This window comes from Haplochromis burtoni, unplaced genomic scaffold, assembly GCF_018398535.1.
Source record: "Haplochromis burtoni strain Fernald_Lab_line unplaced genomic scaffold, NCSU_Asbu1 Contig_68, whole genome shotgun sequence".
Lineage (NCBI taxonomy): Eukaryota > Metazoa > Chordata > Actinopteri > Cichliformes > Cichlidae > Haplochromis > Haplochromis burtoni.
This window is the reverse complement of record NW_024582429.1, coordinates 500379-641347: the sequence shown is the minus strand read 5'-3', so window position 1 is coordinate 641347 and position 140969 is coordinate 500379. Positions and strand designations below refer to the sequence as shown.

At 40.8% G+C, this 140969-nt stretch overlaps 8 protein-coding genes across 12 annotated transcripts in view; 5 read left to right on the top strand and 3 right to left on the bottom strand.

Annotated features, from left to right (window-relative positions):
• Positions 1 to 24557: 24557 nt before the first annotated feature.
• On the bottom strand, positions 24558 to 42350 carry elac2 (elaC ribonuclease Z 2). Its single transcript, XM_005924175.3, has 24 exons — positions 41676 to 42350; positions 39140 to 39190; positions 38976 to 39046; positions 37676 to 37740; positions 37515 to 37572; positions 37376 to 37444; positions 37169 to 37273; positions 36791 to 36846; positions 36637 to 36695; positions 36292 to 36364; positions 36099 to 36211; positions 35037 to 35135; positions 34816 to 34954; positions 34500 to 34585; positions 34064 to 34185; positions 32789 to 32885; positions 31019 to 31157; positions 30896 to 30934; positions 30551 to 30660; positions 28371 to 28470; positions 28162 to 28282; positions 27615 to 27693; positions 27137 to 27281; positions 24558 to 24995 (listed from the first exon to the last, which is right to left on the bottom strand). Exons 1-24 carry the CDS (start codon positions 41996 to 41998, stop codon positions 24753 to 24755), a joined length of 2562 nt encoding a protein of 853 aa, XP_005924237.1. The 5' UTR covers positions 41999 to 42350; the 3' UTR covers positions 24558 to 24752.
• A 745-nt stretch (positions 42351 to 43095) lies between these two features.
• map2k4a (mitogen-activated protein kinase kinase 4a) lies at positions 43096 to 55843 on the bottom strand. 4 transcript variants are annotated; one of them, XM_014334190.2, is made up of 13 exons: positions 55418 to 55843; positions 54546 to 54581; positions 53611 to 53643; positions 49934 to 50036; positions 49669 to 49843; positions 49452 to 49571; positions 49238 to 49357; positions 49092 to 49143; positions 48883 to 49010; positions 45108 to 45185; positions 44137 to 44285; positions 43949 to 43994; positions 43096 to 43850 (listed from the first exon to the last, which is right to left on the bottom strand). In XM_014334190.2, exons 1-13 carry the CDS (start codon positions 55548 to 55550, stop codon positions 43737 to 43739), a joined length of 1287 nt encoding a protein of 428 aa, XP_014189676.1. In that variant the 5' UTR covers positions 55551 to 55843; the 3' UTR covers positions 43096 to 43736. The 4 variants fall into 4 exon arrangements, with proteins under 4 accessions (XP_014189676.1, XP_014189677.1, XP_005924238.1 ...); XM_014334191.2 differs by lacking the exon at positions 53611 to 53643 and having other exon boundaries at positions 55418 to 55842; XM_005924176.2 differs by lacking the exon at positions 53611 to 53643 and having other exon boundaries at positions 49934 to 50024; positions 55418 to 55842.
• Positions 55844 to 59307: 3464 nt separating this feature from the next.
• On the top strand, positions 59308 to 61108 carry tmem220 (transmembrane protein 220). The gene is made up of 6 exons (XM_005924177.3): positions 59308 to 59483; positions 59561 to 59590; positions 59687 to 59747; positions 59980 to 60103; positions 60336 to 60395; positions 60918 to 61108. The coding sequence occupies exons 1-6, from the start codon at positions 59382 to 59384 to the stop codon at positions 61048 to 61050; spliced, it is 510 nt and encodes a 169-aa protein (XP_005924239.1). The 5' UTR covers positions 59308 to 59381; the 3' UTR covers positions 61051 to 61108.
• A 253-nt stretch (positions 61109 to 61361) lies between these two features.
• LOC102314240 (protein SCO1 homolog, mitochondrial) lies at positions 61362 to 66019 on the top strand. Its single transcript, XM_005924178.3, has 7 exons — positions 61362 to 61694; positions 63485 to 63604; positions 63937 to 64027; positions 64184 to 64381; positions 64466 to 64558; positions 65463 to 65578; positions 65661 to 66019. The coding sequence occupies exons 1-7, from the start codon at positions 61545 to 61547 to the stop codon at positions 65793 to 65795; spliced, it is 903 nt and encodes a 300-aa protein (XP_005924240.2). The 5' UTR covers positions 61362 to 61544; the 3' UTR covers positions 65796 to 66019.
• Positions 66020 to 75321: 9302 nt separating this feature from the next.
• Positions 75322 to 96115, top strand: LOC102314553 (myosin-1B). Its single transcript, XM_005924179.2, has 39 exons — positions 75322 to 75432; positions 75508 to 75717; positions 75823 to 75966; positions 76054 to 76210; positions 78175 to 78202; positions 78286 to 78400; positions 78520 to 78612; positions 78837 to 78900; positions 79801 to 79899; positions 80001 to 80104; positions 80399 to 80537; positions 81715 to 81833; positions 82065 to 82214; positions 82308 to 82478; positions 82565 to 82871; positions 82958 to 83031; positions 84712 to 84799; positions 84889 to 85006; positions 85073 to 85196; positions 85613 to 85749; positions 86142 to 86397; positions 87642 to 87884; positions 87952 to 88128; positions 88225 to 88370; positions 89005 to 89095; positions 89181 to 89570; positions 89645 to 89771; positions 89854 to 89972; positions 91699 to 91895; positions 91977 to 92160; positions 92241 to 92406; positions 92496 to 92620; positions 92697 to 93005; positions 93086 to 93289; positions 93665 to 93790; positions 93892 to 94062; positions 94139 to 94243; positions 94346 to 94441; positions 94528 to 96115. The coding sequence occupies exons 2-39, from the start codon at positions 75517 to 75519 to the stop codon at positions 94678 to 94680; spliced, it is 5817 nt and encodes a 1938-aa protein (XP_005924241.1). The 5' UTR covers positions 75322 to 75432; positions 75508 to 75516; the 3' UTR covers positions 94681 to 96115.
• A 4500-nt stretch (positions 96116 to 100615) lies between these two features.
• On the top strand, positions 100616 to 121123 carry LOC102288653 (myosin heavy chain, fast skeletal muscle). The gene is made up of 40 exons (XM_005924180.2): positions 100616 to 100745; positions 100824 to 101035; positions 103126 to 103269; positions 103342 to 103498; positions 103642 to 103669; positions 103777 to 103888; positions 103978 to 104070; positions 104213 to 104276; positions 104582 to 104680; positions 104759 to 104862; positions 104943 to 105081; positions 105160 to 105278; positions 107340 to 107489; positions 107559 to 107729; positions 107811 to 108120; positions 108229 to 108320; positions 108856 to 108943; positions 109033 to 109150; positions 109245 to 109368; positions 109447 to 109583; positions 109662 to 109917; positions 110001 to 110243; positions 111078 to 111254; positions 111331 to 111476; positions 111552 to 111642; positions 111740 to 112129; positions 113357 to 113483; positions 113564 to 113682; positions 113767 to 113963; positions 114926 to 115109; positions 115190 to 115355; positions 115445 to 115569; positions 115656 to 115964; positions 116776 to 116979; positions 117061 to 117186; positions 117275 to 117445; positions 119086 to 119190; positions 119276 to 119371; positions 119458 to 119592; positions 119791 to 121123. The coding sequence occupies exons 2-40, from the start codon at positions 100832 to 100834 to the stop codon at positions 119812 to 119814; spliced, it is 5844 nt and encodes a 1947-aa protein (XP_005924242.1). The 5' UTR covers positions 100616 to 100745; positions 100824 to 100831; the 3' UTR covers positions 119815 to 121123.
• Positions 121115 to 135226, bottom strand: LOC102289484 (myosin-4). Its single transcript, XM_042221490.1, has 40 exons — positions 135116 to 135226; positions 134805 to 135014; positions 134275 to 134418; positions 132982 to 133138; positions 132880 to 132907; positions 132676 to 132784; positions 132502 to 132594; positions 132351 to 132414; positions 132168 to 132266; positions 131986 to 132089; positions 131770 to 131908; positions 131566 to 131684; positions 130769 to 130918; positions 130512 to 130682; positions 130112 to 130418; positions 129951 to 130027; positions 129468 to 129555; positions 129269 to 129386; positions 129074 to 129197; positions 128853 to 128989; positions 128436 to 128691; positions 128114 to 128356; positions 127861 to 128037; positions 127641 to 127786; positions 126953 to 127043; positions 125672 to 126061; positions 125457 to 125583; positions 125256 to 125374; positions 124982 to 125178; positions 124735 to 124918; positions 124148 to 124313; positions 123940 to 124064; positions 123561 to 123869; positions 123275 to 123478; positions 122537 to 122662; positions 122294 to 122464; positions 122091 to 122195; positions 121905 to 122000; positions 121684 to 121815; positions 121115 to 121603 (listed from the first exon to the last, which is right to left on the bottom strand). Exons 2-40 carry the CDS (start codon positions 135006 to 135008, stop codon positions 121583 to 121585), a joined length of 5817 nt encoding a protein of 1938 aa, XP_042077424.1. The 5' UTR covers positions 135009 to 135014; positions 135116 to 135226; the 3' UTR covers positions 121115 to 121582.
• Positions 135227 to 138556: 3330 nt separating this feature from the next.
• The window catches only part of gas7a (growth arrest-specific 7a), a 50591-nt gene continuing 48178 nt past the window's right edge, over positions 138557 to 140969 (top strand). The window contains exon 1 of one of the 2 annotated variants that reach the window (XM_005924181.2): positions 138557 to 138692. In XM_005924181.2, the coding sequence (XP_005924243.1) occupies positions 138690 to 138692 (3 nt within the window). In that variant the 5' untranslated portion in view covers positions 138557 to 138689. The remainder of the gene's footprint in view (positions 138693 to 140969) is intronic. The other variant, XM_005924182.3, reaches the window with a different exon arrangement.

The window sequence follows — 140969 nt, the reverse complement described above, 5'->3', positions numbered from 1 at the left end:
GATGGAAATTATATTCCTGAGAAGGATTCAGCATCAGTAATAGCTTTAAAATAGACTCTTCGCAATATGGTTTCCTAGCTCCTCTTGGCTTCTTGCTTTCTAATGTGGAGTGAATGATTCTACAGGGTGGGCCATTTATATGGATACACCGTAATAACATGGGAATGGTTGGTGATATTAAAGTCCTGTGCTGCACATCTCGTATCTTCACACCATAGACAATTGCCTTCAGATGACCCCAAAGATAAAAGTCTAAGGGGGTCAGATCGGGAGACCTTGGGGGCCATTCAACTGGCCCACGACGACCAATCCACTTTCCAGGAAACTGTTCATCTAGGAATGCTGGACCTGGCACCCATAACATGGTGGTGCACCATCTTGCTGGAAAAACTCAGGGAACGTGCCAGCTTCAGTGAATAGAGAGGGAAACACATCATCATGTAGCAATTTCAAATATCCAGTGGCCTTGAGGTTTCCATTGATGAAGAATGGACCCACTATCGTTGTCCCCATATACCACACCAAACCATCACTTTTGTTGTTCCAACAGTCTTGGAGGGATCCATCCAATGTGGGTTAGTTTCAGACCAATAGCGGTGGTTTTGTTTGTTAACTTCACCATTCACATAAAAGTTTGCCTCATAACTGAACAAAATCTTTTGCGTGAACTGAGGGTCCTGCTCCGAATTTTGTTTTGCCCATTCTGCAAATTCTGCGCCGATCTGGGTCATCCTCGTTGAGATGCTGCAGTAGCTGGAGTTTGTAAGGGTGCCATTTGTGAGTAGCTAATATCCGCCGAAGGGATGTTCGACTAATGCCACTCTCCAGTGACATGCGGCGAGTGCTACGCTGTGGGCTCTTGCTGAATGAAGCTAGGACAGCCACTGATGTTTCTTCATTAGTGACAGTTTTCTTGCGTCCACATTTTGGCAAATCCAACACTGAACCAGTTTCACGAAACTTAGCAAGCAGTTTGCTACTGTAGCATGGGAGATGGGTGGTCTCGTAGGGTGTCTTGCATTGAAATCTGCTGCAATGACCCGGTTACTGCGTTCACCAGATATCAACACAATTTCGATCCGCTCCTCACGTGTTAACCTCTTCGACATGTCAATGGCTGTGAACAAAGAGAAACTTGTAAATAACTCATGAAAGAATAAAGTTACGTTGAAACCAAGCACACCATTGTTTTTCTTGTGACATTACCAATAAGTTTGATGTGTCACATGGCCCTCTTCCTATTGAAAAAACAAAAGTTGTATCCAAGATGGCCGACTTCTAAATGGCCACCATGGTCACCACCCATCTTGAGGAGTTTGCCCCTCACATATACTAATGTGCCACAAACAGGACTTTAATATCACCAACCATTCCCATGTTATTACGCTGTATCCATATAAATGGCCCACCCTGTAGAATAAGAAGCGAGGCTGAATAAAGACAGACAAGAGGGGCTGAATACCAAGTTGTCTCTCATTTGACAATATGCAAGTAAAAAAAGCAGACAAATTTCACCCACTGCTGTCTGCCTTTATATATTTTCTGCAGATAAAACCAATGGAAGCAGCAATGCATGGAAAAAAATGCTTTTGTTCACAAGACAAGTTGATTGTTATGGGAAGAAACCAATAAAACGGTTCAGAGTGCAGCAAGAGTGGGTTGAATGTTGGTAACAAAACTGGATGGAAACAATCTCAGAGCATGAGGTGAATAAGCATGAGAGGGGGACAAGAAGACCAAGAACAATCATTTGTATTGTGTGAATATTGTTTTCATTCCTCCCGACATGAGGGGGATGCCGCACCCTGTACTGTAACCAGGGCTGGACTGGGACAAAAAATCGGCCCGGGCATTTTGACTAGAGACCGGCCCACCAAAAATGTGACGTCATTCAGGGGTAAAACCGCAAAGGATTCTGGGAACTTGTGGCAAGAGGTACTAGCGCATGCAGGCTTTCAATTGAACTCAGTTACACAGCGATAAAAAGAAACACAAAAAATGGCAAGAAGCTGTTGTATTATTAACTGCAATAGCCGGTGTTGTGCCAAAAAGTGATTGTCTGCCAAAAACTGATTTCCGGTATTTGCCAAAAACTGATTGCTGGTGCAACATGTAAGGATTGGCACAATTTGTTAAGATTTTGAGGAGTTTGAGAAACTAACCTTAAGCATAAAATAAAATTTACTATCAGTAACTTCATAGCACCCGCCCAGCAGTATATAAACTCCGTCATGCTAGCTAGTACGCAGTACCAGTTATTCTAAGCGACTGTAAAAAGTCAGCACAACGAAAACAAACTACAACTAAACTTGGTTTATATCTGACACAGATAGACAGCAGGTCATAACTTCTTACCTGAAGTTCAGTTCCTCTGCCACTATGACCGGCGGCCGCCTCGGGTCTCTCCTCCTCTTGCCTCCCCTTTCCCTTATCCACCTGCTGGCCTCCACCACTTGCTGATGTTGCTAAATCTGTGGAAGCTATGCCATAGCTACCGCCAAACAATTCAGTTATTTTTACACATTTGGCAGCGTCTGCCTGAAGGGCTTGTTTCTTTTTGGCCCTAATTTTTTCTGCACCTCCTTTCCTTTTTTTGTTCTCCATTTTCTTTAGTTCGTCTATAAGATTGCTAAACAAGGGGGAGGGTGCATCCGACCTCCTCGGCTGTAATTGGTCCAGCCCAGAGTCGATCATGACCAATTGGCCAATCCAACACCTTTCATTATTTATACCCTTCCAAAAAAAAAAAAATCAATCGGCCCGTAAAAACAAAAAATCGCCAGCAGCCCACCGGGCAAATGCCCGGTATGCCCGATGGCCGGTCCAGCTATCACTGTAACACTGAACAGCTAATGCCTGTGTTCTCCCAAAGGCGAGAGACTTTCAATGTTACACTAATACAAATCTCTATAAACATAGCTCTGCATATGAATATTCAGAATCTGCAGACAAGGGAGATGATTATTGGTCCCTGAAGTTTCTGGTTTACGTTCCTCTTTAAGTGCTTTTGTCCAATCATGTTTGAGCAGGTTTTGATTACTTGCAAATTAATGAGGAGTAAAGGAGGCAACACACTGATGCATGGCTGCCATCTAATGACAGTTTAGCTTGATTTTTACATTGATCTGCTTTGGTAAAGAATAGAAGAGAAAACAGTGACGCAACAGGAAGTCCCTGCTTTTTGGAGAGCCCTGTAGTTACTTTAATTCTTATTGTTTGCACTGAAGCACCGCAGCAATTTCCTAATGTTGTAAACCTCAACATCTGGCAATAAACCCCATTCTGATTCTGATTCTGATTCTGATTCTGATATGCAAGTTATTTATGCTATCATGCTAACATTTGATCCCACTAATGCTGCTACCAAAGACTAATCTCACTTGTCCTGTGATATGATGATGATTACTAACACGTTTCCCCCCTTTTTGCCGTCAGGATTGCTTCAAGTCTTCATCTAACAGATTCAATAACATGAAGGAAACATTGCTCAGAGCCTTTGGTTCATGTTGATATGATAGCATCACACATTTGCTGCAGATTTGTCAGCTACACATCCACAATCTAATTTCCCATTCCACCACATCCCAAAGGTGGAATCTACTGGATTAAGCTCTGGTGACTGTGGAAGCCGTTTGAGGACAGTGAACTCATTGTAATGTTCAATAAACCAGTTTGAGATGAGCTTTGTGATGTGGCGCATCATTCTGCCTGAAGCGGCCCTTGGTAGATGGGTACACTGCAGTTGTAAAGGGATGGACAGGTTATGGGGTTTAAATGATGCTCAGCTGGCATTATGAAGCCCAAAATGTGCGAGAAGATATCCCTCACACAATTATACAACCACCAGCGTTACTTTTTATTGATAATCCATATAATAAACAGGGCTTATCTGGCAACCACGTCACATTCAAAGTCACTAAAGTCACCTTTTAAACACAATCTGATGCTTCGTTTGAACTTCGGCAAGACTTCTTGATAGTGTCCTCTTTGCATGCCTAAATGAATAAACATACTGAGTGGCTGCCATGTGACTGGCTGATTAGATATTTGCATTAATGAGCACCTGAACAGATATAACTCACAAAGGTCTGTGAGTGTGCACTGTAAAATAGGACATTTTTGGAGACCAGTTTGATCCAGTGTGTGATGAATACAATTAGAAATATTTTAAGACATGAGTACCTCTTAATTAATTGAATTATGGTGAATTAAATTGGCCAATCGGCCAGTGGTGTTTTCCACTAAAATTAAATTAATAGTTTAACTTTCTGTGGTTGTGGTCATTGTTTTCATTTTGCCTTCATTTTAAATCTGATTTACAGATCAGTTTATCTTTTTTTCAGCACATAAAACCTATGCAGTTGGGCTGCCCGAGGCATCAGCTAACAAACAAATGATTTGAGTCCTTTCCCAGTTGTTCAAGACTGAAGAAAATCCCTACTGTTAAACAATAAACAGCTTTATCTGCCAGTGGGCAAGTCAATACAAAGCCTTGTGCGCAGCCAATCATTGTTCAAAATGACAGTAGTGTCTTTTAATTCGTAGCAGCTACCCCAATGTTTCAGAAGGCTGTATGTTGGAAAAATCTGTCATCCATTCTTTTTCACTAATCCGGAGTTGGGTCATGGTGGTAGCGGGCTAAGCACTGTATTCCAGGCATCCTTCTCCTGAGCAGTGCTTTCCAAGTCCTCTCACAGGATCCCAAGATCATCCCAGACGAAAAGAGACATATAATCCCTCCAGCGACTTCAGGGTCTACCGGATCGTCTGCTCCCAACTGGGGATGCCCAGAAAACCTCCAAAGGAAGGCAACTGGGAAACATGATCAAAACCAGTGCTTTCAGTGCCAATGTCAAAATTATACCTATTTGATAGACTAGTGAAGCCTGTTTTACCGTGTTAGGTTTAACTTGAATTGTAATCTGAAGGAAAGTTCTTTTACAACTACACAGCCACCTAACCACAGTTTTTTTCCTCTCTCTTTCTGTTTATCTGAAAAGTGTCTGTCATATTGAGCCTCCAGTGCACATCCAGGCTTCCTGTGCTTTGAGACTGTTCTGTGATTACACTGGACAAGCAATACTCAGCGTGTGCAGCACCGTTGATTGCAAGAGGAGAGCAGAGGAGATTTGCAGCAGAAGTGATTTACTTCAGTTGTATGTCTCTGGATTTATCTGGCCTTTCACTGCCTTACTATGATCTGTATGTGCGCCCTGGGGCTGTATATAAAACACGTGGTTTTATATTGGATCTCACCTTTATTTAACCAAGAATCCCTTAAGATTGAAAAATCCTCTTTTAAAGTTAGACCCGGCCAAGAACGCAATCTATACATGCCATCGTATACAGGACAACCCTAGTTGGATAATATTTAAACAACTCAAGTGAAATAAACATGTTCTAAACAAAAATCCATGCCATGATAGACAACGTTTGTCAAAGTCAGGTCTACATGGAGAATAATAGACTCATTAGTCATGTAACCCAAAAACATACAGTTTATATTCCAGTCATATCATCTTTTAGCACAGAACATAGTCATGCATTCAGGAGGTTGGGGTGGATGGAAGGGTCAGAACATCAAATTTAGCATAAAAGATTATTGAAAACTTTAAATGTAGCTGTCAACATGACTTCTTTAAAGAAATGCCCATAACTGCTGAGGACTCTGTATACCGCCCCAACTTCAAGAGATGAAAATAATTCTGCCAGAATGCTAAATAAGAGAGGACCGATAGAGCTAAACAGTAGCATGAGAAAGTAACCATTTGTATTTGTGTTTGACAATTTGTCTTCTCTTTAAAATGTTCTGATGTAGGAAAAAACAAGTTAAAAGAGGAAACTTATAAACAAAGTAATTATGGAGATTTTTTCAGCAGATGGTCATCTTTTCCAACTCTTGCAACAATCTCTGTCTGTGCTGCTGCTCTGATTTATCATAGAAATGCTGGTAGTGAGCGGCCTGCTCCCACACTCTCTAAACTGGCTAAACTAAGCGCTCCTGGCTGGAAAACGTAGGAGATACACAACAAATCAAAATGACACCAAAACACACTGAACAAACACAGTTTTGATGTCACTTTAAGCAAGGTACAGTTAATTTTTTCTTGATTTATCACACAGAACTAAGCAATACATTATATTGCCAAAAGTATTCAACACACATGAACATGAGTGACAAGTTTAAAACCCTATGGATTGGTAGTGCACAGGGTTTAAAACAATGCCAGCCCACCATTTGCACTATAACAGCTTCAACTCTTCTGGGAAGGTCTTCCACAAGGTTTAGGAGTGTTTGGGGGAATCTTTAACCATTCCTTCAAAAGTGCATTTTTGAAGTCAGACACTGATGTTGGATGATGACTCACAGTCTCCGCTCTAATTCATCTCAAAGTTAGGTTTCCATACCAAAATCATGTTGGAACTGGAAGGGCCATCCCCAAACTGTTCCCGAAAAGTTGGGAGGATGAAATTACCCAAAATGTCTTAATATGCTGAAGCATTAAGAGTTCCTTTGACTGAAACCAAGGGGCCAATTTGAACTACTGAAAAACAACCCCCTCCACCAAACTTTACACTTGGCACAGTGCCGTCAGAGAAGTAGCATTCTCCTGGCATCCCTCCTCCTCATCTATCAGATTGACAGATGGAAAAGTATGACTCGTTATTCCAGAACACATCTGCACTGCTCTAGTCCGATGGAGGCATGTTTAACATCACTGCATCCTACATTATGTATGTGCTTGGTGATGTAAGGCTTGGATGCAGCTGTTCAGCTTTGGAAACCCACTCCATGAAGCTCTCTTTGCACTGTTTTTGATCTGAAGGCCACATGAAGTTTGGAGCTTTGTAGTGATTGATTGCAGAAAATTGGCGACCTCTGTGCGCTATATGCTTCAGCATCCACTGACCCTGCTCCATGACTTTAAATGTCCTACCAATTTGTGGCTGAGTTGTTGCCATTCCCAGTTGGTTCCACTTTTAACAACTGGATTTGTTGCTGGAAATTTTCCCCTCCTGGAATTCACCGACCTCCTGAGAGCGACCCATTCTTTCACAAATGTTTGTAGGAGCAGTCTGAATACATAGGTGCTTGATTTTATACATCTGTGCCTATGAAGTGATTGGAACACCTGAATTCAATGATTTGGATGGGTGAGCTATTACTTTTGGAGATATAGTGTATATCACAAAGGTTAATCGGGTATTTTACTTCAAACACCAGCCCCAAAATACTCTGTGGATCCATATTCTCTGATGTTAATATTTGCTGCCTTCTTTTCTTTTTTTCAGTCTTAAGTCTAATAAAAATGTAGTGCAATAAACTTAAAATAAGCTAAGATCTTGTTATATGAATTTTCTGACTATGTGAGTGATTAACTGATAAAATAAACGGAGGCATTAATTAAAGTGATCATTAGTTGAACCCATAGAAACCAGAGTGACCATTTTAAAAGCAATACCAGAAGTTTGCCTAAAAACAGATTTTGTCTTTGCAGTTTTTACAAAGAGCATCATTCAGCATCAGAGAAATGACGTCTGTTTTGGAGACAGGTAAGAATGAATGTGTGAACTCGCCTCCGTTTCATTGAAAAGATGAGGACTGTCACAATAAATCATTGAATCTGTCATCTGTCTGAGAGCCTTGAGGCTTTGAGTGATGCAGAGTGCATCTATTTCGTCTCATTTTAAGTCGTTACTGATCATAAGCAGGCCAGCCAAGTAGCTAACGAGAATAAAAGGAGTTCACATCCCAAGGCGCTAATGCTTCAAACTCCGAGCAAATGAGCATGAAACTGCATCAGTGGTATTGTGCATCTGAGCTCTCAGCTCTTGTTATATTTGCAAGGGAAGATGTTTTTTGTTGCCGTGGAAGATTTCGACAAACCTCCAGTCTGATCTGCTGCTGTGACATCAAATTTAAAGATCTTATCCAGGGTTACTCACGCAGGAGTATAAATAGAGTGACTGCAAGCTATGTAGGCCTACTGCAGGAGAATTAATGTCCCTGCTTGGACAAGCCCGGGTCCCCCAGGTCTCCCTCCACAGCAGAAAAGAGCAGAAATAATTCATAAAAGAAACTATGAGATCTATACTTGTTAGGATTTCACGCTGGTAGAATCCAGATTAGAGAAAGTAACAGGATAGCACTGCTGCGTCTGCTGGCCATCTTAGGGGGAGATTACGCAGGTGAATCTCTTCCCATTGTTATTTTCCCTCAATTTTAACAGCAAGAGTCGGATTTTGTTGCCAGCAGCTGAAAAACAACTTGCCTTGGGAAACTCGCATCAGACAGCAGAGAGGATGGAGAGTCAGTCCACAGTCCTTTTCTGGTTTTTATTGTGCTTCTGCTGTTTTGTGTGATGTATCGCTTCAGGGACAGCGAGGGTATTGCTGCACCGAGAAGAAGAAAAACAACAACAAATAGGAGTGTAGCAATATTAAGGGTCTATGATTCGATTTGGATTGTGAGGCAATGAGGCAGAACAATCATATTTACTCTGCAGGCTGTGAAGGAAGGAAACAGAGGATTTTAATTAAATGCAGTGAAAACATTCTTTATACCCTCTGGCCAGGAAAGAACAAACATTTGGAGAACTGAGAAAACAACCAACCTATGGAATTTCAGTATTCTGCACCCAGCCTGCTCCCTCCATCCATAAAGTTGAGCGAGCGACAGAGAGAGCAAAAGAGAGAGAGGGGCAGGTTTTTAATGTATTGCAAGACCCAGGTTCAAAGTTCAACTGTGTCTCTTAGAAACAACATTCATGGATTGTGAAACAGTTTCCCAGACTCCTCTGTGCCACCAACATTATTGCCAGCTGGCAACATTTTTTAATAATTGAAGCATTAATTTTACATGTGATGAAACAAAGCCATGGCATTTAAAAATTAAACATGATTCTCTATTTTCTGATCTGTTTTGCATATTGAGCTCCTGCTATATCCTGTGAATGGAAGGAATCAACTGAAGCCGTTAACAGAGAAACAGCTTTAAACAAGCACACCGTCAGAAGACCAAAATTAAATGCAAACACACAGACAAAGAAATATTTCTCTGTTGGCTTATTTGATGATCAGAGTCATAGTTAAAGGTTCGGAGGGCCTGAGGAATGTTTTGACATTTCAAAATGGGAGTAGCTGCCATAGAATGTACATAACCACTATAATCTCTCATTCCTCCCAGCATCCACTGCACTTGCAAACAAGAGCTTAGCACTTTTGAAAAGGTCCGGCGCCACATCGTCGTGCACCTGTATGTTTGCCAGATTTGTATCATGACAAATTATTGTATTATCTTTTATTTTTTGATGGGTTTTATAATGCAAATGCAGCTACATATAGTACTGTTTGTCCAAGACAAATTTCCTGTGTGAGACAATAAAGTTTATTCTTATCTTACCTTAAAAAAGCTGGACTCAGTTTCCATATCTAGAAAGTGAAGCGCCTTAAACCTGCATTCTTTCAAATGACCAGCAGGTGGCGCTTCCAGTGGTTACCAAAAGATTTGCTGTTATGTAGAAGTTTATGGGAAAACAACCCTCAGCACACTTTCTCAGTGACATTAGTAAACATTTTCCTGATTGGTTCATGTCTTACTGAATACAACATGATGTTCATTTCATAATTTATGACGCTCATCTACAGAGACAACAAGCTTGCAACTTCTCTCGGTTTTCTCATTCAGATGCGCCCAGTTCTTGTGATGTTTGCTTTCAAAGAGCTCCAGCAGTGATTGCAACAGCAACACTTCAGCTCACCAACACGTCAAGGGGGCTACATCCATCTCTTATATGCAGTCTATGTGTAAACTTCACATGCTTTGCTGCACCCCACACGGACCATCCAGAAATCCGAACCACCATATGTCGCTGTGCAGCAGTAAAAGTTTTTGTAGCATGTAGTAAAATTTAAACCAAGGACACAGCATTGGATTTATGGACAGGCTGAGATTATATCACCACACTATTCAATGATAATAAGCCTCGACCAATTCATCACCACAGTCAGAAGCCCTTACCTCAGCTAAAGTCTGCTCCATTCATTCCGTCACAACAGAAACAGTCTCACAGCCACATTTTTTTCTTTCTTTCACTCCTGATCCTTTCTCGTGATAAATGAAAACGTCCCCGGTTCAGAAACAATTGGCTTCGCCGTAAATTTGTATGTCTGTTGGAAGCATTTGAATGGGTTCATTCATTTTTACTGTAAGCTGCTGTTTTGTATTCAGCAGACACGATTGTCAGGCTATGCTGTTTGTATCCACTTAACAAATGTGATCTAAATGCTGTTACTGGGGATTTGTCCTCCTCTCCGTGTAGTTCTGTCTATACTGAGCTCGGTGCCAGAAGTTCAGCTTCTTACACCCAGGCACAGTTAAAGGTGACGGCTGGAAGAAGGACTTTAGAAAACAACCAAGCTGCAATATTTTCTCTGTCACCGTGCATTGTGTTGCAGAACAATGTCTTGTACTGGTATACTGCAGCTCGTGGTGAGGACAAAGAGACCAATGACACTAAATATTTATCTGTAAAAAAATAAATAACACAATGAATTGAAGTATGAGAGCCAGCAGTTTGGAAAGGCTCACTGAGACCTTTGTGCAAAAACGAAATCAATAGAAATCTAAACCCAACTGAAACTAGCAAATACAAACCAGGTGCACAGGTGGCAGCTGTTGTCACATGTACTGCACCAAAAGGCACCACAAACAGAGTCCAGAGGTCCAGTTCAGTGATTTAAAGCAAGACAGGTGAAGTCGAGCAAACAGATCTCACCTACCGCTGCTTTTCAATCAAAGCAGCCAGACCCTGGAATATTTATTCACTGTGCAGTTATTATGAAGCGAGAAACTATCCATAGTGACCAGAAAGATTCTTGGTTGCCAAGCTGTAGCCATGGTTTGAATGATGAGCAGTTTTAACATGGGAGTCTGTGGGAACTGACTCACTTTTTTAAGCTGATGTAGCCACTGGGTTTCCATACTTACATGTTGACTTCAGGTTGTCATTTGATCATCGAGCAGATAAATAAAATCCTAGAATTTCATTCACCAAAGCTGAAGCACTCATTTCTGGGTAGTCTCTACGACACAGTAGCTCATATTCAAATATTTCCATTAAAAATGCACAAAAAAAAAGTTCAGTGACTCGTAGTAACTGAGGGGAGGCCCAGCCTAGACTAACTGGATACAACCGAACTGGCTGAGTCAGAACCAGTGTTGAGGTCGTTACACCAAGAATGTAATTTATTACACATTACTTGTTAATTTTCCTACAAGTAATTCAGTACGTTACATAATTGTCAGAAAAAGCAGCTTTTTGCACAACTAGTTACATCACTTTAATGTTACATGACCTGAAATGCACTGCTACATAATGACAAAAAGGTCTATCCTAATCAGGACACACAAATTATCTTTCTTATAGAGTAACATATGAACATAAAACCAACAACAAGAACAAAACTAGAGCTTCAGTCCTGACTGCTCGATGCTTCTTTTGTTGAAGATCAGGCTCTGCTGGGCTGAAGCATACAGCTGACTCTGGGGTCTCGGCTAGCTTTGTGTTAGCACTCTGTCTGTGCAGATGCTTGCAAAAAGCAGATATTCTGTCAACAATATGAAGCAGCTGTTTCTGTCCTGGATGCAGTTTGCACTTTAACTTTACGCTCTTGTTTTGTTGTAAAATAAAATAAAAAATGTTCGTTTCACCGCTCCTCAAAAGCTGTAAACATTTCCTCCTCCGGGCACACCAACCAAACTGTAGCACAGTGTTTGACATTATTGTAACTTTAGAATAATTCATGAATTTAGTACAGTAAGGTATTGCATTACTGTGTTAGTGAAAAATGTAATGTGATTAACATGGTCAGTAATCCAGAATACTCACATCCCCGACTCCTGTATCCAGATGGATGAAAATTCACCTCCTGCAGAGTTAATGAAGGAGGAAAATGTTGAAACAAATAAAAACTTCAGTGTTCATTTTTCACCCCTTGGGTTTCTGGTCTAGCTTTTCTTTCTGTAGCTACAATTTACAGATGTCCCATAAACATTTCACATGCAGACAATCATTTTGGAAAGAGGACAGTTTTAAGCACACGTTCACTGAAAGCATTTATGAGGCTGTGCAGAACGGGCAGATTGAGGGTTGCAGTTTTCTCAAGAATCGTTAATCCCAAACAGCATGAGTCTGACTGAAGTTCTTTCCTCACTGACAAAAAATACATGAAACTACAAAAAAGAGCTTGTCCTGCTAGCTGTGTGAGAATCGTTTTGTGTTTTAGAAAACATCAGACTGATTTAATGTTGCCAGAACATTTTGGTTGGCTCACATTTCCTTACACAGCCTCCAAAGCCCTGTTTGAGTTTGGTGTGGTGATGGTAAACGTTAGAGTAAGGCGACATAGCTGATGCATTAATGTTAATGAATGTCCTTACAAAGATAACCAACTATGATTCCTACAAATAAAGTGATGAGAGCAGCATTTACTTTTTGGCCAAAATATGGAAATCGCTTCTCCAAACAACTTCAGATCTTTACTGATTTCTCCAGTTATTATAAAGATGATGCATCACTGCTTTTCTTTGTAGTCACGTTATTTCCACTGACTTTGTGCCCCAGTAAAGTCATTTTGCCCCCCTTTGTGGTCAACTTTATGGTTTTTTGCTCACTTTGTCCGTACTCCTGTCGTTCAGGAATCTTGGCCACGATGCAAAAGTTCCCTTTTAAGTGTGAATGTTATACAAAAATTTAAACCCTTTCATATTCCCGTTTTCATACTTATCATCTGAAAACTCTGGTATAGTAAATCCCTGTGGTAATCTCTTTTAGTCTGACAAAAGCACAGAACAGCACAGCTTTTATGCTGAAACAGTGTGTCCGATCAGATTTGCAAACACGCTCAAAAACAACTTCCCATTAAACTCTGCTGTTTGCACAGTTTGAGAAGAAGAAAAACAGGCATGCAGCTTAATATAAAAACATATAAAGGTGTGAATGTTCACAATGTGCTCTTTACCGTCTTGTCAGTAGAAAAAGGGGGGCTGACATCAAGATGAGGTCTTAATTATCTCCAGACTTCTTAAATCAACCTTTCACTTATGTCGCTGTTTAAGAAGATAAAGCAAATCCGTCTCTGTCTGCCCACCTTCCCCGAGGGGGCTGCGTTTATCTCCTCACAGCATCTCCACACAGAAGCCACTGCAGAGTGTGATTATGCTTTTCTTCTCTGCACAGCTGGATTGAAATGTTGTCAGCCTTTTTCACCCGGCTTTACGGGCAATGGCAGAATTTGAGCAGCTCACTTCACTGCCGATTAGCATTTGTGAGAGAAAAGGGAAATTCTTGCATTCCTCTTTCTGGAGAGCTTATTACCCAAGGACACCCATTCGTGTTCATTCAGCAAAACCGAAAATTTCACAATCACAGCCCTCTTATTTTAAAAAGCGGGGGAAATCTTCTACCACCTCAGGATAACAAGGACACAGTACGACGAGGCGCAGATTTTCCTTCTCCTTATTACATGTGTGAGGTGACATCAAGAAGCGAGGGAAGCCTGCCTCTGAAGCACGAATGCAGCAGGACTGCACGCTGGCCTGCAGGGAAATCAAAGCTGCGGAGATGGACGTGGAAGCTGAAGGCTAGTGGGTTTGAAAATGAAGAGATGTGCGATGTGGGACCACTCGGGATAATTGGAGCTCCTTAACAACGTGCCGAAGGAAAGATGGAACAGGACCGGCAACATGGGGCTCCTCGTTCAATCTGCCTGGTCATAACTTTCAGTTTTATCCCAAAAAGATCTCATCTTTCATACAAATCACCTTCATAAAATTCCGGCTGTTGTTCTCCTCATCCTACCTGCAGCACCCTGCTGAGGTGAAATGTTTCTTTACATTTAAAAATTCTATCAGTATGCATTTAATTATAACATTGTCCGGTGCACGTTTGATAAATCTAGCATACAATTATGTGTTATTTTTGCATACAAATGACACTTAATGTGTGCACAGTGCAAGAAGATTTCCATGCACACATTAGCATGGAGGCCCTGTATCTTCTTTAAATGTTTGTCATAGCATCACACTGACAAACCACCTACAGATATCCAGCACGTTGTTTACATGTTTACAGCCTGTTTTTAGCCTCTATGGATAGTTTTCTCCTTCATCGCAGCTCCACAAGGGCTGATCTTTTATAACTCATCCTTCTTGGATGCTGGACTTAAGACCCTGGCACTTTGGCCAGAGCTGCCTGTAATTGGAATCAATCAGCTGCTGTCTGCTAGGAACTTACCTCCACTAACTTGAATCACAAAACAGAACCTCTCTGCAGTGTTTGTGCCTTTTGGGGCATTTTTAATGCAATTTCCTGACAAATAATATGGCTTCATGTGAGGTACCGCCAGTCTGAGAAGTGTGTGCTTCAGTTTTGGTGAGTGAAATTCGAGGATTTTAATCTAGTTTTTATTTTGTTGTGGCCCCGGGGCCTCTTGCGATGATGCTCTGTCTGTTCTGTGTTGCAGGAACTGCTATTTGGAGCTGAGTGCAGAGCATCTATTTAAACTACTCCTTCCTGTGGACCTGCAGCTGACACTTCCTGTGTCGCTGTCTGTGCCATTTCCACACACTTAGTTTTATATCTGACAGCACGGCCAAACTGGGCTTCACTCCACTAATGACTACTAACTCATGCACTTCATGTTTAGTCTCATTAAGTCAGTTCTGGCCAGTAAACCTACAAAGCAGTAAGGAGATAGCTTATTAGTCTGTCACAGTCCATACAGCCATAAACTGCAGCCATACAATTAACAGAGTTTTCAAGCATTGGCTGAAAACATAGCACTCCACTGTTCATCCATATATGGGGTCGCTCTGTTTGTTACAATACTAAGGTTATCTCCTTTCTATAATTACACAAAGCCAAAACTAGAAAAAAAGCATCAAAAACTGAAGATTCAGAGCACTTTGAAGCTAAACTCCCAATCTGAAGACATTAAAACTTGAATGCAGGCTTGCTTGAACACACGTGCTTGAATGGCTGAATAAAAAAAACTTCAGCAGAAGTAAGCGAAGGTTAAAAAGGTGGTACAAGAGTACGGACCATTCACAGTTTAGAAAGAGTCAATCAGTGGTCACTCGCCAGCAGTGCGTCACTACTAAAGTGTAAGAATGTGATACCTGTGTATGTGGTGCAAAGGGGAACAGATTTCAGGACTTTTTGTTCCCAGTTTAGCAGAAACACCTTCCATGCACAGCATTTCATCTCCCTCCACAAAGTGTGAAACTTTAAAGTGTTGTGTACTCGTGTACAGAGCGAGTACAAATAGCTCTTAATGACCTTTAGAAAGGAGCGCGGCTTTCTATCTCTCAAACTCCATTACTGTACTCTATCCGCCTCGACCGAGCTTCATTAAATGCTTCTGCGTAAGACATCTGATTACCTCCTGAGCCTCATTCCAGCACACGATGACCTGGTCCCACAAGCTTTCCTTCACAATAATACTGTATTGACTTTCAAGTAACTTAAAGAAATTACAAGGTCTTCTGTTGACTGCAACACATTTTTAACCCCCGATAGGCTCATAAAAGCCTTAAAAAAACAATTCAGAAACTGTCCAATTTACAAAAGGCTCTATAAAGTGCTAAAACTAACTCTCTGATTGCTGTTGTGTGTGCATGTGTGGCGGCAGATGTCAAATTTTCCTGTTGTAGCAGAATTTGGTGCTTATAAAGCTGTTAAACATTTGTTCCCCCTGAGAGCTTATCTCTTTTTTATTTACTGTTTTTGCATGCAGGCAGATAACCAGAGGTTTTTAGGACATTTGGAGACCCGTGATCAATTTATGCCACCATTTTTTTAAACAATCAACCTCACTAACATCCCACAAAATACTGCAAATAGTCACATTTTGTTGCATTTTCAATTTAAACTGCTGAACTCTTTACAGTTGTTGTCCAGTGACAAATCCCCTTTGGTCAGTCCAAGTAAGAGATGATTTGCACAAGTACGAATGGAAAACGAGAAACGTGAAGACTTAAAACTATTAACAAGCATGAAAACTGTAGTTTAAGATGCTTCATATCACCTGTGATGCACTTTTTTTTAGCAAGTGCGAACATCCCTATAAAGGCTGAAATTTCGTCAGTTAGCTGGTGTGGAACATTCAGGTGCGTTAGCACAGTACCACAATCTTACCAGAAGAAAAACAAGGAGCTACATCTTAGGTGTGAATTTTGGAACAACACCTAAAAGTGGAGATGTTTGTCCGTAATCCACAGCACCACATTTGAAGAAACTCAAACATGTCATATCAGCACAAACTTCACCGCGATGGTGGAGGAGCGATGATTCGAGTTTGTGTTGCGGCCACGACACCTGGGCACCTTTCAGTCATTGAGTTGACCTTGAACTTCTCTCTGCTGCATCGATCCTTTTATTGTTGCTACATGTTTGAATTAACTTAGAACAGGTCGGCATCAGCCGTGAACGAATTAGAAAGCTCTTCCATCCTGCAGCAATATTTGAAGATGGGCCTCTTAAACTATAGTTTGAGCCTGATGGTCGAAATCATTTTGTCGCCCACCTTCTTCACACCTATTATCCTGTTATTCCAAAAACAGCACGGCACTAATGACAGCTGTGTTTCCTGTAGTTGTGTCCAGAAATCCAAGATGCACAAAGAAGCAGCTTTTTTTAACTGTGTAAATGTGAATGGAACGAAGCCATCATCACTGTTTTTTAAATACATCCGTACTCTTCTTGCTACAAGTCATAATGTCTCCTGCAGAAAAGGACTCATTCTGAGATAATATGGTTTTGTTCTGCAGATGTGTTCCCTGTTTTCTCTCGACCGCTGCCAGCTGCTTCCTCAGAATGGACATCGTGACATCGTCTATGCTCAAAACACCTGGATGGAGAGCAGTGAATGGCTGTTTTGATTTGCAATTTGTTATTATTCTTCTCCTGTCTGATTTCAGTTCACAGACACACATCCACAATCCTCCAGATAATTGCTACAAGCCAGTGAGCAGTCGGGCACTGGCAGTCTCTTCATCCAACTGCAGCAACAAAATCCGTCCTGTTTTTTCTATAAGCAGTAGCCAAAGCCGCGTTTGAGTCTTTTCCTTGCAGAAGTGTTTTTATGCCACCAGGTATAACAATTTGGCTTTTAACTTCTTCATAAGCCAAACGGTTATAAAGAAGTGATGCTTCAGCCTTGCGTGTGTATTTTCTCTAATTCTTTTGCAGAAAATAAACCACATTTCTTGTCTTGCTGGCCTTTGTTTTCTCTCCTTTCTTTGCTTAATAACCACGTGGCATTCTCAGCATTTTTCCCCTACCCTCATGGATATATGCCATAGATTAACCCCACTGCAGCATACTGTTTGTTTTTTGGAAATGTCCAGTGCAGACTTTGTGCATTTTTAGTGTCACCTGACCTCGTATTCACAGCAAAGAGTCTTCAGCTCTAAAGAGTGGAATTGTAGTGTTTTATGTCACTAATTAGTAGGAATTTGTGCATTCTCTGCATTGCACTCATACTGCTGGCATTAGCTTATGATATAAGACTACAACCATCCATACATCCTATTTCCTTATCCAGTTTAGGGTCATGGGGGCGCTGGAGCTTCTCACAGCTGCTGCAAAAGGCCTAAAATATAGAGACAAACAACCATCCACTCTCATATTCACACCAATGAGCAATTTAGAATTAGCAGTTATCTCAGTATGCCTATCTGTGGACTGTGGGAGGAAGATACACGTAACTCCACCCATTCCAGTCGATTCAAACCAATCGTCTGCTGCTGGATCATCTTGGAGTATGGTGTGAATCCCAATTACTGCACCACCATGCTGTCCGCATCCCTACACCTCATCCAGATGTGGTCACTTGTGGCTTTAAAAACCTTTGAAACCTGAAGTTGACGTTTCAAAATGAACGTCATGGTGGCTGAAGCCATCTTTATGTCAATGTTTGTTCATACTGTTGATGTCTGTGTGCATGTGGGCTCAGGCCATTGTCTACGTATATTATTCTTGTTACCACTTTAAGTAATTTTATTGTTAAATTTTATATTTTTATGGATGATGCACCAATCGGAGACCGCTTTCAATTTCGTTGTACCTGTGACAATAAAAATAAAGACATTCTATTCTATTCTATTCTATTCCATAATACTGGTTTATATTCAGATAATAATAATAAACAGAGACAGGGAGATAAAGTGACAAAGGTCCTGCGTTTGTCTTACACAAAAAGAACCTATGGCATTATTACGCTGAAAATTTAAACTGTTTTAGTAAACAAATGAGGTTTAAATAGCTGCTAAATGGGCCTAGTTCATTCACTTTACTAAATGGGATTAAATAGGATTTTATAAGCCACTATGAGGCCATTATAGATTTTCATTAAGTGATACAGGCGCATCATTAAAAAGGGAAAAGTTATTAGGGTTTCCTGCAAAAACGGAGACATGCTGTAGGAATGAGCCACTGCGGTCTGATTTGGGCTTAAATGACATTTTACAGCAGTTTTCACAGCAGTGGGGTCTGACTGATGCAGGAGAACATCGCAGACTTCCAGGTTTAGAATTAACATCAAAGCATTATAATCAATTTTGTTACTGATGGTCCAATAAATACAAAAAGAGAGAGATTATGACCTGAATATATGATCGCACAGCAAAAGCCAGCGGGCAGTGCAAACCACTAAAATAAAAAAATTAATGGGGGGTGTAAGTATGTGTGTTTCAGCAGCTAATGCCAGCGATATAATGACGGCTTATAATCTGTTAAATTATTCTTGTCCTGACTGAAGTGGCCTCTTGTCCTCCATCTGCATGGCACGAGTGGTCTCTGATGATCATGTTAAAGAAGCTAAAGAGCATCATTAAATTAAAGCCTCGCCTGTTTTTTTTTTGCATCATATAGGATAGCTAGCAGTTATCTCATCATACTTGAAAACATAAAGCAGCAACTCACCTTGCTGTCCCCTCTGCAGAGGTGTTGAGATGTTGTTATACGTTTTAATGACAAACTTCATCATTATTCCCCACAGACTGGACCATAAACTGTATCTTTATCAGTGACCGGGTCTCAAACACTAAGCTGAGTGATTTTTGAGGAGCATGTAATGTGTTTTAGTGCACAAACAAAGCATGAAAAATAAAGATCCCACATAATCCTCAATTTGATTGATATTTTGCTGAGAATTTCTGTGATTCACATTGAACGCAAGCCCTCATGGGACATCGTTTTGAGAAGTGATGAGTAATGCATGTCAAGCATATTTTGCTGTTTCACTTCAAGCTCCTTAATCCTCAACGAGTCTTTATCTGAATGTCAAAATAACAAACTAGAAAAATACAGTTCACCTTGTAAAAACAAACATTTTTAATGTCTCCTCGTTCTGCCTGCACCAGGAAGGTGAGATTTGTGAGCCGACTGCTTGTGAATATTACAGCGGCTGATTGTTTTCTCTGCTGGGAGAAGATCTTTATTCACATGCAGGACCAGGTGAGAGCCAGTGCTTTCCGAGCCTCCCGAGGTTTCTCCCTCAGACAGTCTGTTAATGCAGCGCAGCCATGCTGGGGCGGTGAGAGAGGCTAACCCAGGCAGAACTAGATGGAATATTAATGCTCTGCGTCGCACCACCTCTCCTTTACTTGCACAAAAGCTGCTCTGCCACTTCTGAAAAAGCCATTTTCACTGTATTCGCAACATTATCAAAGGTCTGGCTCGGATCTTTGATCATAATTTTGTAGTCTTTTTTATGAGAAGGTGGGTTGAGGCTTCGGGATTTGTTCCCTCAGGCTTTAGGCCTGATCTGTAGCAGTGGATAAAGGTATCTGAGCAGAGTGGATGAAGATGAAGATGTGAGATGGCAGCTGACGGACAGTTATGTAGAAATAGCTGGTCTAATCAGCAGGGATGGATCTTCCGCCTATAATTACCGACCTGTCTGTGCGTCTGAGATGTGCCGGCCTGGACTGTGACCTCCAATCTGAGAGGCTCCGCAAACTGGTGCCTCTTTTTTCTTCACAAGTCCCCTCAGATTACCTCACACTTTGATTCCTGCCAGACCAGAACGGGGCCGCTCTCTGAATCAGCAGCCAGGCATTAAATGTGAGGAGAGGCGAGCAGGCTGCATAATTGACTCTGGATTGAAGTGGAGGATTCAGGTGGGGAGGTGTATCTGATTGGTGGTGTCCCGCTCTGTTCAGATCTGTCTCTCCTCATTCCACACCAAATAAAGTATGACAAACACGAGTAGCACAGCTGTCTGTTTGTTAGATGTTATATTTTAATGACTTCCCCTCTCACACACGAGCCACGCACGATGCAGATCCAGGGATGATAGCGAGGCTTCTACTGCCTTTTATTAGCCTTAATTTCTCACAAGTAATAATAAAAATAATCCCTCAAGGGGCTCACAAATACCTGCAACCACCTGTGCACATGCAGGTTTCCAAGGTAAGAGTTAATTAGCCATAGCATATTATTTGCAGATGCTACAGGCTTGACTCAACCAATTATCAAGAAATATGTTTTCTAAATCACCTCAACTAGTTTGATGCCATCTTGCAGATTGAGATCCAGTTTTTCAAATATCTAGCGTTTTAGATATAAAATGTAACAAAGGTTAACCGAGTTTATCTTGCTGCGTGCTGAATAGAAGAAAAACTACACTCTTTACAACAGCAATGTCTCTCTAGGCTGAAGGAAAAAGTAATCAGTTCTTCTCACAGAGTTTATATCGTTGGTTTGTAAAGTCTTTTTTTTTTAGTTGTTTTTCTGTTTGTTTTAGCAAAATGCATCCATAGTTGTGTGTGTAATATTACAATGCTACAGAGGTTTCTCATGTGACATTATTCACACATTGCTTGAGGAAAAATGTTTATTCCCTGACTGGTTGGCAAATAGTGGCGATCGGATTCAATCACAAAGTGTGTTTAGCACCAAATACAATTTTTTTGGTTCCCAGCTGTTTCTTTCTTTAACATGTACACTTTCTATATAGTCAAGTAAAGCTGAGGAACACGAGCCTAAGAATTTCATTACAGGTAAATGTTGCTACACTATTTATCTGTACATGACAATAAAACTTGAAATGTGTTTGTCTGCAAACATTTGCTAGCTACTAGCTGTGTAGTAGCAAAACTTGAGAACGTGTAACACAAACCAGATTCTGTGATTTTTCACCTTCAAAGTATAAGCTGTGCTTCAAACAGTCTCCATTTTGGTTTGTGTCACAAGTCAGCATGTTCAATGTAAACCACAGTCAACCGGGCAATCTGTTAGCAATCTGTTAGCAATCTGTTAGCAATCTGTTAGCAATCTGTTAGCAATCTGTTAGCAATCTGTTAGCAATCTGTTAGCAACAGCTAGGAACTTTTTTCTCCTCACCAACTGACAATGAAATACATGTTGTTCCCTAGCAACTAGTAGTTGCCACGGGTAACTGGCTGGTCTTTAGGTCTTATTCACTTAACCCTACGTTTTGACGATGATTGTCACACATCCAAAATGGCAGAAACATTAACATCATGTTATTATTGTGATTATTAAAACACCAATACTACATATTAATGCTAAGTAGTACACAAGTAAAGCGCTAGAATTTCATTTACACATTTGTTGGATAGTCTGTTGGTCCAGTTAACTGCACAGGATGACCTGCATTTAAAATGCACAACAGCTAAAACACAGCACAGTGCTCTAGTTAGTTACTCCATTTAGTGGAGGTGAGGTCTAGCAGACCAGCACCCACCTGTCACTCATTGTGGCTAATCACACAAAACTTTAAGCCTTATTGCAATTTAAAAAGTTTATCTATTTTTCTTTTAAATGCATAACTCAGAAAAATCGGATATTGACATGCTTCCCTTTAATGCTATATTCAGACAGATGATTCAGACAAATGTTTAAAATGATTCATTCATTCAAGAGAACATGAAAAAATAAGAACTTCCAGGTTAAACTTCAGGGCTTCTGTTTAAAAGTTGCTGAAACTGTAAGAAAAAGAACTGTCCAAAGTCTCGATACATGTGAGACTCTGAATGAGCTTCCTGTGGAGGATCGTTGTCCAAAGGGGTGCCTAATGAGCCAGAGATGCACATCCTCACAATCTGTGAGTCTTGGTCTCACATGGTCACCATTGTGGGAGAAACTTTGATGCCAGCAGGCTTCATTAGTAACCCACAAAGATTCCTTGATGATCTGGGTCTTTATTTTTGGCAATAGTGAAGCTAGTCCTAAAATCTAGGGGAAGGTGGTGAGGTTTGTAAAAACAAGCCTAATGATCAGAGAAGTTTGAAACAAATCTGATGTTAAGAAACTGAAAGAAAAATGTCATTTACTTTCTATCTTGTGTATTTCTATGTTGTGCTGATTTCTACTATTAGTCCAATATATTTGGCAAACAAATATTGTACTTTTTAAAGCTTTAGTTTTTTGTTTTTAATTTTGCATATCCTAAAACAAATACTTTCAAGAAGAAAAGCTTGCAATTCAGGGCAAGCAGTGAAAGCCCTGGTTGTCTAGTGAAGACTAAAAATAAATATCAATCAAAGTGAAAGCAATCAGTATTCTTCCCTGCGAGCTTCTGTCATTGCCTGCTTGCATCCATTCTTTAATTTACTGCAGTTTAAAAAAAATACAAATAATTGAGAAAGAAAAAGGAATGAATGAATACCACTGCAGTCACTCACACAGGGTAAAAAGAGAGCTGGCGAAATCTCGGGTAAATCCATTTGAATCATGTCTTCAATATTCATTTGTGGTGGTCCACTGCTGGTCAAGTGATGATTAGGTCCATCAATCCACCATTTTGACTCTGCCATGCTTATGTCAAAACCCAATTATGCCCCCTTTCTGCTTATCACGCGTGCCTCCTCTGATAGAAGCGGCCTCAGTGGTGGCAAAGGCCTCTAAATGGACTCAGAAGGCTCAGGAGCAATGCATCTTCATCTCACTGCTTCACACTCCAGAAAATAGGCTAATCGCAGACCCACCGCTCAAGTCACTAATCTCCGAAAACTCACAATTACTTCATGGTTCTGGCAACTGTCTAATGAAAGAGGAGGGGATCCTTTTAGGAAGTTCATCTGTTCTAACTGTTGCCTTGAATTTAGAGCAAAATCACAAGTGATGGAAATGTTGACAATTTTAACCTAGACACAAAGGTAAAACTGTCATACAAGAAAAAGGGTTGCGGGAGAACAAGGCAGTGGTAAATGTCTTCTCGGAGGGCAAGTTCGCTGTAATTGAAAGGTCAGACCTCTGAAACCAAAGTTCATTCATGCCTGCAGACTGTATGCGCCTCGTGTCATACGTCAAATCAAAAGGCAACTTTTAAAAAAGCCAAACTACAGTTTCATAGTGAGCCAGCACCTTTAGTGTAGTTTCTAACAATGCACCCGACCCTTCTGGTGTCTCAGTACTTTTCCTCATTTTCCTCTGCTGTGAGCAGAGGAGATTCCTGCAGCCGCCCCTCCCTCCAGCGGCAAAAGATAATAGCCCATCTCTTCATGAGGCTTATTACCATGATTTTTCCTTTAGGCCACAGTAACAGGTACCTCGAAGCTCTGATGGCTCACTGAAGCCCCCATGTGGACCTGTGTGGAAATATTCAACATACCCCTCGTAAAGTATCCTGGTATCTTATTAATTTTCAAACATCATCTGATGCTGAAAGAATGGATTTCTTTGTTAAAGCCTTTCTAATCATTTCTATTACATTGTACTGTTCATTGATCCCCAGCTTCTCCAATCAGCCTTTTGAAGTGTTCTTGGGCAAGACACCGAACATCTGCACCTTTTGGCATTTCAGTGTGTGATAAATGACTTCAACAGGAGTAAAAGTGCAGTATGACTGTGGCTTGTTCATAAATCAAATTATTCAGTAAAAGACCAGAAAAAATAAGCTGCGGCAAGATGTGAAAACATTAGAAAAATGAACTTCTTCTGGTGAATTCCTTAAAGCCACAGATCACATAAAGGATGGAAACTGCTACAGTGACAGCATCCACTGTATTTTGGAGGGTTAGCATAGTTACTTTGACCATATGCTACCATAAGTAGCACAGCACATCAGATGTGATCCAGAGACACTGATAAGCTCCAGGTGCCCACGTCAGCACACCTGTTTATCAACATGGCCACACCCCTCCCTACAGAATCCAGCTGGATGAGTTGTTATGAAGGGGAAACGCTCCACAGAGACTGAGCCTGTTACTGCAGCAGCATGTAAATACAATTTGTTAATGCCTGGCAGTTTTAACATGGGCATCCACGGGGATTGACTCTGTTTTGGTATCAGCTTCCATTTTGACATTAAAGTAACTATAATGTATGCAAATTACACTTTAGCTTCATTTTTCAGCTCTGGATGTTGCCACAAATTAGCTTCAGCTGAACAGACTATAGAGATTTGTTGCTATTTTTATGCGAATGTAACTAAATTTAAACTATTTTTATTCTAAAAGTTTAGAAAGTCTGGATTTAGACGTCAAGTAAAATGGCACCCAGCAGGAAACAGATTACAAATCACTGTTGAAGGACACATGGCGAGCTTTGCTTTATTCCGTTTAACAAAGATCTGCACAGTTAATGCAACAAGCGCATTTTCTTTAATCAGACCACACAAGTCAAATAAAAATCTCCAGCTCATTTAAATAAAATAACTCAAGATGGATTCATCTAGTCTTTCTTTTTTTTCAAAACTCATGTTTAAATGAAAGAGAGGAATCAGCTGGTTTTCAGCCTCTTCGTTTCTACGTGTGCTGCCGTTTCCTCCTGGTTTCTTTTAGCACCTCTGCCGACGTCCGGCGCTCCCGTCTTATGCTCGCTGGTCACTTCAGAGCTGCTTCCTCTTGGATATCTCATCTCCCTCCTCTCCCTCCTCTCCTCCATCTCGCCGAGCTCCTCGGCAAACAGGGTTTTCAGTGCAGGAATGAGTTTGGGGATGATTTTGGAGTCATCTAAACGAATCTGTGAGTAGACGAAATAAAGGAAATTGCCACAATATTTAAATGAAAGCATTCAGAACCATTCCATTTAGACTTTTTTTTTTTTTACCATTTAGCTCTTTTTATCCTTATTTATACTCTTTACAGTAAATGTTTTATATACAGTATAATTTCCTTGTTATTCTTGTATAAATGTTTGTTGTTGGTAGTTTATGTTACAAAAAATGGAAAATCTTGTCTTGGAAGTTGCAGCAATCCCCATCCAACTACTAGCATTTCTGCTAACATTTAGATTAAGAAACAGCTGAAAAACCGTTTCTAAATGTGCCTTTAACTGGAGATATTTCATCAAACTTAAATACTAATTTGTCATTTCTCATGCTTTGGTTTAGTCTTACTGGTAATGTATGCTGTCTTACAATCACTAATGAGCAAGGCTGAGAAGCCAGAAGTTTATCATGTCAGTCATACATAGGGAGAAAGTACTCAGCCTCCACTAAGGTCCAGGTTTAGTCCCAGCTTCCTGTTTTTACATACATGTTTTGTTAATACTGTGCTCCCTCGTTAATTGCGGGAGTTATGTTCTAAAAATAACCCGCAAAGTAGTCAGCTTTATTTTTTACAATTATTACAGATGCTTTAAGGCTGTAAAACCTCTCACTACACACTTTTCTCAGACAGCCGTGAACATTTTCACACTCAAAGTTTGTTTTTTAGGATTTTTTGATCTATAAATAAGCGCCGGTTTTATCATAAAGCCCGCGGCATTTCCACACATAACCAGAGTCACATAATCTTTTTGGGCCTTGACTCCTGGGGCTTTGGCTTCGTCCTGAATTATAAAGGTGCGAGAGGGCGTTCGTTTCCAAAATAAGCCTGCCTCAGCCATACTGAAAACTTGTTCAGGCTTATATCTCCCTTCCTTGATGATCGCTTTAAATTTGTTGTTCACCTATGCCTCTGCTCTAGAGGTATCCACAGAGGCGGTGCATGCAGTCAAACACTTCTAAGTCCAAAGCACTTCTGAAATTTGTCAAACCAGCCCTTGCTGGCATTAAAAGCACTCGTCGATGGCCTGGACTCCGCAGCATCCTGCTCCTCGCTGTCAGCTCAAGTTTCATAAAGCTTTTTAGCTTTGATGCGGATGATGTTGGTATCCAGCGTAATGTTCTTTTTTTATGTAAATGTGACAAGCTGAACGCATTCTGTACTGTACAGGAGACATGACATGGAGGAGACTGATTGACATGCTCTACAGCCAATTAGGATGCAGAACACAATGCGCTGTTAAAAAAGAAAAACAAAAGCATGCAAAATTGTGCACAAAAAAAATCTGCAAAACTGGGAGGCCGCGAAAGGTGAACCGCGTTATAGTGAGGGACCACCGTACTGAATAAAGAGATTAATCCTGTCCGGACACAATGTTGTTCTTTAATTTTCTTATTTAGACGGACAGGAAAAAATCAGATGAAGCAAAATGTAAAAAACAAGATGCTGATACTTTTGAAAGTATCTAAAGATATTAAAGTTACATATTACAGTCACCATGAACTTTAAAGTGGAGTTGAAGGAGATGCCAAGCAGATGATATAGTAGGTAAAGTTAATTAGCAAAGAAAATCAGTCCATGACTGCCGATCTCTGCCAAGCAAACATGAAGGCAGGGCTCATCATAGAGGAAAGCCGAGGAACTAAGCTCCACTAAAATGTAGAGATGTCCTTAAAACCTTAAAAAATGTTATTTCTAAAAGTATTAATATACTATTGTCTGAAGTTCTTGCTCTTGTTGTATATAAATGTGCAAAACCTTCTCTAGGAACGCATAAATGGACCCTGCTGCTGAAGCTGTGGATGAATTGGAGAAAAGATGGTTCATTTCTGAAAGCAGAGCCGAGAAATTTCAACTGAAGCTCGGCTGAAATGAAACGAGTCGAACTTTCCAAGTTTAACTCCATGGGGACCCCTGTCTGCAACACTATAGCATTAAAACTTTCAGGATTGCGTGATCATTAAGAGAGCCTCCATCTGCACACGTCTGTGGACCATGTTTCACACAGTGTCCCCGTGATGCCTTCAAGTGCAACAGGATATCTGGAAACCAGCTGTCAAATCCAGTGAGACATTATTTGTCAAAGAAATCAGACACAGCTGCACTGAGACTTACTCTCATGTGGTCGAAGGATATTCCCACCCTGTCGTTGAAGTCTTCGCTGAAGAGAGGGATCTTAGCGTAGCGCTGGCTGAAGTGGTTGAGCATGATGAAGTCGGCGTTCATCTTCATGCCGATACCGATGGCCTGGGAGGTTGTACTGTGAGAAAAGATCAGTCATAAAGTCACAGATTTACGTCGCTCTTCGATGGGAACGTTGTTTTCTAAAGACATAAAAACGCGCTTTTGTGAAGACAGACGCTCACAGTGGCGCCGTAAAAAAGGAACAAAAATCAATGTCAATATGTGCGGAGAATGAAGAGATTTAACAATGCACTCAGAACATAACGGCTGCCTCAATCAGCAAGTGAAGAGAACTCTTTGCTAGCTGACACGGAGCTCCACCTGCTCGTTTTTCCTCCTCCAACATTTCCTTCGTTTCCATTAAATCACCTTAAAGTACCTGCAGAGCCACACAGTTTGTTTCACTCACCTATGCCTTTTCTCTACAGCTTCCTCCTCTAGCTCGTCCTCCAGCGTGGCCTCGTGGATTAGTAAGGTCGCATTTTTTCCTGGGTTAAAAAAAGAAAGAATGAGATTGAGAAGCCCAAATCAGAGGGAAGCACTTAGAGCTTCTTCCCGTCCCACAGGAAATCAATCAGGTGGTCAGCGTGATCAAGAATCCGCATGCCCTGTTTGTCCGGTGAGCTGAGCCATCTATAATGAACAGACTTGGGAAACACTGGCTGTCTCTGGGAGGCTTTGCTTGGACAGAATCCAGTCAAGCAATTTAAGAAGAGTCAATGAAGAGGGATCCCAGAGGAACCATTAGAAGAGGCTGCCAGCTACAAGAGTGATTGAGAGCATTAAGAAATATCGGATAAATTATTCAAAACAACCCGTGTAGTCGAGCTAGAGTCAAGATGACCTTATATGAATCACTGTAATATCGAAAGCGGACGCTCAATTTGCTATTATGTGCTTCTGCCTAGATACACTTGGGTGACGTATGGACTTTAATCAGTCTGAGTAGGACTAACCGATGTGTACGAATGCGTCGCAGGGCATGGTGTCTCCAGAAAAGGCCAGCTTCCAGCCTGCCTGGTGAGTGAAGCTGCAGGCAAAGGCATTCTTGCAGTGACGCACTAAACATGTGTGGAACTGTGAGACACACAGGAATAAAACGATGAGTCACTTTAAAAAGGCTTCAATAAATAAACAAACACGTGACGTTCAAACGGCTGCTGACCCGCTGCAGGTTGTTCTTCTTCAGCATCGCTTGGATGAATGACTTCGTCCTCTGTTTGGGAACCTCGACGGTGTCACACAGAAATTTATTGGGGATGAGGCTGAAAAACAAATCAAACATCCTTCAGAGAAACGACGCACTGAAACTGACCGTTTCACCTTTAAGCACAGACAAGTGCGTGCATGATTAGTGTGAAGGGTGTCTTCACTAAATACAGAAACTGATATCACAAGGACCTGGTGCAGGAAATTAACAGAGAGACGACTTACATTAAGTTAATTCCAGTGGTCTAATGTAACATAAAACCAAAGTGCAGTTCCTGTTTTGGCCACTTGAGACTGCCTCCAAAAGCAAGCCAATCCCCATAGACTCCCATGTTAAAGGCCAACATTTAGTTGGTCATGTTTGCAGTCTGCAAATGTGTTTTTGCTTCTATGGACGAGTTTCTCCCTTCATAGCAAATCTACAAGAATTCATTTGGATTCCTGAGCCGACTGATTGGTCCCAACACAGGCAGCTCTACACCTCTCCGACATGTTTTTAACTGTTGGTGCCTTTAAGAATTATATGATTTAAAAAAAACAACAAACAAACAAACAAACAAACAAACAAACAAACAAACAAAACAGGCTTGTAGGTTTTTCTGATGTCTGATCTAACTGCCAAGGATCTCTTACCCAAATATGTAAATAACTACACGATGACAGCCAAAACACAGCTGATGATGATTCGAAACCAGTGAGCACAGTGTCTATGCTCATCTGTTATCCTGTTCATGGTTTCAGTCAATGCAACTTAAAGGCTGAAAGACCTCCTGCTGCTATAGTTCTAGTAATTTAGTTTACTGAGTTACTCCATAAGCATTTCTCAAAACTCGTATTTTCTATGTCATATATTTCTATAAAGTAAAAAAAACAACAACATACTTGGAAATTTAACTGTACAAGTGGATTCTTCAATTACAGACCTGCCCTTTTTCAATTTTTAAACTCAAATAAAACAGAAATTCTCATCACTGGTTCAGGGAAGCTCCAGGTATTCAGTCTTCCCTAAGCCCTTTATCCATTCATGACATCACCTGTTAGAACCGTTAGTTTAGTCTGACCTTTGAGAAACATTTAAAGAAGATCAGACAGTCCTTTGTTCTTTATTCTGTGTTTCTTATAATACTGGTTTTGATATGTGCAGCACAAATAAACATCATTATTATTATTAATGATATGTTGTTAAGTATTTAATAGTAGTCTATGACAGTGTTTCCCAACCACTGTGCCACGGCACATAGGTGTGTCGTGGAAGATTATCTGGTTCCACCTGGTTAGTACTCTAAACGACCAGCCTGAGTAACAGGCAGAGCAGTTACATTCTCTTCCACTAGAGGGCAGTACAACTACCTGCTCTAATTAAATGGGTTGCCAAGTGCCAGTAAAACAGAAGAAAACGAAGAAGAAATGACATAATAGTCAAGCTGCGAGTTAGATAACGCAGCGCGTAACAGCAATAGATACATATTTGAAAATAAAAGTATCCAGTCTGACCTGGTCCTGGAGAAAACTGACCCAGATGAAGGCCCTAGCATGATTAGTGGTCAGAAGAAAGCAAAAGAAGTATACTGCGGACAATATACCGCTATACCTGGTGCGCAGGGGAAAATGATCAATATGCGTTTTGTGACATTTGTGTTTGTTGGTGTGACGTGTGATCTTTCTGATGTGAAACATGTGCCGTGGCTCCAAAAGGTTGGGAAACACTGGTCTATGAAACATCAACGACAGGAATTAGCTCCCCAAACGTACTGCATGTAATTACATGATTTATATAGTTTAGGAATCTTTCCAGCTACTCTGAACAGCTCAAACACTTTTCAACCAATCAGAAGAAACAAAATTAAAACCCCTGAAAGTTGCTGATAACATAACGCCAACTGTATTTGTCAAAAATACACCAAACAGACTTCTTTCTTTGCCCAGTACACACAAATAATGTAGTGCAAGTGGTATAATATACATAAATGCAATTGTGCTTTGGTTTTACTATTAATTTCACATTATTATAAATGCAAAGACACAATGAAACTGTTCAGTAACAGCAAAAACAGTTCAGCTTAACTAATCCAGTACTCATAAAGCATGAAGGTGGAGTGTGCCCTAATGAGTTAAGATGTTTTTGTGTCCACATACTTGATGTGACTGAGAATCTCCTCGCAGTAGTCGTGGTACTGGTTGAGCCAGGTCATGATCTGAACCGGAGCAACCAGGAAGATCGGGCTAAATGGCTTTCCCAAAGTTGCCTGGAGGTATAGATGTGACACAAACCCCTGAATGTCATTATTTGGGATCCTTACACAAAACAAGGAGGTAGTATAAATGTTAAATGGCCTGTATTATCTTTACACATCCAGTCATCCATCCATTCACACACACATTCACACAGTATATATCAGAGGTTTCTATTTTTAACCAACCTTTCATGTCTTGAGTTTTCACTTCAATCCAGAAAAAAGAAACAGTATTTCAAATACTCACCAGCGCCCTTTCTCTCTGGTACAGCAGCTTCACCAGCCCCTGAAACAAAAAGAACACAACGAGAGTAAGTCGAGCAGTCTAACTTTGTTTTTACAAGTTAAAACCTGATGCACGGCTGCTTACTGTGTGATGGTCAGCATGCAGGTGTGAGATGAAGACCGTGGCGATCTTGGACAAAGCGTCATCGACGTCGTCCCCGTAGTGTCTGCAGAGCTGACCAAAGGTTCCCTCTCCACAGTCCAGCAGCAAAGACTGACTCGGGCTTCATGCGAGTACAAACAAACATGTGAAACACGCCCAGACAAACATTAAACTGCAAACAGTGGGTGAGTACAGCCTTCTCAGCACACACGCATCATTATTCATTACAGGACGCCTTTATAGGTTTTTACAAATTTACATTAAGAAATCATTTTAATCAGTTTTTAAGCCTCTTAAAATTGACTAGAGACAGTGAAGCACTGTTCAAACACTACTGAGGATACATGGGGAATACATCAGGTGTATACAACGATGAAAACACCTGCCAGGATGCAGCAGCAGATTCCTGCAGCTGAATGAGATACTGTCTAAAACTGATTTTTTAAAAATGGAACATTTGAACCTAATTTACATCACAGATAAGACTTTGTTATTCTTATTTGGACCAAACACAGTGGTAACTCAGTGCACTGAAAAATGATGCAATAACAACATGGCTTAAAGATTTAGGTTTTAAATATATTTAATTTAGGCCATTATTCAGGTCTATTCCCTTCATGACCACCAGGGGAAGCAAAAAACATTGATTATCTGGCAACTTTCAGGAGAGCGATGTTCTTTACGGTGGTGTGCTGGAAGAAGAAGATACATATGGAGAAAAGCCACTTTCTAAGCTGTTTTAGAGCATCTTGTAGTTTATGTGCTAATCCTTTCATGTTCTCCGTCACCTCCACCTTTCCACCCACTCAAAAATCGCTTAATTCCCACTTTGGACATCAAACATCTTTGATCTCTGTGGGAATACCTCCCACCTCTCTGTGTTTAAATACCACCACACATACTGTAAGATGCAATGACCTTTCCTAAGCTAAACACAAAAGAATAATAAAATACTGAGAGATCATCTGAAGTCAGATGTAATGTCTTGAGTTTGGATGGTGGAGGAGGATGCACAGATGGCTGTCTATGAATCTAAATGTCAGAATAGCAGTGAGCTTTAATGAAAGGATCAGAGTGATGACTACAGAATGACTTTGACAGGGTGGGAAAAGTGGAATTGATTAAAAAAAGAAGACCAGAAGTCACCCAAACTCCCCAGGAAAGCAGTGAGACGTGAGAACAAAGAACTGAGGCAACAGCTTCAATTTAAAATTCAGCCCTTTTGTTATCTACGGCAGCATACTATTGCCAATATGAAACAAAAAGAAACTTGTGCAATATCTAGTCTAGGTTTAGGTCATATACTGCATTAGGTGCTTGGAGACACAGTGAATAATATCCTCTGTACTGCAGATAAAAGCTTCAGTCTGTGGAAACAATGAGACGCTCTCAGACGGCCGGGCTGTTCGTTGACAACAGATATTTGATTGTACAAGTCAGACTCACTTTTCACTGAGAGCCAAAAGTTTTAAATGTGTTTGAGTCATTTTAGCAGTTCCTCTGTAACACGGAGTCAAACATGAACATCAATTAAGGATCTCACAGGATTAAGAGACGATCGAAGCTTCTCTTTGGCTTCCTGTTTTGACCGACCAAAATAAAAGCAACATATGCAATCTCATTAAAATGTTGGTTCTTGATAAAAAGATGATTTTCATCTTTCTTACGTAATAATCTTGAAATTCTAAATCAATTTTGATTTCAATGTTGACACCAGCGGTGAGCTACACTGCCTGTCCTGAGAGACGTTACCTGATATTAACTAAAGTGCCGCTGACATTCCTAATCTTCATCGGAAGAGCTGACCCAGTTCCCAAGAAAACCACCTCTGGGTATTTTCCTCCTTGACCTGCAACAAAAACAACACAACCATACATGCACGATGAGTGAGGTCGACAAACAAAAACACATTACTAATGCAACTGAGAGAAAGAAGCACACCGGGGGAATACTTCGGGATCTAAAAAAGGTGTTGGATGATCAGACGGTGCTTTTAAGTAAATTAGACAGGTATGGCATCAGAAGCTTGCCTATCACTGGCTAATTCAATATTTGGATGACAGGTATCAGTATGCACATATAAATAATACAGATTCTGGTTTATTAAAAGGTAACTTGTGGGGTGCCACAGGGTTCACTTCTTGGACCACTATTGTTTACATTACATAAGTCAATGGAGTGCATTTATCCAAAGCAGTGTTTGGATACTCTGGAAAGTAAACTACTGACTGGTTTGAGTCTAACAAATGATCTCCTCACCTTGGAAAAACTAAATGTATTAAAATCGGAAAACCGCTCATTAAATAACCAAAGAAAAAGTTACGTTAAAACTGCCATAATCCTTCAAGCAAAATGTTTTCCAGTTAGTGTTAATAACAAATTAACCTGGAAATTAAATATAAAGTATCAAACAAAAGGTCTAAACTACAACACTGTTTTAATTTGAAGACTTCTTATGCCAAAAATCACTAAGCATTTTATATTATTGACTTGCTGCTCCATGTATGACTGTATAGAGTTGTGAGGAAACACAAGCCAAACATCAACTCGATCTTTTTACTCCCAAAACTAAATATGAGTGATTACAAAGAAAACCTACTGAGAGTCAACAAATCCATAATTTATTGGATTAAACTCACTGAAATCCAAACATAATATTTATGAGCTGTTTAAAATGAGGAATAATAAAAACAAATTTAATTAAAACTTGTTTTTAAATTACAGCATAGAAATAACATGATTACTCAGGATTGTGCTAAATGTATAGTGTGATGGTCTCGACACAGTTCATCCATATCCATCTTTTATTTCAATCTGAAGCTAAAATTGCAGTCGATTTAATTCTCCTTACATTCTGACTGTTGTACTACATAAGCTGTAGCTTCAAGCTACACTCTTTCAGTTGTTCATATTTTTTGTGATATTAATGAACTTAATAAAGATAAAGACAAAAATAGGGCACTGTAGATAGACCATGCTTGAGTGAATCCAACACTTTTTGGGCGGGTGCTAGTTGCCATAACTGACCGGAAAGCTCTGCAGAGCCAGCGGAGCAAATCTTCCTGCACTTGTCCACTTCTGCCAGAAAGTTTGGGACCTCAGAAGCTTCTTTCACAAACTCCTCAGAGTTGCAGGAGGGGATGGCATCTCTAACAAATGAGACAAGAGTGAAAAAGACACACACCACTGCCTGCAAAAACACTGCTGGGGAAAAAGCAGTGGGTTTTTTTGCCTCCCCCTACATCTGACCTTGATGCGCCTCTACAGTACTTGACAGAAACAATGTAGGAAAAAAAAAAAAAATAAAACCCTGACACTTGTAAGATGAGGTTAAAAAAAGACGAGGAGAGAAGAAAGCAGTTGAGAGGGTCTGGTCCAGCGCAGATCGTTTTCTATGACAAGCCGGCGCTCGGAGCTGCAAAGTAACGATGGCTAAATTGGAGGGATTGAAGGACAAACTAACCTTTGCCACTCCATTACAGGTCTGAGCTGGAACTTGAGCAGACACTCCGCTCTGACGTTCGGGACGTGTAAGGCCGCCTGAGGCTCCTACAGGAAACCAAAAAATAAGAGTTTTTTGATGTTTTCTTACATGCAGTTTGGGAGCTGCGCTTCTCACTCTCAGTGTATAAAACAATGTGCTTTTTCAGCACAGTACAAGTAGAGTTTAAATGCATGCAGGGATTAGTCTATTGTAAAAGGTGTAAGGTCAAACTTCCCCGTTTGAAAGGGAACGTTGCACTGAACACCGAAATGTTTCATCTGTCCATCAGCCTTGCCTTTGTTTTGTAAGCTTTCAGTTGTGGGAAGATTTCTGGGTGGATCATGTTGAGCTGGGCCTGAATCTTGTGACTTCTGATGTTGTGGATCGTGCACGCGTGTTCATTAAGGATCAGGTGTTCTGTCGTAGATGGAAACCTGCAGAAACACAAACCACTGAGTGCTCGGTGGACAAAATGCTGTGGCAAAAAGTTTTCAGACAGAGAGAGAAACTGCAAACCTCTCCATCCACTTCTTGTATTGGTCTGTTTTCAAAACAGACTCTGGAGTCATGTGGACCACCAACGCAGCAGGGTCCTCTGTCCCACCTGTCTGGTATCTGGAGGGGGTGACAACCTCAACTTTAGACACTTCTGGAGAATATTTATAAGAACCACACTTCCTGCCACAGCACAGAAAGAAGCACAGGGTCAAACTTACACACAATAACTGGTTATCGTTGTCAAGTTAAACACCGCACAGGCACTAAATGCACGAAGGCTACAGTAGCACCGTTTCATCACGTGTGGCAGTGTTGCTTCGCTAAACTATTTTCATCTAAGTGCGTCATGTGCACATATCAGGTCTTCCAGAGCAAGAAAACTGCAAATTGTGACTCTTTGACTCTACGTAGCCTGATGTGGGGGAATTAGTTTCTACCAGGATACAGTTTCCTTTAATTCAAAAAAAGAAAAGTTTCAAGGTCCTACAAGCTCTCATGTTATCAGGTTTTTTGTAGAACTGAGTTAATCTGAACAGGACACTTTTATGACATCATGATAACTAAGAGGGGAAAAAAAGACATCATATCAAAACTTTATGACCTATTTAAAAGTTTATAACATGAGATAAACGAACAAGACAACGACCTGCAAACTGAAATCTCAGTTTTATGAGTTTGTACCATAGCTCACACTAATACACTGACTCATTAATGCATCTCCTGTCAAGTTAAATCTTTATGATAAATATACATCAGATATATGAACTGAAGGAACTTCTCCAATGCTAATTCTGCTTGGTCTGTATCCAGGAAAACACCATTATGTTGCAAATGAATGAAGATAAATCAGCACATTAATAAATTAATTTAAAAAAATCATAGATCAACTTGTTTTGCACTGGAAAAGACAAATAGTTAAACTATCCACTAGAAAGAAAAACCGCAAACACCTAAATGTTAAAACCCAAAACATTTTTGATCACTTTCATCATTTGTTTTATCTGAGAACAGCATGATTTTATTAAAATAATAATTATAATAGCGCTGGGAAAAAAATGTGACTGGCAGCTAAACTATTACCTTCCCAGCTGCTGATTGGTGCAAAGAGCTCCAAGAAATTCTTCAGACGGACACTCGACCATAATAAAGACTGGTCCTGGATCAGTAGGAGTGCAGACCTGCTCGGGTCGGATCTGAAAACCAGCAGCGACAGAAATGTGAGCAAGTCCAGCTTAGAGCTGCAGCCTGAATGAAAAGAAAACAGAGTCTTCACCTCTTTTCCTTCATGCACGATACTTTTCCCGTCTTTCAGAGCTGCAATGATGGGACCAATAGCAGCTGTGCCCCTTAAAGGAGGAAAGATCAGGAAACAGTTCAAATCAGACTGAAAATGAAGCAAAACTAAAACTAATATTTTGCATCTTTTTTTTTTACTGCAAAGCTTTTTATAGACAAGAATTGTTTCATGTAAAGTATAATTTGTGCACACCAGTATCTGCCAAATCCTCAGCCAACTGAGTACAAAGCTTTTAAACATTAGGAAAACAAAAAGTCCACATTGATAAGACAACTGGACCTCATGTTAACTTGGAAAGAACATAACAGTGATTCCACTTACACGGGCAGCCCAAGCTCTTTGGCTTGAGCAACTAAGAAGTTGCCCTTCTTTGGGTGAAGCTGTAAAAGTGTCAGACAGGTAAAAAGCAAACTGTCAGATACAATAAGCTTCAATTTGCACGTCACAGGATGGACGTATTTTCACGGCGTCCTACCTTGCAGGCAAAGGCAACCACCAGAGAGGAATCTCTCGCTGCTGTTCGTCTTTCACCTAAAATTTGAAGTGATTGTTGCACTCAGTTTGTTCATTTTATTACCAAAGACACGCAGCCACAGTCGGCCTATTACACTTTTATTCACACCTCAGTCCTGACAGAAGACGGCATGAAGCCTAAAGCTTAAGATCCCACATTGTAGCTACGCTTAAAATTATTTCCAAATCTGATGACGCCGATTTATTTTAAATGATTATTAATAATTTTTAAATTTGATTTTGTGCTGGCTTTGTTTTATTTCAATGCTCCAACCTCAGGTGGTCAAATGAATCTTATCTGTATGATACTGCATGTCTAGTCTAGCCTGCTCTGACTCACCTGGATCGTCTGCACTGCTAACGTCGGCTTTCTGTGGAGTCGCCTGAGTGGGGCTGTTCCTGCCCGACCTGTGGGAGCGATTTCTGTCATTGTCCCTCGACTTTGCTGCAGAGACGACGGCATAAAAAAAAAAAAAAGATTAGATGACAAACAAACTCCTTCCTGAGGTTAAGGAATAAAAAAATAATAATCAGGAAACAAACCCACCGAATATCGGCACCTGATAAACCGTCATGGTGTCATCGGAGTACGTCTCCTCAGTGTACGGTCGGACCGCTGGGACGACACAGTGAATATCACACAGACGTAACACAAGAATAATGCATTTGTCTCAAGTTCAACATACACAGCTTGATGTCCTCCAGTGGTCCAGAGAAAGACTTGATGGCATTCAGATAATTCTCCTGTGATTAGAAAAAAAAAAAGGAAGAGAGCAGATGTAAAGTGAATCCTTTCACATTAAAAGCTCCTCAAGGCGTGTTTGCACTGTTTGATCCAGCTTCTCACCAGCTGTGGAGGTCCAGAGAGAACACACTCAGGGACGCCGGTGTCCTTCAAGGTTAATATCATCCCTGCAACGAGACGAGACACAGATGAATATTATTATTACAGAACAAAGAGATATAAGAATATTTAATATACTGAAATTAACCAAAATCAAATAGCTATTCTGTGTAATGGCTCTACTTATACAGAATATAGACATAAATCATCTAAGGGTACACGAATATTCTTTTCATATAAAACTGAAAATAACAAGTTAAAAAAAAAAATTAAAAATTGACCTGTACATTCAGAAATTATTTCAAATTTTGTGCAATTAACAATCAAAGTAAAGCAGGTCACGTTTAAAGGGTCATATTCTGCTCTTTTCTATGTTTTATTCTTGAACTGTGCATATATAATTCCAACCACCGTAATAAATCTCGGCTACAAGAGCTGTAGTTTATTCCAGGTCTTCGTGTGGGAGTCAGTCAATTTTCAAAGCCTTCACTTCTGCAACCAGCGTGGGTTTAAGGCAAATGATTAAGACGCAACCAGTGGAAACAAAAGGAGGTCTCTTCATGTTTAAAGGGATTAAGGGTTCATGCCTTTGTCCAGGTGTCAAAGGGATGAACCTGCTGTGCTGGAGGTTTCTTCCTGTTAAAAGGGAGTTTTTCCTTCCCACTGTCACCAAAGTGCTTGCATGAGGTTGTATGATTGTTGGATTTTTCTCTGCATGTATTATTGCAGGGTCTGCCTTACAATATAAAGTGCCTTGAGGCGAGTATTGTTGTGATTTGGTGCTGTATACATTGAATTGAATCCCACAGTTGCCAAGTACTTGCCCATAAGGGGCCGTGACATTGTTGCAGTTCCTAAAGTTTTCATCTTAAAATATAAAACACCTTGAGACGACTGTTCTTGTGAGCTGTTGCTGCATAAATCAAACTGAGCTGCAACAGCACGAAGCACAAAATTCTGCAGGTTGAGGTGAGAGGCAGACCTCCGCCTGGGTTGGATTGTTATTTCAGTGTATTTGGCTCCATCCACAGTTATGAAACTGTCCTCAGCTTCAACTGGCATTTTCATGAATGCATATATTTTACAAAATATGTCACTAATCAAGTTGTGCTTTTAGAACCTCCCTGTTGTAAATAATGCAGAAAGACACAAACTGATGAATACTGGTGATGAAAACATTTTATTTCCATTAATGCTGAATATTACTGTCATGTATGTGACTTCAGCTCTGTAATATATACCTGGTGTTAGTGTGGAGCACCAGTGTGATGACAGGGATTAACATGAACCTGTGTTCACTGACCTGACAAGCCTCCCACGTTCTCCCAGCTCAGTCTGGTCAGGAAGATGTTGTCCAAGCGAGCAGCTTTCAGCCTGCCACAGGAAAACATGACGATCATGTTCATGCTGTTTTTAAACCACCAGACAGACTGAAATCTTAACGCTGCTGTGGCATCACCAGCTTACTTGTGTTCCTGCATGAGCCTCTGCGTTCCTTCACCACAGTTGAACAGGTACCTGCAGCAGAGAGAGGTTTGTTTTGCATAGGTGTATTTCAGAAAGCGTTGGGCGAGCTGCGATCAGAACCTCTGAATTACACCAGGCGATTGGTCTCAGGATTTTAAGGGCAAGAAAGATTATTATCATGATCACTCCTGTTGCTGCATTATGCTGCACAGATTGTGTCAAAGTTCTTATTTTTCGTTTTATGCCAAACTGTCCAAAAGCATCTTATTATCATGTTGAGAAGCCTTTTCTTCAAACACCTCCAAGCTGCGTAAAAGTAGGTGTGTGTGCTGCTGAGGACCTGAGTAAGTGCAGTCAAAGGTTTAAAGTTAGTTTTTGCTATCAGAGGTTACCATAAACTAACTACAGCCTGCTCCACATACACTCACACTGGGACACTTACTAATATCAATGCATTTCCAGCTTTGTCAAATCAAAACAGTCCCAAACCGTTACCCTTACCTGCACCTAACTTTAACCCTCAAACAGGTCTTTGAAAGGGAGTGAAAAGTTCTAAAATATCATCACTGAGCCAGATACTGTATTTGAAATTACAGGAGCTGCGTGAGAAACCAGGGATGTCCCATGCTGATTGGCTAAAGACTTGGCTAACCCTCATCAAGGAGGACACTGTGGAGAAACATCTTTCTGCCTCCAGTAATAACCACAACAGACATGTTTAGCCTCAAAACCAGTCAGCAAAATGTGTCCGGAGGTCACCGAACAAAGGGAGCGCCCCACTCCCCCTGCCAAAGGCAGGTTTAATGTTCTATGTTCATCTTTTATCCAGTCTATGAGAAGGTCAGTGATTGCCTTTGTGGTTCTAGCGTCTGATCTGAGGCTGTTTTGGACACTTGGATGCTGGATGAGATCTCAAAGAAGTCTGTCAGGCAGACCTGGAAACCCAAATGAGTACTGAGGAGGCACCTGACCACACGGTCTTTTTTAAGGTTATTTAATAGAAAAACAGAATATAGCACTCATAAATCACCAACGGCCAGTTTGCGGCCATCATCAACTACAGGTAGACGACACCTGCCTGCTATGGTGACGCCTCCCCTCCCTCCTGCTCAGAATGACGTGTTGGTGAGGAAATCATCTCGACCTTGGCTAACGTGAGAAAAACCCCTTGCAGAGTTAACCCACGGAAAGCTGCTAGTCCAGATAACATTCCTGGGAGAGTACTCAGAGAATGTGCAGAGCACCGTAGATCTTGCCCTCAACCACCTGGATGATAAAGACACATATGTACAACACCTGATTGGAAAACTGAGCCTACAGGGCCTGAAAACCTCCCTCTGCAAATGGATCCTGGACTTTCTGACGGAGAGACCTCAGACAGTTCGGATCGGTAAAAGCATCTCCAACACCACCGCACTGAGCACTGGAGGGCTGTGCGCTCAGCCCACTACTGTTCACGCTGCTGACTCACGACTGTGCAGCAATGCACAATTCGAACCACATCATCAAGTTTGCAGATGACATGACTGTGGTGGGTCTCATCAGCAAGAACGACAAATCAGCATACAGAGAGGAGGTGCAACAGCTAATGGACTGGTGTAGAGTCAACAGCCTGTCTCTGAACGTGGACAAAACAAAAGAGATGATTGATGACTTCAGGAGAGCACAGAGAGATCACTGTCCACTTAACACTGATGGATCATCTGTGGAGGTCGTCATTGTTGCACTTTTCTATCGCACTATTTTGTGTCTTATCGTTCTGTTCTGTCTGGTGTTGCACTGTTTGTTGGGGGGGGTTGTTGCACACTTGCACTTGTGTGCAAACCCCCCCCCCGTTGATTGTCTGTTATATGTAGCACCACGGTCTTGGAGGAACGCTGTCTCATTTCACTGTGTACTGTACCACTGCACATGGTTAGAATGACAATAAAGCCACTTGACTTGATAAATATACACTGATTAGTGTGTATTCATGTCTTCCAACAAACTGATGCAATCTCATAAACTTACAATTAATCCATTAAATACAAATGGTCTGTGGGAGCCATGTCTGACCTCACAAATGCACTTCTGAAAGACTGGTCAGAAATTCCTATAAACACTCCAAAACCTGTGGAAAGCCTTCCCAGAAGAATTGAAGCTGCTACCGCTGCAAATGTTGGGCTGACATTAGCTTAAACCCTAAGGATTAAGAATGGGATGACACTCAAGTTCGTTTAGGTGCGAAGGCGAATAAAGTTTGAAGTAAAGGATGTCTCATTTTGTTAAACACCTGTCTCGACTCCTCTCCTGAGGAGAACTAAGATATGAGGTGAGGACTCGAGGACCCACAACCTGTGAAATACCAGAAGTGAAAAGTGTAGCTTTCTCTGCATCACTGCAGTAAAGTGGAGCCCAGGATCGCTTTGACCTGCTGTTAATGCCTGCTATTTTTGCAAGTGTGCTTACAGTGGGGTACATTAAAAAGTCAAGTTTTTTCTAACATACAACAGCACAAAAAATGTGCTCCAAAGTGCCTTCAGACGGTTTGAAGTACCTGTTGAACTCGGAGAATACGTAAACTGACGCAGCATTATCTCTGCTTCCAGCTCCGACCACCTGCAGGTACACAGTGGACGGTCCGTGGACGTCTCCTCGCTTGCTGCGGTTCTCTTTGGTTTTCACTCTGCGCAGCGGCTCCTTCTGCTTGGCTTTCTTCGGTAAATTGTTTTTGTTGTTAGTGGTAGTGGTGGCCATGGTCCGAAAAAGCTGAAAAACAGACCGATGGAGAGAAGAATCGCAGCGGACAGGAGCAGGGAGAGTCCTGCCGTTCACAAACAGCGACGTGAAGTGCCAGAGCCTCACATGGAGCCTGTTCATGCTAATAGTCTCCCGCAGTCATTCAAACCACAGCGTACCGATTAATCACATGTAAACGCGCTGAGTTAGTCTTACTTAAACATTACTGTCTTCTTTCTGATCGATTAATTGCCCCACAGACGGTCTCCGCTCATTCCACAAGGGCTACCAAGTTGGTTGACACCGTATATGACACATGTGACAACTTTTTCCGGCATCTAGTGATGACGTTGTCCGTTCTTTATGCCGATTGGCTTCCGAGATTGTTTGGCAGAGATGTGGACCAATCAGAGCGGGGTTTTCAGAGACAGAGGCGGGAACAGAGCCTCTTCTTGAAGATGTGCTTAACGTAAACAAAGTACTTCAAAATAAAACGCCTAAACGTTAAATTACACATGGTTAGCTCTTTAAAAACCGAAAATTATATATAAAAAAACCCAAAACAGAATCACTAAATTTAGTGCATGTAAGCAATTTTTAGATTATATTGATTTTAGTTTATTATCAGTGTTATTAATACACAATTATTATTAAACTTTTACATAAAGCTCATTTTACATAATATAAACTACACACAATATGGGTTTCAGGGTTCCTGATACTTTGCTGATATCTGATTATCTGCATGCGACCTGCTTATGTTCCCAAAGTGACCAAGAAAAAAAAAATCACTGCAACACTTTCAGCCCTGGAGATCTTGCATCAGTTAATCTACCACTGAAATATGAGCAATCCATACTAGTTCTAAGAACATAATCGTTCTAAACTGGAAAGACAAAAAGTAGTTTCTTGTGACTCTTTGTTCCACCCAGTGCCTGTTACTGTATGTTTCGCCACTACTTTAGGTTTTGCATACATGTCAATAATATTACTACCACCCCATTAAACTCATAAAGTTAAACTACAGTATGAACCAACACAATTACAAGTAAACAGCTAGAAGTAGTTAACAGTATTTGTACACATCAAAAAGTTGTTTAAATCACTAGGAATTGTATGGCACATGGCATAATTTAATATATTACATTTTTCTCCTTAAATAGCTGCCTTTTTGCAGGTGCAGGTCACCTGGATCCAGGCAGAACAGACACTGTAAGAGTAAAGAGGCAGAACACACCTTTAACCTTCTCTCTCTTTATTCATAAATCAGCTTAGAGTCCACTGCACAGCGAGCACTGAGTGGACTGCGGGTCCAACATGACTGACTACCAACACTTTTAAACTGCTTTATACCCAGAGAAGCACAGTTCCATTAAGATACCAAACACGATGCTTTCGTTACATGAAGAGGTGGGAACATTTCACAAAGAGCATAATTCCAGTATGTCGAAGAGTCTCCACGATTTTTGGTTCTATAAATACAAGTTCCAGGGTTTTTTTTTTTCTCCTCTCTTTAAAATCACTGTTACTAAATCACTGAGATGTATCCTGATCAGGATGAGTCATGATTGATTGACTGATTCAGCTGCTATTAATATTTAGGTGACTGTGCGTCTGTGCGTTTGTGAACAAGAAAGAAACAGAAGTGTGTTAATATACAGAAATGACTGAAAGGACACCACTTTTACTGCACGTGGTGCTTTTTTTTTTTCTTTTTTTTTAGGCTTTACAATTCTCTTTTTAACACTGCAATAATGGGACCGAGCAAATTTACACAAGGACTTCTTTTTTTTTTTTTTAATTACTTAGTTATCTCTTTTTGATGCTGTCATTGCAGAGTGGTTTATATTTATGGATGAGTTCCTGTTTCATCTTGCTATCAGTCCATATACATGGGGGAGCTGGGAGAGGCCGGCATCTGATCCATGATCCTGCAGACGTAACCGGCTACGTCGACTGAGCGCTCCTCGTACATCTGAATGAACGGATCTCTCTAAGGTGGATTAAAAAGAAACAAATTATTACATTAACTCAAACTCCTAGAAGAAAAAGAAAAACATGAAAGGTTAGGGTGACTTAACATGAACTCACCAGCAGCTCTTTGTACTTTGGCCTTTTTGATTCATCCTTTGTAAGGCTTGAGACGAAGATGAGAAAGAAAGCAGAGGTGTTAAATTATGGGAGGGTGCAGTTCTGTGATTAATCCACCGGGGGGCAGAAGAGAACACAGCACAGACTACAAAGAGACAGAAATTCTTGTCTATGGAGGTATTTCTTACCACACATTGACAAAGGCGATGAATTTGGGGGAGAAGCGCCTCTCCTCTGAGTTGCTGAGTTGCGGCGGGTCTCCTCTCACCACTTGGGTCAGCTGATCAAACACACTGTTCCACTTTGGGTAGGGAAACCGTCCCGTGGCCAGCTCATACTGAAACACATAGCATTAAAGTTCAAGCACACTGAGAGCGGAAAACTACAAATATGGCGTAAATCCCAACATTTTCTGGAGATTGCTTTATTTATTAATAAACATTTACTGCATAAAGCATCTTTGTTTAGAGAAGAGAGCAGAGGTGCTACTCCACACTATATTTAAATGTGCTAACGGTTTAACGGTGAACTTCAGACCTCCAACAATGATTATAGTGCAGGTTTATTGCTCATACTGTATGCACTGTCATCATGGGCCTAATAAAAGATAGGTCGCGCCGTCCCTGGAAACCATGAGGCTTTCAGCGATTGGCTTTTCTTCCTTTGTTCTGGTCTGTGTGTGCTGAAGGTGCAGTGTGAGGAAGCTGGAGCACCGAGTACAGAGAAGCCTGTGCAAGCAGAGGGAGAACGTGCAGCCTGCATGTGAATCCAGAACCCTCTTATTGTGAGGTTAGGATGCCAACCAGTGTACCACCATACGAGATGTAATCCAAGAAGACTGCTTTTAGAACAAGTCTGCCACATTACCAAAACCAGTCACCACTGTTGTTTTAAACTGTATCTAACAGTTTAATATTCAGTTTGCAAGAAATTTAAGTCTTGTTAAAGTATTTGTTGATTTTTTGGGGGAACCCCCCCAAAGCTTAAGGCTGACTCTGCCTTCAATAGGGATTTGTTGCAACGATGCCCTCTGTACACGTTCCTGTGCTTCAGTTTCTAGACCAAAAGAACAACATGCAAAATATGTAATACAATTTCCACAGTCATTTGTCCAGGTTCTTTCAGGACCTGAAGAGACGTAAGAAGAGCTGAAACTCACCAGTGTGATTCCCAAACTCCAGACATCTGAGCGGACATCGTAACCTTGCCGGGACGCGCTGGGGTCTATTCTCTCCGGCTGACAACAGAAACAGGACGAAGAAAGCACCTTTAAATTGAACACTGGTTTTCAAGGAAAAGAAAAGCTCATCAGGGGTTTTTAGTGATGGAAACATACTACAAACCAGTGGTCCCCAACCTTTTTTGCGCCACGACCAGTTTATGTCCAACAATATTTTCACGGACGGATAAATACAACAAAATAAAACCAGTACCGGGAACCAAAAAAAAAAAAGAACATTTATTCATAACACACAGGAAAATACCCAGGGAAACAGAGTTAACGATAAAAACGATTAAACAAGTAATGATAAAAACCCCCGAAAACCATAAATTTCACACCCGAGCCTCAACTCTCGCGGCCCGGTACCAAACGGGACCGCTGCTATAAACCACACGTGTGTTCAATAAAGATAAAAACAGTCTGAATCACTAACATATTAGCAAGTACATTAGTGAATTAATGTTCTGAGATGATGCATCTATGCTGTTGAACTGCTGAGACAGCTCCTGAGCAGGCTTATGCTCTGACCATAAGAGATAAACAGCGTGTGTCTTGGAGTCTTAGAAAAGGCGTTAACGCAGCTTTGAATCACCTCCCAGGTTGGAAAGGTTTGCCCCTATAATGCAATAACTGTGCTGCAGGCTTTAGACACCAGAGGTCACTGTGAGTGTTCGGTTTAAAACTGCACACCCTTTCTTCCTCAGCATTAACAGAAAGAAAGCCCACAACCTCAACAGTGCAAGGAAAGCACAAAGGATTACTTTAGTTTGGATTTTAGGATCTAACCCAAGTGTTTGTCTTGCATTTTAAGTTGCACACAAGATGGTAAGAAAGAAATCTGTGCTTCCAAAACCAACAGCTAGCCCTAAGAGCACTAAACCAGCTCATCGCCATGCTTTCGCCTGCACAACGACATGCCATCAGCTCTGAGGTTCATCAGCTCGCTGCCTCCTTCCTGCCTTGCGAGGCTTCTTCTGACATTATCAACCTTCACTTTGTCTCAGAGCCGCAGAACAGACACGGGAGCAAAGTGCGTCAGAGAGCTGCAGAGATCTCCTGCTGCAGCACTGAGAGGAGGAGGCACCTCGCTGGCCCATTTACAGGCCTGAATTAGAGGCTGATGTCACCCAGCTGAGTGGGACGCTCTGCGCTGCAGCAAGAGGCTGCACGCATCTGCCAAGACTTCGTCTACACAACCACTGCACATAACGTTAGTGAAGAAATCATTAGACAGCATTTTTTTTCATATCTGGATTTTCCTCTCCAGTAATCAGATTTGCATCTTTGCCCTGAGAAACCAAACTTTATTAGGCTCTGAGCAAATCTGTAAAAGCCGAATAACTGTGCTGGATACAACCACAACCAAACTACTAAAGTAAAGAGAAATTGGTTCAAATTTAATACTTTAAGTATCTACAGAAAAAATAGAAAATTAGCCAAGTTATTACAAACTTTATCAGAACCACTAACAGCTGTGAACAAGAGCTACTGGTCCTCTAAAGTCCAACATCCACATGCATCCGGTACAGGCTATAGCCTGAGGTAAAGTGTGTGCTCTGTTCCCAGCTGCACCGAGGTCTGTTTTTCTACGTCACTGAGCCTGTAGTAACCAGCAGCACGGCGGTCACACACCTGGTGTGTGTGCCAGCTGGAAACCAGAAACTGGAGCTGAGATTCCTGCACGCTGAGCTCACAGCCGTGGGAAGCTCCCGGGTAACTTGGTTCATACAGAGTCATGAATGAAGCGCCCTGCCGCGGCCTTTGGGAGAGCGGAGAGCGTGCAGAGGAGGCCACGTACCACCGGGTCCTAATATCACCTAACCAAATTTAGAATGGAAACTGCTGCAGAGAGACAAGGAGGGCTAGGAGGTACGGAGGGTCAGAAGGAGGTGCCCCCCAGCTGACGTAACCCTGCGGCAAAAATAACCTCAAGCGATGATGTCACGATGAGATCACCTCTTTGAAAGCTTTGGTTGCATGCACACACACAAGCATGTGTACGACACACAGTGTGATTAATGAGAAAAAGCAATGTGACAGATTATTTATCGTCAGGTGTTTGACCTGTACATTAAAAAAAAATGTTTATCAGCATTTTAAATAATTTTTCCAAATAATAGCAACAGATCTCCAAATATTCTACTTAAAGTCTCATAAAGAACTAAAAATCCTTAGAAACACATATTCGACTGTTTCTTAAACAATTCATTTTTTCTCCTCTGACAGGATTTCAGGTATTGAGGATGGTGTCTCTGCACAGACTATCATTAAGACCTTCATGTGATATAATAGGCTGAACTGTTGTAACCTCTGACTGTCTGTCGTTTACAGTCAGCACAAAACCCAGGAGGAACATTCAAGACCAGTAACCTTCTTACTGATAAGTGAAATTATTTAAAATAACCAGTTAATAGTTGATTGGTCCTCATTGTAACTACTCAACAGCTAAGTTCTTGGATTCTACGAGGCACTACAAACCTTTGAGACTCTGCTTCAGAAATTCTGCAATTTATCAGATTTTGTCAGCTGCACTTTCATGCATCGACTCCATTCTACCACACCCCTGTGCTGCTAAATACCAGATCCAATTAAGCAGCACAACACACTCAAAATATGCTGAACACAGGTTACAAAAAAAATTGTGGAAGAAGCAAAACTTGTTATTAGAAAGCAGAAAAAGCTTTTTAATGCAGTCGGTGCAGTTTTATGTCCTGGTGATCATTGAAATTAATGCTTCAAATAAATACCTAGAGGTGCTTCAGCTCATTTCAGGGACTCTGATGTTTATGAAACCTGTTTGAAGCGATCGTTGCCGCGTGACTCGCGTCATTATCCCGATGGCAGCAGCCATTAGAAGATGGTTAACTGAGTCTATTACGAGATGGGCAATTTGCAGGAAAAACACACAGTGAAGGTTCATTGTCTATCCAATCCCCAATCTCCCCAACTATCATTTACCCATAATGCATTTTGTAGCGTATATTACAAGGTCTTTCTCAGCCACTTTAAATTCAGCTTTACTGGTGGCACTTTGTTTATTCAGTTATTCATGGTGCTGCAGTCAGGTATACAGAGAGCTTCACAAAAGCCAATTAGTTGTTTTTAACATCCCATTAACCCACCTCTGTCCTGAACTAGACTCTTACTGTGAAAATTTCAAGAGATCAGCAGCTTCAGAGATACCAGAGTCTTTATACAAGGAGAAGACTTGAATAGAAATCTTAGCATGTTTCTATTTAGAGCTCTTCTAAGATGAGCAGGAACAAAGATTTCAAACCTCATTTAGACCTGATTTTCAGGTAAAATTGCCACAAAAATGAGCCAATTTTGTGTTTTGTTTTGTTTTTTTTATTGAATTTTTCTAGTGATTATAAACATGTTGTTTTAATGTTTAATTAACCACTGAAATTCATGTTATTGGCTCTTTCCAAGTAGCCACAATTTCTTCCATAAGAATGATGGAAATACACAATGACCAACGTTAGACGACACATTTTCTCCATCCTAATGTTTAACTCAAGCTGTGGTATTGTAGACGGCACTACTGGGACATGGCTGGTTCACTGAGTAACAGCATGAATAAGCAGGTGATAAATAAAGTGGACAGTGACTGAACTACTGGTTGGTCAGAGCTGTCATTTTCCATGAAGCTCAATGGACTCAAGCCGATTTGTGGCTAACTCTACTTCGGTAACCTCATCCTGTTACTCACCGCCATGTACGGTCTGCAACCGGCATCTCTGGTTTTGGCGATGGAGTCCACCAGCTGACCGCTGATGCCAAAGTCACACAGCTTTATGTTGCCGTTCCTGTCCAGGAGGATGTTTGACGGCTTAATGTCTGAGTTAAGAGACACAGCTGGTGAAAAGACACGCAATGATCCAAATGCATTACAATGGAGAAAGTCAGGTATCCTCTTACCTCTGTGTATAATTTTCAAGTTTTCTTTTAAGTGGTTAAGCGCCTTCACAGTCTGTAACATGCAAAAACAGAGTTTAGGACAACAAGACGATAATCGGGCTTCTAATATGGATAAAATAAGGAAGACTCAAGTCCAAAAAACTTACAGCTAAAGTTATTTTTCCTAATATTTCTTCTGGAATCACATCATCTAATGAGCCATATACAAACTTGTAAAATTTGTCTAACGAGGTAGCCATAAGTTCCATACAAATCCAGCAGTCCCCCTGAAAAAACAAACAAACAAGGAATATTCAGTCACTTGTTTCCTTTGAGGTGAGACATTATTGTTCATTCTGTAACAAAGTGACTTCATTTCACCTCTCTGAACAGAGCACCATAAAACTGCACGATGTAAGGACAATCACTACTTCTCATAACCACGTCCAAGTCCATCAACAGCTGCTTCTGTTCTCTCTCATCAACTGTTGATCGAATCCTCTGAAAATGACAAAATGCTTCCATACGTATCAAACAGACTCACAGACATCGCTCCCGTGTTCAGTTTTAGCTCAGACAGAGAAAGGGAAATGATCACCTTGACCGCCATGATCTGGTTACTCGGCTTGTGCACCATCTTGTTGACGGAGCCGTAAGCTCCTCGGCCGATCTCGCCCAGGTCTTTGAGATCTTCGGCTGTGAAGTCCCAGTGCTGCTCTGGGGAGATCTTCAATTTTCCTGAGGACTCGATGCTGTGTGTCCTCAGCCTCTCTCTGAGGGGGAAGAAAGAAAGAGCCGGCCAAAAATAACGAGAAACTGGATGAAATACATTAACAGACAAGCCTGGGGGGAAGCTCACTCACATGTGAGGGTTCTGGAAGGGCGGCCCGGCCGTGTTCAGTGTGAATCTAGTCATGGGTTTGATGGGAGGATTGGCAAAGTTCAGCTTCAGGGCTTTACGTTTACCTGAGCGAGAGAAACATGAATCAAACGCCGAGGAAACGACCAAACTCATCCCACACGACAGCTCCGAATGATCAGTGATTGAAAACGATACCAACCATGAAATGAGGCGACACAAGGACTGGGCAGATGATTAAATGCATCCCAACCTCCTGAAATCTATAGATGACATGCTTTTTATAGATTATTGGGATGTGAACTGGCAACCTCTGCAACACCTGCGCATTTACAAAAATACTCATCTGCAAGCCTTCAAACATATTGTTGGTAATTTCGCCAATTTTTCTAAACTCAGCTACCCCATGAAAAGACCAAAGAGATGAGTTTGGGAGCGGTGTAGCATTTCTGTTTCATGACATTCGTCCATTTTCTTCCACTTATCCGAGTCAGGGACGTTCTTGCAGTGAGGTTCGAACCACTGCGCTGTGGATTCAATCCACATCCAGAAACTTTTGAAAGGGTTCTTCACGATTGCCTAAATGCACATCTCAATATTATAAGAAAACCTATTCCATTCAATTTTCTTTATGTAGCTTTAAGCCACAACAACGGTCTTCAGACGACCCCCTGTGAGCAAGCACTTGGTGACAGTGAGAAGGAAAAACTCCCTTTTAAAAGGAAGAACTCTCTGCAGAACAAGGTAGAAGGGGAAAAAAAGAAAATAAATATTAATGATAATTTGGAAAAAGTCTAATGTCACCATCTTGAGGTTCTCAACAAAATTAAAAGAATTCAAACTTCATGAACTGCAGGGCCCCAGTTTTACAGATTTATTGCATTCATCTTCATCAGACAACAATGCAAAAAGCACCACCTGAGGTCACATGCTTCTAGTCACATGGATGTTGTTACCAACTGGAACATGAAGACAGAGGTAAACAAATCTGTCTTCAATATCCTTCTGCATCCAGGGATTCAATTCAGGCATGCTGCAGAGAGAATTTTCATCCCCGATAGAGATATGCAGTCTCAAACTGCACAACAGCATTAGCATGAACACACATATTGGAGTTTATTGGATTAAAATGGGATTAATCCACCAATGAAAATAGTCCCCAACAAACGTACAACTTTTCCAGTTTAAATAATGTCTGCTTAAAACCACACTGGCTGTAGCTTTTGGGAAATCTATAAAAACACAGGACGTTTTTATTTCTATCCAGGTTTGCTGACAGCTCAGTCAGTTACTTTGGCCTTTTCATGGGAACAATACAACCCTCACCCAACCACATTTTTCATAAAGCTCATAATAATGGAATTAAAAAGACAAACATGGTGGGTCCGATAAGATGCATTCTGAAGTCAGAAGTTTTATAGATTTGGAGTACTAGATTGTCTTTGTACGGGAAGCAGACAATCTTGTAATATTTCCATGTTGAAATCCAGACGGGGTTTTTCCTGGCTGACTAGACACGTAAGCATGACTGAGCAACAAACAGAAGGCAATGAGTTATCTTGATTAAAAGATCAGCGCACTTTCCTAATGTTTCTATTTTTTGTGATTTTTGAGGAAATGGACAAAAAAATCTGATAATAACACTAAAAAGTTTACTTGGAAAAACAAGTGAATGAATCTCTTTTTGAATAAATCTACTTTAATCAAAAAAAATGCAAATAAATAAGTGATTGGAGCAACCTCACTGACTCAACTGCAAGCAGGCTGATACTGGTGTACAGTCAGTTGCCAGTTTAGTATCATTAGCTAAAACTGAAACGATCTACTTGAGCAGTCCTGCAAAAAATCCTCCCTCGTGAAGGTCGTTCAGACAGCTGTTCTAAGCACTCAATGTTGCCTCATCAAAACAATCAGGGTACATCAAACAACAGAAAAACCAATCAGTCCTGGTAATATAATGGGTATGCATCTTTATAATTTACAACTCATAAAGAGGCGGGGCTTTTCAAAGTAAATCTGATATCTCCATGATGACACTTGATGATGTATAATAATCTTTAAAAAAAACAAAAAAAACAACACCTTAAAAGTGAAAGAATGAAGATGATTTCAGGGGAAATCTATGTTATTGCTTTACACAGGTGTTTGATCTGCAGGTACTGATATAAATGTGGTGGCCTAAATAATAGAAAAACCTGTAGGTACAATGCATCCTTGAGTTAAATCCAAAGTCATCTGGTCCTCTGTTACCTACGACATTCTCCAGAGACCAAAGACACAAAATAACCAAGATCCATTGGATGACAGCACCTTTCAACTCTGGGTCTAGGGGGCCACAACAGCAGAACATGGCCTAAGAATAAGTTTTCCCAATTGGAGACTCTGCCAGACACTCCCAGACGACCCTCAATCTGCAGTTGGATGCGACAGACCTCATACACAAGCTCTAGCTTCTTTCTTCATAAGAGGGGTGGCGTTCCATGTCCCTAACACCAGTCAGGGCAGCCGTGGACCAGACGACAAGGGCCTCCACTCAATCCGCAAGTAACCAAACCCCTACAGCTCCTCACGCAGTTGGTAGGAGTCGTAGCGGGTACTATAAAGAGGAGGATTTACTGCAGGACTGCTAGATTGGACCGTTTGGCTGTACAGACCAAATAAAATAGCAGATGAATGCAAACTAGGCACAAAAACCAGTGAGAAATGATCATGTCACTGTTTATGTTTCTCATAATCATAACTTGCATTACCATCTGGCTTTGTGCAAAACTAAGAATTTAAAGACTCAAATTTCCAAAGCATGTCAACAGTAGATGAAAAAATACCCAGACACTGTTGATGCAGAGACAGAAATCCAGCATGCTGCTTAAACCACCTCCACTTACAATGCAAACAGACCAACCCAAAGATAAACATGAAGGGGGGGTAAGAAAGAAAAAAATAAAATGAAATATATATTGGGAAACATGCTCCTCAGGCCAACTGCTCTGATTTCACCTTGAATCGAAGGACAGCTCACTCCACCCAAAATACCACAGGAATGCGAGTGCTGAAATTCCACTAGGTTTCAATGGAAGAAGTTGTGTGAAATGACAACTTCACAGTGTGCGTACCTTGTCTCGACAAGAAAGGGCTATGCTGGAGTGCACCAATGCCAAGGGGAGGAAAAAAAAAGTAACACACACACTTATACAGGCACTACTTATGCTGGTTAGTTGCACACTGAAAACCAGCCAGGTAGAGCTTCCATTGCACTTTTTAAACTGGTGTTTCTTTGGTTGGCAGAAGGGGGAGAGGGGGGTCCGTTGAGAGATCTCGTGCCAAAATATCAATGGAAGCTCTGAATTTTAGGCTTGTGCCGACGAGAACAGACACGCTTTTCCTGGAAGTGTGTCTGACAAAAAAATAAAAATAAAGGTCTTTTTGCGCAGCACAAAAATCCTGACGTGGACAAAACAAACAACATTTCTATAACTGCATGCGTCTGTAGCCTGATATATCCTGATATCTGAAAAGGTCATATTAAAAGCATCAGGTACCGGCACAAGCCTACTTGAACCCATCAGAAGTTTTGACTCAGATTAGTGAAGAACAGCAGGACAGACTCCCCCATACCAGACTGTCAGGCAGAAACAAAGGGATGAGAACTGTTGGTGCTGAAGCAAAAGAGATTTGGCTTACTTGGGGGAGCTCCAGACAGGTTTATCTGAAACCCTAGAGGTGAGAAGACAGCTTTTTATTTTTATTATATTTCACCTTCCATATGCCAGCCTGTGTTATATACCTCAAGAGATAGACTACTACTTTGTCAGTTTTGACTTTAACATCCCAACAACTCAAAAGCCCGAGAAGCAATTTACAAAAACTGCCCTGGCTTTAGTTTCGGAGCTGTCAAACATTCGGGTGCATCTATCGCAGGTTAAATGCATTTCCTGAATGGCAATGCACTGGCATGCACGCATGTTTATGAGCCAAGCACTTGGAGCAGGATGAGGTGTCAGTCAGTGAAGAAGGAAAAATGGCCTGCAGGTAAAACTAAAAGGGAACGAGCATGACTTATGATCGTGAAATTATTTGAACTTAAAAACAACAACAACAACAACAAATGTGTACATAAATAAAACACTTTTGTTTTTCCTCTTAGGACAGCTCACCATCCATCAGCATCACGGGAGGAGTTAGGAATCGTTAGTTAGCAGCATTAAAATGAAAGATGAAATACAGTCAGGGAAAAGTAAACAGAGACAGGATTACGTGACGTAAATGTAAATATAAAAATTAAACAATCAAAGCACTTGAAGGTTATGTTATCTCTAACGTTAGGCTTAATTAAAGTGGCATCAAGTTTATTATTGTGACATCTACGAGGGCTGAAAAATGCATGCATCTCATTTACACTGATTACATTAAAGTGAAATACACCTAATTCCAATCAAGCAATATTCACCTTCATGATTCAGGGATTCTTACATCAGTATATTGTGAGATTTCTTTTCTAAATCAGAGTATGTAATAGCTGTTTCATTTTCCCAAGAATTTACTATCCAGATTAAACACTGTATTTTTAAAGTCATCTGCTTATCTGACTCTACTAAGTCAAGGAAGTGTGTAGCTACCTGTTTCACTCTGACATCTCCAGCAGGTGTTGGACTCTGAAAGTTAAAATGAGAGACTGTTTGTACAAAAACCACAGCATAGGTAAAGAGCATTTTCGTGTGGTGGTGCTGAGAAAGCCTTCACTACTGTCTGCACAAGCAAGTATGGAGATGTGCTGCACTGAGTTGCATAAACCTGCTGCTTAATAGATCTGCAAATAATGCATCCGATATAACTAAACTCCAATAACGAATCCAGCTATTTAACTTACGTTATTTCCATCAACGTACAGCAAATACTTCTGAGAAAATCTTAATCGTTGTGCGTTTTGATAAAGTCAGCCTACGTAACACTAACATAACTGAGGTGCAAGCCACCGTGTACGTGTGGAAGATCATCTTGAATGTCAAGAGTGCTGCAACCCAAGTGCATTCAGAAACACTGCTCTAATCTAAGCTGAACAATGTCCCTCCACTGTCTGTGTTATTTACCAACATAAATATTTTAATAGGTTTATGTACGATAAAGAAATATCACCGCTAGCTAAAATTGCCTGTTTTTGTAATGGGACTTGGCGAGATTATGTCCAGGCAATAGAAAAACAGGATGCAACGGGGCAATAAAACACCAAAAAATGGTAACAAGGACATTTAACTCGTTAGCAAAGAAATAACAAATTGATTATTTTTCCAATTGGTGAACTCGGAAATAACAGCTCTCCTGTCTGAGGGGGGATGCTAGTCCGCTCCCTTGGGAATGTTTTTCAGTCCTGGGAGTAGCCTGAGCCTCCCACGGCTAGCCTTGCTAACATTAACCTTCACTGCAGCAGAATGTGAGCCCTCCCCTCCTCCTCCAGCTTCACCAGAATATTTTCCCACCGCCTCCCACTTACCCTGCATGCTGCTCATGGTGGTAATGTGCTGGGACTGGGACTGGTGCTGCTGGTGTGCTCCTGCGTTGTTGCTGCTGGGTGTTGTTGGGTTGTTAGGGCTGGGAGTCGCCATTGTTGTGTGTTTGAATTCCATCAGCAGCACCCGGAGCTGCAATGCAGAGACTCGGAGAGCAACTTCACTCCCTTCCCCACGGCCACTCTAACCGTTGCTAGGCTAACAGCCGCAAAAAAAAGGCAGGCAGCGGCGCTTGAAATGCCGTAAATTGCTACAGCTTTTTAAAACGTCAGGGCTACGTTAAAGGCCACCTTTGTACCAACGTTAAAAAAAACAAACATACAGCCAAGCTAGGCTAACTAAACTGGCTATCCCAGAGGCTTTACGACCCGCAATCAGCTGACCAAATGACACGGACATGTCAACACCCACTGTATGGGGGGCCAACAGTGCCAACATGAAATGCGTCGATAAATAATTCATTATCCCTGACGTTCTAAGTGAACGGACATAAACACTGGACTCATTTGGAAGATGGTGGTGAAAAACGGTACACCAGTATATTAGATATAATATGATAATTAATTAACAGACTGTTCTGTAGATCTCTCCTAAAAATACTATAAATGTGTACATAACTCTCATTGAAAAAGCCCTTTTCATATTCATTTGCTTGTTGTTATTTGTTGTTTGTTAGACTTTCAACACTTATAACAGACAGTTGGTGTTTAGAATACAGTTGACTAAATTTTGATAACAAATTTTTTTTTTAAATCTGGCATGATATCACTCTTCAGCACCTGCTGGTCCAGATGTTTCTGTCCCCAATGAAAAGGTTCTGAGTTCTTTCCCTGCATTAAAATATTTTCAGTGTCAGTTAATTGATGTTAATTAATTAATTGAAAATAAAACGCTATAAAGACGTATAATACAATCTGAACATCAGGTATAAAACCAAGCAAGTGACACAATTTAAAATATACTGACAGTGCTCCACTGAAACTGTCCAGTCCAAGATTAACTTTGATATCAGCAAAACTTATTTGTTGTTGAAGAAATAAAACACTGAAATGAAGAAAACATCACCTGTTTGATATCACCTAAGAGGAGTAAATCCAGTTTTTCCATCCATTTAGAGATTAGGGTCAGTGCTTTGGAAACAGAGTGCTGGGAATAGACTTCTTTTCAGGTGTGCCAATTAGGTGAGATCTGACAGCCTGAGCAGCTCATAGCTGCTAAGGCAAACTGGGTGTTAGGCTAACCACAGATTTCCAAAAACAATGGAGCACTTCTCCAAGTAGACTCTACATTGACAAATCATTTAGACATTTGAAGATCGTGTCACTACATTCACAACTAAAAAATAAATAAAAATAAGAAAAAAACAAACAAAGTGTATTTGGTGAATGTAACAACAGAAAAAGCATTTGACTTGCACTTTGTCCCACAATCCTCCATCATTACCAGTTGGGATTTTAGTCAAAATCCGTAATGGGATACCTGGCAGCCAAGTGGACACCAACACTAACTGTTTGTGGCAGTCATCCATTCTCTGTCTTGACTTGCTGTACAGGGTAACCAATCATATGCTAGAGTCTGTTGGCGATTGACAGCTTAAATTATTCCATGATGCACTGCAGCACAGGAAATACAAAATAATAAAACAGTGAAATAACTCTCTGTTTTCAAATAAAATGAATGGATATTTATTAAATCAATTATATTGTATTGTATTGTATTTATTTACTGCTTGATTTCATTCATGTAACTTTATTTATTTATTTATTTAGTTATGTCATTTTGGCACCTTTGTCCCTCCATACTTAAGTAGCGGCCGACACGCGAGCAGCAGACAGAACCGACGTTCAACGGAGTTTGTTTCAAAATAAAATACAGCAGTGCTTGGCTAAAATGTATTAGGAGTCACATCAATGTCCTTAAGAGATATTATAAGCAGGAGATATGACACAGAATCCTGAATTACATTTTATGGAATAAGTGAAATTTAATTGAAATTAAACTGAAATTGAGGTAAATTGACTATATTAGATTAAAAATAAGTATCTAGTGGAGTTTCACCTCATTTTAGCTCACTGCCACATTGATTAAACCTGTTTGTGACTCAGTGTGCTTTCAGTGTACTATCCTGCAGAATGTGTAAAAGCGTGCCAAGAATCAGCCTTCACAGCTGTACATAAAAACATCCAAATTACCAAAAAGCTTTTGAACATGTTGCCCTTCTTCCTGGAATAATCTGCAAGCTTCAGGCTGGATACATGTTAAAATAATAGTGTCTAAGGTTGCACTGAAGTTCATCTGAGGTGAAACCTTTTTGCTTTTTGTTTTGAGCTGGATGCTGTGTTCACTCCTTATACTTCTTATAGATCACAGTTAATTTAGATAATTCTCGAAATAAATGCATGGTACATTTAAATTAATATTCAGGGCACACTTGATTGTCACAGTATAAGACAAAAAAGCAAAATGTAAAACAGGCAAAAAAATCAGTGAGAAGTGAAAGAGCAGTGACCCATGACCAGCACCTGCTAAACTGTCTTGTGTTGCTGCTTTGCTGCACCTGCTGTCACTTTGATTTGCACCAACGTAATAGATTCCCAATGCTGTGCGCACACGTGTAAATCAAGTTATTATGTATTTTAATGCCATTTTTACCACATACAAGCAATGTCAAAGCTACAGTTAAATTTTGTGGGCTTGAAACAACTAAACAAATGAAACTTTACTAGTATAATAGAGTATAAAAAGAGTCTGAGTCTGCTGATTTAATACAAAAAGTGTTAAAGTAGTGTTTACACATTTATATTTATAAGAATGAAACAAAAATAAATAAATAAAAATCTAAGCAGCTTTGTTCGCTTTGGTTTAGATTTTCAGACATTTTTCTTTCTTTTCTGGTCTTTGTTCTGACCAGTGACAAGGTTTATACTCATGGTACTTTTATTTTGTAAAGATATCATAAATCATTGCAGCAACACCTCCGCCCAGCCACCATATTGGTGCGGGGAACTACTGTAATTCCTAGTGCATTATTAAGGCATATAAATATATATCATAACCGGGATCTCCATTATTAAAAGGAAAATATTTCATGTCAGAAACGTCAGAAACTGGAGACAAATAAATGCAAACCTTCAAGTTTTCATATTAAAACACACACAGAGAAGGAGCTTCTGTAAAATGATATTTAACTGCATGCTTTGTGTAAGTAATGTCGAAACATAGCCTGTTCCTTTTTGCGGTTTTATTTTGAACATGTTAAAATAACACAACAACAACAATGACAACAAAGAAAAGAAAAGACAAAAATACAATAAATCAAACCTAGCATGAGGAAAACAAAACAATCCTCATCCTGGTAAAGCATTTAAAGGATTTAGATCATATTTCCCTGCTGTGGAGAACTTTATCAGCATCTTCACAGTAGCAGAATATGGAAAATTGTCCCGATTCCATCTTTAACTGGTCTCAGAACCCCGCTGCAAGATGGCGGCGGCAAGGACGCGTCTGATTAATCGGATAGGGCGTGTCTTCTAGCAGACTAACGTCATTGCGGACTTTTGAAATGTGTGCTCGATTTATCGATCAAGGTGTCCAGGAATAAAAGGGTGCCAGGTTTATTTGATGCTTACGTACACGTTTGTTTGTTTTAGAAGAAGCTTGCGGGATATGACATATTAAATTAACAACTTTAATTACTTTTTTGTGCAAATTATGGAAAATTAAACAAAATAAAAAATAAATATATAAATAAAATAAAGAAACAACGCGATAGTGAGTGTCGTTTACACCGCCTGTGATCGATGCATCCGTCAGCAGACGTGATATATATCGAACGAACCCATCACGGTTTTGACCAATTTGACAGCCTTGCGGAACTGCAGGTGCGCCTGCTTTAAAACGTGTGCACGTCCCTTTGGCCCGGGCGGGGAAGTGAAACAATAAGCAACTATGGGAGAAGTTTGTAAGGAGAGGAAGCCGTGGCTTCGTATTGTTTGGCAAATCTGCAACGTTTTCATGTGTTTGTTCTTCGCTCTGGCGTCGTACGTCCAGGTGAGAGTTTGATTTTTTTGTTCTCTCAGCACTTCTTTGAACTGTGATCAATAACTATGTCCTGACTTCCGCTGCAGATCAATGATCCAGATGCAGGTTTATGGATGGTAAGATTACACAAGAGTACACTTTTTTTTGGTCCATGTTTTTAGACATTTTGATCTTTTTGCACAGTTTATTATAAACACCACCCTCTTTTTCAGGCTGGTTACGGCGTCCCTGCAGTGCTGAGTGCGTGTATTGTTGTGAAGCCTCATGTGACAGGTACAGGGATGAGTTTGGAGTCATTTGCCAGTAGATGCTTCGCATATTAACAATAAAGTCCTCATATTAACGTGCATGAAGCTGGTATCTTACGTTGCTGCTGAACTTTACTCGTGCATTTCCCCAGTGCACGTAGCGCCACCCTGCGGCTGTATCCTGACCGTGCAGCTCGTTGCAGAGTTAGGGTTGTGATTTCAATTGTTTGCCTTCATTATTTTCGTTTCCTTTTCAGAGACTTTGCCCTGGAGGCGTGTTGCTGACCTTCATGTGTTGATTTCCAGTGCGATCAGTGCCATGTTGGGATGGACACTGTACAAAGAGCAAATCACACAGATCTTCCAGAAGGAGGAGGGCAGGTACGCCACACTTCACCTGATCTGAGAAAAACAAACCGTTTACGCATTTTTAGGCTCTCCATTAAAAAAAATGTGCTGCCTGTCAGACGGTATAACTATAATGAAGCTTCACTTCATTAAAGGCATTCTGCTGTATCATTATAGTTTAATTCTGTATAAAACACTAATGTAACATATTTTGCAGATTATTATTTTTATACATGGATATTTAATATAGTTTTTATCCCTTTAGAGAATTTTCAGGTCTCGTTTTGACTGCAATTTGGCTCCTCCTGTGTCGCCACTCTGGAAGGTAACAGATTTAGTTTGAATCTCATTTCCATCTTATACTGAGAACTTTACAAAATATTTTTGTCTTTTGTTGTTTTGTTTTTTCTTAACTTTTTGATTATATTTTTTTTAACTTTCAAAAAACTTAACTTTGTATAGTTTTTTTTTCTCTGTGTGTGTCTGTATGTGTATATAATATATTATAATAATTACTGTGAGATTTTTTTTTTTTTTTTTTTTTTAGAAAAACAATTTAATCCTAGTGATTTTTCTGTTCATTTTTCTGAGGTAAACTCACGGAATATCCAAATGTTACCTCATATTTTTGTGTCAAAAGAATATCCTCTTCATGTTTTTTTAAATTTAATCTCAGCTAATAAATTTAGCATTGTTAATTTTTTTTCTTTTTGTTTGTTGTTTTTGTTGTTGTTGTTCTTTTTTCTGCCTACATTGAGCCTATAACTCAACCATACTTTTTTTGTCCTTTATATTTCATCTGCTCTCTTTTTTCCTTTCCTCCCCCCTCATCTCCTCATTTTGTCAGAGCTCCTGTCGGGATACTCAGAGTCTCCACAGCTGCTGCCATCACAGTCTTCCCATTTGTGGCCTGGCTTTATTACCACATCAACAAGGATCTGAGATCAGACTGGCCTTCACACTGTACGACTGCCATTTAGACATCAGCCTGTTTTGGCTGATGAAACCTGATTAAACACAAATCTATGACAGCTAAAATGCACTGATCCGTTTGAGTTTTTATTGAACACTTTTGTAAAATAATTAATAAAAATAAAAAAGTTTATTATTTAAACTTTATCTTCTGTTAAATCAAATGTAATTTTCAAGTTAAATAAAATAAAGTGAATTTAAGACCAGTCTAGTCTAAAAGTAAACCTTTTCCATTCTTCGGGTGGCAGCATAGACACGGCCAAAAGAGACAGTAGAAGAAGAAGGTTGTGTGACGTATTTTCCTGTGTTTAGTAACCGTTCCCCGGCTACGGATCTGAGATCAGCCACTTTAGCGCCTTGTGGGCTATTTAAAACTAGCACCGCTGCAGTATAACTGATCTGAGAACGGAAGCCAGTCCGCAGAGTTCCTGTTCACTTCTCATGCTTTACCAAAGCTGTAGCGGCTTCCTGCTTGTTGTAGCGGTTCTGTTCAGGTCCAACCATGGCTCTGAGTGTGCTGTATCACAGCCTGGGCTGCCGGCTGCTTCACAGCAGAGTCTTACAGAGTCCGGCGAAGCTCACACTCGGCGCTTTACCGAGGCAGTCGGCCCTGAAACACACGCTGTCCCCGCGGAGAACTCGCTGCTACCTGGTAGGTCAAACCTGCCTGTGTCCGCGGAGTTAGCACACTTCATTGAAACATTTAACAGTTAGAGTCATGTGGCAAACAGTCAGATGATCCGGTCTTTCTTTGTAGTTTAACCAGGTTTTGTTTAGTGACAACAATTTCAAATAGTTTTAAAATACTTATTGGCAAATAATTTTGCTGTCTGTATCGCGCGCGCGGGGGGGCGGGCACTCAATAATTTAGAACCATCTCCATTCACACCTGCTTCACCTCCTAACAGCACCACCTTAACCTAGTTTGGAAACTAGATGAGCCACAGACACGGGGCCAAGACCTGGACTAAACCCACTGCTGGAGGAAGATCCATTTTCAGTCCCGTCTCAGGGAAACTGGTTGTTCAAGCTGATTTATTATAGAAGGTTCCAGCTCCACATATTTTATTTTATTTTTTTCTTGGACTTTACTAAAGTAGCTCGACATATTTCCCATTTCAAATTAAGCTTTATTTGCCTTATACTGGGCCCTGAAATAAGCAGTTTGAGCTCTAACGAACTTGGAGCCACCTTTTTTCCTGATTGGCTGCCCCTCGTTACATTGCTCTTTGACATAATAAACATGCAAAAGTAGAAAATATGTGAGAAACGTGAGTGTTTGGAGCAGTTCATCTCCACTGTTGCATCCTTATGAACATTGGTGCTTGTTGATATTGATGTCACAGCTGTGGGCGATCAGTGTATTTGATGAAATATTAGCTCTTGATTTCCGTGACCTGGGAAACACAACGTGACTGGTGTGATCAGCCCATCAGGAACTTTAAGATTAAACCTTTGTGTCCTTTATCGACCTCGTAGTATTTTTGTGTGTGTGTCCGGTGTGAGTTGAATTGTGTGTCATTTGTGTCAAAGTAGGCAACAAGGAGGGAGTCCACAAAAGATGTTTACTTTAATAAAAGATGATTTATTAAACATAAACTAACCAAGACACAAACATCAAGGAGAGTTGATACCTGGTGGAATAGAAGAGACTGAGCAGGTCACCTGGGCTGGCTTTTATAACCTGGAGAGCACAGCTCAGCTGCGTTAGCTGACAATCCTTCCTCATCAACCAGTTATTAATAACAGCAGGCCAGGATGTCTTTGATTACTTTTTACACAGGCAATAGACTGTGTAAATCTCTCTATTCCTAAATGTGACAACCCACCCACTGTCAAACACCACTAAATATAAAAAGTACATACAGATAAGATGGTAATAATAATAATGTAGCAGCTTTGGTAATGCTAATAAGGGAGTGTAGCTAATTAAGCAGTGTAATTATTACGCTGGTGCATATGTAATGCCTACTGTAGGTAAAGCTTACTGTCACAAACCTGGATTTTAGATTGAACCTTCAGGGCATCAGCGAAATCCAGCGTCTTTCAGCTGAGACAAGAGGAGAAGATAAAAGAGATTCTGTGGAAAGATCACTTTAAAGCAGTAACCTTTGCCTCATTTATGAGCGCTGAGCTGTTAGAGGTCCAAGAGTAGAGATGACTCTCAGTGCAGTTATCATTGCTGCAGACGGGGGCGCTGCTGTTCCTGAAATCAGAGATAAATGCCTTTGTTTTCAAGACTTACAGCAGTGACTTTAAGTAGTTAAGAGGCTGCTTTAACATTACTGCCCATCTTAGCAAAGAGAAATGCATCAGCTGCATTGATGACACCACCCCTGTATCCACTGACCTCATTTAAAACTGTGGCCATATTTAACTGCAGCATTTTTATATTTTATGACTTAAATCAACTCACAGCTTCCTGTGCTTGCTCATTAACAGGTGAATGGGAGTCAGTGGCACACCTGCAGAGCAACGCAATGGCAGAATCAACACAGCTTAAGAACGTTTTCCTCGATGCCTCCTCCACCCTCATCAGGAGATAAGCCAAAGACGTCTGGGGTAAGAGTTAAACGTTTATGTTACAGCTGATCCCCAGCGTGATCAACTCCATTTGTTCTCAATTGAAATTTTCAGACATTAACTAAGTTTTAAAGGTTTCTTTTGTCATATAGGGCAGGGACATGACTGACATTAGGGCCTGTTAGCAGCAGTCTGTAGCAGTCTTCTCCCAAACTCAGCTATAACTGATTTATTTAAGGTGACCCAAAGGATATGGAGCTGTTAAAATAAGCTTACCAAGAGTTTATTTGCAGGTAGAGAATGTCAAGACATAAATATCTGTATAACTATACCCGTTCAGTCCTTTTGCTTCCTTTGTGCTCTCTTTAAAGCCTGTGACGTGGAAATCTTTAGCAGTAACGTTTGCCATCGGTGGTGCGCTGCTCGGAGGGATGAAATATTTTAGGAAAGAAAAGGAAGAAAGTAAGTATTTCACTGGTTAATGCGCTCTAAGACTAAACTTCAATGCCTGTATAGAAAGAAACAGCAGAAAGACTGTGTATTTTATAGATATAAAGGTTAAATAAAGTGATAGGGGTCCTAAATGCCCCTCCTCTGTGACTGTGTTGCAATTGGCAGTGATTGAAAAAGAGAGGAACAAGTCGATAGGGAAGGCGGCGCTGGGAGGCCCGTTCTCACTCATCGATCACAACAACAAGCCCACCAAGAGCAAGGACTTCCTCGGCCAGTGGATCCTCCTCTACTTCGGGTTCACTCACTGCCCCGACATCTGCCCCGATGAACTGGAGAAGATGATCGAAGTGGTGGATGAAATAGGTATTTAAACCGATTTTATTTGCAGCGAGAAGTCAAAGTCCTGATTTTACTCAACATCTGGCTTTTTTTGTTGTTGTTTTGCAGACAAAATAAAAACTTTGCCAAACTTGACGCCGATCCTCATCACCATCGACCCCGACAGGGACACACCAGAGGCCTTAGCTACATATGTGAAAGGTACGAAAGCAACGTGATCAAACTGTGCCTCAGTACACGCACATGACAACATTTTCCACTATGACGTCACAACTCCATCTTAGTTTTCTGTAATTTTTGTAATTCATCTTCTCAGAAGAAAAGCAGAGGTATCAACTGAACCCCTGCTTTTATAGAACTATTAGATTCTATTAGACAAATAGAATATTTTTCATTTTCATAACACCTTAGTGCTTCTGTGTGTGTATTTATATGTACAAACACTCTTTTGTAGCTAAATACCAAGTCTTATAAACTGATGCTAGAACCTAACAGCATGTCTTTTATCCTGTCTTCCTTCCCTCACCCCAACCAGACTGCTGCCCTCCCTGAGCCTGGTTCTGCTGGAGGTTTCTTCCTGTTAAAAGGAAGTTTTTCCTTCCCACTGTCGCCAAAGTGCTTGCTGATAGGGGGTCATATGATGGTTGGGTTTTTCTCTGTATATATTATCATATTATCTGAGCCAGCATCACCCGATGGTCAGACTGTGAGAGGACAAGAATTGATTCTGTTTGGTCTGTTTGTGCTTTTTAATGATTGAGGAAAATAAGAAATATCGTGACTTATGCGAGCAGTGTTGCAGTGGTTAGCACTGATGCCTGACAGTGAGGTGGTGCTGGGTTCTGTGTGGCCTCGAGCTCCAATGACACTGAATGGGATAGGTGTTGAAAGCAAAAACAATGCAGGTGTGCACAGATTCAGATCAGGGACAAAAAGTTGCAAATAAATAACGTTTTTGTTTTTGGAGTTGTGGTTGCAGGTCTGCAGGTGAAAGTGGTTTGTGTTGATTAGAGCTTCTTGATAAAATCTGATTATTATGCCGTCATTTAGCTGCTTTACTCCTGTGTTTCTAGGTGTTAAACTTTCTTACTGTCTCATCTTTCAGAGTTTTCCCCAAAGCTGATCGGTCTGACGGGAACGACGGCTCAGATCAATGAAGTTTCCAGAGCGTACAGAGTGTACTTCAGTCAGGGGCCAAAGGATGAAGACAACGACTACATCGTGAGTTACCGTCTGCTCTCAATCAGCTCCCAGAACTCGTGATTTCCTTCAGTTACTAAGTTTATGTGTCTGTCTTCTGCAGGTCGATCACACAATCATCATGTACCTCGTGGGACCCGACGGAGAGTTCGTGGATTATTTCGGACAGAACAAAAGAAGTGTGGAGATCACCAACTCGATAGCGGCACACATGAGGAGGTTCAAGAAGGGAAAATGAGCAGCAGCCCATTAAAGCGGACTCATCCTCAGGTGTGTCTCTGCACCACTGCCGTCTTATCTGGGCTTTTATTTATTGTGGATACACTACTCCATAAAGATACATATCTGCAGTGACACTCGGTGGTGTGCAGTATGCCTGATATTTGCATCTTACTTTCTATGACTCTGTGATCATTTTGCAAACTGTGGAATAAAAAACAAACAAACCCACACACAGCCAAATGACCTCGATATAGTTTTATTTCAAGCTTGAATGACAAACATTTAGCTTCATGTTTTTAATGTTTGATTTTTAAATTAAAAGTGGATCTATTCTTTTTTTTCTCTTCATATCAAACATGGCTAAACTTCAACATGCATGTGCGTCACACATTAAGGCTTCAGACTCGGAAGACTCTAAATTCTTACTTTCAGCCTGTCTTCTTTACCACTGTTTTCTCTGTAACATGCCACAGAGCACGTATATCTATAATGTGTTCACCTCGAGTAGCCAATCAGAAGAACTCGGCCTTAAAAGAAGAGTGATGTGGGCTAAAACAGCTGGTTTCAATGAGAGGATTGGAGGGCCGGCACCAAGACCCAGTATGGGCTAAATAAGGATTGTTATTGAACAGAGAATCATGCAAAGCTGCTCTAGTTGGGTACAAGCTGTAGGATCATGAATAGGGATGGGTATCGTTTAGATTTATCCGATACCAGTACCAAACCGGTACTTTTGAAACGGTGCCAGTGCTTAAACTGTGCTCGAACCGGTGCTTAAAGAATGGAGAACGCAAACTTTGTCCGAAAACCTCTCATGTTTAGCCATTTTTTGTAAAAAGATAACAATGTTAGCCTTTTCTGCAGCTATAGGGGATTTAAGGCATCACTCTGGGCTGGAAGCAGCGCTTAAACAATGGAAAAAACACAAACGTTGTCCAAAAACCTCTCATATTTAACTGTTTTCCACTTTTTCTTTGGTCATTTTAGCCTTTTTGGCCAGGGTGAAGGGAGCATCTGCCATCAAACAAGAAGACAGCCGCATGTAGCTACGACAGTGTTCATGATTCATGAATGACACCACAGCAGGCTAAAAAATATTAACTTTGTTCACTTACTTTTAAAAAACATGATGTTTAATGTCTTAAAATATAGAAAAGAAAGAGAATGTGGGTGATTATGGGTTTAATTTTTATAGCTCACTTTGAAACACTTAACATTGAAAAAGAATACTGTAAACAAAGATGTTTAATATGTTTAGAAAAAGCCAGGAGATGAGATTTAAAGCAGGACACAGAAGTTGCTTGTTTGGGAGGGACAGCAGACGGGGAGGATTTGAAGCAGCAGAGGGAGTCTCCAGGTCACACGTGATCAAAATGTGTTGATAACTCTGTGCCTGCAGTTTTATACAATGCAATTAAAATTAACTTTAGGTAACATTTTTTTAAAAACTGCAAGCAGGTGTTTCTTTAAGTGCAGCTGCAAAAATCTATGATGAGACCGGCTCCCATAAGAACCACCCCAGGAAAAGAAGAGCAGCAGTTTCCCCTGCAGCAGAAGATCAGCTTCCAAAAGCACAGCAGTTACCAGTACCTCGGGTCAGAGCTCACCTCGGTGCTTTTTGCAGTTCAATCCGGAGACACATCACAAGGTCTGGACATGTGGAAATGCTGCAAAGAAATTAATGAGGGATCATTAAACTGGTAAAAACTGCTGAGATAAAGAAACAAAATGAGTCTAACAGATGTTAGACTCGTGGAAACCTGGACTTTGGTCTGATGTCAGATCAGCTGTTTTAATTAGATGCTGAGAAGGTGAACAGATGGTGTCTGCATTAATCGTTACCATCATAAAGCATGGAGGAGACACTGGTGTAGGGATGAATTATCTACTGAAACTGTTGGACATCTTTTCAGAATTTGCAATCACCATTGCTACCACAACATCCTGCGGCGACGTCCCATCCCAGCTTAGCGGGATCAGTTTTTTAAGAAGGAGGAAGGAGCTAAAATACCCCCAGGCTCTGTGAGGAGCTCACTGAGCAATGGCCTCAGCAATCACATGACCTAAATCCAGGTGAGATGGTTTAGGAGTGAATTACAAGCAGCCGCGAGGCGTGTGCAAAGGCAGTATGAAAGCGCAGGTGTCTGTGATGTTTTATAACTTGGGAGACTTCAGTATCATTCTACACCTTAAAGAAAATGAGTGAATAAAGGTGGCAGATAGACAGAGACGGAGAAGGACAAACTCTTGACCTTTCATTCTGGAGGCAGCTGCTCAGACTATTGAGCCTCGAGTATTTGGACTGATTAATAAGGTGACAGGAAGAAACTGTGTGGATGGAAACTGTTTTCATAGGCTGGCAAGACGTGTAATTCACCAAACGCCAGCAGCAGGAGTAACTTTTCCACTACAGATGAATGATCAAATACCAGAATTTTAGATTAAACCATGTAATCTATCTTTCAAGTAATCTATTATTTGGTGATTATTTTCTAAGGCAGGGAAATAGTGTTTAAAGGAAAAATCAATGGGTTAAATCAATGGGTAGGAGAGCAGTGTATAGACTGGTGTGTTCTACTGTAGCAGGAGCTGGATGTATTGTGTTGACAAAACTTTATCAAATCTCCTTTTTGTAGATATTGTATTACCTGGTCTTTCCAATATTCTTTCTCCTAAATTGCTATACTTTTGTCTCTCTTTGCCGTCACTGATGTATGATGTTTTGAGAGAGGTTTAACATATCAAAAATATTTAGTCTTTGTCAATTTGTGGGGCTTTATGCCCAAAAATCATAGCTATCTGTATCAGTCTGTGACATATTCCTTCCTGATAGACTCGTCTGATCATCTGCTGATGAAAATTGAATTCAAAACACTTTCGCCTCATTGTCAGCGAGTCCATGAAGACTGAGCTCAGCCATAATGGATAAGTGTTTTTAGACAGCCCTTATCCACAGGCTGATTGTATCATTAAAAACTCACCGTTCACCATTTGCTGGATAATTTCCACCGTCCTTTCCTTTGGAAGAAAATCTCAACCATTATGTAATCATGTCTAACAGACAACAAAGAGGGACTGCGATCTTACCACCAGCCAGTATTGATTTATTAATATCTCTTCCGCCTGTGCACCTGTTGTAGTTCCTCCTTTGGAAATCAGATTAGAAAAGCAAACACAGCAGCCGCTTGGCCCTCAGAGGCCAGACACCACCCTCATTCCTGGAGGAGAGGGGGCTCTCAGTGCTGACTGCTCTGTGGACCATCCACAGGGGAACACATTGATTTCTGGATTAAAAGGCTCTTACACAGAATATATATATATATATATATATATATATATATATATATATATATACACACACACATTTTTACACAAGTGAAACCTCATGTTAGACCTCTTTAATATGTACCAGACTGAGGAGGAGGATTATCAACACTAGGGGGCAGATCACAGTACTTTTCTGGTTTTCTTTTTGTTTTGGGGGGATTTTCTCCACAATCAAAAAGTTATCAACAGTTTGTAAATGATCATATCTTGCATAACTGTGACACAAAGTTTTTGAGGTTTGGGCTTCTTGAAGAACATTAGAGATGCAATATATCAGGAAGTAATATTTTCCTTTTTGTTGCTTTTTGTTTGATTTTGTTGTTTCTTTTGAATTTATTCACATATTTCGCACTGATTTATTGTCACAACAGTGCTTCACTCTGTTGTACATCTGTTGGCAGAAGTGTAGTGTAATAATAAAAATAAAGAAATATAATAAAAAAAAAATCTGCTTCTGTGCTTTCTTTTTACTTTCTTTTTAATTCTAACCGAAGAGCAGTGAAAGCTAAAAGCTTCATTCAGACTGACAGCACGGTTGATCTGCGATGCTGTCAGGCTCCATCAACACCTTCCACTATCGCTCATTGTGTGCAGATCAATCGTGTTGTCAATCTAAATGCAGTGGGGTGCTTTCTTTCTTTGCAGCAGCAGCTTTGGCTCAGAAATGACACAAATCTGTGCTGGGCTTAATCCTAGCCCAACAAAGCTGACTATGAGCTCAACAGAAAGCTTCTTGCACATGTTTGTGGCAACATGATTAGATTTTTAAAGCATTTATTGGAAGTGTGCTTTGCAGTAGTTGTACTTTGATGTGGATCCTTTTCTTTCCCATTGACCTCCTCACCCTGTGCGCTCATCGTTAGATCTGTTTTCCGTCGGGTCAAAGCGTCGGTCTTTGCACCGCACAAGCAGCTGATGGGGATTTTCTCCCTGCTTCTTCTTTTTCATCCCGCAACCCTTAAATTCATATCTCATGGCCTTTTCACAGTCAGACTTCAACATGCACATTTGCTGCTGTGTTGAGACATGACAGAGGGGTCGGGGTAGTGTAAGTCCCTTTGCCTGTTAGGCCCACGCTTGTCTTCCCAAAACCAATTATAATCACAGCTGTTGCCAGACCTTCAAGTGACATTAGGAGGCTATTAAATCAGCGCCAATTAGACTGTCTGTGATGCACTCCCAGACAAAATGCCCATATCACACGGATATTCTTTCTCAGTATTACCATATCATTTCCTCTGCTGTGAGAAGGAGTAATTATAAAAAGTCAAAGTTCAATCCATCAGGCGGAATTTACCCTCAAATGGAATGCAAGAGTTGAGAGGGCCATTTGTTTATGAAGCATATGTTACAGTTTGCTGTTGTCATAATGCTTAAAATGCATGTTTATTACAAGAGGAAACTAGCAAGTACATCACTATTATTTGTCTGTAAATGCATTATTAATCCATGAAATTACAGTGAACATTCTTTTATCATTTCTAAGGTGGCTTAGTCAAATATTGACCTACAGTCTGAAGTTAAAAAATGTCCCGGTTTTATTTGTATGAACTCGTGGGCTGTAGTTCTGTTTTGGAGCCTCAGATTTGCATTTTTCCATCTCCATCTTGTTTTCTTGAAACTGGACATGATATGATGAAAGTGAATCTGATTAAAAATACAAGAAACACCTCATGCTCATCAGCTAATGACTTCTGATTGACCTATTGTTAGCTAACTAGCATATCCTGATTTATCCCGCTTTCTGACATAATAATAACAACTGTAATTTACTAAATGACTTTCATATTATATTTAGCATCAGCTCCATGGTATCATCACATTCACTTTAAATGTGAAAGCTACCCGGAGCCAGCATCAGGGGCTCACAGGCCTGTCTATTCCTAGTGCCAGTCCTGAGCCCTGATAAACAGAGGGTTGTGTGAGGAAGGGCATTCTCCATGAAACTGGTGCCAAATCAAACATGCAGATCCAGCCCCTGGGAAATAAGGGAGCAGCTGAAAGTACCATCTTCATATTGTATTCATTATGACTTTAAACAAGTGAGTGGGCCCATAAACTTTGGGGGGAAGTGTTGACTGAGATCTTAAAGCAGTTGACTATTACACAGGCAGAGGAGCCTCCTCTTGCTGATCATTAAAAAAAAAAAAAGCAGGTTTAAGGCACTTCTGCTTTGACTTCACTTTGCAGACCAAGAAGGCAGAGGTGGGACCAAGTCATTGTTTTGTAAGTCTCAAGTCTTTATCCTCAAGTCTCAAGTCAAGTCTCAAGTCAAGTCTCAAGTAATGTCAGGCAAGTCAGAGTCGAGTCTCAAGTCACTGGTGTAAAAGTCCGAGTCAAGTCACAAGTCTGAAACTTTGAATTTCAAGTCCTTTCGAGTCTTTAAAAAAAAAAAACGAAAAAATAATGTTGCAGTTATGCTAAATGTAAATATTAGACCATGTAATTTTAAAATCTGTGTTTTTCTCAACACATGACGAAATAGTGAACTTAGAAAATATACACAAATTGTTAAATTGCACCTCTTTAAAATGCAGCTCAATTAAACCTAGCTCCAAGAATAATTTTCACCGACAGTTCTGAGATAAGCTGCATGTTATTCTTGGATGCGGTTGTAGGACCAGCTTTAAAATCGCATGACAAAAATATCATACACATTAAAAAAAACTGCATCACCAACGTAGCCTGGACAACATTTGCTAGTTAGATGAAGTCAGCTATCTCATCTTAGCATATTTATATGCATATTTATAATCATACGGTTCTTGGAGTGAGTGCACACACTCATGAAGTTTAGTAACTTCCGGACACTGCAACAAGCCCAGGTACAGTTTACCGACGGATGGGTGCAGGACCTTGAAATGCACCGTGTAGAACGAAAGACCATCGTACTTATAAGTTTACCAGTCTCACAAATCGTCGTCATAAATACACATTCGTTAACCGTTTATTAATAGGACCTTTGAGCTCAACGGTAATTAATTAGCAGTGGAAATAATTTCTGGTAGCATCACAGAAATGTAGCAGTGACAATAATATTGTATGCTGTAATCGTACTGGACAATTAGTGATACAAAAAACCTGTTTTATCCTGTGAATAAAAGTATATGTTTTTGTCAATGTACCATAATAACAGAAGCGAAACGCAATATTGTGTCAGGACAATTCACTATTTATTCACAAATTTCGCACGAGCAACAATTTCTGTTCAGCGCCAGACTTGCTTGTAACCTATATCACCAATTATGTTAAGAAAATGACGTATTAACAACTACAAAACACTGACCTTCGTGTAAATGCTTGGAGCAGACTAACCTGTGAGCTGGAGTGTTCTGGGACGTTATATTTGATCTTTGAATGGCTGCAATCCAGGCCATCCGTCGCGTCTTTGTTACTTCGGAAACATGGCTCGAACAATTTCTCTTCAAGACGTAATCTGATAACAACCGATCTCTTTACCCGTCGGCTTCCCGTGGCTGTCATGCGACCGGCTATTGCAGTTAATAATACAACAGCTTCTTGACATTTTTGTGTTTCTTTTTATTGCTGTGTGACTGATTTCAATTGAAAGCCTGCGTGCGCTAGTACCTCTTGCCACGAGTTCCCAGAATCCTTTGCGGTTTTGCCCCTGAATGACGTCACATTTCAATCTCTATATAATATGTATGTTAAATTATATATTTGGGGTGAAATATCAAGTCTTTTCAAGTAAACCGGTTCAAGTCCAATTCAAGTCCCAGGTCATCAGTGTAAAAGTCCAAGTCAAGTCACAAGTCTTAGAACATTTTTTTCAAGTCAAGTCTAAAGTCATAAAATTAATGACTGGAGTCTGACTCGAGTCCAAGTCATGTGACTCGAGTCCACACCTCTGCAAGAAGGTATGTCCAGAAAGTTTATCATGAAAAATAAAATTCCAAAAGTATAAGAGAGAAGGCAGTAGCAATCAAACAACATACACACCTAATGAACAAGCACTTGGCGACAGTGGGAAGAAAAAACTCCCTTTTAACAGGAAGAAACCTCCAGCAGAAACAGTAGGGGGGTGACAGAGACAAGACAAAACACATACTCTGGAGCAGAGCCAGAGATGAATAATAACTAATCATTAAATGCAGAGTTGTGTGTAAACAGTTAAAAAGGTGAGCGAAGATGAAACACATATCCAGCCCTAACTACATGTTTTATCCAAAAGCAAAGTTTTAAGCCTAATCTTAAAAGTAGAGAGAGTGTCTGTCTCCTGAATGCAAACTGGGAACGAAAACGACTCCAAGAGTCCTCACAGTGTTACTGGAGGCCAAGGCAATGCCATTCAGACTATTATTCTGGTCGGACACCATGTTATTAATATTTTTAGTGGTAAATACAATAACCTCAGTTTTATCTGACTTTAGAAGCAGGTCTTTACGTGTTAAAGGCATTCCTGCAGTCAAGCTAATTGGTATGTGCCATCTGGCTTCAGAGGTAGATAGAGTTGGGTGTCATCTGCATAGCAGTGAACAACTATGCTGTCTTCTAATGCTACTGCCTAATGAGATGCATGTATAATGTAAACAGAATTGGTCCTAGAACAGGACCGTGTGGAACTCCATAATTTAGTGTAGTGTGTGAAGAAGATTCCCCATTTACATGATTAAATTGGAGTCTATTAGGTAGATATGACTCAAAACACTGCAGAGCAGTAATACATGCTCTAATCTCTGTAATAAAATATTATGGCCAAAAGTATTGAGCACTGAGATCTAGCAAGAGAAGCACAGAGATGAGTCTACTTTGTTACTTCACTAATGCTGTTTCTGAACTTTGATGAATTCTGAAACCCGACTGAAACTCTTCAAATCAGAATTAGTTGTCAGTTAAACGTTTCTCAGTAAATTAGCTGAGCTTCTGTCCTGCTTCAACACACGATCTAACTAAAGTTATGTTTACAGCATTTATTTGACTCTTTAAGTTAAATTTATTGAGATCATAATCCAAGTTTCTCAAAGTTAAAATTGTAAGACTCAAGCAAATTAAGGAAATCTCAACATTATCCTGACTTTTCTGTGGGGAAGTCTGAATAGCACTGGATCCAAAGATAAAACAGTCAGCTAAGCTTCCAGTAAGTCCTGCCTTAACACTGCAGTCACATCCTATAAACGCAAACACACATATCTGCACTATATTATCTTTGGGGATGGAGACACATTAATAGAAACTTGCTCAAAGGATTTTAAATGGATTTATGGTAAATCATGTTAGCCAGGACGCAGCTTCTCACTGATTCTGTGTCAGATGCACTAAAGCATCTCATCCCATGCAATACTCCATTAACTCTTCTAATGATTTTTTTATTGAATTCAGAAATCCTGAAAATATACTCCTCCCTAAATGCTTAAAGTTATAACCTCAAGTAAAATATACTTAATAAATAAATGTTGTGCATTTAAAATATAAATTGAGGAAAGTAGATTATTTAAATGATATCATATCATCACCACAGTAGTCCAAGAAGACTAAACTTTCATATTTAGCTTTTCTTGTGTCATATCAGTTTGATAAAGTGTTCAGTGACTAACTGACACACCGTGTTAGTCTCATGATGGTTCTTAAAACGTCTGGGAGTTGTTGTAATTTCATGCGTTATTACACACTTTAAATTGACATTTGAGGGAGATAATTGTCTGCATTTCTATTTTTTTTATAAGTAAAAGAGAACAAATACTTTCCTTTACTTGATGTTAAAACACTAGAGACTCAAGAGCTTTATTAATTAATTATTATGTTGGTTAATATGAATAAAAAGCAAATATCTATTGTTTTCTTTTAAATAAATGTGGTTAAATGCTCGATGCGCTAATGTTGCCCACCTATCCCAGCTGCCCCAATAGAGTGGTGTGTGTGACAGGCTCTGCTCTCCAGAGTTTTAGCGAAGCCCCAACAGAGCTAATCTTCCCTGATCCCAGAAAATTAGGCCTGCCATGTTGGGACAGTAAGCTTCCAAAGCTGTTGTCCATGCCATTCATTGCTTTTTAATGGAAAGTCTGAAGGATTACAATTGAAACAGTTTAAAAGTGACACAATACACCTATATATAGACAGTTTGAAGTACAAAATGGACATACTTGCTCATCCAAGGTGGCATGAGAGCCAGATCTCCAAATATAGGTGAAGCAGAACCCCCGACCATCTCTTATAAAAGCTGTCAAAGTCTGGTGAGGGTGTCTAGTCAGGTGTCTGTGGTGCACCATTGGAAAATTAACAACAGTACGGACAGTACAGTCATTTTTTATGATTTAAAGGCTCTAAAACTTCTGGGATTCAAGCATTCTTTGGAAATTCTGACTCAGGTAAGAAACATATTTTTTTAATTTCTCGTCATCTTCACTTTACTTTTAAACTCTTTTTTTATCCTTATCGCTCAGCTCAACAAAATGAGTGACACGGACATGGAAGTATTTGGGGTGGCCGCCCCATACCTGCGTAAATCTGAGCGGGAGAGAATTGCAGCTCAGAATGTGCCGTTTGATGCCAAAAGTGCCGTTTTTGTGCCTCACCCGAAGCAGGAGTATGTCGAGGGAAAAATCAGAAGCCAGGATGGCACTAAGGTCAATGTGGAGATTGAGGATGGAAAGGTGAAAGATTCCAGCTATTATTTGACTATTTCTGACATCTTATATCGGTTTTTCTGTCTTTATCTGTCATTTTTTACAATGTATCTTTTTGAAATCGTACTTCAGGTTGTCACAGTGCATGTGGATGACATTCGGCCAATGAACCCACCCAAGTTTGACAAGATAGAGGACATGGCTCTGCTGACGCATCTGCACGAACCCGCTGTGCTTTTTAACCTCAAGAAACGCTACGCTGCCTGGATGATTTATGTAAGGACAACTGTGACTCACAATATCTTTAACTTTAATTCAATATCAACAGTCTGTATTCTGCTTTTTTTTTTCTTGTTAATTCAGACCTATTCTGGGCTCTTCTGTGTGACTGTGAACCCTTACAAGTGGCTGCCGGTCTACAACCCAGAGGTGGTGGCCGGGTACAGAGGAAAGAAACGCCAGGAGGCCCCCCCACACATCTTCTCCATCTCTGACAACGCTTACCAGTACATGCTTACAGGTCTGGCCCCATAGTATTGTTATTGGCATGACTAGCGTCATGTTTGTCTGCATTTTTTGAGTTATATTAACAGTTCAATTAAAATTGTGTATAGTTTTAGATAATTAAAAGCATAATTACTTTAAAAAGTTTCATGTACTATCCAATATTTACAAAATGCAAATTAAACATGCTAAAAAAATTAACAACATAATGCAATGAAATGAAAAAGATCAATATTAAATAACCAAAATTACAGGCATATATGCACAAAAAGCAATACTCATACAGCTTTTAAGAAATACATAAAAAGTCCTGTTAACATGATTTTTTTCTTACCTTTTACCAGGTCCAACATGTAATTACAATTTTGCACTGACGTAAACCAAAATAATTTGTATTTACTTATTTCTTTAGTTTTATTGTGAAAAACAAATATTAGTCCTGAGGTGAAAGGTGGTGTAAGCTGTGTCTGTGTCGTGCACAGTGGATAAATCTAATTATCAGAAGTGCGCGAGTTAATTATATTGTGAGAAAAAGTTATTTATCTTGTGCACACAGGATAACTAAATAGTAGAGCAACTTAATTAACATGCTTCTCCAACAACCACAGATGAAAGCAGTCACCTTATAATAGAGACTTTAATGATTCAGCTTTAGTTTCACTTCAAACATAAAACAGATAAACAGGAATCACTGACAGCTCAGGCTTCGTGTTACACAGTCCTCCATGGAGATCTTCAGCATGTGAAGCAAACGGTGTGTATACAGAAGAACAGAAGAAGTTCTCATGCTTCTTACGACCTTCCCAGGTGGAAATACAGTCCTGTGCTAAAGTCTTGAGCCACCCCTTATTTCTTTAAATCAGGGATTTGGAACATCAGGCCTCAAGGGCCGGTGTCCTGCAGGTTTTAGATGTTACCCTGGATCGACACGCCTGAATCAAATGATGAGTTCCTTCCCAGGCCTCTGGAGAACTTCGGACATGTTGAGGAGGTAATTTAGCCATTTAAATCAGCTGTGTTGGATCATGGACACATCTAAAACCTGCAGGACTCCGGCCCTCGAGGCCTGGAGTTGCTCACCTCTGGTTTAACTGGTCAGTGTTCAATGCCTTAAACCAGAGGTGGGGAATTCCAGGCCTCAAGGGCCGGAGTCCTGCAGGCTTTAGATCTCACCCTGGGTGAACACACCTGAATTAAACGATTAGTTCATTACCAGGCCTCTGGAGAAAACATGTTGAGGAAGTAATTAAGCCATTTAAATCAGCTGTGTTGGATCAAGGACATGTCTAGAACCTGTTTGGAAGGATTTGAAGATTTTTTTTAAATTTTATTTATTTATTTATTTATTTATTTATTTATTTATTTATTTATTTATTTATTTATTTATTTATTTATTTATTTATATTTTTTTAGCGTTGTTCCAGACCATACTCCATACCAGTTGGTGGCAGTAATGCACCTTTCAGTTATTTCCCAACTGCCAATACAAATGTAAGAAAGAAGAAGAAGGACATGTCTAAAACCTGCAGGACCTGCAAACCTGGCACACACAAAGCAAACAAACAAACAAACAAAAAAACCCTCTGAAAATGGTCAGGTACAAGGACTGGACTGAAAATGGGTGTAAACGCATCCAGTCTCCAAAGACAAACTGTGAAGGACCTTTAGAAAGCTAGGAGAACTGTTGCTCGAGACCACTTTAACAAAGTCTGGCTCCTTGGAAGTAAGATATAAGGAAAAGAAGGCTGGCTGGCTCAAGAATTTTGCACAGATTTGTATGTTGCATGACTTGAAGCACTTTTTATCTCTCACTCATACATTCCTTTCCTAAATAGATGCACAGGGGACATAAAATATAGTAAAAATTAAAGTGAAATGAAACTCTATTTAAAGACTAAAAAAAGTTCAAAGCCTAAAACCCCACAAACGTGCATCAGCCCCTCAAACTCCGATATCATCCACTTTCTTTCTTCTCTTCAGATCGAGAGAATCAGTCTATCCTGATCACGTAAGTATGACTTTATTAGCTGTTTACTTTTCGTTCTGCATATATTTCATTCCCATCGTTTGTCTGATGTCACATTTTATCAGTGGAGAATCTGGTGCTGGGAAAACAGTCAACACAAAGCGAGTAATCCAGTACTTTGCAACAATCACAGCAATGGGAGAGTCAAGCAAGAAGGAACAACCGGGCAGTAAAATGCAGGTTCAGTCCAATTAATTCATCTTCTAATTATCTAGAGATGAAACATGAGCAGAAAATCTGAAAGCTTTTACCTTAATTTAAATGAAAAGAACTTGAAATGTCTTTTTATTCTTCTGCAGGGGACTCTGGAGGATCAAATTATCCAGGCTAACCCTCTGCTGGAAGCTTTCGGGAACGCCAAGACTGTGAGGAATGACAACTCGTCTCGATTTGTGAGTTAAGACCAGCCGAGGCTGACATCATGCTATCATACTAAGAAAATTCAGCTGTTATAATGACAAAAAAACCCCAACTGATTATATCAGGTGATGTGAGCTTTAAGAATAACTTTGTTTTGTTTTTTTCTTTAAATGTAGTTTATTTATCTTAGAGCTTGATTACCAGAGACGTCCAATGGTCAAAATAGTGTCCCAGCTCATATGTTAAACTTTTCCAGGGAAAATTCATCCGCATCCACTTCGGAACAAAGGGGAAGTTGGCATCAGCTGATATTGAAACTTGTAAGTGCCCATTTTAACAGTTAATAATAAAGATAATTAACTGCAGCTTTTCTGTCACGAATGTTGGGACAGACTTTATACAAAAGATGGGTTTAGCCACAGTGAAATTACCCTCTGGTTTAAGGCTTTGGCTTTCACTGTCTCCCCAAAGAATATGATAGGTGATTATTCACAGACATCTATGTTTTCCACACAGTGTGCCCAGCTGTTCATCAGGAGTGTGACGGTGCAGAGGAGAGGTGATAGGAATGCCCTCCTCATCCAAAATCACTCAACGTCACAGCGAAATCAGAAGCACAGGAGACATTTTCTAAATCAACTCTACCTGCAGTAGACACCTGTCCAATCTAGCTGTATAAATTGCTCAGTTAGAAGCCTAAGTTGATTGAAAACTGATGAAAAATCTAGTAAAATTGAAATCAATTATTATAATAACATTAAGGTATTGGCCTGATAACAGCAAAATGAACATTATGTAGTTTTAAATATGACTTGAAACCAGTGACTGACATCATAAGCTCACAATCAAGGTACTGAAGTCATACATCAAGTGATCACTAGACTCCTTCTCCCCATAGACTTCCATATAATCTGACTGCTTTCTGGAAGCAGAGAAGTCGCCCCCTAGTGGTCATTGGAAAGAACGCAGGATTAATGCGCCCTCATTACCTTTATTTTTCAGACCAGAGTCCTTTTTTAAAAAATATATTTTGTTTTATGCCTGAGGTCAATTAATGAAGGTCTTCTTATACATTTTCGATCAAAATCTAAACTTTATAGCTGCAAAACGTCTGACAGAGAGTGAGGCCTGAATGTGACTGTGAATATTTTTTGGAATAATTAATATTCTGCTGTCTGTCCAAGTTTTGTGATTTGTGTTTTATTTCTGGTTATTGTCAGACCTTTTGGAAAAATCCAGAGTGACTTTCCAGCTGCTTGCAGAGAGGAGCTATCACATCTTCTATCAGATCTTGTCAAACAAGAAGCCTGATTTAATCGGTGAATATACCAATCAATGAGCTCTAAATGGTTGTGACACAGTTTCCATGGCGTCTGGTCCTGCACAGAGCTATGAGCTAGTTTTCTGTGCCTCATTTCAGAGATGCTGCTGATAACCAGCAATCCTTATGATTACCCTTTTATCAGCCAGGGGGAAATCACTGTGCTGAGCATCAATGATGCAGAGGAGCTGATGGCCACAGATGTAAGTGCAAGATATGCAAAGAAATGTGGAATACAGGCTGAAGCCATGCACTTAATTACAGTATTTTTACTGATAAATTTGACATCAGATGAAAGACTTGAAATACCTGATTTTTGTTGGTTTTAAATTTTATTACTTAAATTATATGTGAAAATAATTATGCATAAATGTATTACTGTTAATTTGAAAAATAAATCAATGCACAACATCAACACATCATTACATTTAAATGGTTAAAATCATGACATTGGCACTAAACTCAGAGAAGTTCCCATGTCTGTGTCTGTTCTTCAGAGAGCCATTGACATCCTGGGCTTTAGCACTGAGGAAAAGGTCGGCATCTACAAGCTGACGGGTGCCGTCATGCACAACGGGAACATGAAGTTCAAGCAGAAGCAGCGGGAGGAGCAGGCCGAGCCCGATGGCACTGAGGGTGAGAGGTCTGAGGTGGTGCCTCCACCCTAATTTAAAACCAAAGCAGGCATCAGCGGGACAACTTTACAGCTTCACTGTGAATTTTGTTCCAACTTTTACTTTTGGGCCCCACAGCTAGGACCGCAATCTGCCTTTAACCAGGAAGAAAAAAGGTGGTTGGCGAGTGATTGCATTCAATGTTTTTTGCTGTCTGGGACCAGTTGCAAGTAGCTGCAGCCACCAACTGGTCACCAAGAAGTTTAGCTACACCACCTTCAACCAGCTTTGGCCACCCCGTATGAAGCAACTTGTCTCAGTCCAACTGAACTGGCTGCAGTCAGTCTCAAGGTTTGCAATTAACCGTCATCCAATTAATAAACGCAGACTGCAAAGACCTAAATATTCAGTCAGTCTGTGCTCATGAGCACAACTCGGCTGCTCCATCAGTCTGATGCATGTAGCTGCCAACTTGATCCCCAAAACTGATAACAGTCTGACTCTTATTGCCATTTAATTGCTGTCTTGACAAGTTGACTTGACGTGGTCACTGCAGTCTCCAACCACTGTTTCCCCCAATGTGACTGTAGCCTTAGATTTCCACGTTATACCTCTGCTAAATACACTGAAACAGATGCATATGTGACACAGAGGGGCCTGTTTATGATTTTGCTCAGTTCAAAATAGTTTTAGTTGGTGAATCATCAGTTTCCACAAAGTGTTTCAGAGGTCTATGCGTTTCCTGCTTTGAAAGCTTCATGTAGGTGTGATGTGACACTTGAATTTGCCCCCTTTGTTCAGAATAGGCCTTTGATCTCAGGCACTTCCACTTATTTCTTTCACTCTTATAATACTGCTTACTTTGCAATGTTCTGCTGGCAGCATGAGGCACTGCCATATCTCGAGCAAATGAACAAGGCTGCTGTTTCCACCCGAGAGTCATCTGAACACAGCGCACAAAAAGTGAATTCGCTGAAATAGAGGTTATTTTTAAATTTTGCTTCATTTGTTTTTGATTCCTCATATTTTTATGATTATTATCAGTTTTAATGTGACATTTTGCTGACCTGCATTATCCATCTGTCTTGTTTCTTAACCATTTATCCAGGCTAAGGTCATAAGGGGCTGCAGCGAGTTTCATCTAAAATGCAGGGTACACTCTCCCACTGACCTTCCCCTCTGTGTTATCTCTCCTGCAGTGGCGGACAAAGTTGCCTATCTGATGGGTCTGAACTCTGCTGATTTGCTGAAAGCTCTGTGTTGCCCTCGAGTGAAGGTTGGGAATGAATATGTCACCAAAGGCCAGACTCCACAGCAGGTACATGATGTTTCCACAGCTAAAAACGCCCACTAACCACAGCCCATCTGTAAGCATCCAGTATTTTTAAACCTACTTTGAATCAGTACAGACAGAAAGCATTGCAAAACCTCCTTCAAACTGGAGTTGAACCAGCAACCTAACAATTCCTATTATTACACACCTACAGTCCGCTGTACAAGCTGAGCTATTAAAGGCAACACAATGTGAAAATGATGTCTGATTTTTCAGGTGAACAATGCTGTGGGCGCCTTATCGAAGGCCGTGTACGAGAAGCTGTTCCTCTGGATGGTCACGAGGATCAACCAGCAGCTCGACACCAAACTTCCCAGACAGCACTTCATTGGCGTCCTGGATATCGCAGGGTTTGAAATTTTTGAGGTGAAGGGGATTCCTGCAGAGATGAAAAAACATCAAATCCCTTTAAACATATTTCTGATTGTTTGATGGGTGAAACGTTTCTGTTTGACGCAGATAAACAGCCTGGAGCAGCTGTGCATCAACTTTACCAACGAGAAGCTCCAACAGTTTTTCAACCACCACATGTTTGTGCTGGAGCAGGAGGAATACAAAAAGGAAGGGATCGAGTGGGAGTTTATTGACTTTGGCATGGACTTGGCTGCGTGCATTGAGCTCATTGAGAAGGTTTGTTTACTTTTTTGTTACCTTAAATATTCAAATCAAGAGTAGAAGACAGGAATGAAACACTAATCACCTTTCCCGCCTCTCAGCCGATGGGCATTTTCTCTATTCTGGAAGAGGAGTGTATGTTCCCGAAGGCCACAGACGGGTCTTTCAAAAACAAGCTGTACGACCAGCACTTGGGGAAGAACAGCATCTTTCAGAAGCCCAAACCATCCAAAGGAAAGACAGAGGCCCACTTCTCCCTCATGCACTACGCCGGCACCGTCGACTACAACATCAGCGGCTGGCTGGAAAAAAACAAGGACCCGCTGAACGACACCGTGGTGCAGCTTTACCAGAAAGCTTCCCTCAAACTGCTCTGCCAGCTCTTTGCCACGTATGCATCAGCTGATGGTATGCCAGCTCTTTAGACATCAAACACAGATGAGAGATTGAGATTAGATTAAGATTTCACCATTTATCTCATGTGGGGTTTTTAGCTGCTGCTGATAGGAACAAGAAAAACTACAAGAAAAAGGGGTCCTCCTTCCAGACAGTTTCTGCACTCTTTAGGGTAAGACATAGTTATTATTTACCTGTAAATCCTTTTAACTCTTTTAAAATAAACTTACATGACACCGTTTTTCTGTATTAAGAACTGGAGCAGTAGTTATAGTTGTAATAGTTTCTTCTTTGTCCATCAAATATTGATAAAGAAATAATACAACTGGTTGATATTTGTGAGGAGGGACCACAAGCTTGAAAGCTCGTCTGGTCTTCTATACATTCCCTGAATAAATCATTTGTTTTTGTTGTTTTGCATGAATTTATAAAAATGTAACATTTAAGGAAACATAGAAGAAGACTCACCAGATAATAGATTTCAAGTCATTCCTCCTTCTTTTTTCATCTGCTCCATTTAGAGGTCACCACAGCAGATCATCTCTGTTCACCTCACCATCTTCCTCCTTCACTGCATCCATGAATCTTCTCTGTGGTCTTCCTCTTCTGGCAGCTCCATCATCAACATCCACTAATCTTCTAATCCTGTCCATCCTGCTCATTCCTAATCAAGATCCGAACATCTTCAGCTCCACCTCCCGTCTTTTTGTCAGTGCCACCGTCTCTAAATCATTCATCACAGCAGGTCTCACCACCATCTTTTAAACCTTTCTTTTCACTCTTGCTGCTCTCACAAAGGCACCCCTGACACTCGTCTCCACCCACCCTGCCTGTCCTCTCTTCCTTACCTGTTTCGTGCACTCTCCAGAGCTTTGACTGCATCTTCACCTTTCCACATGTATTTTATCTTGTTTTTACTGACTCTCATTCCTCTTCTTTCCCGAGTTTACCTCCACCTCACCAGGCTCTCTGTCACTGCAGATTAGTGGTCTGAAGTTTCCCAAATTCCCAGACAGCTCTAGATAAATGAGATTAATTAACTGCTCACGTTTGAACCATAAAATAGATTATAGCACAAAAATGAATAGAAAAACAAAAAGAAAGCCAAGTTTATCTTGGATAAACTAGGGTTCCAAGAAATTAATAAAACAGTTCCTCGTGATAATGTTTATTTGGGAACTTGCCTCAGAGTTTTGCTCCTGCCTGAAAGAAATATCTGCTTTAATGCGTCACCTTAGCTACTGTCTATTTATATTGAAATTAACTGAGTGTTAAAAGCAGTTTGACACTTTGTGAATCACACATTTGTGTTGTGTCAAGTTAACTGACAAAACTGTGTCTGTACAATAAATATTAATCTACTGCCAGCAGTTTATAAGCTCAAAACAAAGTTTCTTTTTATCAGACATTAAAATATAAAGATGAAACATCTTACTTAGTGCCATTCAGAGAGTGTGGCTTATTATACTAATATTATAATAGCCTATCCCGGGAACTCTGTGATCCAGATTCAGTGACTTTTCGTGTTTCTCACTGACGAGCATCTGCATCTCTGCATTGCACTCACAGTTTATGGAAGCAACCAGCCAACCAAGCTTGCTAACATTGTCTTACACTTGAGCGCTCCATCGTGCGATCTAAAAATTGTCATATCTAGTAACAATGCTACAGTCAAAGCTCGAGAATAATGATTCCAAAAACCAGCGGGTAACATCTACTGTTAATGTGATTTCTGTGGTGCAGGTGTTATAATGGTATCAAATCACTTTTATTGTCACATCACATGTGCTGGTACACTGGTGCAGCACATGTTACCATCAGTCCATCTGACTGAAAGCATGATGTGTTGCAGGAGAACCTGAACAAACTAATGGCCAACCTCAGGTCAACACATCCACACTTTGTCAGATGCATCATCCCAAATGAGACCAAGATACCAGGTAAAACAAACAGGAATAGACAACAAATAAAGAAAAAAAATTTGAACTGAAGTTACCCTGTGGGGAAAAGTTACCTCTATCTGTTGTAGGAATCATGGATCACCATCTGGTCCTTCATCAGCTGCGATGTAACGGAGTGCTGGAAGGTATCCGGATCTGCAGGAAGGGATTCCCCAGCAGGATTCTGTATGGAGACTTCAGGCAAAGGTAACATGTAATTTGTTTGAAGAACTGCCTCGAGTTTTAGACTAAACCTCCACACGTGTGTGACAGATACAGGATTCTGAATGCCAGCGCGATCCCCGAGGGCCAGTTTATTGACAGCAAGAAGGCCTCCGAGAAGCTGCTGTCGTCCATTGACGTGGACCACACCCAGTATAGATTCGGATACACAAAGGTATGTTTAAAAAATATATATATATTATATAATATTTCAGCTAAAATAATTTGAGGCAGCACAATGATGCTCCACAGAAGGTCCTGAGTTCAATTCCACCATCAGGCCGGGGCCTATCTGTGTTTGCGTGGGTTCTCTCTGGGTAATCCGGCTTCCTCCCACATTCCAAAGACATGCAGTTAGTGGGGTTAGATTAATTGGAAACTCTAAATTGCCCATAGGTGCAAATGGTTGTCTGTCTCTGTGTGTTAGCCCTGCGACAGACTGGCAACCTGTCCAGGGTGTACCCCGCCTCTCACCCTAAGACAGCCGGCTGGGCTCCAGCCCCCACGTCATCCTGACAAGGATACGCAGAAGAGAATGGATGGATAATTTGAAATTGAAGAGAAATTTGACTTATCTTTCTCAACTTGCAGGTGTTTTTCAAAGCCGGCCTTTTGGGTCTTCTGGAGGAGATGCGGGATGAGCGTCTAGCTGTGCTGATGACTCGAATCCAGGCTGTAGCCAGAGGTTACGTCACCAGGCTGAGGTTAAAGGAGATGATGAAGAAAAGGTCTGGCACTTTTTTTTTCTCTTTTGGATTAGTGGATGTAGAATTTATGGAAAATTAGGCGAATGAAAGATGGAGAAAGTTAGATTGGATTGAACACAGGCTATTTCATAACTGCGTCCTTTATGGTAACAAAGGAGACTATTTCTTCTAAACTGTCATTAATTATGATTGTAATTGCAGTCGTGATCTTTGTCCCACATTAAAAATGCCAAGATAATTTCTCATTTTTACTTTGCTTCCCTTCATTTTTTAAGCTACTCTGACATTGTAGCTAGTGAAAAAGTGAGGAATAGTTTAGGAATAAAGAGGAATAAACCTTTAAAAAATCAGATTTTCTCATCACCTTCACATCTGTAACAAATTCTTCATTGTTTTGCTTTTTCACTCTGTAGAGAGGCCGTTTACATCATCCAGTACAACATTCGTTCATTCATGAATGTGAAGAACTGGCCTTGGATGAAGCTCTTCTTCAAGATAAAGCCTCTGTTACGAAGTGCAGAGGCTGAGAAGGAGATGCAGACCATGAAGGAGGAGTTTGCTCGACTCAGAGAGGAGTTGGCAAAGTCGGAGGCCAGGAGGAAGGAGCTGGAAGAGAAGATGGTCATGCTGGTGCAGGAGAAGAATGACCTTTACCTTCAAATACAAGCAGTATGTAAACACTCAGCCCTGAGCAGGACAAAGTGGTCTGTTTGTATTGATTTTGTTCTGCCTGATTTGAAGATCAGATTAAATTAAAAGATGATCAATAATGAGGTAAGATAAGAACTAGTATAATTGATCACTGCAGGGAAACTGGAGGAAAACAAACTTAAAATAAGAAGAAAGCAAACCGACCATGATGTTAAACTTAAAGCAAATAATGCTTATAACAGCGTTACAACATATTAAGATTTGAGTCAAAGGTTTCTGGTGTTGGTGCACAGAAAAAGCCCACTGCTACTACTGTGGTAATCTCTATTAATGCAAGAACAAGTGATGTAAAGAAAATGCTGGTCTATCTTTTATTCAGACATGAAGGTCAGTCAGTACATGATTTATTTAAGTACTGTGAGTTCGCCTACGCAGGCTGTGATGCTCGAGGAAACGAAGAGCAAGATCTCTCTGCTGTGCAGAATAACGCCATTAGAATCACCATCCTCTGAAATTAGAGCTCATGTCAGCGCTTCCTAGAGTTCGAGCAGCTGTTGAAGGAAGCGTGAATGTTTCCTCCATGCTGTTAAGAAACCACTAAAGAGAAAAACGAGAAAAAGACCTGCTGGGAGCGACAGTGAATGGACAATGTGGTAACACGAGACTGACCCCTGTGCAGAAATAATCTTCAGTTTATTAAGGAAGTGTTAAATAAGAAGAAAATGACCTGACAGGATGTTAATCTGAGCACTTTGAAGAAACGAAATGTGGAGGGACTGCACAAACACATCACTGGAACATTTCTGTGGCCCGATTATTGTCTGCCAGCTGCTTCCATATAACTTTCTGAGGGAATTCATTGTTGATTTGAATCAACACACAGTTTGGATCTGACTCAGAGCTCATCCAGATCACTGTGACTGAGCATTTTGAATGCATCCTGATCACTTCCTGAACATACGTCTGAACACTTCCTCTAACGTCTGCTTCAGCTCCGCCGACATGAAGACAAAGGAAATAGCTTGTAGTATTCATTAAAAGTTTTCTTTATACCATCACAGAGAAAGGGAAATGGTCGGCTTCTGCACCGTCAGCAGGCAGCTCAGCTATCCTTAAAGGAAAATAGAAGATTCCAAACAGATCCCTGTGCAAAAACATGAAATATGAATATTTGTCCAAACTTTAGAAAAAGAATAACTATTAACCGAGGTTAAATTAAAAATTTACTGCACTATAACAGTCATTGTGTCCTGTTTCCTCAGGAGAGGGAGAACCTGTGCGATGCTGAGGAAAGGTGTGAAGGCTTGATAAAGAGCAAGATCCACCTGGAAGCCAAAGCCAAAGAATTCTCCGAGAGGCTGGAGGAAGAGGAGGAGATCAACGCTGAAATCACCGCCCAGAAGAGGAAACTGGAGGACGAATGTTCTGAGCTCAAACGGGACATAGACGACCTGGAACTTACCATCGCCAAAGTGGAGAAGGAGAAATATGCCACTGAAAATAAGGTGCCTCTGATGATTTCTGTTGTCTGAACTTTTAAAGCTTTTGTTTTTAACAAAGTTCTCTCCTTAGGTTAAGAATTTGATCGAGGAGTTAACGACTCTTGAGGAAAACCTGTTGAAGTCCTCAAAGGAGACGAAAGCTTTGCAGGAGGTGCACCAGCAGACTTTAGACGACCTCCAGGCAGAGGAGGACAGAGTCAGTTCTCTAATAAAGACAAAGACTAAGCTGGAGCAACAAATTGATGATGTAAGTATAAAAGGCTCAGTGCTTCTTAAGATGAAGCCATCACGTAAACTTGTAATGTTAGCTGCAGACTTAGTGATTGATGTAAACATTCTGCAGTTGGAGGGGCTGGTGGAGCAGGAGAAGAAGTTGCGTGCCGACTTGGAGAGATCCAGAAGGAAACTGGAGGGAGATCTGAGGCTGTCCCAGGAAACCATCATGGACCTGGAGAATGAAAAGCTGCAGGCGGAGGAACAACTGAAAAAGTGAGTTAATAAATAGATTACTAAAAAAAGATTTCACCAAGCAATGAATCCAAGCTTTTACCTCCTAAACCCAAGAACATTCTGTTCAGCAGTGTCCGTCCAGACAAAAGCTTTTTATTCCTTTTTATCTAAAGCTGACCTTTTGCTGTTTTATCTCCTAAACCACAGAGTGAATCCACATCCAACTATCCCTGTTTCCTGTTTGAAATGTCAGCTAATCACACCACCTTGTTGTATTGAGCCCACACAGCAGGTAGCAAAGCAGCAGATGTAATAATGAACAAAAAGTGCTTTTCAATACAAGCAGGAAGAGTTCAAAAGGACAAAAATCCAGACAATCGACAAGATCACAGAATCATCACAGAGGCACAAAGTGAAGGAAAACACACACAGGTGGAAACAACAGGACTTTATGGCAACACAACAAGGTTTAAATACTAATAAAATAATAATAAAAAAAAACTAACAGCAATACTCTTTAAATTTTCATTAAATTACATTAATATTCAGCACCATCCCACACTGAAAAAACAACATGGGAATGATGGCTCCATCCATCTTTTATATACAGTGAAACTTTGATCTTATAAATGGAGTTAAATATTATCTGAACCTGAAATCATTCTCTTCTCAGGAAGGACTTTGAAATCAGCAGCCTGCAGAGCAAAATTGACGACGAACAAGCTCTTAGCACTCAGCTTCAAAAGGCGATTAAAGAGCTTCAGGTGTTTATGTAATTGTAGCAGTCTCAAAGTATCGAGCACTTGATGTTCAGCGTTATGATACCAGTTTCATGTGTTCAAATTGTAGGCTCGCACTGAAGAACTGGAAGAGGAAATCGAAGCTGAGCGTGCAGCTCGGGCCAAAGTGGAGAAGCAGAGGTCTGACGTGTCCAGAGAGCTGGAGGAGATCACCGAGAGGCTGGAAGAGGCCGGAGGAGCCTCCGCCGCTCAGGCCGAGCTCAACAAGAAGCGCGAGGCTGAGATTCAGAGACTGCGCCACGAACTGGAAGAGTCCACCCTGCAGCATGAATCCATCGCTGTTGCTTTACGCAAGAAGCAGGCGGACAGCGTTGTGGAGCTCGGCGATCAGATAGAAAACCTTCAAAGGGTCAAACAGAAACTGGAGAAAGAAAAGAGCGAGATGAAGATGGAAATCGATGACATGGCAAGGAGTATGGAGACTGTTCTGAAAAGCAAGGTAAACATCTGTCTGCAGAGGGGACTTTTTTCTGAAATCTTCTCTTCTATTATAACCAGAGCTCTATGTTTCAGGCTAACGTGGAGAAACAGTGCAGGAGCCTTGAAGATCAAATGAATGAATACAAGACCAAAGCAGATGAAGCCCAGAGGTCTCTTAGTGATTACACTACCCTGAGTGCTCGACTGCAGACAGAAAATGGTAGGTTTTTAATTAAAAAAGGATAAAAAGAACATTTTAGATGCTCAGATAGGTGAGTTTTTATTCTTTTTGTCCTGGACAGGTGAACTTACCCGTCTGCTGGAAGAAAAAGAGTCCATTCTGTTCCAGGTGAACAGAGGGAAGACTGCAGCCGGTCACAAAATTGAAGAGATGAAGAGACTTTTGGACGAAGAAATCAAGGTCTGAAAGGCACAACAAAGATTGATATCTAGTCACAGCAAGGATTTAGAGTTCTTACTAATCTCTTGTGAACGGATGAGAAATTCAATCTCAAAACCATCAGCTATGATGATTTAGCAGTTTATTAGCTTTTTTTTCATATCTATCTGCATTAGGAAACAATGACTGACTGAACTGAATGTTTTGGCCACAGAAATCAAAGATTTTAGGAATCTTTTAGTTCATTGGAGCCAAACCATGTGACCGTAAATAAACATTTGATGCATGCAGACTAATTTTGCAGTCCATGACTGCAATACCTCGACTGACTCTTTCCAAGACAGGTCAGTAATTTATCAGACATTTATCACTGTCTTCTCTGTGTACAATACAAAAAGCTGTAAAGCTGTGATTAACATATTTGTCAAACATGTAAAAACATGTAATTGGAAATTACAAATTTACAAATAAGTTTATTAATATATTCTGAATGTGTAAAGAAGGTGCATTTTTACATTTAGGCCGAAGGGGGCAGTATATTCTGAATTATAAGAAATAGCCACGATTGATCTGAATGATTTTTAATGACCAGCAGGGGGCGACTCCTCGTGGCAGGAAGAAATATTTTCACGCCCCATCTAAACAAAGCAATGACAGAAAAGCTGAGCCGTGACTTTATTTAGAAACTCATTCTCAATGAATCCTTCAGTAATTGTTGTTATAAACAAACAACTTTCATTTCAAACAACTATTTGTAACTTTTGTCTCTAGACTGCTTCATTAGTCTGCGCCACTTCTTCAAAAAAGCAACAATTTAAAGAGAATGTGAACATTGCCAAACATGGAAAAATACAGTTCAGTCTTAGTTTTATATAAAAAAAAGAAAATTCAGAAACTTGTGAACAGAGATGAAAAAAATATAATTTAGTGAGAGTTTAATACTATTCACTCGTATTGGCTGCAGTGAGCCTGTTTTTGACTGCAGAGCTGTGGCGGGGCGTGGTCTGGGGCGTGGCTGCAGGGGAGGCGGACAAACCTGAGCAGCATCTGCAATCTTGCTTTGCCGGCTTAAAACAGAATGAACTAGGTCCTGTTGTTGTTGTTGTTGATGTGTGTAGGCTGTAGCTAAAAAGAAGTGCACTGAAGAGTGCAAACATGTGGATGCGGATGCGCATATTTGCACCCCACCTGTCAGAACTCTGCGCCCCACCAGTGGGGTGCACCACACACTTTGAGAAGCACTGGTTTAGAGTAAAATCTAGCAGCTGTTCTGTCACATTATTGTGTTGCCACCTTTGTGAGATCTTTGTGAGTGACTTCATAATTGGATCTGAGAAAAAACAGAATCTGAAGTCAGCTTGATAAAGCTTCACAGCCAGTTTCCGCTCCTCGTTTTGTTGTTTCTGTCTTGCTGTTTCTCACGGCTCCTTTCAGAGAGAAACCTTTAAAAAGCATCTGTACCGCACCTGCTCAGGATGAAAAATAGAGCCATGTTAGAGATTAGCTGGTGAACATTTAGCAGCTAGAGTCGGGAGACCAAAATCAGACTTCAAAGGAATTCAAATGTTGCTCCATAAATATTAAATGTAAAAGTTGCCTGCAGTCATGACTCAGTGTGATTCACAGCTGTAGTCACAGCTTGTTCCTTCTGTTCCCAGAGGGCAAAAAAATTTGTTACTGCATCTCGGTGAAGCAGTTTTAAAAGGCATGAAGCAGTTTTTTTGTGTACGTTTTTAAATTTCTTTAGGCAAAAAACACCTTGGCTCACAGTTTGCAGTCATCTCGTCACGACTGCGAGCTCTTAAGAGAGCAGTACGAGGAGGAGCAAGAGGCCAAAGCTGAGCTGCAGCGCTGCCTGTCCAAGGTGAACAGTGACGTGGCTCAGTGGAGAAATAAATACGAGACAGACGCCATCCAGCGCACCGAGGAGCTCGAGGAGGCAAAGTAAAAAACCTCACAGTGTGTATCTCGGGTCAGCGCTGATGGGCTTCTTCTGCTTTAACGCAGTTTATGTTCGGTTCAAAGGAAGAAGCTGGTCCAGCGGCTGCAGGAGTCCGAGGAGATGACAGAGGCAGCAAATGTCAAGTGTGCATCGCTGGAGAAGACCAAGCAGAGGCTGCAGGCAGAGTTCGAGGATCTCATGGTTGAGCTAGAAAGGTCAAACGCAGCAAATGCCACCTTAGACAAGAAACAGAAGAATTTCGACAAGGTGGGTCTTTCTGTTTTGAAACATGTCCTCATTTGTATCATCATAAGGCTACACTGATTACATGTGCTGCTTCCTGCCAGGTTTTGGCTGAGTGGAAACAGAAGTATGAGGAGAGTCAATCAGATCTGGAAGTCTCCCAGAGAGAGTCCAGAGCGCTGAACACAGAACTCTTCAAGCTGAAAAATTCATACGAAGAAGTCTTGGATCACCTTGAGAGCATGAAAAGAGACAATAAAAATCTTCAACGTAAGGCTTCTGCAGGAAATAAACTGCTGTTTGGATTCTGAGAGGCTGCAGTCAGTGTTTTACATAAAGTGTGTTGATGTGTCTTTTAGAGGAAATCACAGATATCACCGAGCAAGTTGGACAGTCCACCAAAATGCTCCGTGAGCTGGAAAAAGCCACAAAACATGCCGAACAAGAGAAGAGAAACACCCAGGCAGCTCTCGAGGAAGCTGAGGTATTTTTTCGCCCCAACAAACTTTAACATTTTATAAAATAACAACAACACTAATTGCTGTTTTCTCTCTCTGAAGTCTTCCTTGGAACAAGACGAGGCCAAAATCCTGCAACTTGAGCTGGAGCTGAACCAGATCAAGTCAGAGGTGGAGAGGAAGGTGGCAGAGAAAGACGAAGAAATCGACCATCTTAAAAGGAATTACCAGAGAACGGTGGAATATCTGCAGATCACGCTGGATGCAGAGACGCGCAGCAGGAACGACGCTGTCCGGATGAAGAAAAAGATGGAAGGGGATCTAAACGAGATGGAAATACAGCTGGGTCACGCCAACAGGCAGGCAGCCGAGGCAACCAAACAACTGAGAAATCTGCAGACTCAGCTGAAGGTGCGTGGGAACTTTTTCTGTTCTGGTTAAAAATTCTGGGATGATGTTTTAAATCCCAGAACTACTGCCTCCATCCTCAGGACACCCAGGTCCATCTGGATGAAGCCCTCCAACGTCAGGAGGACCTAAAAGAGGAGCTAGCTATCATAGAACGCCGCAACAATCTTATGATGGCGGAGAACGAGGAGCTGAGGGCGTCGCTGGAGCAGTGTGACAGAAGTCGAAAGCTCGCTGAGCAGGAGCTGATGGAGGTCAGCGAGCGTGTTCAGCTGCTGCACTCTCAGGTGAGAGCGCAAAATACAGAGTCCATTTTTTAGTGTATTTTTTTGTGTAATTTTTTAGAGAACTGGACTTAATCATTAGTAAAAATAACTTTTATTTCAGTCTTTCTGTGTATAAAATAGTTGAAAATAAGCTCTATTTAAACCAACTGCCCAATAAAATCTGGTTTTATATCAGCGCTGTGTAACAAACACACGAAACATCGGCAGTTTGATTTAGGAAATTATGGATCGAACTACCTCCTCTGTGTTTTACAGATGATGCGTTAAAGTTCAAGCTTTTCTCTTCGTTTCTCTCTTTAATTTTGACACTTTCACTAATGTAAGGGACCCAAAGACTTCTTTCAATGTCATATTTCAATGTTGTTTAATGACCAGAACACCAGTCTTGTGAACTCTAAGAGGAAAATGGAAGCTGATTTGGCTCAGCTGCAGTCGGAGATGGAGGAGACCGCGCAGGAGGCGAGGAGCGCAGACGAGAAGGCCAAGAAAGCCATCACGGATGTCAGTCTCCTCCTCAAATCAATTAACTGCACTGTCACTTGAATGAGGGCTGCTGGACTTTGAGGCTGGATAAAAATTTCACAGTTCACATTTGCATGCAGGCTGCCATGATGGCTGAGGAGCTGAAGAAGGAGCAGGACACCAGCGCTCACTTGGAGAGGATGAAAAAGAACCTGGAGGCCACGGTGAAAGACCTGCAGCAGCGTCTGGATGAGGCCGAGCAGGTGGCACTTAAAGGAGGGAAGAAGGAGATTCAGAAGCTGGAAGCCAAAGTACGATCTGACAGAGAGCAACGACACATGCCGAGAAATTAAGGCTCAAATCTAAACTAAATATATTTCTATTAAGGTCCGTGAGCTGGAAAATGAGTTGGAGGCAGAACAGAAACACAGTGGAGAGGCTGCGAAAGGTGTGAGGAAATATGAAAGGAGGATTAAAGAGCTCACTTATCAGGTAACAAGTCTGTTACGTAACAAAGAAAATTTCACAAGCTGCTCAGAGAAGGAGAGAAAATGTTCAAAGAGATGTGAGAGAAGCACTTCTGTTTGATTTCAGGGTGAGGAGGAGAAGAAGAACTCGGCGAGGCTGCAGGATCTGGTCAACAAGCTGCAGCTCAAAGTGAAAGCATATAAGCGGCAGTGTGAGGAGGCGGTGAGAGAAAATCCTTAAACACTGTGAGAAATGCAGGCGTGTTATGTAGACAAAACTCTTCTTTACTGTGGCTCTCTGAAACACAGGAGGAACAAAGCAGCATCCATTTGGCTAAGTTTCGGAAAGCGCAACATGAACTGGAGGAGGCAGTGGAGCGAGCTGATGTCGCAGAGTCCCAGCTGAATAAATTAAGAGCGAGGAGTCGTGACGTTGCTGGTAAAGGGGAATCGAAGTCTTAGGAAATAGAAATCATCAACTTCCAAAAAGTCCCCTGAACAAATGGTTGTTTTCAGCTTTGTGACAGTGCATCGTTGCATTTTTTTGTATTACTTTGAAGTGTTTTTATTGGGATTAAGAATCAACTTTTACATTTATCTGAACAAAAAAAAAGAACAAATTAATTCTGCAAAATCTTATGATACAAATAAGCTGAAGTCAAAAAGTCAATTTTTCACAGGAATGTTTGTAGCTGAGTGAAGTGACCTGAAAGTATGTGCGTGGGAGCAATAATATGAGCTGGAACAGTTCTCCAGTGTTTTCAAAGAGGATACACTGGACCACATATTACGAAAGGAAAGGTGGTAAAGCATCTGGTCAGACATGCTTACAAAATGTGTTTTCCATTTCACACCATAACCTCTTGATGTGTTTTGAACCTTTGCTGACAGACTGATGGTTATGCTGCTGTGATAAAATCAGCTTCTTATGAAGTTGTTTATTTAAAAATAAAGATTATGAGACATTAAGTTTCTGTTAGTGCTGTCTGCTGCTGTTTTTAAAATCATAATGACTTAATTTGAGCTGAGTCATAGAAGGCCTTAATAAAGGCAGGAGTCACACTGGATCGGCTCTCCGGCAGGAGCAGAAATATAAATGAACGGAACAAACACTTCAGTTCAGTTTACAAAATTATTATTATTTTTTTATTTAAAAATTACAATCTTGGTAATGAAGTAATATTTATCACTGATGGTTCTCTCTTTTATGATCTGCATGTGATAACACCGAGCGCATGGTATCTGAAATGAGCTCTTTACGGTCTGTCGTTGGGAAGCTGTAGTTTGAGCATAGCAAACACACGTGTCGACATCTGTTGTGGCATCAAAGCCGTTCTCGTTTCCCGAGTCCTCATTAAGTGCTTTTATGGTGTGGTTAGGAAAGAAATACACAGTTAGGTCCATAAGTATTTGGACAAAGACAGATTTAATTTTTTTTTACCACAACAGTGTACCTTAAATCAAATAATAACTGCAGTTTTTCAGTGAGAAGAAAAACCAGGATGTTAAACCAGGATGTTTAATACTTCTGCGCTCTCTCAGGCCACTTGGTATTCCTGAACTGGACAGTACATTCCTGGATGTGGACTGTTTGAGTGAACAGTTACTAATTGCGAATTAAACACTTGGAATCATCTCTGTATTTTTGTTTGTTTGTTTGTTTTTAAATCTGCTTCATCTGGCCAAGAAATGGCTAATATTATTTTACAAATGGTTGCAATTCCAAAACAATTAATGCAACACTCCTGTTGAATTGCGTTAAAGTGGACTATCTTCAATCAGATCTCGCTCTAATATCTGCAGTGCATTGTCACTTCCTGTTCCTGTTAAAAAGCACGTGGTGTTTTGTGTAACTCAGGGGTGTCCAACTCCAGGCCTCAAGGGCCGAATTACCTCCTCAGCATGTCCCAAAGTTCTCCAGAGGCCTGGTAATGAGCTAATCGTTTAATTCAGGTGTGCTGACCCAGGGTGACATCTAAAACCTGCAGGACACCGGACCTTGAGGCCTGGAGTTGGACACCCCTGGTGTAGCTTATCTGTGTAGCCCATTTAATGTAAACTTTTAGATAACGACTTATTTAAAAGTGTAATCTTCACTTTTTATCCAAAGCACACTCTCTGCTGAATCACAGTATTCACTCACTGTGTCTTCAGGGATTCGCTAGCTTAGCTCAGGTTGTAGTTGACTCGCTAGCAGCATGGCCTCTTCACCTGTCCCTCCTACAACTTCCTGCTCTGTGTGTAAGTTTAGAAGTTTATTACAAGTACAATGATACTTGTAATAAATGTCACCTGTTTACAGCTTTGGAGGCCAGACTCACTGAACTGGAGACCCGGCTCCACACCCTTGAAAATCCCGTAGCTAGCCAGGCCCCTGTACTCGGTGCAGGCAAAGGTAGCTTAGCCAGCGTTAGCTCTCTCCCAGCTGATTGTCCGGAGCAGGTGGGAAAACAAGATGGCTGGGTCAGGAGGAAGTCTAAACCAGAAGTCCCTAGAACAGCACTGACACGTTCACGTCTCGTCTCTTCAGCAGCTTAAAACCGAGTTCTTCCTTCCTACTTTGCCAAGTGCTGCTTATACTAGGTCTTACCTTACAATAAGCACCTTAAAACAGAACCTTAATACATTTTATATAAATAAAATTTAATTAAACTAAATTTAATAAACCATAAAATACTTTTTTTTATTTTAAGGGGTGAACTTTTAGACTATTTTTCTTGCACGTTTTATCTTTAGTTTACACATTTGTGCTTTGTGTAGGGTGTGGAGCAGGATCCACATGCATGCACAGTCAGGGTGAGGCTGTTGTGGAAAATGACTAAACTGCATAGCAACAGGGAGTTTCCTTTTTGCAGGAAGAAGACATGTGATTGGAGCAGAGATGAAACATTTGCAAGACACCAGACTGATCACCAAAGGGAGAGCCAAGTCTAAACTGCGGCTCCTCCTCAACTTTTTAACCAATCACATTCATGTATTGTTTTTATTGTATTAAAAAACGTTGGCACGCTTTTGTCCAGTTAAAGTATTAATGAACTGTTGCTTAGTCCGTTAAAATAATAATAAATGATAAAAGTAACGCATTGTTTATTTCTGTTTTTCTTACTGACAAAAATCAGGAAAACATTACTGGGTTCAAAACTAAACTTAAAAATAAGACTTACACGTTACAACAAAATAGAAGAAAATATGCAAACAGCTCACAGTAAAACATACAGAGTGATTGGACAAAATGAATGGAGTAAAACAGCCTGTTCCCATCAGCGGCTGCTACCACGCTAAGGATTTCAACAAAAAAACGATGCACACAGCCAGTATTGAAAAGCTGCTCATTAGCACTGCAGACACTCACCAGTTCAACTGTAACATTATTATCGGCTCACAGCTACAGCAGAAAAGCAGAGGGCTGAGATAAAAGCCCTGAACGCCACAGGCCTGAAAATCAGTCATTGCAGAAAAGCAGCTAATTTGGCCGCACGAAAATCCACCTTTTTCCCCTCCTGTCAGCACCGCAGTGACCAGCAGCAGCTGCTATGGTCATGACATTTGTAGAAATCCGTGTGAAGCAGGGCTGGAATTACCGCTGCACATGTGTGACTTTGAGCGCAGGAGGGTTACATACAAGTGCTGAAGGTAACCTCCAAGAGAGGAGGAGGAGGAGGAGAACGTGAAGAGCTGACAACTTGTTTGCACTGACAGAAACAGGATGCTAAGTGGACATACGGGGCAAAGAGTGTCCACCGGCTCATCAATATTTTAGTCACACTGTGGGATTGTTCATTCACCTCGAGCACAGGAGCAGCAGCTTAAAACTGTTGCTGGATACTCAATCAGAGGTTTATACAGATATTTAAAACAAGAACATAAAGAGACAAAAAACAATGACAAAGACACAACAACTAATCATTAAAAACTTCAGTTTGTGGTCTAAGCGTTGAGAGGCCTTATGACTGTCATAATAAACTTCATATAGAGAGCGAGTTTTCAAAATCAACATTTAATAACAGTGATTTTTCTTTCAGGGTCTGAGAAACAGTGGGATACGTTTCATTAAAATTCACAGAGATGAGAAATTTGACCAAAATATATACTGCTTAAAAAAATGAAAGAAAGCCATTTTGTGTGGCATCGGGTCAGTTACGTAGCTGAGGGGGGTGTTAATTAGTTTCAGCTGCTTTGGTGTTAATGAAATTAGCAACATGTGCTCTGAAGGAACAGAAACAGGAATGGTTTTACAGGTGGAGGCCACTCCCTCATGATCTTTTCTGATTGTTTTTTCAGTGGTTTCCTGTCAATGCCACTACTGGTAGCACGAGGCAATACCTAGACCTTACGAAGGTTGCGCAGATGTCATTGCAAGAAGGTTTGCTGTGTCTTCCAGCGCAGTCCTGAGAGCACGGTGGAGATTCCAGAAAACTGGCAGCTACTTTAGCCGGACAGGGTCATAGGAAGCCCTTAACCCTCCAGCAGGCCACAGTGGGAAAGTCTCTGACCAGACAATCAGAGGCAGACTTCATGAGGGTGGCCTGAGGGTCTGACATCCTGTATTGGGTTTGTGTTAACTGCCTGGCACTTGGAGTCTGATTGGCATTTGCCATAGAATACCAGAATTGGCAGGCCCACAACTGGTGCCTCTGCTGGGTCTGGAGAACATTGTTGGGCATGACTGGTTTGGTGGTGGGTCAATGTTGGTCGGGGAAGTAAATCCATGGAGGGACTCTGCAGGCCTTCCAACAGCACCCTCACTGCCATCAGGTATCGCGATGAGATCCTTGGACCCACTGTTAGGTCCTATTATGCATTAAAAATCAAAATGGGCTCTTTCTGGAGAGTAAAATGCAACATCTCACCATAAATATGAATCAAGAAAAATGCCTCATTTAAATTATATAAGACAAAGCTGACTATCAGATTTATGCGTTCATATTTGACACTTCAGTTAATTCAATTTGCTATTATTGTTATTATTACAAAGCCTGTAAACATACATTCTTCCATACTGCTTGAGAGTAGATGTGATATATTTTCAAGCTGACAAGCTGCTGTTCACACCTGCTCCCGTGCACTTCTCCCTCTAATATGACGACATATTAAATTACAGACACTCTCCCATGCTTAGTCTAAATGTGGCACAAAGCGGTCACCGTGTATTTCCATACGCCTGTGATGTTCACACGGCCTTCAGTGAGGCACTCGCTGAACTCTGTTATGTGTTAACTTGTAATCAAAGCAGACAAAGCAGACACGTTCCCCCAAGGTGGCTGACTGTCACCAACTTTAGGAGTCATCTAGGCCAAGAAGCATCTAAATGTGAATAATTTAAGCATAAAGCACAGTGCCACTGAGTTAGACCCAGAAACCAATGCCTGCCAATATGTTTGTATTAAGGTATATACAAAAGTGATTTAAATGTAGAATTATTATTAATTATTAATCAATAATAATTGTGTCTGGGTTATTAATTACATTTTTGTTTGACTTTTTCTTTAATTATAAGCTGTTTTTTCTATCAGGTGATGCTTGATAAACTTTTATTTAGTGCATAAAAAATAACAAGCATTAACCCGCCTTGCTCTCCAGTTCTCTAGTATGCAAAAATACGCTGGTATAAATAAAATGTTTTTGGAATGCAAAGTGACAACATTGAACAGGCATGACGAGAATGACATGATAACCTTTGAAAAGCATTTTATATGTATTAATGGCACATGTAAATCTGATAGAGTGCAAAAACAGATAATATACCATTTAGAAAGCCATATTTTTGACCTTTTGCTAGAATATATCAGTATTTGCTAGTCTTACATTGAAGATGTGATGGTCAGTGCTACTGAGATCATAGATTACACTTCTTTGATGCACGTGCATGGACTGTACTTTAAAAGAATGGAATGTGATGAAATATGATAAAAGGAGAAATAACAGTGTTCTTTAATCTCTCTTGACTTTAAGCCAGTTAATCCAAACAAGGTGCTTTGGAGGTGAATAAGCAGCTGGTTGTTGAGTCCAGTATGAACGTGAAAGTCACAATACATCATGCACACAATGTTTATGTCCGGTTTATGCCCATTAATAAATACAATGACAAATTCTCCCACTCCAAATCAAAGCTGTCACGCTGAATAGCCCGATTAAGAGATTCATCATGCGTTAAATGTGACGCGCGTCCTGCAGATGGAGCCGAGACAGGTCTCGACAGTATGGAAGGCATGTAAAAATAGTTCTTGAGGATCGTCACCTGCTGCTGCTGACATGTTCTTATTACCACAGCGAGATCCTGTGCCATATTTATGTGTCAAGCAGAGATCGATAATGCAGAGAGATTGACATTTGGACAGAGTGACATTGCCAAGTTTGGAGCATCCGGTTTGCTTCAGCAGCATCTCGATAAAAGGAGTTTCAACCTCCTGCTGGAACCATCCATCTACTCTTCTGGTCCCTGTCAACAGTGCTGACTCAGGACTGCATTTGTTTTTTTAATCACTTGTTGCCCTGTCATTTTTAACTGAACTGGGTCTAGATACCTGGTGGGTGAGAAAATACAGTCATTCTCTCGCAAACTGTTTTTAATTTCCTGACGTTCCTTTTTTCTTTTAAAAATTCAGATATCATCATGAGCACCGATGCTGAGATGGCCCAGTATGGGCCGGCAGCTATCTATCTCCGGAAACCTGAGAAAGAGCGAATTGAGGCTCAGAACCGTCCGTTTGATGCCAGAACAGCCTGCTTCGTGCCCGAACCCAAGGAGCTGTACATCAAAGGTGTCGTCCAGAGCAGAGAAGGTGGCCAAGTCACCGTGAAGACCGAAGCTGATGAGGTGAATATTTGTGCACGCGGCGTCGTCGTAGGTGGCAACTCTAACCTTAATCCATGAAGGAAAAGGCCAAAATTAGTCTTTGTGTGTCAGCTATAAATACTGTTTTCCTTGTTTCCTGATTGCCAAGACTTTGGAGAACAACTGAGTAAGAAGAGAAATGACATAGTCTGGTTGTCCAGGGCCAGGGTTAGGGTTTTAAGATAAGATAAACCTTTATTAGTTCCACTTGTGGGAATTTTTTTGGTCACGGCAGAAAGTGGAGAGTACAAAGTTAAGAGCAGCAAAAATTAAGAATCTATAGAATAGAATGAGATTAAATAGAATAACATACTGCACAAAACAGAATAAAATACTATGTTGTATCAGAAAAATTGCACTCGGTAATATTGCACATCAGCGAGACTAGGCGATGGCTACCATGGTGTATTGGATGTGTGTGTGTGTGTGTCTGTGCTCATGTGTGGTCATCTGCAAAGTCTTTATTGTGGCGTCTGACAGAAGTTAGAAGGAAAGACCTCCAAAATCTCTCCGTCCCACATTGTGGTTGCTGCAGCTGCCACTAAAGGAGCTGCTCAGTGCTGTCAGAGTCTCCTGCATGGGGTGGGAGATGTTGTCCAACAAGGATGACAGCGTAGCCACCATTCTCCTGTCACTCACCACCTCCACTGGGTCCAGAGGGCATCCTAGAACAGAGCTGGCCCTCCAGATCAGCCTGTTCAGTCTCTTCCTGTCTCAGGAAGGGTCACTGAAGTTATGTCAATGACCCTCCCAACAGTCCGTCAGACAATTTGTTTTGGAGCACAAAGACAAAGTCAATGCACGGCCAGCGTGCATGACACTTTTCAAGCCTTCTGCACCATGTGATGCTTCACCAAAGCAGTTAGAGGAGAGAGAAAGAGAGAAGAAGGAAAAGAAATAACAGAGGAGAGAAAAGGTTGCACGGATAAAGGTTGGTAATGCATTCAGTGTATCACGCATCCTCATCTCCCTCCATCACTCCTGCAGGGGAAGGAGGGAGACAATAGTAAAGAAAGGTCAAAACTTCTTGAGATAGAACAAAGATGGAGGGGTGAGGGTAGCGAAAGGGTTGGAGTGAGGAGGTTCCCAAAGGTCAGTACCACTTAGTCCAATTCTGAAAAAGGTTAAGGTCAAAGATGAACAAACCAGCATCACGTAAATCCAAATGTGGCAATATGTATACATCTACTACATAAACATACATATACGTAAAGCTAAAAAAATGTCATTTTTTAGAGGAGAGTTTGAAATTATTTGTCTTATCCACTGTGTAACATTTTGTCTATGAGCATTTTCCCCAAAATAGTGTCATAATCTTTTTTAAAAAACAGTGAAGGTTCCTTAATGTTTGCTAATTTTTATGCTGTGTCCTTCTGGATACAAAGCAGATAGAAAAAAGTTTCAGTTTTGTTAGATCTTCTTTAAAAATGTTTTCATCTTTCTGCAACCATCGCCGTCTGATTTCCTCTGCTGACATTTTAGTTTGAACTGTCCTTTGTTGTCTTTGCAAACACAAAACGAGGTCTTCCGAGTTCATTTTGTGCTTCTGCAAAACTTCTCAGCTGCAGATATTTAAAGAAATAATCTCCTGTTCAGAGTGAAAAGGAAAACATGCGCATTTAGATGATAAACTTAAAGCAGAAATGCTCTTCTGCTCTTCCAGGTTATAAGAGAATCTTTTTCTTTGAAGTTTTTTCTCACATGATACCAAATTTAATCACATTTAGCAAATGATTTAGCCGTCTCCTTTGGGTGGTTTTTCCACTGTGTCAGAGCATAAACACACCAGGCTGAGGTAGTTTATGCCACGTGTGCCCACTGACAGATATCATTTGTTAAAAATTAGAACATAATGAACCTCACAGACTAATAGCACAAGAATAACTTTGGCTATTTTTCAGATTTAATCACATACAATCAAAACACAACTACAACAGAAGCAAACGAAGCCCAGCTCAGTAGCAGCTAATAAAATAAAATAAAATATTTTGCTTTTCTGATTCTTTGAGTTTTATATTGTGCTGAATCTCATCATTCCTCTTTCCTTTTCTCTTCTCCATCCACTCTTACAGATTGTAACAGTTAAGGACGAAGATTGTCTTCCCATGAATCCTCCAAAGTACGACAAGATCGAGGACATGGCCATGATGACGCACCTCAATGAGCCCTCTGTGCTGTTTAACCTCAAAGATCGTTATGCGGCGTGGATGATTTATGTAAGTAATAAACGACATTCTCGTCTCTCTATATGACTCGCTGATTTGTCCCACTTATATTCTCCTCTGCAGACCTACTCTGGGCTCTTCTGTGTCACTGTGAACCCTTACAAGTGGCTGCCAGTTTATGACCCACAGGTGGTGGCAGCCTACAGGGGGAAAAAGCGCATGGAGGCCCCGCCACACATTTTCTCTGTTTCTGATAATGCATATCAAAATATGCTTACAGGTGAGAAAGAGAAAGGCTTTCTGTGAGCTTTTAGAAGATTATTAAAGACAAACCAGCAGTTCACATGGCTGTTTTGTACAAATTTGTACTGAAGTACAACTATATTTATTTATTTTGTACTATATTTATGTTCTCCCCAACAGATCGTGAGAACCAGTCTGTCCTGATTACGTGAGTCTGAGCATGGAAGCTAAAAACGAGCCTCATATTCCAAAACATTACAAAATGAAGCGCTTTTATTGACCGACTTCAAGTATTGTATTATTCTGTCTTCACAGTGGAGAATCTGGTGCAGGAAAGACCGTCAACACCAAGCGTGTCATCCAGTACTTTGCGACAATCGCAGTGTCCGGTGGTGACAAGAAGGATCACTCTGCTGGAAAAATCCAGGTACTGATAGTAAGGCAAGAATCCAGCTCATGATCCGAAGCCTGGATTTAATACCAAATCCCAAACATGGTGCTGGTCTTGTTTTTCAGGGGACGCTGGAAGATCAAATCATTTCAGCGAATCCCCTGCTGGAAGCCTTTGGGAATGCCAAGACTGTGAGGAACGATAACTCCTCAAGATTTGTACGTTTTTAAATCAGCGAAAACCAAATAGTGAAAGATGTGTAATTTAATTGTTTGGTGGGTTTTGGTGGGTATAAATCCAATGGATGACATTTGTATTATGTTTTCTTTGAGGGTTTTCACAGACTTTATGTTTTTACAGGGCAAATTTATCAGAATTCACTTCGGAACTACAGGAAAGCTGTCTTCTGCTGATATAGAAACTTGTAAGTTTGCTTTTACGTAATTGAGTCATCCTCATATAATGGCAATTTTATTTATATAGCACATTTAATTACATGCAATCTCAATGTGTGTAACACAATAGACAAAAACATAAAAACCTGCATGGGTTTACAATGACTTAAGGTCGTTTAAAGAAGTCAAAATATAATAAAACAAAGCAAAAACAGCAAAAAAAAAGATTTAATTTGAGGAACAGTTAAATGAGTTGCAAACATATGTACATGCTATCTAAACAACATGTATTAGATGGTCAGGATTGTTAATTATTTCCTGTAAAACCATGTAGATCTGCTGGAAAAGTCAAGAGTGACTTTCCAGTTGTCTGAAGAGAGGAGCTACCACATCTTCTATCAGATACTGACCGGGCACAAGCCAGAGCTTATAGGTAATGTGAGCATATTAGGTCTTAAAGCATGATTTAACTTTAAGACATTTTTATAAGAAATGTTCTGTTTCTCCTCAGAAATGCTCCTCATAACAACAAACCCGTATGACTTCCCCATGATCAGTCAGGGGCAGATTTCTGTGGCCAGCATCAATGACATAGAAGAGCTGGTGGCCACGGACGTGAGTCAGCTCTGCAGTTCTAATCATTTGCAATGACATACAAATTTTAACTTTAGCTCATTATTTGTCATGTTTCACAGACTGCCATTGACATCCTGGGCTTCAGCAGTGAAGAAAAAGTCTCCATCTACAAACTGACTGGCGCTGTGATCCATTATGGGAACATGAAGTTCAAGCAGAAGCAGCGTGAGGAGCAGGCCGAGCCCGATGGCACTGAGGGTGAGTCCTTCTGCCTTTTCATTATCAATAAACACACCATGAATGTCTTTATGTCAAAGAAGTCCTTTTGTCTCTCAGTGGCAGACAAAGTCGCCTTCCTCATGGGGCTGAACTCTGCCGACCTGCTGAAAGGACTCTGCTACCCCAGAGTGAAGGTGGGGAATGAATATGTCACCAAAGGTCAGACAGTCCCTCAGGTACAGTAACAGCATAAAGACTCTTAAAGCGTGATAGCTTGGACTGATAGTTTAAATTACTGCACCAGAGGGGAGGGAATGATGCAAAGAGAAGTGTCGTCGCTATCCTCCTCACATCAGCTGGAAAACAAATCCTGTGATCAGAGTCAGATCTGTGTGAAGGGCATGAATGTTTCATAAGAACTGTCATCTCCAAGGACTCCAAGATAAAACACAATGACAAAAATAAAATAGAAAATGAAAAGTATGCAAAGATCACAGTACAAAGATTTCTAATGGACTTTAATGTGATGAATCCTGTTAGGTGCTGGTAACATGTTCACTGGTTCCCATTATTCCACCTAATCAGGGAGATTCGGAGTTTGATCATCCCTGTGAAGTTCATTTCCACTACTTTGCTGAATCAGGGATAAGCTTCAGAGCTTAATAAAATCTCTTTGGATTTTACATTTGTTTTGGCAGATAGAGTTGTCTGCCTCACTTGTTAGGCCCCCAGGTGGAATTAAAAATACTGATAACATTTTCCAGTCTAAGATAAATAGCAACTAATGATTGCAACAGTTGTACTAACTAGACTGTCAAGGACTCACATTTCTCTGTGTAAGAAATACATAATGCGGATTCAAGGGCTTAGACAGAATACAGCTTTTTTGTAGGCATAATCTTCCTGCATTTGTTTGCTTGGGCACCTTTCTATATACATGCAAAATAGCAAGAAAAGAAGAGCAGCGCAGGTGAGATGGACTGCAGTTGGATGCCAATTTACTAAAAGTCTCAAAGCCCCATCAAAAACAACATGAATTGGTCTTTGCTCGAGCAGAACTGCTTTCCAAGTCTGACATTTAAGTCAATCAGCACCTGTCAAAGACTGAGTCCTTATAAAGGAACTCAAAATAAGCTTCTTTCAGACCATATGAACAATTCCTTTAAAGTCCAGCCACAATGATGTCATTGCCATGTATTAAAATGTCATAAAGTGATGTTAGTGTAATGTTCTCCCCAGTCATACAGTTATGCTAAACGGTGGCTGGAGACTGCTGCACAAAATTATTGCAACCTTGTATAATGAATCTAAAATGGCAGTAAGACAAATCAGTGTGTGATTGAATATCAGCTTGTAATTTTAATGCAAGCTGTTTATGGTAATTTGATAATTAACTATGATAAATGTGCAAAAATATCAAATCTGTTGTTGTCTACATACACATAAACTATTATTTATAGTCAAGCCAGAACACCATAGTCCTGAAACAGAAACTCTTCCATGCACAGTGACACAGTTGCTGCAGGACAGATGCATAACCATATATAACCATAATACAGTCAGTTGGTCCAATATTGCTTTTAAGAGACACATTGAAGACGAGTTGCACTCATTGGTGCACGCTGACTCAGACTGATCGAAACATTTGCCAGTCTATCTGCTTTTATGAATTTGTCAATCATTTCCAAACCTTCACCAATACAGTCACTGGGCAACTACTGATTTTTCCTAGTCAACAGGAGGTTGCCCACCTATTTGGTTTCCTCTAGTGTGACTTAGCTTACAGCTCTTGGACTATGTCCTTGTGTAATTAGCAGACAAATAAAAATGTATCATCTGGCAAAAACTACACTCAAAAAAATTGGGGGGGATTTATTTTAAAAAGTGGTTCCACACAAATGTGTTAAGGAAACAGTTTGGGTTTACTTAAGTTGTTTGTGTTATTTCAGTGAAATATTGTATTTTTGCAGGTTAACTCAACTGATTTTCATTGAGTCGGGTCAAATTAATACTAACACTAATCTAGTGGGTTTATTATGAGTTAGGAGTACAAGAGGATTCCTCAAAACCAACAATAGTGATGTTTCATTTTTTTAGTGTACAAAATCACCCTGCACTGATGTCAGTGTCCCCTTAATGAACTGGCTCACTAGCCTGAACATTATTATAGACTGGACAAAGTGCAAGAAGCCCAGATTACCTTGGTATACTTTCCTTTACAGCCTTTAGCTATCTGTAATTGTATTTTTTGTTTTTCCCACACAGTATTTTCTCACCTACTTTGTATCACTAAAAAGGTCGCCAATGCAGTCAGTGCTCTGGCCAAATCTGTTTATGAGAAGATGTTCTTATGGATGGTCATTCGGATCAATGAGATGTTGGACACAAAGCAGCCAAGGCAGTTCTTCATCGGTGTGTTGGACATCGCTGGATTTGAGATATTTGATGTAAGTTTCGACTCTCGCAGTCAAATATACTCTCTTTCCTATTTGTTGAATTCTGGGTTCTTGTTGTAGTTCAACAGCATGGAGCAACTCTGCATTAACTTCACCAACGAGAAGCTGCAACAGTATTTCAACCATCACATGTTCGTGCTGGAACAAGAAGAATACAAAAAGGAGGGGATCGACTGGGAGTTTATTGACTTTGGTATGGACCTGGCAGCCTGCATTGAGCTCATTGAAAAGGTGGGATAAACATTCTGATATAAATGCATCAGATCTCATTTTGGTACCGTATCTCATGTGTTTCCATTATGTATTCAACAGCCAATGGGCATCTTCTCTATTCTTGAAGAGGAGTGCATGTTCCCCAAGGCCTCAGATGCTTCTTTTAAGAACAAACTCTTTGACCAGCATCTTGGCAAAACAAGTGCTTTCCAGAAACCAAAGGTTGTCAAAGGCAAACCTGAGGCGCACTTTTCCTTGGTGCACTATGCCGGCTCCGTGGATTACAACATTAGCGGCTGGTTGGAGAAGAACAAAGACCCACTGAACGAGTCGGTGGTGCAGCTGTACCAGAAGTCATCAATGAAACTGTTGTCGTACTTGTATGCCTCTTTTTCCAGTGCAGAAGCAGGTGCATTATATCTGCTTCACACACAGAAATAAACTTCCTGAATCTGAAAATCAGTGGGAGCTTCAAACCTTAGACATGCAAACTAATATTTCTGTTCCTTCTTTGCAGAATCAGGTGGTGATGCTGGAGGAGGCAAAGGTGGAAAGAAGGGAGGAAAGAAGAAGGGAGGCTCATTTCAGACAGTGTCTGCTGTTTTCAGGGTACAGAAGTGATCTGTGGAAAGTTAACTTTCACTGTTTTGATTTTTAGGGGTGGTGATCCTCCAGTAAGCAACACAAATTGAATACTAATGACTTGTTGGGTTGGTCTTAGAGAAATTTGTGTCCATAATCGTGGCAAAGCCTCCTCGTGTTTACTTCGGTTGTTGTTTTTTAAGTTGTTGGTCTAATGGATGGGATATCCCTAACTCTTGTTTTCAGTAAAACCAAAACATAAAAACTGCTCATTGATCAAATCTGCTCAAAAAGATTCATGTTCAGGTCAGGTCGCTGACATCACTCCACTTGACAAATGTTGGCTTTTTGACAAGTTTTATAGAGTCTCTTTTTGGATGTCAAGGACCTTTAAATTTGACCTCATTTCCCAAGAGGACGAGTCCGCGATTCCTTTTGATAGTCTCATTTTCCAAATTATGTGTGCCTGGTGTGAATGCTGAACTGAACTGATTTTGGATTATTTGCACCTTTATTCTAAATGTGTGATAACCTCAGAGATCTGGTAATTGTTCTTCTGCAGGAAAATCTCGGAAAGCTAATGACCAACTTGAGGAGCACACATCCTCACTTTGTCAGATGCTTGATTCCAAATGAGATTAAAAAACCAGGTACACATGAAAGAAAACACTTATTTAAGACAAAAATAATGCAAATTATTACCTGATTATTATAATCTGTTGTGTCAACTTCACTGCAGGTGTAATGGACAACCACTTGGTCATTCACCAGCTGCGCTGTAACGGTGTGCTGGAGGGCATCAGGATCTGCAGGAAAGGATTCCCCAGCAGGATCCTTTATGCCGATTTTAAGCAGCGGTTGGCACTGATTACAATTCAAAAACAGCTAATAATGAGCATTTAACTAAATCATTAGTGTTTATGATTGCTCCCATTTATCCACATCCAACAGATACAGAATCCTGAATGCCAGTGCCATCCCAGAGGGACAGTTCATCGATGGAAAGAAGGCTTCTGAGAAGCTTCTTGGTTCGATTGACATTGACCACACACAGTACCGGTTTGGTACCACAAAGGTATTTGTCCAGAGTGCTGTGAAGTTCTAAAAGCTTTTAGGTACAAACTGATCTGTTCATACGCCATAATGTTTGCAGGTATTCTTTAAAGCTGGCTTACTCGGCACTCTAGAGGAGCTGCGAGATGAAAAGCTGGCCTCTCTTGTGACCCAGACTCAAGCTCTGTGTCGTGGCTATCTGATGAGAAAAGAATTCAACAATTTAATCGCACAAAGGTGGCCCATCATTACAAATACTCCTCAGTAATCCTAAAAAACAACCACTGCAGGGAATAAAAACTGTATGTTTTTCAGAGACTGCATCTGGATTCTCCAGTATAACCTGCGCTCGTTCATGAATGTCAAACACTGGCCATGGATGAAGCTGTTCTTTAAAATAAAGCCACTTCTAAAAAGCGCAGCAACTGAAAAGGAGATGGCAACAATGAAAGAAGACTTCATCAAGTGTAAAGACGATCTGGCAAAGTCAGAGGCCAAGAGAAAGGAGCTCGAAGAGAAAATGGTTTCTCTGTTGCAGGAGAAAAATAACCTCCTCCTGCAAGTACAAGCTGTAAGTGTCAAATAACATCCAGTCAGTCAAATCAGAGTTCACGCACTCGTTTTTAATGCTGGTATATCATTTCATTTTCTCAGGACTCTGAAAATCTTTGTGATGCAGAGGAGAGATGCGAAGGTTTGATCAAAAGCAAAATTCAACTGGAGGCCAAACTCAAAGAGGTGTCGGAGAGGCTGGAGGACGAAGAGGAGATGAACGCAGAGTTGACCGCCAAGAAGCGGAAGCTCGAAGACGAATCTTCTGAGCTTAAAAAAGACATCGATGACCTGGAGCTCACGCTGGCTAAAGTTGAGAAGGAGAAACATGCTACGGAAAACAAGGTTTGTGATTTTTAATGGACGTTTTAGTTTTGGTGATAGGGAGGAAAAATCTTCTGTGAATTGTTCTACATAAAGCGTTGTCATTTTTGATGTCGAACACTTTCACATGAAATATGAAAACCTGATCAAACTTAATGGCAGTTCATGTAGAAACACCGTCAAGTTGGTGGATTTATTTTGCACAATCTGCACAAATACATGAGTGGTATCAGTAAAATGCTTTTCACCTTGCCTTTTCTGCTTTTATATAGATCAAGATTACCAAAAACAACAAGGGGCTGCCTTGTCGCAGCTCTATGCACTTAGACACCACGATTGCTAAGAGCTAAATGATAATGTTCGCATGTTTACAGCTGCTTTTTAGGTCCCAAGATCTTCTACCAGCAAGTCTCACAACCTCGTGAACATCTTAGATCTAATCTGAAGCCCGGATTCAGTCCAAAGCGGCAAAATGGGAACAGAGACATAACTTTAGTTTAGTGAGACATATTTACCTTTATTCATCAAAGGACCACTGCGACAAATGTTATATATTTGACTTTTATTCAATATAACTCAAAGTGCAAGACTGAACACAGGAAGTCATCAGGAAAGTACAGAGCTGAAGTGTAGTTTCACAGATATTGCCCCCTGGTGGCCATTTAAATGTATGCAGTGTTTTAGACCAAGAAGTTAATGCCCGTCCTTCACCCTCTATTAGTGCTCTATTAACAAAGTCATGTGACAAAAATCCATCTACTGTTTCAGTCTAGGAGGACTCACTCATTGTGTGCTCTAGGATTATTTTCTGTTTGTACTCTGATGTTCATAGCGGTGACCTATGACCTATTGCAGGTTAAAAACCTGATGGAGGAGCTGGCTGGTCAGGATGAAAACATGACCAAACTCAACAAGGAGAAGAAAGCTCTCCAAGAGGCTCATCAGCAAACACTGGATGACCTTCAAGCAGAGGAGGACAAAGTCAACACTCTGACCAAAGCCAAGTCTAAGCTGGAGCAGCAAGTGGATGACGTGAGCTGGTGTGACTACTTTCAGACCCTGGTGTCGCTAAATATCTCAATTAACTTTGTGCGATTTGCTTGTAAAGCTTGAAGGTTCACTGGAGCAAGAAAAGAAGATCCGCATGGACCTGGAAAGAGCTAAACGGAAGCTCGAGGGGGATCTGAAGCTGACGCAGGAATCCCTCATGGACCTGGAAAATGACAAACAACAAGCTGAGGAGAAAATTAAGAAGTAAGCTTTTGCAGTGGTTTTGTGTTCAAGTGGAAATGAACTGATTAAATACTTCATATCTTCTTATCTTCACAGAAAGGAATTTGAAAACAGCCAGCTGCTCAGCAAAATTTCGGACGAGCAAGCTATAAACAACCAGCTCCAGAAGAAAATCAAGGAGCTCCATGTATGAAGTTCAGAGTTGGACCATAAATTAATAACACTGTTAGAAATGACCTGTTTAAGTCTCGGTGATATCGTGTGTTGTGTTTTTCTGCTTTCAGGCTCGCATTGAAGAATTGGAGGAAGAAGTTGAGGCCGAGCGGGCGGTCCGAGCCAAGATCGAGAAGCAGAGGTCTGACCTCGCCAGGGAGCTCGATGAGATCAGCGAGAGGCTGGAGGAGGCCGGAGGAGCTACCGCCGCCCAGATCGAGATGAACAAGAAGCACGAGGCTGAGTTCCTCAAACTGCGGCGCGACCTGGAGGAGTCCACGCTGCACCATGAGGCCACGACGGCGGCTTTACGCAAAAAGCAGGCAGACAGCATGGCTGAGCTGGGTGAGCAGATCGACAACCTCCAACGAATCAAGCAGAAGCTGGAGAAGGAGAAGAGTGAACTGAAGATGGAGATTGATGATCTGGCCAGCAATATGGAAACTGTTGCAAAAGCAAAGGTGATGTTGCGGAACTCCACTTTTTCATCCTTAGGCTTTGCTCAAGTAGTTCAGCCACAGTTTTGAGGATATTTTGCTTATTCGCCTTATTCTTATGCTTCAATCATGGCAGGCGGGTGGAACTTCTGAGAATATCATGTTAGGTATATTCAGTCTCGTCAACATCATATCCGGTCGTTAAGTGATGATGTGACGAATCCTACTTCCGGGCCTAAAGTAGTCTGCGTTTAATATGGCTTTTGTGTTGTTAACATGTTTAATGTTATGTATTTTCTTCTATTTAATCTCAAAAAGCTCCTAAAACAGTCAGTGATCACTGTTGACCTCCCTTGGCTTTTATTACTGCTAATCATTTATTTAAGCTCAGTTTTTAAAACCTTAGGATGTAACTACAGCCCAGCCCATGCAGCAGTATATGAATGACTAACCTCGTATTGTGGATGGATTATCTCAGTTGTTCTCCTGGCTGAAGTTTGGTCCTTTTACAGCATCCTGCCATGCGATTACATTTGTTCCTGACCACCGAGAACACTCACGTTAACTTTTATCGAGTGGAAAAAAAGTTAGCTTGTTTATATTATGCTAACATAGCTGTGTCGCTAGCGGTCACGTAGCACATCATTATATACCAGCTAGCCCAACTTCAGTAACCCTACAAACGTCACTGCTGTTTAGTTTTCTGTCTTCATTTATGTTGGAAGTGATAACAGAGCTGTACATTTTAATTTGTTTCCAAACCCCGCAGTCAGGACATGCTATATTGTATTTAGATAGAAGCTAGCAAGCTAACTTCCTGCTAACTTCTAACTCCGTTAAATGTCATAAATTCCGTTTTCATGGATGCCTGGATGTTAAACTCAATTGTTACACCTGGTAGAGCAGAACACTGATCATTTTATTAAAGATGAAAGACTTTAGACAGTTTTTCAACTCCCAGTAATGCCACAGTGATCGTTTGATATATGGACCTGCAGCGGAGTTTAGGCCCAGACACGGCTAGTGACGTCAGGCTTAACGACCGGATAGAGAAGAAAAGTAGAAAAACAGAAACAGAACATTTAGGGCACCCTGAAGCCTGACCTTGAGTTAAAACTGTGCTTTTAAGAATATATAAGAAGAAAATAATAAAACACACACTATAAGTCCATCTTAATTAGTTTTAGTGTGACAAGAGGAACAGTTTTAACAGCTTGAATATCTCATTTGTGTTCATTTATATTCTCACAGGTCAACCTGGAGAAGATGTGTCGCTCACTCGAAGATCAACTCATGGAGCTGAAAACTAAAAACGATGAAAACATGCGGCAAATCTCTGACCTTAGCAATCAGAGAGCCCGCTTTCAGACTGAGAACGGTAATTCCTCCTTTTATTGGAGTCGATAAAATGACAGAGCCTTAATTAAAAAGTGTTCTTCTCTCCTTTGGCTGCTGTAGCCGAATTATCCCGACAAATGGAAGAGAGAGAAAGTCTCATCTCCCAACTGACAAGAGGCAAACAGGGATTCACAACACAGATTGATGAGTTGAAACGAATGATAGAGGAGGAAACGAAGGTAATCAGCGCCCACACCTGCAAACAGCTGGTTTACTTTACTCTTTTCACGCACGGTGTTTCATATTGATGTGTTCCTCTGCAGGCAAAAAACGCCCTGGCTCACAGTCTGCAGTCAGCTCGTCACGACTGCGATCTCCTTCGGGAGCAGTACGAGGAGGAGCAGGAGGCCAAAGCCGAGCTGCAGCGCTGTTTGTCTAAGGCAAACTCGGAGGTGGCCCTCTGGAGGAACAAATATGAGACTGATGCCATCCAACGCACCGAAGAGCTCGAGGAGGCAAAGTAATTAAACAACGAGAACGGATCAGTGCATCAGGCTTTGACTAAATATCGCTCAGTTTTAAGCACTTTGATATAATAATGAGTAAACAAGTAAATGCACATTACTACGGTATTCATAATTTATTTTTGTTTCCAACAAAGCACAACGCTTAATTTTCCACATCATCATTAACAAGAAAGGAAAAAACTGTAACGTTTCCTCCATCCATGACAGGTTTTCTAAAATGTTCTCATGTGATTAATTGTGGTTTTCAATCATTTTTCAGGGAAAAGGCTGAAAGACCTGTTAGATGTGTTTCACTGTAAATTATTACAATTAGAAATGGAAAATTACAATAAAATCAAAATGTTAAAAAATCACACATGACCCCATAAAACCTTCCATTATCCTCACCAAGCCGATGGGCCAATTCCTGTAGAAATATGAGGCTAGGATTAATATTTGACGTCGCTCCTTCACTTGAGGTAAAGGATTAGGAAGATTAAAAAATGGTTAAAAGAAAAAGAAGAAAACCTATTTTAATACAAAGGTGAGAAGTGAGTGAGACTAAAACTGGAGCTTTAAGGTAAAGTCTGGGCTGCAGCATTTTGGAACAGCTGCTAATATTTGATTGGTTGCAGTAAAGTTAGTGAGTCTAGTCTACATGAGACAAAAGCATGGAGGTGTTAAAAGTGCTGAGGAAGAATTATACCGTGCTCATGGCTGGATGGCCTCTCGCCATCTTTATCTTCACAGAGGAGGGTCCTGGATTTGAACCCGGAGTTTCTCTGGGAGCTTTGGTTTCTTAGTTAATGCTGCCTAACCTTGTGATATGCCCTCTCACAGATGACATTCATAATCTCCAGTAGTTTGCTTCCTTGTTAAATAAAGGCTGAAAAAAATGTGTCCTAAAACACAACACAACACACAAAAGAAACACTAAGACTTTTTGATTTGAAACAAGCGGTTTTACTTCTGTCAGGAAAAAGCTTGCCCAGCGTCTGCAAGAGGCTGAAGAACAAATCGAGGCGGTGAACTCAAAGTGCGCCTCTCTGGAGAAAACTAAACAACGGCTTCAGAATGAAATGGAGGACCTGATGGTGGATGTGGAACGATCCAACAGCTTAGCTGCTACACTAGACAAGAAGCAGAGAAACTTTGACAAGGTATTATGTATTTATTATATTAATTATCACACACATATTACAGCATTAATTCTGACCAGCGAATGTCTCCCTGAGCTCAGATTCTGACTGAGTGGAAGCAGAAGTACGAGGAGTCTCAGGCTGAGCTCGAGGGAACTCAGAAAGAGAGTCGATCTCTGAGCACCGAGCTCTTCAAACTGAAGAACTCATATGAGGAAGCTTTGGATCATCTGGAGACGGTGAAGAGGGAGAATAAAAACCTGCAGCGTGAGTCAGATCAGAATGTTTTGTGTGGATCAGCAACTTTAAAAGAGTTTTTTGGAAATTTCTTGCAATTCTGATTTTCCAACACATAGAGGAGATCTCAGACTTAACAGAACAACTTGGGGAGAGCGGAAAGACGATTCACGAGCTCGACAAATTCAAGAAGCAGGTGGAAACGGAGAAATATGACATGCAGGCTGCACTGGAAGAAGCTGAGGTATAACTCAAAAGGAAGTGAGGAAAATCAGAAAAATACTGCATTCTTACCATTACAGTGTGAAATGCAACCGAAATGTTTTTAAGGCTTCCCTGGAGCAGGAGGAGTCGAAGATCCTGCATGCACAGATGGAGCTGAACCAGATGAAGGCTGAAGTCGACCGGAAATCAGCGGAGAAAGACGAGGAGATCGACCAGATGAAGAGGAACCATCAGAGAGTGTTGGAGTCCATGCAGGCCACTCTGGACGCCGAGGTCCGCAGCAGGAACGACGTTCTGAGGGTGAAGAAGAAGATGGAGGGAGACCTGAACGAGATGGAGATCCAGCTGAACCATGCTAACAGGCAGGCAGCCGAGGCTCAGAAACACCTGAGGAACATTCAGGGGCAACTCAAGGTACAACCACACATTAATACTTTTATAACATTCACAAAAGGGGTTTTTTTTTCATGCAAAACTTTAAGAACTGGCTGAAATACTGAAAGCGTGTTTGCAAAAGCAAAATAGAGACAGGTTTGGAAGATAAGAGTGGAGTAACAAGAGTCTTTGCATATAAGTTCCATGCAAACTACAGGTAGCCGCAGCAATCAGACATTTTTGCTGCAGCATCCTCTTAGCAACCAGTTTCACCTCAAGCAGCCACTCACCAGTCTGAGAATGAACATTTCTCCCTAGCAACCGGAGGTTTCCAGAAGGTTGCCGACGGGTCTCTAGGCCTGTGTGGCTGAAGCTTGAAGAGCCAAAAATTAGACCAGGGCACAATTTTAGCTCAACAGTGAAGCAGGCCAAATGAAGAAACCCAGATTCGATTCGAGACCCTTTCTCTCTGTCACCTTTTAATACAAACAAAACCTAATAAAAGTGACAAAAGCCCAAAATAATTCTTTCTCGGATTAACATGAAATACAATGTTAACATGTTTTACTCGAGCTCCTTTGGTTATCGCTTTTCTGATTTAAAGACACCCAGCTGGAAGACTGCTGCCACTAAATGTTTATGTTACCGAACCTGAATATCAGTTTAGTTCACATAGGAACCTGCCTCATACGAATAGGAAGCTAAATTAGCTTAAGTTATAACCAAGCTGATGACCAAGCTGTTCCTGTAAATTGTGACCTGATGCTCAAGTTAGACAAGTGTTGGTCAGTGAGATCTCTCAGGTGGGCAAAGACAAATTAACTGGACGCTCACCTGAATGCATTTCCAGGATGCCCAAATCCACCTGGATGAATCTGTGAGAGGACAGGAGGATATGAAGGAACAAGTAGCCATGATGGAGCGCAGAACGGCCTTGATGCAGGCCGAGATCGAAGAGCTTCGAGCTGCTGTGGAGCAGACGGAGCGCAGTCGAAAAGTGGCTGAACAGGAACTGATCGATGCCAGCGAGCGCGCGGGACTTCTGCATTCTCAGGTAGGCTGCTCACCTGTTCAACAACCCATTCTGACCTGCGGGATTTACAGGTCACAGTCTTTTTTTAATTATCTTTTCCAGAACACAAGCCTTCTAAACACCAAGAAGAAGCTTGAGGCGGATGTAACTCAGCTTCACTGTGAAATAGAAGAAGCCGTTCAAGAGGCCAGGAATGCCGAGGAGAAGGCTAAGAAAGCCATTACTGATGTATGACGCTCCTACAGGGCTTTTATTTGAGTTATCACACGTTTGATTATCATAAAGATGTGATGTGCTCATGGTTCGGTGTCTCTAGGCTGCCATGATGGCGGAAGAGCTGAAAAAAGAGCAGGACACCAGCGCTCACCTGGAGAGGATGAAGAAGAACCTGGAGGTGACGGTGAAAGACCTTCAGCACCGATTGGATGAGGCTGAAAACTTGGCCATGAAGGGTGGAAAGAAGCAGCTTCAGAAATTGGAGGCCAGGGTGTGTATGGCTATGAAATTACATTTTAACAGTGGGAACAAAATTCCATTAATATGCTTTATTCTTAGAATTAATTAGAAGTTAATTTATAAGAATCTGCATAAAATATGCAAACTACTAAATGTCAAACCACTTGTATTCTTAGAACACATTTAAAAATGAAACTGAAACAGGTTTGTGGTACAGTAGGTGGTCTAACAACCCTTTTTTCATTCTAAAGAGTGTAAGATAATCTTCGCTAAGTCCTTAGCAGGTCTTAAAATGAGACAAATACAACCACAGATGAATAAGAACAGATTATGTAATGCACTGTGTCTGTATTTATTTAAAATTAATTAAATAATCCAAAATGCAGAAGCAGTATGTGAAAAAACTAAATATGCCCTTACTGTTTCCACGGGAGTTAAGGGGGAAAGTAGCAGCCAGGTGCAGGTAATCAAATGTACTTAATTCATTGATCATCAGTAAAAAATAAGCACCTCTGTAGAAGCTGAAGTTTTGGCATTTTGCTGGTCTGTAGGATTCAGATGTGTTAACAAGGCTCCAAGGAGGAAAGACATCAGTAATGATTTTAGAGGAGTAATCGTTGGTGCCCATGAGTCTGAAAAGAGTCATCACGCCATTTCTAAACAATTTTACAAAGAAAAATATTATTCACCCGTGGAAAACATTTAAGACAGAGCTGCCGGCCTTCCCAACAAATTTACCCCAAAGTCAGACTTTGCAATCCACGAGCTTCGTTGCAAACTCTATGGGCATCAGTTAGCATGCTAAATGTTTGTGACTGTATTTGTCTGGAAGGGTTCCCACGAGAAACCCTCATCTGTCTAAAAAGAGCAGGGCAGCGTGGTTTAGGTTTGGAAACATGCAGCTGAACAAACTAGAAGACTTCTGGAACAATGTCCTTTGGACCGGTGAGACTAAAATGGAGACGTTTGACCATAGTGCACAAAACCAAACACCCCATAGCAGCTTTTAGCACGGGAGTGGAAGGCTGTTGATTTGGGCACCTTGCAGTCATTGAGGTGATCATGAACTCCTCTTTATACCAAAGTGTTCTAGAGTCAACACACTGGTACAAAGAGGAGTTCATTGTCCTAATGAAACAGGGCAATGGTCCAAGCACAGCAGCAGCAAATCTCCAACAGAACAGCTGAAGAATCAAAGTGGTGCAATGACCCAGTTCAGACCTAAACCTGACCGAGTTGCTGTGATGGGACCTTCAGACAGTGGTGCATGAACCAGTGCTGTAAAATTCAATGAACTGAAGCAACATTTTAAAGAAGAGTGGGCTAAAATTCCTCCACAGCAAATTGAGGGACTGACCAAGTTGTTGCTGCTGAAGGAGAGTCAAACAGCTGCTGAATCATGTGAATCGTTGCGTCTTTGCTTTCGTTAGTTTCACGTGCTGCTGTGCATCTGAGGTTGTATTTAATTCATTTACATTTTTTATGTCCTGACATGGAAAACCTCAGACTTTAAAAAGGATACACTTTTGTTTTCACATGAGTGTACTGAGCATGAAAACTGTGCTGTTAAAGTTGGTTGTAAACATTTTTACACATTTTCAGTTAAATCAAAGCCCTACAGAAAACTGAAAGCTCACTGTAACATTAAAATCTACTTCCTCACGTCTCCAGGTCCGCGAGCTGGAGAACGAGCTTGAAGCCGAGCAAAAACGTTCCACTGAGGCCATCAAAGGAGTCCGAAAATATGAGAGGAAAATCAAAGAGTTAACCTATCAGGTAAAATTAGCTGGTGTTTTTAGCAGTTAAGCAAATGAGAATGGATCTCTCCTGTTTGTAAGAGATGTTCATCTTGTGTTTTCAGTCCGAGGAAGACAAGAAAAACAACATTCGGCTGCAGGATTTGGTGGACAAACTCCAGAGCAAGATGAAAGCCTACAAGCGACAAGCTGAAGAAGCTGTGAGTGAATCACTGTCGGCACAAATATATTCAGAGATACAGTGAAGTGTCAGAGCGCCATCACACTGAAAACAATTGTTCCCCAGGAGGAGCAGGCCAATGTGCACATGGCCAGATTCAGGAAGGTTCAGCATGAGCTGGAGGAGGCCGAGGAGAGAGCTGACATGGCCGAATCTCTGGCCAACAAGATGAGAGCCAAGAGCCGTGAAATAGGCTCGAAGGTACTGCATTCGATGTAGACTGTAGCTACGAGTGTTTAGCTGTTCCTCTGAAAGAATAACAGGCATACACTCCCCACCATGTTAGGTTTAGGGCAGAAATATGACAGAAGCAAGCACTCTGGAAAGTAACAGCTTTGTGTTTTCTTATAAATGGTTAAAAAATTTATTGTTTTGTGCATCAATTTGCTTGTTTTCCAGGCCCAGGAGGGACAGGGCGAGTAACAGAGTGCACTTCACCAGTGCAGATATATAAAAGTTCATCGATTCTCACATTAATACCATAGCATGTTAACACCTATTAAATTAAACACGGCTTAATGAGTGGCATAAATTCTCTAGATGCTTTAGCTTAAAGTATTTATGTCTCAGAGTAATTAAGCGGCTTATTTAACACTTATAACTTCTCACACAACCACAGCTCCAAAGTTGATGACTTTAATTGAAGGGGACACCTGTGGGATTGATTATATAACATCAACATCGCTTCATTTAATTGCTGGCATGAAAATATAAGACGCTGGTCTCCTGTTTTCTAAAGGTCAGCAGATGTTTTCAGTAATTACAAATCAACACTAACACTTATACACTTCTAACTTTACACATTTGAAGCTTATAAGATGCCACTTAGAGACATTTAGGATAATAAATTTGTGTCAAAATAAAAGAAAAAAGGGGGAAAGGTGTTGATGCTGTTTTGCTCCATGTACCAATTTCATTCTTAAAAAATTTACACAAAAGCGTTTTTTCTCTGCCAGTAGCTGCAGATCAGAAACAAGAATTAAAAACTAGTCCGCAGATGTTTCCCGGTTTTGTAGGAACATATCGTTTCTTTGGTCTAGCACATAAATAGAGTTTGCTTGGATGTGCGCACATTTGCTCTTGTCTTTGAAATGCATGTAAGTAACTATTAATATTGAAAGTGTGCAGAATGGAGGCTGGAAGATGCATTTATGAAGCATTTGGTTACAATTTTCCCACCTTTCTATCAGTGATCAAGATTTTGCTCCTGGGTCACTTTTCAGTTTCATCATTTTTGGTGAGAAAAGTGAACCAGAGTGCAATGATTTAATTTATATACAAGTTATTTTATAACCTCTCAGGATGGCAAATGATAACATGCAATAAATGTTTCTGTAAAATTCTGAACAGAAATAGAAATATTGAACTAAATTTGACTTTTTGTTATTTTGACACAAATAGCATCCTGTAGAATTTCAGCAGCATGATGCTAATCTGCACCAAGCAGCTCGTTTTAGCAGAACATCTAAATGTTTAGTATCCAGAACTTCCAGCACGTCTAGTCTTTCCTTTTTGTCCCAATGACAGCCTCTTTTTCTTCTTCTTCTCTGGTCTTACCTTTTGTCTGTCTTCAGTTTTAGAGCAGCATTAAACAATTTTAAAATCAAACCTACTTTGTCTCATGTTTGCTCCGACTCATTCAATCACAAGGTCTCAGTTTTTATTCCATATGCATCAATAGCCATTTGTATTAATGGACACTTTTTTTTAAGATTAAGGATTTTATTATAATTGAGGCAACACACATTCAATAACACAACACAAATACATTTAAGCAAATACAGAAGATAACTGCCTCGCTAAAGGTTTAAAGTCACTGTGTGTATGACGTGAAGATTTGTTAACCTAACCTTACTAAATGTGTCTTTGGACTGTGGGAGGAAGCCAAAGACAGAATTTTTATTTTTCAGTTATTAAAATATCAGCTGCTCGTTTTACAGCGTCCAGATCAACGTTATCATGGCGGTACTGCTCTGTAACTGAGCACCGCTTCATCTTTTTATTTCTGATTTTGTTCTCCACCAATTCTTTATCTGAGAATTAAGTCTTCTTTTCTTCATACATAAATTATACCCACAGTGGCTTTAAATGGAAGAAAAACACACGTTTGATTAAGAATACGTTGTAAATGAGCTCAAATGAGTTTCAGAGACTCAGCTTTCGATATCATCTTAATGCCGTTTAATCGCCGCTACTCCCCGCTATCTTTTACCTGAAAATGAGAAGAACAAGAAGTCATTAGCGCTTATTACAGTGAGTTTAAGGTGCATTAGCTTTGGCTGATTCGATCACCTTGCTCGTGTCTCGATTCTTCACTTTCATCTTGTTGATCTGGGACTCAGCGATGTCGGCTCGCTCTTCGGCCTCCTCCAGCTCATGCTGCACCTTCCTCAACTTAGTCAGGTAAGTGTTGGCTTGCTCTTCCTGTTAACAACCAAAAAAAAAAACTAAATGAAATTCTCCAAATTCTCCAAACATCTAACTACAACATGTTTGACAGAAAAAACACTCACAGCTTCCTCAGCCTGCCTCTTGTACACTTTCACCTTCAGCTGGAGTTTGTCTACCAGCTCCTGCAGTCTCATCATGTTCTTCTTGTCCTCCTCGGACTAGTTTTTGGTGACAGAAAAGAAACGATCTCCATTTTTTGAAACATTTGTAAAAACCTTGCATTGTGAAAGTGAACAGGGTTTTTCTACCTGATAGGTGAGCTCCTTAATCCTGCGCTCGAGTTTGCGCACACCTTTCACAGACTCTGAGCCATGCCTCTGCTCCGCTTCAAGCTCGTTCTCGAGTTCTCGCACCTGGAAGGGCGAAAATGTTTGGTCATCAGTCTCCTGTGTTTTTGAGCAACACCTTCCTGTTCCTAAAGCTGATGAAAGATGTTATTTGGTCAGATTACCCTGGCTTCCAGTTTTTGGAGTTGCTTCTTTCCGCCTTTCATGGCCAGGTTCTCGGCCTCATCGAGGCGCTGCTGCAGGTCTTTGACAGTCGCCTCCAGGTTCTTCTTCATCCTCTCCAGATGAGCGCTGGTGTCCTGCTCTTTTTTCAGCTCTTCCGCCATCATGGCCGCCTGAAAAAAAGTAATAAAATGGCTAGCATACTGCTGCATCTTTTAGGCTTACACTGAGAAAAATCGACTTACATCAGTGATGGCTTTCTTGGCTTTCTCCTCAGCGTTCCTGGCTGCTTGGACACTATCATCCATCTCACTCTGAATCTGAGACAGATCCGCCTCCAGCTTCTTCCGACTGTTGAGCAGGCTGGTGTTCTGCAGGCGAGGATTTGAATTAACATAAGAGGGACAAATAAGGATGATGGTTTCCAAATGAGTCGTGATACCTTCAAATATTTAAATAGATGTTGTTTCAGAGACAAAGTGGATTCTAACTGTAGAGCTACGACTGCTGCGATCTGAGAAAATTCTGAGAAAATTAAAAATCTGGTTTGAAAAGTTTGCCAAATATATTTTTATTTGTTCTACTAAATCTATTGAAACTTATAAGTAAGAAAAAACAAAGAACTGGAATACTTCTGAGATTTGTACCCATTACTGACAGACACTGACACAGATTTTCGTCAACAAATTTATGACCTGACATCGATTCGCTAAATTAGATAAATTATTTGCAGGTTGCAGGTTTCACTGATCTCACCTCAGGGAGAGCAGCCTGATCATTTAATATCATTTACTGAATCATTTAGTCTGCAGGATGCCTTTCATCTGATTGCACATTCTTCATAAATATAACCCCAGTTCTGGCCTGACCCCCAACATTTCTCAACCCTACCACCAACTCATGGTCAATAGCTGTCCGTTGTGGTCGTGCCATCTATTGCTAATAAAAAAATGTGTGCACATGTAAAACTGGTGGATCTGAACCTGTGAGTGTAGCAGCTGAACTCTCTCGCTGGCATCCAGCAGCTCCTGCTCCGCTAGCTTGCGGCTTCTCTCGGTCTGTTCCAGAGCTGCTCGGATCTCCTCCATTTCAGCCTGCATGAGGTTGCTCCTGCGCTCCGACATGGCCACCTGCTCTTTCATGTCATCGGTGTTTCTCAGGGCGTCATCGAGTTGAATCTGGACCTCCTAAACAGAAATGTTATAAATAGAAGCATGTTCTTAAGCTGAGGTAATAACAAACTCTTCTCGCTGTCTACACGCGGCCCACCTTGAGCTGAACTTGAATGTTCCTCAGCTGTTTCTGGGCCTCGGCCGCCTGCCTGTTAGCGTGGCTCAGCTGGACCTCCATCTCGTTCAGGTCTCCCTCCATCTTCTTCTTCACTCTGAGGGCGTCGTTCCTGCTCCGGACCTCAGCATCCAGATTGGTTTGCATTGTGTCGATGATTCTTTGGCTGTTCCTCTTCAGCTGTTCGATCTCCTCGTCCCTCTCAGCTAGCTTCTTGTCCACCTCAGACTTCACCTGGTTTAGCTCCAGCTGGACTCGAAGGATCTTGGATTCCTCGTGCTCCAGTGAGCCCTGAACAAGGACATGCAGTAATAATACCCAGAGACAGCAGAGTTTGTTTAAATATTGTTCTTCTACTCACTTCTGCCTCCTCCAGAGCCGTCTGAGCCTCTAACTTCTCCTGCTCAGCCTGTTTCTTTGATTTCTCGAGCTCATGGATGGTTTTCCCCATCTCTCCCAGCTGCTCCGTGAGATCCATGATTTCCTCTGCAGGGAGAAGGAAATCATGATAACGATCGACATTTTGCTGCATTATTAGAGATTTTTATAAAAGGGGGACCTTGACATACGCTGCAGATTTTTATTTTCCCGTTTGAGTGTCTCCACTTGTTCCAGGCATTCCTCAAAGGCATTCTTCATCTTGAAGTTCTCCGTGCCCAAAGAGCGAACATCTTTTAGAGCTGACTCCAGCTCTGCTTGACCCTCCTCGTATTTCTGCTTCCACTCAGCAACAACCTTTACAATAAAAGGCTCACATATCAGTAAATGGTTTCAGATAAATATATCACTTTATTGTCAAAACATGATGCTGCTTGCATATGGATGCTCAACAAGACATCAGGTATCATACAATCTTTATCCTTCCTTTGGGTCTTTGGCACCAGATATCCTCTATAATGCTGCTAAACAACTGAGCAGTGTTAGCAGATTGCTGACAAATAGTTATGGCTTGAACTGAAGTCAGTACTTTAATTATCCTACGAGTTTTGTCTTATTAACAGCTGCGTAAAGAGAGGTTTGGGAGTGTTGACCACTATTAAAGTAATTCTCACCTGTTCCACTCTACCTTCCTCCTGCAGGATATTCTTCTTACTGAACCTCTTAACGAATGCATCAGTCACATCAGCAATTTTAGGATATCTCATGAAAACCAAACCTTGTCAAAGTTTCTCTGCTTCTTGTCCAAAGTGGCAGCAGCAGCATTAGACCTCTCCACATCCATCATTAGGTCCTCCACCTCTCCCTGCAGCCGCTGCTTCGTCTTCTCGAGAGAGGAACACTTGGAGTTAACGGCCTCCACAGCTTCTTCTGCATCCTGCAGACGGAGGGCTAACTTCTTTCTGTAGGAGAAATTCGGGTCATCATTAGCACAACATTTAAAGTGAAATGAAGACTGTTCTTACTTTGCCTCCTCGAGCTCTTCGGTTCGTTGGATGGCGTCTGTCTCGTATTTGGTTCTCCATTGAGCCACCTCGCTGTTCGCCTTGGACAGACAGCGGTGCAGCTCAGCTTTGGCCTCCTGCTCCTCCTCGTACTGCTCCCTTAGCAGCTCGCAGTCATGACGTGATGACTGCAAACTGTGAGCTAAGGCGTTTTTAGCCTGAGCAGAATGAAAGCGACACCATGAACACACTAAACTGCCAAACATTCAGGCTAGTGTGTTTCGGCACAGCTTACCTTCACCTCCTCCTCGTGAAGCCGTTTCAGCTCCTCGATCTGCTGAATGAAGGCTTGCTTACCGCGGGTTAACTGTGACATCAGGGACTCCTTTTCTTCCAGCTGCCGAGACATCTCAGCTGGATGGGAGGTGTAAAGAGAATTAAAGCAGGTGTATGTGTGACTTTATTTGACTTCCAGCTTGTTTACTTTACTCCTTACCGTTTTCTGTCTGAAGCCGAGCTTTCTGGCTCGAAAGGTCGTTAATGAGCCTCAGATGCTCCTCCTCTTTGGTTTTCACCTCGTTCAGTTGATCTTCAAGTGATCGGCACATTTTCTCTAAATTGATCTTCAAATTTAAGAAAGCAAAAACATAAACCTTGTAATGTTTTTACATTGAAGGGAGCGTAAAGACAAAGACAAGTTTAATGACCAACCTTTGTTTTGGCCACGGATTCCATATTGCTCGACATGTCATCCAACTCCAGCCTTAACTCACTCTTCTCCTTCTCCAGCTTCTGCCGGACTCTCTGCACGTTATCCAGCTGTTCTCCCATTTCGGCCACACTGTCTGCGTGTTTCTTGCGCAGAGCAGCAGAGGTAGCGTCATGCTGCAGCATGCACTCCTCCAGCTCCCTGCGAAGTTTGAGGAACTCAGCTTCACGCTTCTTGTTCATCTCCACCTGAGCGGCGGAGGCTCCTCCGGCCTCCTCCAGCCTCTCGCTGATCTCCTCGAGTTCCCTGGACAGATCAGACCTCTGCTTCTCCACTTTGGCTCGAGCCGAACGCTCGGCCTCGATTTCCTCCTCCAGCTCCTCAATTCGGGCCTGCATTGCAAATGTGATTCAGGAATTTTATTTGTTATTTAAAAATGGTTGCACCATTTAAATTGAAAGCTTTTAGTGCATGTGCGGTATTTATTAACCTGGGACACGTGAGACATCCAGTTCATGTGGCTAACATTTTAGTTGTGGGAAAAACACCCGACCCACTTTTCTTAAGACCAAAAGTTTAGAAAAGTGGGTCAGAGCAACTTGTACCTCCTTTTTCGCCAGTTCTCCTTGTTGCTTTTGTTAAAACCAGCTCACATTTTGCCAGTTTTGATAATGAAACATTACACAGAAGAAATTGAAGTCATGTCTTTGTCAGATTTTTTGGGATACGGCCCCTCCTGTAGCCACTGATGTCAGTCTTGTGGAGCCTTCTTTATTTATTCGCTTACAGAGGTTTAAACCTGACTTATTTTCATTTTCTGCCTTCCTGCCTATTTTATTTACAATCTATGACCTCAGTAAACACTTTCCTGATTATTTAAAAGTTTCAATCACTAGTTTTAGGTCTTATTGAACACAAGACGTTTATTTTGTAAACTATGATCCCAGTTAGTGTCACTATCAGGATGCAATGTCCAGTGATGCTACAGCCAGTGTCCATCTTTTGTGTACAGGATATAGGCCATAATGTTTTGGACATCATCGGAAATCAGTTGAGTGCTATTGTTGAAAACCGCTACAGAAAAGCACAGAATGAGCTTCATATTAGTGACGTTGCAGTGATGGAGATAAAATGTACTGTATCTGTTATGTTGTGTTTCTACTCAAAGCAGAATAAGTAGATATACAGTCGATGAACCTTTCTCATCTGCATCATTATATTATCTGCCAATAATGTAAATCCTGAAGTGGAGACCAGCTCAGGTAATTCAAAACAATTCTCACATGGAGCTCTTTGATTTTCTTCTGCAGCTGACCACTGAGTGCTTGTTCGTCTTCTATCTTTGACTGCAGTTGTGACAACTCAAAGTCTTTCCTGTAAAAAAAAAAAGGAAAACTTGCTGAATGCTTGAAAATTGTTATTTTTGAAGCCTGAAGGGTTAAAAAGAAATATGTTACTCTGAGGGATCTGTCATTATTTCAAGTTGACCATGTTCAAGGATAAAAAGGGCTCCAACCCAGTACTAGCAAGCAACCTAATAAAGTAACCAGTGAGTGCACAGTGCCACATAAATGAATATATAACACACATTAAATAGTGCAATAAGCTGTAAGCAGTGAGATTAAAGAGCTGGTTTGAAGAATATGTTTGCCTAAAGCTGCCTGTGTACAAACTTTATCATCTCCACCAGCTCTGGTCCTTTTGGTCTCTTATGTTTGGGGCATGAATGTCAAACAGAAACCAAAACAGTGAGCCGGGAGATGATAAAACTTTGCACAGAGGGAAACTACAGATTAATTCTTTGTGGGTTTGTGACTCACAGCCCCTCCATTCACAGCTAACACCTTTCCTGACTTCAACACTTTGTTTGCCCATAAACTGTTAACTATCTTACAAACTCAGTTTCCTATATGTATAAAGAAAATAACACTTTTAAACACTCTTTTCAGCACCAAAACATTGAGTCCTTACTTTTTCAGCTTTTCTTCCAGCTGTTGCTTGTCATTCTCCAGATCCATGATTGACTCCTGAGCAAGTTTCAGGTCACCCTCCAGCTTCCTCTTGGCTCTTTCCAGATCCATACGGACCTTCTTCTCTTGCTCCAGTGAACCTTCCAGCTAAAGATAAAGCCATCTTACACATCTTAACAGCAGTTGTACACTTCAGTACTTCTGCATGCAGGATAACTCACATCATCCGCCTGCTGCTCCAGTTTGGTCTTGGCTTTGGTAAGCGCGTTTACTTTGTCTTCCTCGGACTGCAGGTCGTCCAGTGTTTGCTGATGAGCCTCCTGCAGGGCTTTCTTCTCTTTGGACAGTTTGGTGATGTTTTCATCTTGGCTCATGATTTCTTCTACTAGGTTTTTTACCTACAGCGATGATTAAGAAGGAAGATATAACAATTCTCCTCTACTGAGATGATACAGCAGTTGATTGGAGACTCACCTTGTTTTCTACTGCATGTTTTTCCTTCTCCACTTTAGCTAAGGTCAACTCCAAGTCGTCGATGTCCTTCTTCAGTTCAGAGCACTCGTCTTCGAGCTTCCTCTTCTTGGCGGTCAGCTCAGCGTTGATCTCCTCCTCATCTTCAAGTCTCTCGGTCACCTCCTTGAGTTTCGCTTCCAGCTGGATCTTGCTTTTGATGAGTCCTTCGCACCTCTCCTCTGCATCCAGCAGGTTGTCAGCCTCCTGATATCAAGATTGTGGGCTAACATTATTTCTCAAAAGTCGCAGCACCCACGTGGACAATAAGTGGTTCTTAACTTACGGCCTGGACTTGAAGCAAGAGATCATTCTTCTCTTGTACGATCGAGACCATTTTCTCTTCCAGCTCCCGCCGACGGGTTTCTGATTTGGACAGATCTTCCTTGAGTTTTCCAAAGTCCACCTTCATTTGGGCCATTTCCTTCTCAGCCTCAGCACTCTTCAGAAGAGGTTTCAGCTTAAAGTACAGCTTCATCCACGGCCAGTGCTTTACATTCATGAAGGAACGGAAGTTATACTGGATGGTGTAGATTGCGTCCCTGTCAAAGTAGAAATTTCATTTCATTTAAGATGCAGGTTTTAGCTGTGATGGATCTATAAAGCATGCAGGGCCTGTTGGCACAGCCTATAAGAGTTAATGTATGATTTCCTCTTTCTTTGTTTTTAGTACACCACACATGAATGCAGTATGCATCTTTACTTTCTGGCCATCATCTTCTGATACTCTAGCCGGACGAGGTATCCGCGACACAGAGCCTGAGTGGACATCACGACCTGTGCCAGTCGCTCATCTCTCATCTCCTCCAAGGCGCCGAGCAGGCCGGCTTTAAAAAACACCTGAAATGAAAGGTCATTACCACTCTCACTTCTCATTGCTCTTCTTTACCATTTAACCCTTGTTATATGTTAACAACTAAAAACCTTAGTGTGTCCAAACTTGTACTGCGTGTGATCCACGTCGATTGAGCCAAGGAGCTTCTCCGCAGCTTTTTTGTTATCCATGAATTGTCCCTCTGGAACTGCGCTCGCGTTAAGAATCCTGTACCTGTCGGAGAAACGATAAATCTGAGTATAAGAGCAAAAGGTATGAAATATTCAAAAGCTTTGAGTGTTTACCTCTGCTTGAAGTCACCATAGAGGATTCTGCTGGGAAAGCCTTTCCTGCAGATCCGGATGCCTTCCAGCACGCCGTTGCATCGTAACTGGTGGATAACGAGGCCGTTCTCCATTATGCCTGTTATTGAAGGCAGTAATTATTTTAGTTGCATTACTGTGGTTATATAAATGTCAGAATAAGTGGATTATTAAAAACTACCTGGTGTTTTGGTCTCGTTTGGTATCAAGCAGCGCACAAAGTGAGGGTGAGTGGTTCTCAGATTGGTCATAAGCTTCCCAAGATTCTCCTGCAGAAAATCCACACGTGTAGAAGTTTTGTTCTAATAGTTTTGACTTCTTTTTAAACTCAGGAATACTTTTTTGTCATGCTCATGACTAGCAGTTGCTTAGCAATATTTAAGATTACCCATAAAAAAGGTTTTCTAGGAGGCACTGGAAGGCTTAATTTGTTAACCTTGAGCAAATCTGGGGCAACCATTAAAAATACGGACGAAGGAAACTACACCACAAACTTAATTCCCCCCCCCCCCAAACAATTTGTGAAGAAAACGACGGGTTTTGGTGTTACCATTTATTTTTTAATATTCTATTAAAAAATACAATCTTTACTTATTTAAACTGATTTCCAGGATGATTTCTAATTGATGCGCACCCTAGAAACCACTGGTAAATTTTATGTTACCCTGAACAAAGCCGACACAGTCTGGAAAGATGCCCCCTTCTTCTTGGATCCCTTTTTGGCTCCTCCTGCAGCTGTCTCTGCATCAATGACAGTTTAAAACATAACACGACCATATCATGTTAATAAACAATCGAGCGCTAGTGGAAAAAAGGCATACTTACCATCTGATCCAGAGTAGTGCGCGTACAGCATGGCCAGTATTTTGACTGATGACTTCTGGTAAAGTTGCACCACCGACTCATTGAGCGGGTCTTTGTTCTTCTCGAGCCACCCGGTGATGTTGTAGTCCACGGTGCCGGCGTAGTGCACCAACGTGAAGTGGGCTTCGGGCTTCCCTTTGACTGGTTTGGGCTTCAAGAAGCAGTTGTTCTTGCCAAGATGTTGGTCATAGAGTTTGTTCTTGAAAGACGTCTCTGTTGATTTTGGGAACATGCACTCTTCCTCAAGGATGGAGAAGATGCCCATTGGCTTGGAAACCCAAAATTCTTGTTAATAACATTCTCGTATTTGAAACATTAAGTTTCATGTTTCTTATTTTTTAAATCATTCTGCATATAATACCTTTTCAATGAGCTCAATGCAGGCTGCCAGGTCCATACCAAAGTCAATGAACTCCCAGTCGATCCCCTCCTTTTTGTATTCTTCTTGTTCCAGCACAAACATGTGATGGTTGAAAAACTGTTGCAGCTTCTCGTTGGTGAAGTTAATGCAGAGCTGCTCCATGCTGTTGTGCTAAACACATAAAATATGTTATTCAAGTAAATAAACAAATTTCTGTGAGATTGTGAGGAATGTACAGATATATTTTAAACACCCACATCAAAGATCTCGAAGCCGGCGATATCGAGAACTCCAATGAAATGTTGTCTGGATTGCTTCGTATCGAGCTGCTGGTTGATCTTTGCGACCATCCAAAAAAACATCTTCTCGTAGACTGATTTTGCAAGGGCGCCAATAGAGTTGTATACCTGGAAAGATGGTGAATTATCTTCATACAGTGCTGCACAAAAGACATCTATGTAGTTCTTTGTATGATGTGACCTTGCGTGTCATTTTCAAGACTAAGCTGAGGAGGATGCAGCATAACGGGATAGATAGATAGCCTCGCATCTTGCCCTCATTTCAGTAATATTGTTGTACAGACTGCATGCATCATGTTTGATGTCCTATCAAAGTTAGTTCGTTCAGCGTCACACTTCAGAATCTCGGAGTGTGTAGGCTGCTTATGCTACAGTCACTCCAGGGAAAACAATGGAGGGGAGTCATGAAATGCTCATCAGCACATATTGATCACAAAGTGCTGCCAATCTGGCTGCGTTTACAATTCTAAACATTCGCCAATCTGTTAAATGTCATTCAGTCAGTCTGAGTTAGATTGCTGTTGTTTGGAGACAGGTTGCTTCCCTACAGGCGACTTGTGCAATTGCAACCTCTGGATGCCAAGAGACTGAGGATGTTGGCCAAACAAATGTTTGGCAAATTCAGAAAAAAGGAAATCAATCACCGTAGCAACTGCTGATTTTTTTACATAGTTGCAAAGAGGTTTCCATCTTGTTTTTACTCTGGTGTGACTGAGCTGTTATCAGGATGAAACGCTTTTAGATTCTGAGCTTACCTGCTGAACATTTTGCCCTTTGGTGACGTACTCATTTCCAACCTTCACTCTGGGATAGCAGAGGCTTTTCAGCAGATCTGCCGAGTTCAGGCCCATCAGATACGCTGCTTTATCAGCCACTGCAGGGAAAACAGAAGAATATAGATATGTGACCTCATTCATAGCTCTTTCTTTTGTTTGTTTATTTGTTTGTATCGCCCTCACCTTCAGTGCCCTCTGGCTCAGCCTGTTCCTCCCGCTGTTTCTGCTTGAACTTCATGTTCCCATAATGCATCACAGCGCCAGTGAGCTTATAGATGGATGCTTTCTCTTCAGAGGAGAAGCCCAGAACATCAAAAGCTTCCTGTATTTAAAATAAAAGAGGCCAAGTCAGATTTGAATGAGCTGTAACTCAGCTCAGCGAGATCTGAGTCCACTCACGTCTGTAGCCATTAGCTCTTCAGCGTCATTGATGCTTTTCACACTGATTTCTCCCTGACTGATGAAGGCAAAGTCGTAGGGGTTGGTGGTGATGAGAAGTAGATCTGAAGGGAAAGAAATGAGGTTTATGCAAATGAGCATTGAAAGCATCAAAGTAGTTCAAAAACAATTCATCAGCTCACCTATCAGTTCAGGCTTCTTGTTGCAGGTAAGCTGATAAAAGATGTGGTAGCTTCTCTCAGCCCGCAGCTGAAATGTCACCCTCGACTTCTCCAGCAGATCTTTCAGAAAGAAAAAACATTTTACTCTTTGTGGAAAAATAATTTACCTCATTCTTTATCCAAAGTTAGTGAGTATAAACCTACACGTCTCAATATCTGCAGATGCCAGTTTACCAGTCGCACCAAAGTGGATTCGGATGAATTTACCCTGTTCAACACAAAAAACGGGGCATCTCATTTCTCACAACCATCTGGGAAATTAAATCAAAGTGTAAAGTCCCTGAGGCTCACTCACAAAGCGAGATGAGTTGTCATTCCTCACAGTCTTAGCATTCCCAAAAGCTTCCAGCAGAGGGTTGGCCTGGATGATCTGATCCTCCAGAGTCCCCTGATGAAGAGTGGACCTTCACGTAAATCTGATGCCCACTGCACTCTGAAACACTGACTGACTGACCGCTGATGAACTTACCTTCATTTTGTTAATTGCCTCTTTTTTCTTGTCTGAGGACACTGCAATTGTTGCAAAGTACTGAATGACACGCTTGGTGTTGACAGTCTTTCCTGCACCAGATTCTCCACTGAGGAACAAAAGAAATGAAAAGGCCAACATTTCACCCTACGAGTCATTCGATGCAAAGTCCTCGTGAAGAGAAACAGTCTCTGTTAAACTTACGTGATTAGTATAGACTGATTTTCACGGTCTGAGGACAGAAGAAATGGAAGTTAGACAAAAAATGTAAAGATTCCTTTTGCAGAGACGTTTCTGCTTTGGCACCTGTGAGCATGAACTGATAAGCGTTGTCAGACAGGGCGAAGATGTGAGGAGGGACTTCCATCCTTTTCTTTCCCCTGTAGGCCTGGACCACCTCTGGGTTGTAGACTGGCAGCCATTTGTAAGGGTTCACAGTCACACAGAAGAGTCCAGAGTAGGTCTGCGTGGGAAACACGGAAGAGGCTTTCAGCTTTTCGATTGCAACATCAGGTGGCTCATTGCAGCTGCATAAGTAATTCAGCCTTCAAATCTGCATCACAGCAAAAAGTTATATTGACCACATGTGGAACATTAGTCTGCTTCATTAAAACACACTATTTCATTAACTTGGTTTTGGGTTTTTCTGTCCTTTGAGCTAATGTAGAAGAGCCCAAAACTGCAGTTCCTCTAATCTCCACACAAGGCAGACTCAAGTCCCCACAGACTGTCATGTTAACATGCCAAACTTCACAAGATTTAAAGTTTGTTTCAAATATGTTCCCCGCTTTAAAAGAGTTTTATTGAGGGGTATTTTTTATTTATTTATTTTTGTGTTTTATTTGTTTTTATAGCTCATCCATTTAGATGTTGATAAAGCTTAAAGTTAGGCCTGCAGCTGCTTTGATTCACAGGTGTGCCGTTAGCCATTTGCTATCGATTAGGCCTCCTAATGAGTGAATGAATGGGACCTTTTGGAGAATGTGTCTTGCTGTGAGTTTTTAAAAGGCCTAGCAAGTTAGTGCTTCATTTACAGAAAATTCTAGCACTTTCTTACTATGTTGCTGAACAACAGTTCACAGGTATCTGTGTGTGTGAGGTGAATCTATTCAGAAACAGAAACTTATTTCTCATTGTGCACATGTCTAAGGGGCTAAATTACTGTATAAATATGAAAATTGTGGCACAACTATCAAATTAGTTATACTGTATGAAAATGGACAATTTCACACTTTTGGTTTTTATAGTACAGATAAAGTATAATGTAATTTTTTAATGTAAAAAAAAAAAACATCTCAAATTGGATTTTAGCAAATTTTTAACATTATGGATCCACTCTAATAAAGTAAAGTATATTCCTAGTTATAAAATTAAAACTTTTAGTATTTTTTACAAAAATAATTCATAAAAAACGACAGTAACTCCTAATTTAAGTTTGCATTTTTACTTATATAACTTATGAAGCCCAGAGTGAAGTCATCTGTTTCTAAACAATCACACTGCAGCTTCTGAATAATCTGAAAATCTGGTTTCCCATTTTTAACGCCTCGCTGTTTTAATTAACTCTGCGCGCAGCTTCATATTTTAAGTTTGACTTACGTAGATCATCCAAGCTGCATATCTCTCCTTGAGGTTGTACAGCACAGCAGGCTCGTGGAGGTGTGTCATCATCACCATGTCCTCAATCTTATCAAACTTTGGGGGGTTCATGGGAAACACTTGGTCCTCTCTGACAGCTAAAGTCTGAAAAAAGATGAATATTGGAACATGATGCCCAAAGTTAAGGGGGAAAAAGGTCTTTCAAAGGCCAAATGCCTGCAGGATAATTACTGCCTTTACACGTTTTAATAATGTGGAATCACATTTTCATTCAAATTATTACTTTTGTGGAAACTGAAGCAGCATTTAGGGCTTCAGGCAAGATTAAATGTCTCAGTTGAAAGCCAGAATAATAAAGTTCAGGAGGTTTTTTATTGCAGATTTTATGACAGCTGTATAAAATCCTTCTAAAATATTAGAAAGAATAATGTCCTCGTGAGACATCTCATATACAGAAAGCTCTTTTTTCCCCAGGCTGTGTTCAGTTGTCACCAAAGCAGTTTATTAGAGCAACACTTCAGTCCACCCACTCTGTCATCCGCCGTCTTCACACTGACTTTGCCGTCTGCCCTTTCCTGGATCTCAGCCTTGACATACATCTCTTTCTCATCGCTCGCAAAGCACGCCGTCCTGCTGTCAAACGGCCGTGTCTGAGCCTCCGTCCTCTCCTTCTCAGACTTGCGCAGGTACTGGGCAGCCACCCCAAAAATTGTCATTTCCCCATCGGTGCTCATTTTCTCCTAAATCAAAGATTTTAAAAAAACACACCAATCATCTCTTGAATTAAAATTTATGTCAACATAACACTTAAAAAATGCATCCTGAACATTATCATACTCACCCACTTTGCTGCACAAGTACAAGGACAGAAACACTGAACAGTTTGCGTTTGGACCTGATCACAAACAAAGTGTCTCAGCTTTTCCAAAACTCCAGCGCAGAAGCTGTTAAATGGGATCGTTACCCTGTGGTTTTACCAGTGGCACTGTCCCTTTTTATATCACACCATTGTCCTTGGTGTGAAGCCTTCTTCCTTTACATGGGCATGCACTGATAGAGTTACACAAACCTGCTGCCCATCGCGGATGAGGATGGATCATGGATTAAACACAAGGTGCAAGCTACAGTTATATTTAGATCCAGACACCTTAAAATGTCCCAAATGGAGAATAGTACACTGGGACAAATAGAATATTTAATGTAAGTTTGGCACATGTGAAGCTGGCAAAGTAAAAGAAAAGTGGACTAACCAATTAAACAGTTGAATAAAAAATAACATGATGGAACAGAAATAAAACACAAATGTATTGGGCATGTATTTACACAAATTGTAGCTCTGGTTTTATATCAGATCAAAGAGAGAGCTCTTAGGGACTGAAGCTCCGCCCACCCACCCACTTTGTTACCATGAGACAACCAGTCAGAGGAAAATTGTCTGAAAGGGAGAGGAGATAAATCAGCTAAAAAAAGAAAGAATGAATAAGACAAAGAAGGATTATTTTGAACTATGAAAATGTAAATCATGCAAAGCTACTGTAGAAAATTCCTAAAATAGTAATATGGTGGTATGAATGAACATACAAGGTCCAAAAACAAGTAATTCGGTCAACCTTGACCTTTTTATCCTCATTTTGTTTACAAGAAAAATTATTTGTAAAGTCACCATTTAAAAGTATTAGTATTATTTAAACTGGGAAGGCCATAGGAGTACTCTCTTAAGTTCCCTAATTACAATACAGTAAAACCATAAAATGAAAAAGCATACATAAAACCAGTACAAAGGTATTCAATGAACTTGTAAATACTGAGAAAAGACCCTTGATTTTAGAGAAAATCTGACAGAAAAGCCATTTGAAGTCATGTCATCATTGGCCAGTATTGATGCCATGTTGTAATCGTTGTTTTGGGACACTGTAAAGGTTATATACTTACTCGGACATTTTCTGGCTACACTGCAATCCAAAGTAAACTGTGGTTCTTTTGGTCAAGCCTTCTTCTGTTTAATGCACCCAAATAAACAATCATAAACACAAATTTTCATCCAAATCCTGCATAATAAAAAAAGCTCAACCCCTACATTACAGAGGTGACATGCTGCAGGTTATTTATACTATCTCCATGGGGAATAAGCTCAATGTGTCCCCTGATTAGCCAGCATGTTTTAGGGGTTTTAAACTTCTATATTGGTGGATAAAGCAGAAAGCGATGATTAATGTCCGGACACGAGCAGGCAGACAACCTTAAAAGTGGATTTGAAGCGGATTGATTATATTCCTTTTAGAGGATTATTGCAGGCAGCTGGTGAGGAAATAAAGGCCATCAAAGCCTGAGTAGGATACTGTTGTTTTAACAATGAGCCGTGGCAACGCTCCAAAATAAACAGTCCGGTGCGAGAAGTGCATTGTTGCTTATGTGAGAGGACGCTCGGTGATCTTCAGTGTGGACGAGAGCTGCTGCCAGTTGTTTGTGGCTAACGTTTCAGGAGAAGCTTTTGCTAAAGGTTATAAAATCAAAAGCAAGGTGAAGTAAGGGACGGGATTTTAACCTCGCGTCTGGTTTCACTTTGATTGCAGTTCTCTTTGAACTGTCTCTCTGTGACGTTCCAAAATGGTTACAAAATCACACAACACCAGAAGATAAATAGACCTTTTAAAGCATTAGAGGTTTTGTTGAGCACATAAAAAATCCATTAAATCTGAAGGATGAACCAAGGATGTTTTTTTTATTCAGCAATAGCTTGAAAGGTACCGAGAAGGAGACGAGAAGCCTGGTCGTTGGGTAACAAACTTTTGTTTAAATCTGGTGAATAAATCGCTTGTCCATGATTATGAAACCTTCTTCAGATGTGGTGGACATTTTGACATTTGAGTCTCCACTCTGTTAAAGAAACTTCAGCTCCTTTATAAAGATTCCTGCTGGGACCCCTGGATCCTGGACCAAAGATGGTGGAAAGCAGTAACCATTACCAGCCAATAACCATGATTCTGGAATATTAAACCAACATGACACTGATCTTTCCATCGAGTTTAAAGAAGTATGTCACTGTCATGCGTCACACCCACTCATTTTAAGGTTCTTGCTTTTGATTTTTCAGACATGATACAACCTTAAACAACCAGCACTAACAAGGAAAATGTGTTTTTACAGTTTATTGTCAGGCGTGTACGAGATTGTTCCCCTCGACTGGTCTCAAAACAGCTCGTTAGTGTCTTGATGATGTAAAAGACATTAATATTAGATCTCTTTGGATCTTTTCCTTTCCAACGAGACAGCCAAGTTCTTTTGATCTACACTAAGAAAAATGACAACCTAACAAAAATGACCTAGTTTTCTGTTTTTTTTCTCTTTATTTTGAACTTTTAGACCAAGCAGCTGTGTACTCCAGTGACAGAATGAGGAGAAGACGCAGAACATTAGACAAACATGGAAATTATATTTTGATTAATTTAATAAACTCAGTTTGCCTAGAAACATAAAATAAAAATGTCAGTTTATGGATCAGTAAATGCAGTGTTTATATTTATATCACTTTATGCTTTCTTTATCCACACTAAGCAATAACTGAAGCAATATTTCGTGACTATGTCTAACTGGTCAAATTTGCAAACGCAGAGCTTAAAGGAGGCACTGGGATGTCTACATGATTGTTTTAAACTTAATAAAATAAATTAAAATGAAAGAAAACAAAGCATTTTTAAACCTAAACTAAAAACTAATGAAATTGTATCATTCTGTATGTAATATTTGTTCATAACTAGTTTTTCTTTTTGATACAGTATACATATACATACATATATTAATACAGCTTTACTGTAGTTAAATTCTTCATCGGCTTTAATTTTTGCCCTAAAATCTGCTCTCGTGCACGTTCATGCACATCTGCACAGTGCAAATTCATATCTGTGAAATCCTGCAGGGCCGGAGGTGCCGCAGCCACAAGCATCTTTATTCTCTGAGAGAGAGACAGACCTCGTCTGTCTGAGCATGAGCAGTCTGATACTCAATACATGCAGAGCTAATTCAGTTTAACAGAAGAGAACAAGCCGGCGAGACAGAAAAGTTCTTGTTGTCCCCCTCCCGAACATCACAGCTCCATCTGACAGTGTCCGCTTTTGTGTTTCCCAAAAACAGACTGACAACCACTGGCCTTCTCTGCTCGACAAAGCTTCATAGAAAATGTCCCGCATTGATCACAACCAAAGCATGCCTCTCTGCCAGGGCTTTCATTTGGTACAAGCAGGGAAAAAAGCCTCTTAATGAAAAAGATATTCAGTGTCTCTGCTCCCTCTGTGTCTTGAGCTGTGACCCTGGAGAGACGTTGGATCATTTTGGACAGTAATGAGCTCTAATAATCCTTTCAGTCTCTTCACTCGTTTCCACTGGCTGGATGACTGACTGCTCCTCAGCTTAACAGCATGGTAGGAACTTTATTTTAATTGCCTTATGTGATTAAAAAAAGGAGTAGCATCAAATGGACTCTAATTATTAAAAGGAAATACTGCAACTGTGTGAAACCTTGTATTTAGTTTAGCTTTTTTTACATCTAAATGAAGCAGAAATGGAGACATGTAGCAAATTTTTATGATTCTAAGAAAATTGATTTGAGTTGAAGTGAATATTCAAAGCTCCTGTAAAAAAAAGTACAAACAAAGGGTTTAAAAGCTTAATTTTCTAAGGAAACACATTTTGTTGCTATGGATACTTTGGTTTTAGAGCAGGGGTGTCAAACTCAAATACACAGTGGGCCAAAATTCAAAACTGGAACAAAGTCGCGGGCTAACATTAATATTTATTGGAAAAAAAATCTTCCTCCAGATATAAGAATGAATCTTTTCTTATGGACTCAAACAAGTTTTGCTAAAAAACTGAATATGGAACAAGCAAAGCTTAATACTAAACGATATATATATTAGCTGTATAATACCAGTAGGCCAGCTCTAATAGTAATTTGGCATGGCTTCGCGGGCCAAATGTAATTAGGCTGCGGGCCAAATTTGGCCCACGGGCCAGAGTTTGACACCTATGTTTTAGATGTTATTGAGGAGGTCAACACAGTCTCTTGACAGTTTATAAAATATACATAGCTTTTAATCTTTTTCTGTTTTTCTGAACATGAATCTTCAAATTTTTCATGTTCTTGGAAACATTTTTATGCTAAGAGGTCTCATATGTGGGATACTGACCAACGTTCATGTACACAAAATTAATATTTTCCACTTTTAGAGGAAAAAAAATTTGGACTGGAAGCCTGTGGAGTCAATTATTTCATCACTCATTTTTTAACCCTTTAGTGGTCACTACAGTGGACAGCTATTCAAAGGCTGTTTTCTTGTATTTGTGTCGCTGTTGATGGTATACTTGCACATAAACCAGTACATTGGACACTGATGCGTCACTCCATACCCTGCCACCCACTTCAGAGGAGATGTTGTCCACCTAAGTGCACATGTAAAAACTCTTTGAAAAGTACATTAAAAAGTATAGTAAAAAAATGAAGTTCAAAAATCTTTTTTTCATGCCAAAAGATGAATAAAAATACTTAAGAAAAAAATCCTGATTGACGTTGTCATAATTCATGCATGAAAGGGTTAAAAATACTTCATGTTATTAGCATGTAAAGCTGCTGTTAGATTTAGGCATGAAAAGTTCTTTGTGTGAGCTCGGCTGCAGTCACACAGGTCGGTTAGAGTGGGTGAGTGGTTGTTGGAGGTTGCTGCATTCGTCCTCGTGGCCACTTTAAGCTTCACCGGGAAATCTACGTCCTAATGTGACACATAACCTGATGTACACCTCCTGAGAAGTCTGCAATTATTGTGACTGGCCTGTTCTGCACCGTCGATTCCTCCTGTGCATTTCCGGCTACTTCTGCTTCACAGTTTTGGATTTATCAGTGAGAGAATAACAATTATCGCCACAGTTGAAGGAATAATAATCGCTGCATCAATATAAAGATTCGCAAATGTCGGCAAATTACCGGAGGGAGATCGCTGAAATTATCAGAACAGGTGTGAGGGAAAGAAATGGAAAAACTTGAGGGACAAATATCTTTGCATTTTATATTTTTATGTCGCCTGGCAACACATGTACAGCATCCAGTCCTTTCTTGTTATTGTGTGAGTCCGCTGATTTTTAGGGTTAAAAAATATCAGCCACAAAGATTGGTTATCTTACCTGTAGGAGCACCAACTGCAAGTTTGGGACCTTTCATGGTAGGACTGTGGCTCAAAACATTATAAATCTCTAAATTTTATAATCATACAGGTAACCAGAACTGAAGGATGCCTGACTTGTTTTGGCCCTGAGGCTTGAAGATAAACCCTTATCATTAGATTCTTATCAGCTGCTGATTTGCTTATTGCATTGATTTCACACGTCCTCTGGCTGGCAGTGAATAGTGCAGCCCAGTGATATCTGAGCTTTAAAAAACCCACACAGATCTGTAAGATATCTCAGCCCAATCCCACAATCCTCTGGGGTTCTGCTCTTAATGTTACCCTCCACTTGCGTTAGGGCGGTTTTCTCTGAAAAGGCAGAAACTAACAAGACAGGCTGTGTAGACCTCTCGCTGCTTTCCATGAGCTTCTCCTGGTTGATGAGGGCTGACGGGGAGAGAAAGGAAGCACTGAGATCTCCCACTACAAAGGAAACCAGATTAGGGGGCCTTAACTTTATTATACGCTCCATAATAACATTTA

Excerpts from the sequence above, each read along its gene's own strand:
- elac2 (XM_005924175.3), bottom strand. The coding sequence starts at position 41,998 with ATGAACAGGCTCCATGTGAGGCTCTGGCACTTCACGTCGCTGTTTGTG. Across the intron at positions 37,274-37,375 it reads TTATCAGGTGCCGATATTCG|CAAAGTCGAGGGACAATGAC; the intron begins GTGGGTTTGTTT and ends TCGTCTCTGCAG. Across the intron at positions 31,158-32,788 it reads GGCACTTTAGTTAATATCAG|CCCGAGTCAGTCTTTGCTGC; the intron begins GTAACGTCTCTC and ends ACTCGCATGAAG.
- map2k4a (XM_014334190.2), bottom strand. The coding sequence starts at position 55,550 with ATGGAATTCAAACACACAACAATGGCGACTCCCAGCCCTAACAACCCA. Across the intron at positions 49,144-49,237 it reads TAGGAAAAATAACTTTAGCT|ACTGTGAAGGCGCTTAACCA; the intron begins GTAAGTTTTTTG and ends TGCATGTTACAG. Across the intron at positions 43,995-44,136 it reads ATCGCCTTTGTCAATGTGTG|CCTTACAAAGGATGAATCAA; the intron begins GTAAGAAATACC and ends CTTCGTCTCAAG.
- tmem220 (XM_005924177.3), top strand. The coding sequence starts at position 59,382 with ATGGGAGAAGTTTGTAAGGAGAGGAAGCCGTGGCTTCGTATTGTTTGG. Across the intron at positions 59,748-59,979 it reads TGTGAAGCCTCATGTGACAG|AGACTTTGCCCTGGAGGCGT; the intron begins GTACAGGGATGA and ends TTTCCTTTTCAG. Across the intron at positions 60,396-60,917 it reads CTGTGTCGCCACTCTGGAAG|AGCTCCTGTCGGGATACTCA; the intron begins GTAACAGATTTA and ends TCATTTTGTCAG.
- LOC102314240 (XM_005924178.3), top strand. The coding sequence starts at position 61,545 with ATGGCTCTGAGTGTGCTGTATCACAGCCTGGGCTGCCGGCTGCTTCAC. Across the intron at positions 64,028-64,183 it reads TAGGAAAGAAAAGGAAGAAA|TGATTGAAAAAGAGAGGAAC; the intron begins GTAAGTATTTCA and ends TGCAATTGGCAG. Across the intron at positions 64,382-64,465 it reads CGAAGTGGTGGATGAAATAG|ACAAAATAAAAACTTTGCCA; the intron begins GTATTTAAACCG and ends GTTGTTTTGCAG.
- LOC102314553 (XM_005924179.2), top strand. The coding sequence starts at position 75,517 with ATGAGTGACACGGACATGGAAGTATTTGGGGTGGCCGCCCCATACCTG. Across the intron at positions 78,203-78,285 it reads AATCAGTCTATCCTGATCAC|TGGAGAATCTGGTGCTGGGA; the intron begins GTAAGTATGACT and ends ACATTTTATCAG. Across the intron at positions 79,900-80,000 it reads CAAGAAGCCTGATTTAATCG|AGATGCTGCTGATAACCAGC; the intron begins GTGAATATACCA and ends GCCTCATTTCAG.
- LOC102288653 (XM_005924180.2), top strand. The coding sequence starts at position 100,832 with ATGAGCACCGATGCTGAGATGGCCCAGTATGGGCCGGCAGCTATCTAT. Across the intron at positions 103,270-103,341 it reads ATGCGGCGTGGATGATTTAT|ACCTACTCTGGGCTCTTCTG; the intron begins GTAAGTAATAAA and ends TCTCCTCTGCAG. Across the intron at positions 113,683-113,766 it reads TGATAGAGGAGGAAACGAAG|GCAAAAAACGCCCTGGCTCA; the intron begins GTAATCAGCGCC and ends GTTCCTCTGCAG.
- LOC102289484 (XM_042221490.1), bottom strand. The coding sequence starts at position 135,008 with ATGAGCACCGATGGGGAAATGACAATTTTTGGGGTGGCTGCCCAGTAC. Across the intron at positions 129,556-129,950 it reads CTGTGTCGGCTTTGTTCAGG|GAGAATCTTGGGAAGCTTAT; the intron begins GTAACATAAAAT and ends GATTTTCTGCAG. Across the intron at positions 121,816-121,904 it reads AGAGGCAGGCTGAGGAAGCT|GAAGAGCAAGCCAACACTTA; the intron begins GTGAGTGTTTTT and ends GGTTGTTAACAG.